Source organism: Palaemon carinicauda, chromosome 44 (assembly GCF_036898095.1).
Source record: "Palaemon carinicauda isolate YSFRI2023 chromosome 44, ASM3689809v2, whole genome shotgun sequence".
NCBI classification, from domain to species: domain Eukaryota; kingdom Metazoa; phylum Arthropoda; class Malacostraca; order Decapoda; family Palaemonidae; genus Palaemon; species Palaemon carinicauda.
Window position 1 is genome coordinate 49,525,672 of NC_090768.1, and position 144,179 is coordinate 49,669,850.

A 144,179-nucleotide genomic window follows, 5' to 3' on the forward strand; every position below is an offset into this window, starting at 1 on the left:
TGCAAATTGTGTGATAAGGAAGAAGAAACGTCCATACGTTTTTATACTAGATTGCAAAAAAAAAAAAGAAAAAAAAAACGAGAACATCCTACGAGACCTTACCTTGCAAATATAGAAAACATAATAACTACTACTTTTGAAATAGAAAATGAGGAAAACATTCGAATATGTATAAAAAAATCATTTTAAAACTCTGGAAAGCCTTAAAAGAAATGTTAGACAAGCTCCACATTGAAGCCAAGCGAGAAAAAAGTGTAAAATAAAGAAAAACCATTGTTGCCGTTACAAAGGCTGTCACCTTATTATTTACTGGAATCTAGAGTTATAATTATTTTATGCACCTGTTTGATAGCTACAATTGATAACTTGCTTGAGGGTACACTTGCACATTATCTTCTTTCTCTTCCTTTTTATTTTCAAAAGTTTTTATAGTTTATATATGAAAGATTTAGGTAATGTTAATGTTCTTAAGACATTTTATTTTAATTGTTGATTACTTCTGTTATAGTTTATTTCCTTTCCTCGTTAGGCTAATTTTCCCTTTATTGTATTAAAACCAACACTTGTTGGCACGGGCCTTTCCCTTTGAGTTCTTGGATTTATAGCCTCCTGCTTTTCCAACTAGGGTTGTAGCTTAGCGAATAATAATAATAATAATAATAATAATAATAATAATAATAATAATAATAATAATAATAATAATAATAATAATAATCGCCAAGTTAACGCATTTTTGTCGCGAAAACTTGGCTATTTTGGCAGCTGTTGTCAGTGTTGGGTACCATGTTGATTGTTGTCATCACGGAACTGTAACTTGAGTTACTTGATGGCAGTGCCACTATTATAAGGATGAGTGCTTGGTTAAGCTTTCTGTTAAATTGTATCCTAACGTTCTCGTTAATATGCGGTCGTCTTCCTGAAGGTAAGTCATTGCACTGGTGATAAATAAGAATTTATGTTAATGTGATTTGATTATGAAGGAAATATATCCCAGTACCTTGAGTGTTCCGAAAGTAAATAAGGCGCCTGGCTGTCTGTCTTCTATCGTTGTCTTTTTGGGTGGGTGTGTATGTTATTTAGGCTTAAGTTTTAAATAGAATCAGAATTATGATCTACCTCCAATACCTACGATTGTATGCTGTTATATCGAGGATTTTAGGGAAAGTTTGACGAGTATTTATCAGTTCACTGAAATAAGCTTAGCCCAACCTTGCCCAGTTGTTGGATACGGTATAAGGGTATAAGGTCTACCTGTCACCTAAGGTTAGGTCAGGTTAGGCGATCGTAACTTACTGTATGTTAGTACACATCCTAATAACTTTAGGTAGATATATGGTACTTTAATTTCTAGCATAGAGCGTAAACCATATATATTTTCCAACTCACTATCATGTGATTTTTGGGGCAAACCACCCGTTCCTGAGTTTTTGAACCCCCTTATAAACACACAATTTTGGGAGACTCCAGTGGGGAAACCTAGGTTTTTTGAGTGGGAAATTGTCACAAGCTTGTGATTTGCAACAATAATAATGGTAAGAAATAAGCACAAGACAACCAGTTGGAAAAATATATGGTTCATGTTAGTGGTTGAAAACAGGCCAAAACTTGATCATTTATCCCTTTTGAGATTTGTAATAGGGGTACAGAACTTAACAAATCCACCTAACCTAACCTAGTAATTCCCAGGATACAACCCCTAGCCAGGGGCCCTGGCTAATCCCTTGGACCCCCCCTTCCAAGGTCAAAACCTCTAGCCAGGGTTAAGCCCCTTGGATCCATATATGGTAATTTTGTATTGTATTACAGTGTGAGATTTCAAACAGAAAATATATGTTTTCCTTTAGTAAATAACGTGATTTAACCGAATTTGATGTTCATTTTGGGGTGTCTGCCGTTTATGGGGACAGGGATATCTTTCTTATTACTAGCCAAATCGTATTTCATTATGGGGTTGATGTTCTTTACAATTTTCTAACATACCATAATATGATGTTAATTTATCGTTTTGACTAATAACACAATTTACCTTTACCACGGCAATATTTTCTAAGTTCAGCATGGTCCGTACGCAAGTCACGGGTAGCTCCTGCATAGTTTCCAACTTTCCCGATAGACAGAGCCCGTGTCATCCCAGTCTAAGAAACGTTCGGTTTTACAAATTAATACTGTCCCGTCAATCTACATATTTACCCCTTAGTTAAGTATGTAGTTTTTAAGGACACGTCATGTTTAGTGACATTTGATACTGCTGGGATATTTATCATGAAATGTTATGTTAGAAAAAGGCCGTTACAATGCGTCGTACGCTGAAGCCACGGCCAACTTACTCGGTCGTAAAATTTCCCGCAATCATTGTTTCCTGCCTGATTATAATAACACCCGTTTGGCGGCGCTCGATTCGCATATCAGCTGGTCGCGCAAGCATGAACAGTTTTCGATGTTCGTACGTATGTTTTCGCTAATTTCAACAATTTTCATTTTAATCTCTTGTTAAGATTGTTATTTCTTTCGAAATCGTCCCAAAATTATGCCGAATACTATTTTGTTTTATATACAAACAAAGGTTAGGTTATCCAGCATCTAGTTAAGATATTTCGTCAGATAAAGCCAGTGTCAAACAAAGCAACCGAACTAACCCTTTCGTGGGCCGCGTGATTTCAAATTTTTAATCCCCCCCATGACCCGAGATTGACCTACAGCCGACCCTTTCCAACTCTAACCGCCGTGATGGATAGACCTGTTCCGTATAGTTTCTCTGTGAGTGATATTTTCAAGTTTATCTCCCGTATTGATCAGATTGATGCAATTAAGACCCTCAGATATATACATCTACGTGATTTCACTCGTGTTACCCCCGAATTCTTTCACTATTTATTTCGAGAAGGCCTCTTAAGGGATTTTAGAGGTACATGTAAAAAGTGTAAAACAGGTGATGTGGCCCTGATGTGGTTTTAGCGACTACGAAATTTAAGGTAAGCCTGAGTAACCTATAATATGATCATGTGGATAAGATATAATTTTGAGTGCTGCCCAAAGCTTCTTTTCTGTAGGAGAGAGACTTACGAAGGGGGTCCGGGGGCTTGCCCCCGGGTAGGGGTAGTGACCTGGGAACTACTAGGATTGGTTAGGTTTGGTTTGTGGGGTTTGTATGTTAGCAACAGTGTTTGGGGGGTCGCAGGGGGGCGTCAGCCCCTCCGTTTAGTTCACGATGAAGGTAAGGACATGGAACTTCTTTTCTGTAGGAGAGAGACTTACGAAGGGGGTCCGGGGGCTTGCCCCCGGGTAGGGGTAGTGACCTGGGAACTACTAGGATTGGTTAGGTTTGGTTTGTGGGGTTTGTATGTTAGCAACAGTGTTTGGGGGGTTGCAGGGGGCGTCAGCCCCCCCGTTTAGTTCACGATGAAGGTAAGGACATGGCTTGTAGGTCAGGTTAGGAGGGGAATTTTGGGTTAGTTGTCCATTTTTCTCGCACATTTCCGACATCCATGACCAGAGGGTTCCTAGTATGTAGATTGTTGGGACAAGCATTTACAAAACCAGTGAATTTAATATTTCATTCCGTGATCATTCCCGCGAAAAAGAGCAGATTTTCCTACTTAGTTTCCAACTTTCCCGATAGATAGAGCCCGTGTCATCCCAGTCTAAGAAACCTTCGGTTTTACAATTTAATACTGGTTTTACAATTTAATACTGTCCCGTCAATCTACATATTTACCCCTTCGTTAAGTTTGTAGTTTTTAAGGACACGTCATGTAATCATTCCCGTAAAAAGAGCCGATTTCGGACTTTTTTTTACTCGATTTCAAGAAACATTCGGTTTTACAATTTAATACTGTCCCGTCAATCTACATTATTTACCAAATCATTCCCGTAAAAAAGAGCCGATTTCGGACTTTTTTACCTCGATTTTCGGCCGGTCAAAGGGCTGTCCCCATAAACGGCAGAGGCTCCTTCATTTTAATCGGAAACAAACAGATCAACCAATTCGGCTAACTTTAAGTTGCCGAATTGGTTGCTGTTATTACGGATGAAATGAAGGTGAAAACCGGTTAAATCACATTATTTCCTACAGGAAAACATATATTTTCTGTTAAAATGGTTAAATATAATCACTGATGTCATATATGCTGTGTTAAAATATTTGAATATAAGCATTTGTTCAACAGTGTCACTTCTTTTACGAATGTACTGCGAACGATAACATTAGCAACGTTACCAATAATACACAGTGTTACCAACGTTGCCGTATGGTACACAGAGTTACCAACGGCACGCTGACATTACTAACGATAGCAATGATAGATATTTCCACACGTATTTTAAATAATTTCTCCATATAAGTTTTACTCAATATATAAAAAGTACAAAAAGGGCACAGAACCTAACAAACCCACCCAACCTAGCCTAGTAGTATGACTGGTCACAAACCTCAGATATTTACTGAAAATGGTAAAATTCTCCATGTTACGAATGATACACAGAGTTACCAAAAGAGCGTAATTTTTTCTATAAGAAAAAGTAGTTTTTTCCTAGGTTATATTGCCCTGTAATACACTACAATAAAACCTGGACCCCCCTGTCCAAGGTCACAACCACTTGCCAGACCCCCTTCCTAAGTCACAAACTAAAAGTAAATCACAAACACATCCTTACATTATGATAAAGTAAATTACAAATAAATCCTTACATTATGATGAAGTAAATTACAAATAAATCCTTAAATTATGATAAAGTAAATTACAAATAAATCCTTACATTATGAAAAATTGAATCGCAAATAATTCCTTACCCTATGATTAACAATATCTTGTTCTTCTTTTTTTTTCTTATTTTTTTTTTAGAAGCTTTGAAGTAGAAATGTGCTGGTCTTCCCGCTAAATTAAGTCAGAATCGAACCTTTGAGGCATTATTCGGTGGTTATTTTTTTATTTTACGTGAGTAACAATGGCTTTACACTGAACGGAGAGCATTTCCATCATAAGCAATTGCCGACATAAATGAAATTAAAGTAAATTTTGAAATAGATTGATATACTTCCCTTAAGTTCCTTCTTGGAGATATCTTTATGTGATGATGGTTAAGTTGAAACTGAAGGGAAGGTGTAAAAAAAATGGCTGTTGTAGAACAACATCCGGGAACTTATGAAGAAGTACTTGTAAGCTGTTGATTGGAAATAAAAAAACAACCTGACAAATACATCATTGTAATTGCACAGAAATCTCCCCAAACCATGGGAAACAACACATGTGCGTGCAGTAAGTCCCCTTCAGTCTCTCAGATGTAAACAATGGACTTAAAGTGAAAAACATACTTCACATTTTAATAGCCCGATACGTAAGTTATTATGCCCCAGCCCATATTAAACATATAGAGAAAAATACTAAATTAGCTAGCCCGTCCATTTCTTATAGCGAATTTCAGTTTCGCTAGTAGTTAAAGTATCATATATTTACCTAAGAGGATTAATGTGTGTTGTTTTATGTGACCATTGAGCGTTTCCATGAAAATTGCATGGAAGAGAGTCGGTATTACAGTATTGTAGATCCATTCAGGAAAAATGCTAAATATATGATACTTTAATTTCTAGCCAAATACATGAATCATATATTTTTCTCACTCGCTATCTTGTGTTTTATACATTTCTGACCTTGATTATTGGGGCATATCACCCGTTCATGAGTTTTTGGGACCCCTATATTTTATAAAGTCAATAATGGGGGACACCAGTGGGAACCCAGGTTTTTTGAGTGGGGAAATGTCGTAAACAAGTGATTTGCAGCAATAATAATGGTCAGAAATTAGAATAAACACAAGATAACCAGTTGGAGAAATATATGGTTCATGTAAGTGGCTGAAAACAGGACAAAACGTGATTGTTTAAGATTTTTAAGATTTGTAAAAGGGTACAGAACCTAACAAATCCACCTAACCTAACCTAGTAATTCTTAGGTCACAATCCTTAGCCGGGGAGCAAGCCCTCCAGATCCCCCTTCCTAGGTCACAACCCCTCCAGAACCCCCTTCCCAGGTCGCAACCCCTAGCCAGACCCTCCCTCCCAGGTCACAACCCCTAGCCAGACCCTCCTTCCCAGGTCACAAACTAATAGTAAATCCCAAGTAAATCCTTACATTATTATAAAGTAAGTCACAAATAATTCCTTATCTTATGATTAACACCTACATCTTTTTTTAGTTTTTTATCTTGGCATTCTTTACAGAAGCGTTGTAGTAGAAAATGTGCTGGTCTTCCCTTAAAACTAAGTTAGAATCAGACCTTTGAGGAATAACACAATGAGCTGTTAAAAATGTGCATTATTATTTTGCCGCTAGTTTTTAATTTCACGTGAGTAACGATAGCTATACACTAAACGGAGAGCATTTCCATCATAATCAATTGCCGACATACGGTAAATGAAATTACACTAAATTTTGAAATAGATTGTACTCCCCTTAAGTTCCCTCTTGGAGAGGTCTTCATGTGAAGGTGGTGAAGTTGAGACTGAAGGGGAGGGTAAAAAAAAATGGTGGTTGTAGAACAACATCCAGGAACTTATGGAGAAGTACATGTAAGCTGGTAATTGGTTTAAAAAAAAACACATGACAGTTACGTCATTGTAAATACACAGAAAGCTCCCTAAACAGATCGGAGTCAATCATGCGTTTTAACTCCCCTCCAGTCTCTCAGATGTAAACAATGAACTTGGAGTGAAAAATTTATTTCACATTTTAATCGACCGATACGTAAGTTATTATGTCCCAGCCCTAATTAAACATATTGAGAAAAATACCAAACTAGCCAGCGCTCGTCCATTTCTTATGGTGAATTCCAGTTTCGCTAGTAATTGAAGTACCCGGGATCATATATTTACTGGAAAAACTTTATCAATAATAAAATTGTGCTATACTTAGAAAAACTCCCGTTTTCTTGAAAAATAACCTTTATTTCCGTTGCAAATAAATCCTACAATTATGGGGGCTAACCTGTGGGAACCAGGGTTTTGGGTGGGGAAAATTTAATGGTAAAACTAACTTTTTCTTCTCTATACATTATTCTCTGTGAGGAATAATAAATCCACAAAAATTTGCATGAAATATGTGGATCCTCTTCCCCTGAAATGTTTATTTCCTTTTTGTTTACATTTGAGAAGACGCATGTCTCTGCTCCCATTTGTGCCTAGCTTCTTGCGTGATTGCAAGTTTATACTTCCTGCACACAAGCCTTCCGTCCACTTTCTTTCTACCAATGGCATTACTCTCGTTCGTTCATTTGTAAGTACAGTGTAGCTCCTACTTCCTTCCCCTACCATATGACAAAGTTTACCATATTTGGGCATGTATGTACAGTGTATGCTTAAAGTGTATCGTAGGCAGTTCTGAAACACACCCCATTTTCTTAGAACTTTTCAGTTCCTTTGTAGCTGTGTTTGTTACGTGTCCTGTGTGTATTCTGGAACCCAGCTTAACAAAGAGTAATGGCTGCTCTTTTGGCTATTGTGATGCTATAGCCAATTTTCATGGTGAGTACCATGGTACTCCTGGTGTAGTGAATAATTTTTCAAAAGCTCATTGTGTTATCCCTCAAAGGTTGAAGTGTCTTAAGTGTGATTCTGCTAAGGATTCATTTGTGATTTACATTTAGTTTGTGACATGGGAAGGGGGTCCTGGGTGCTTGCCCCATACTATGTCTGTGACCTGGGAAGGGGGGTTGGGGGCTTGCCCCCTGCTAGGTCTGTGACCTTGGAAGGGAGGTCAGGAGGCTTGCCCCTCGGTTAGGTCTGTGACCTGGGAACTACTAGGATAGGTTAGGTGGGTTTGTTAGGTTATGTGGCCTTTTTTAAGAGAAAGTCACCCCTATAAACAGCGAAGGGTTTGTATTTGCGTCGGAACAAATAACAAATTTAGAGATAATTTGTATTTTTCCTAGCATACAATTCTGGAGCTATTTATACAAATTGGCCCGCCACCCTGTCCCCCTAGAAGTCCTGCCAGAAAGAAAAAGTGGTTACTCAGCCGACGGGTGTGAGTGAGTGGGGTAGCCGGTTTACCCCACCCAATAACTAGCGGATGGGGGTAGTTATCCCTCACTAAAATTGTCTTGGCTAGTTTTCAGCGTTGCCAAAAGTTAATATCCCTATAAATAGCTCCAGGTTTGTATGCTAGAAAAAATGCAAGTTATCTCTAAATTTGTTAATTTTCCTCAGCGCTTCATGATGACATTGGGTTGGGAAGTCTGTGGCTGTAGCTGCAGTTGATGTCGTAGCTGTCAACTAGGTCTACCTCCCATTTGCCCCTCCGTCTTCTGCTGACGACGAGTCTTCTTGCCTTCTGCCGAGCTTGTCGTCTACCAACATTCCGCAATTTTTCTCTCTCCCAGCTTGAAATTTATCGCAATTTTTATGATAAATTTTATTTAATAAGTATTGCATTGTTCTTGGCCATCCCAATGCTGTTGCCAACTATTAGAAATCAAGTTCTTAATGTTGTGTAAACAATCATCACAAAGAATTTATTTATTTTTTATTTTTTTTTCCTCTTTGGCCACATGGTCATCGGCCTGCAGAAACTTCCGCAGGTTTGACAAGACCGCATCAGTCCCCATCAAATTCAGCCTCTTCGGGACTAACCAGGTATGGCTGTGATTCGCCTGTTTTCCCATTTGGGGAAACACTTCCTGCACCTATGTGGTCTACCCTTCGGGATATCCTGTTTATTGGTGTGGATTTTATCCAATCCACTCCCTCTATGGGAGACTTCCTCCAACAGCCTCTGTTTAGAGGACTTCCTATGGGAAGTAGAGTGGATATCAATGGCAGTTATTGACCTTCTTCTTCCTATAGGAGAAAGTCTGCTTTCACCTGTTGGGTTCCCCTTATTCGAGCAATTACTCAGAGAAAAAATGGCTTCCCCCCCACTGAGCAGGTCTTGTTGGCAGTCTTGTCTCATTAAAAGACTCGGCTAGCCCATTAGACTCGCCTTGCCGACAGTACTTCCACAACATTGGAGAACCCATTAAGGCCTTCCTTTCCTTTACGACTAGATGCTTCGTGGTGAGGATAGGGTAAAGTTTGACTTTTTTCGTGTGCGCGATTCCAGTAACAGACCCTCAAAATTGCCGTTGAGAGGAATATGCTCATAGACTACGGAAGACCTTTGCTCGTTCCTCGAGCATCTCCTCCGGACTGAAAGGATTTACCTTCTCCTTCGTCTCCAATCATTTCTCTTCACAGAGTTCGAGTCTACTTACCCGTAGTCGGGTAATAAAGCCCCTCTACAGGACACGGGTTGCTTCCTTAGGTCCCGGGGTGCCTTCCCTCAAAGACCTAGGACATTTTGGAAGCAGATCTTCTCCTGATCCCGAGGACAGGTCTCTCCCTGTGTTGCCCTCGACCAAGAGAATAGGCATACCTTAAGGGTTGCCCTTGATGTGTTTCACTCAAGGTGAGAAACCAAGTAACATCCAACTTTTCTCCAGATAGCTTGAACCTCAGGTTCAGGCCCTCTGGACTGGAAACCCTCCGCATCGTGATCAATAGCAGGTACACCAGTGATTAACTTGAGGCCATACCTTGAGGAAGATGTATTAACTCGCCCCGAGGGTACAGCACATTTCACCAACCCTAGGAGGACCAAAGGAGGCTTATCATTATCTTGTTCGTGATTGGGACCCACTGGGTCATATACCAGTCATTGAGTCCTCCTCATGCCAGTGATTAAATTGAGGTCATACCTCAAGAAAAATACAATAGCTCGCTCCAATGGTTCAGCATGCTTTGCTAACCCTAGGATGGTCAAAGGAGGCTCATAAGGATTTCTTTCGGGACTTGGACACACAGCGTCATATACCGGTCATTAAATCCCTCTCTGTCTCCTCATGGAGGTGACCCAGAGCTCATAACGTTTTAGGGCGGAATCCGCCTGTAATATTTAGATGCAGCTACTTTGTGACGCAGGCCATGCCAGTTGTAAGGTGAAAGCGTTTCCGACCTTCACCTCACCATTTCTGTAAGGTGTGACCCACGGGAGCATGCAGACGTTCTCCATTACCCCTGTGGTGGCTACAAAATAAATGGTTTATAGCACCTCGAGCTCCTTGATGGACAAGTAGTAGATTGTGAGGGCAGTTACTCAAGGATAAGCCTGGGATGATGGGCAAAGAATTACCGGCTCTCTTTCCTTCCTCTTCTCCCCCTCATTGGGGTAACAGTTCCTACAGTAGATTGCTCTGTAAAGCTAACCTCCACTGTCTGCAGGTATAACTGGTTCCCTTGTGTAACCTAGTATAGATTAATATGTTTGTTTAGGCCCCATACCCCCGATAACGCTGTGGTGTGTGTGGGCGTGGTAGCTCATACTAAACCCCCCCCCCCCCTTGCTAACTAGCTGTGGGGTAGTTACACCTTTCTAAAAGTCTTTTGGCTAGTCTTCCAACCTTGCTTAAAGTATATCCCTAATAAAAAGCTCAAGGTTTGTAACATTAGGAAAATTGCAAATTGCTTTAAATTTGTCATGTTTTTTCCTAGCTACAGTACTGTATCCAAACTTAAGTTCTTTAAGTTACACTTCCCAAGTGGGATGGGGCTTCAGAGGTAGTAACTGTCATCATCTCGTTATAAATTTCAACAGCCCTAGCTAGTTTTTCTGAAAGCATACTCCTATTAAAGGAGTCAACCTAAACACTTATCAAACTGACAAACGAAAAATTAAAAACCACAACTTGGACTCAGTAACCAATACAGTAGGGACAATCTTGTTAATATTCAAAAGAAGTAAAGAAAAAGGACAAAAATTTAAAGCCAAACCTGTTCCCATGCTGTTGAGAAACAACTGTTAAATGGCTCCATAAAATTCTGGTAATTGGAGTGTGCAGAAAAGAATGTTGCCAAAACTAACGACAGGTGGCCTCAGCTACAGTACCAGTGTTGATTCTCGGCAATTTGTCATCATGTGTCCATCATTTTTAGTATAAGAGTGCTCTGACAGATTCAATAGAGCTTGAATCCATAGGTCTCCCTTATACTCACTAAGTTTGTGGTGTGCATATTGATGCACTGGTCTTGGAGCAGGAAGGACACTATTTCTTTGATGATGTCTTGTTGTGTTGGATTCCCTGTTCTAACCTATGACTGGAACATTCTTCGAAACTACATGGCACCTCCCTAAAAATGTGTTTGTTCCTACACTTGATACAAACCTTCATTCTTTACTATAGGAGATATTCTAGCGCGAGCTGGAAAATACGGCAGAAAAACCTTAACAAGGTCGTTAATGACTGGGCAGGTAATTACCCACCTGTTAGTGGTGGGGGGACCGCCGGTCAGTAGCTGCTGTTTACCTTCAATCGAATTCTAGCCGTCGCAGTGGTAACACCGCTGCTCCTGCTTTTATTTGACTGGCAGACTAGCCTTTCTTTTTTTTTTTATTAATCCTTTTTCTTTTTGTTTGTTAGGTGTGATGTCCTTTTCTGGGCGAGAGACCTGTGCCGCCCAGTGAAATACTCCTAGAGCACTATTTCAAAGGAATATAACTGCTATATATTACCAGAGAAAAAAAGCATAGGAATGCCAGGTTGAACCCAGCTCGCTCACCTATATAAGGTGTCGGTATAAAATACTGGGGCGTGATAATTCACAACCAGAGGTCTCGCACTATTTAGATATCTCCTCTTCAAAATCCCCGCCACAGCGAGGTGCCGTTCAACACTACTACCACTAACCCAACCCACGCCAGTGACGTCACTCCTCATAGCACCCAAGGTTTGGGGCCCATGTTGGGAGGGAAGTCAAGGGAGGGTTCACTGGGCGGCACAGGTCTCTCGCCCAGAAATAGATTTTTCCTTCGTCAAAATCCCTTTTCTGGGCTCCGACCTGTGCCGCGCAGTGAAATAGTACCAGAGAAATGGTCCCAAATCTTGGAACAATACCTGAGGAAGTAAAATAAAATCCAAAATAACAGGTAAGAGGATAGCAAGACATAGTTGATTAAGGTTCACTATGTTCAGGAGGAATCACATTCCCTGCTGCCACTGTAGCAAATATAAGGCTTCCAGAGGTTTTAAGCAGTGGCGTTTAAATACTGTTGGAGACTTCCGGCCTATATATTTAGTAAGTCCAGTGAAGTTCATAGTAATTAACTGAGGTAGCTACAGCTCATATATCATGGACGTGAGGGAGTGATGTGGGAATGATTCTAGGTAGCCCGTTAATGAAATGCAGAATCTTCTGTCTGAGTCCTTTCAGGATGATGGTTCTTCACCTTCTCTAATGGGTAAGGGCCCCGAGGACTGAACGGGAGATATGTTTAAGTAGGCTTCCAGAGTGTTTACTGGACATAAAGATGGGTCCTGCGGAAGTGGGACAATCTTCCAGGGGAACAGTCTGTCCTGGGGGTCCTCATTTTCGCTAAAAATCTTTTGTCAGGGGAAAGGAGTACTTCCCCTGACGAGAGAAATTCAATATGACCTGGATCTCTAGACAAGGCTGAAAGTTCTAATATTCTGGCGCCAGAAGTCAGGTTCATTAAGAACAAGGATTTCCTAACCAATGGAATATAATGGCAAGTCTCGTTAAGAGTGTCTGAAGCCAACTTAAGTGCGTCATTCAGAAACCAGGAAACTGAGCTAGGGTGAGTTGATGGTTTCAATCTGGCGCAGGTTCTCGGGATGGATGAGAAGTATGAATCTGTAAGGGCAATATTAAAGCCAATTGTAAAACCTTCAAGGCTGACTTAATTTGTGGTAATAGTACAAGTCGCTAAGTCTGATTCAAATAAAATTCTGAAGAAGGTTACTGTCAGATTCATAGTCATCGTCTCAACCTTTGAGTCCCTTAAAAACTGGCAAGTTTCATAACAGCCGAATCATACTGTCGAAGGGTGGATCCCCTCTTATCTGATTCTAAAAATAACGTATTTGAGGATCAATATCTGCACCTCTTGAGCTGCAAATTTCATAAAGTCCAGAAAGGTAGGGCATTCTGAATTTGAGGAAGCTAACACACAGCGAGGTGTACTGCTTGTGTTAGTATTGGATTGGGGATCTGTCGAGGTGGAGACCCAGTTCCACCAGAAGGGGAAACCCGTTGTGCTTGGGCCAGATGGGGACTACTAGAGCAACTTGGCCTTTGAAAGTCCTGAACTTGTCTAACACTTTCATCGACAGATTTATTGGTGGGAATAGGTAAATTCTCTCCCAAGTGTTCCAGACTAATGATAGTGCGTCTGTGGCGTAAGCCCGAGGATCCGGGCTGGGAGCTACGTAGCACTCCAGTTGTAGTTGGACTTTGTTGCAAACAGATCTATCTGGAGATCCAGAACCTGAGAAAGAATCCAACTGAAGGACATTGGGTCTAGTGACCACTCCGACTCCAGCGGAGTTGTCCTCGAAAGTGTGTTCGCCACTATCTATCTAGAAGAAACCTGATATGTTGGTTTTTGGCTGGAGCCGGTTGCTTAAGGTCAAAAATACCGCCATGGCCTCTAAAACATTGATATGAAGTTGGCGGAATATTGTCGACCATAGTCCCAGGACTTTCGTGTACTGAGAGTATCCCCCCCCCGCCTGTTAGGGAGGCGTCTGTGTAAATGACGAGCTTGGGGGTGGATATTGTAAGGAAACGGATTTGCCAGATTTTGACCTTTGTCCATGGTTGAAGTCGTTTCTTCAGAATTGGTTGGAGTTGAGCCCTTTGTCTCGATATTACTCGTTTTCCTGGAGCACCATACTCGGCTTATATCTTTCAGTCTGGCCTTCAGTAGTATATCTGTTACTGAGGCAAACTGGAGGGCACCCAGGATTCTCTCTTGATTTCTTCTGGAAGACAATTTGTCTTTGAGAAAACGTATTGTGTTTTGCTATATTGTTCCTCTTGGCTGTTGGGAGACAGAGTGTGGGAGCATAGAACCCATTGAATCCTAACCATGAAACTTGTCCTCGGGACCAAACGAGATTTCTCGAAGTTGATTTGGAACCAAAATTGTTGTAAGAGATTATCACTCTGTAGTTGCTGTGAGGCAGTTTGCCTAGTTGAAGCCTAGAAACGGACGAAAATGCCTTGCTTTCGGAACATGATAGCAAACGTCTGCAAGATCCATAGGGGAGGTGACGGCCCCACAGAGAAGCAAGGTCCGCACCTGAGAGATGGTCAGCATGTGAAACTTGTCGCATTAAATGTAAGAATTCAGAAGCGACAAGTCTAGGACTACTCTTCGCTATTCTGAGTCTTTCTTTGGCCCGCTGAACAAGTGATCCTGAAATTACAAACGATTTACTTTCTTTATTGCTTCCTTTTGCAAGAAATCGTTTTCATATAAGACTAGCTCTTCCGTTGGATGTTGATGAAAACTGGTTGGTGGAGGGGGCCATTCTATCCAACTCCACCCCAGACCTTTGGAAATTATACTGAAAGCCCAAATGTTGAACGTTCAACGGTTCCGGAAGATGTAAAGTCCTACCCCTACCTGAGAACTCCCAATGATTTGCTGCGGATTTACCTCCTCGGCCTCGAGAGTAGCTGTTGCGAAAAGTTCCTCTCGAGCTAGCGCCTCTGGGGCGCTGGTAACCCTGGAAAGCACTCTGAGTTTCAAAGGTGGGCCTAAGGGCTGGGGAAGTAGCATAGGAGGTAGTTGCTACTTGGGACTGAAGAACCAGCACGTATTGCTGTTGGGGTTGACCCTTCGAAGTGAAAGGTTGACTCCCCTATGCCACCGGGATGGTTTGAACCACCTGTTGGGACTGCCGGTTTGGAAGGAATGGAAAGATCTCAGACTCTTTCTACCTCGAGATTGGTTGCTGGCCGGTTCGAACTTGTGCTTGGGGACTAAGCCCATCGAATCTTGAGGCTCTGATTGACCCTAGCAGCTCCAGACTGGGGCTTTAATGAGCTTGTTAGGCTCATGTCTGATAGTGGCCTCAGACAAGACATGCCTACAGCAACGACGTCTGGCCGCAAAGAAGTCGTAGGAATCAGACAGTAAGGTTTGAAGTAATGACTTCGTCAAGACCTTAAAAGGTGGTTCTTCTTCATACATTAAAGAGGTCTTTTCTGCCATTGTAGCCGAGTTGATATGTCTACTCAGGCGCATACAGGCTTCGAGCTCGAGGCATATCAGAGATTCCGGAAGCCTGGGTAGCCACTCACTGAACTGAATGGGAGCACAGTCAGCGCTTAATTTACCCGATGTGAAGGTCGCCGGGGCGTTAGTCCAGCAATCGTGATCCCCCAGGGACAGGAGGGAGGTCGGATGCGTTTCCTTCAGCTGCGGTAACGGCTTGTCCTCGTTTATTGCCTGCTGAGCAAGGTCCGATATCTTAGTGACACACGGAGTAGGGGTTTACTCCTCCACTAGAAACATCGTGTACGGGCTCTTGTGAGGTGTTAACGTAGTGTTAACACACTCCCACTCGTTTAAGGGCCGGATCCAGGTGGACTGAGCCTGCCCCTTTGGGTACATTTTGGTTTCTTTGGGGACCTTGTCAAACCTTACGAGTGTCTCCTCGGTAAGGCATGCGAAACCAGAGAGAGGGAACTGTAGACCCGGCAGGTAGAATTCAAAATCTTCTACAGTCCGGGTGCCAAACCCTTCGATGGTTAACATACCATCTTTGAAGGGAGAGCGCAAGGCCCCCTACCACGGATTGCTTTCGACAAATTCCGGGAGCTTAGAGGCATCCGGGATGATATATTGTGCTGTTGAGGTAGCCCATAACAAATGAGACCCTGTAAGAGGCTATCTGGTTTAGCACTCTCTCTTCCCCCTAATGGGCAATAATTCCATTCAATCGTCAAGTTCACAGAGGCACCAGGAATCTTCCATCCTATAATTCGTGGTGACTCGGTATGTGACACGAGGTTTGAGCCAGTGAGCTACAGAGGTCCGTAATTTATATATATATGTATATATATGGATAAATATCAGCACAACATCGTGTTCAAATAGAAATAAATTTCTACCTCATCCCTGGGATCGGTCGCTGGCCTCTTCTAATGAAAGGTCAGGTTGAAACTAACCATGCCACGAGAGGCCATGCATCAATCTGGAAAGGGTTGCCGGATCGAAGGGAGCCTCCGGGGTCGTAGGTTTCAGGCCGGGCTTCGCTCTTGACCCAAGAGAAGTCTTAACTGGTTTGGTGATTTGGAAGACCTGTGAGTCTTTGGTAGGGCTGGCAGGTAGCTTTAACTTTAGGGACAACGGGACGTGGCCCGACATCAGCCACGTGCTTCCTAGAAAACCCTAAAAGGAAGAGACACAGGGTCTCTTTGCCCTGACACTCCAGGCAAACCCGCCAACCCAGATCTAAAGAGTCGCCAAGGTAGAAGAGACTGCGAGCTCCGAAAGAGGGTATATCGTTACTAATGAACAAGGTAACTCCGTTGGGAATGTAAAATAAATAGATCGAGAATAAATGTTTAAATCGATCAATCACAAAGGAAATAAAATGAAAATCCCAAAATAATATATCCGAAGTTATAATTATAGATAGTAACGACAGGGGCACCTACAGTGTCCCATAGTAGGGTAGTAACCCAAAAAGATCCGGGTGTTCCGAATTCTTAAAATAGACCGGTATGAAACCGGGACAAAAGGCTATGAACAAAATTTCGGACCGGTATAATAACCGGGGAGAAAACTTTCATAAATTAACTGACATTGTCAAAATAATTCCATAAAAGGTGAAGATTATCAATGAAATAATATTGTCATAGCGCGAAATATACTATCCCGTCGGTACTGGGGAAGTATAGAATAACATAAAGATACATAAGTATCCCATAGCAGGTCAGTAACCTAAAGAGATCCGGATGCTCCGAATTCTTGAATTAGACCAATATGAAATCGGGACAAAAGACTATGAACAAAATTCAGATCGGTACAGTAACCGGGGAAAATCTTATCATAAATTAACTGACTTTGTTAAAACAATTCCATAATAAGTTAAGGTTATCAATGAAAAAATATTGTCATAGCGAGAAATATACTATCCCGTTACTACTTGGGAAGTATAGAATAAAATAAAGATACGCGAGTGTCCCATAATAGGTTAGTAACCTAAAAGGATCCGGGTGTTCCGGGTTCTTAAAGTAGACCGATATGAAACCGGGACAAAAGGCTATGAACAACTCTAGGACCGGTTTAGTAACCGGGGAAAAACTTATAAATAAACTGACATTGTTAAAACAATCCCGTAATAAGTTAAGGTTATCAATGAAATAATATTGTCATAGCTTGAAATACACTATCCCGTCGCTACTTGGGAAGTATAGAATAAAATACAGATACGTGAGTATCCCATAATAGGTTAATAACCTAAAAAGATCCGGGTGTTCCGGATTCTTAAAATAGACCGATATGAAATCGGGACAAAAGGCTATGAACAAAATTTCGAACCGGTATAGTAACCGGGGAAAAAATTATAAAAATTAACAGACATTGTTGAAACAATTCCGTAATAAGTTAAGATTATCAATGAAATAATATTGTCATAGCGAGGAATATACCATCCCGTCATTACCAGGGAGGTATAAAATAAAAAGGGATGAAAAAGGATGCAAAAAACAGTGATGAATAAATATAATCAAAACTAGTTCCGGGGAGGGTTGGTAAAGTAAACTTAATTGATTGATTGATTTAAAGTTTTCAGGCATCCTGACATCTGAGGAAAAGTAAACTTAAAGTAACTTAAAGTAAACTTAAAGTAACCGAAGATACATCCTTAAAATACATAAATAGAAAACTCCAGTTATGATCTAAAACTAATGTCTGTAATTGAATAGGGCTCCCGGAGGGAGGATATTAATCAAAACTGTGTCAGTGTCAACAGATCTTGTATTTAAGAGCCCGAAGGCTCCGATGTCTGATGACGATGGGTACCACGGGAGAGCGCGGGGGGAGCCAATGGAACCCCCACTACCCAACCGGAGGTACCGGGACGAAGGTAATGATTCATGTAGAATATAATATAATGATATGGGATATTAATAAGTTCTATGCGGACGATAATAGCAGGAGGTACCGTAGGTGGGGACACTCCTAATATAAGTGCTCATTCTTATAACCATAGCTAAAAGCAAAATTTACACCAAGGTGTAGTCATACCGACTAATCACGTGTGATAGTCCCCGGTGGTCCCGGCCCTCCCCCTCCCCCGACCGATGGCCAATCGGTGCGACGGGAGGGGGGGAGACGAAACCGCCCGGTATGAATGAATGAGACTAAGTCACACCCCGTGGGTACACTCAGTCCTCAATATGTCGGAACGTTGAGGGAAGACTGAGGAACAAGCATACTTGACCCGTATGTCATAACCAACAACCATCGAGTGAGAAGATGGGTGTACACTGGAGGAGGGGGGGATGGAATAGCCTCCCCAACCTGTGGGGGGAAGGTATGGTACCGGGGAATCACCAGTGCGTAGTGGTAGACAGGGCTACCAACTGGAGATCCCCTCAACATGACATGAAAATCCCAAAAATATGATCATAACGGAGTAAAGCAATAAATATAATATCAATGCACAAATACATAAAAATAATTAATGAATTAAAAGCGAAATCACGTAAGTAAGGTTCGGCCTCTCGATCTCTCCCTTCAGACTCTTCCTCTCTTCCTTGCCTGCCTTCCTCCCTCCGGGGGGAAGTCGAGGAAGAGTGGCACCATTGATTTAACCCCCATTCCTCTTGGTCAGGCAGATCACGTTGCCTCCCCCAGTAGGGCAATACTTTCCGCCACCGGGAGTGACTCTGTTACTGCTTCCATTCCAGATCATGTACGAGCGGTATGGCCTGCCCTTGGACTCCCTGGTTCCCCTTCGGAGGAAGTTTGGAACCAGTTCCTCGCGGGCAAGGTAGTGCCTCAGGTCCCTTTTGTTTTGGAATCCTCGGGAGTTCCAGACCTCGCCTACCTCCCATCAACTCAGTCGGTGCCCACGGAAGTTTTAGTGGATATAGTAACTTCAGCTCCTGCGGCGCCTACTTCGCACTCCGGTGTGCATCTACAAATTACAACGTCGTGAGCGCAAACATCATAGTACCTCCTCCTCCTCCTCTTTATCGCCTCGCCCTCTTCAGAGGCTAGGAGGGAGAGAGAAGAGGAAAAGGAGAGCTCGCTCTCCTTTTCCCAGACGTTCTCGCCGGAAACACAGGCAACATAGGAAGATACATCATTGTTCTCGCTCTTCCTTGCCTTCTATTTCTTCACGAGATGTCTAGCCGCAAGGCTATTAGCGCTCTCGTCACAAACATAAGAAGAGCGCTTCCTCCTCGTCATCGCCCTCTTCGGAGGTCAGGAGGGAGAGAGAGAAGAGGAAAAGGAGAGCTAGCGCGCCTTCTGAAGATAAGGAGTGAAAGCGAGGAGAAGCGCTCTATCTGACTTTTCTAGAGCGAACGGAGACCCTCAAACTATATTATGCAAAGAAGAGGGTTCGAGGTCAGGACGTGCCTTGCCCTTGGCCCCGCTCCTTAGATATCCCTCGCGAGAGAAAGACGACAGCGAGGCAGAACGATGACGAGAGGGAGCGCTCGTCTTAGGTTTGTGCCAAGAGCGCTTGTAGTCTCGAGGAGAGACTGAAGGCGAGGAAGAGCGAGAACGATGGTGTCTCTTCCTATATCGCCTGTCTCTTCGGCGAGACTATAAGCGCTCTTGGCACAAACCTAAGAAGAGCGTTCCCTCTCGTCATCGTTCTGCCTCGCAGTCGTCTTTCTCTCGCGAGGGATATCTAAGGAGCGCGGCCAAGGGCAAAGCACGTCCTGACCTCGAACCCTCTTCTTCGCATAGTAGTTTGAGGGTCTCCGTTCGCTCTAGAAAAGTCAGATAGAACGCTTCTCCTCGCTTTCACTCCTTATTTCCGTTTCCCGTTGCTCTGGCCCTTCGGGTTCTCGCAACACAACCTCTAGGGGCACACACGATCACGCTGAACCTTCTAGTTCTCGTGAAACAAGTCACCAAAAGTTTTACTCATATGACAGAGAGTCTTCGGACTCTTGTCACTCGGAGTGTTCGCGTACGTCCAACCAACACTACGCCCATGACCATCAGGAGTTTTACTCTTATGGCAGAGTCTTCAGACTCGCGTCACGCAAGGTGTTCGCACGCAATTAGCACTACACATGCAAATCTCCGGTCATACACTCGCGGGGTCAATCTCTCGCTCTCGTGTTTCAGACAGGACAACCTCCCCAATTCCTTTGCTCCCTAATGAGTTAAGGATTACTAGTTTCTCAGAAACCTCGGAAGAAGATGCAGGGGTTCGGCCCTTCTTCTCTTCGGTTGAGAGCAGGAGGGGAAGGGGAAACGTGTTAGGGGCGCTAAAAGAAAACACCCAGATAGCAGCGATGTAGAAAACAATGCCGAGGGCTTCAACCGCTCTGTTCGTTATCCTGCGCTTTATGTGGCAGCTCATGAGCTGCCCATGTTACGAGGTAGCACTCATTGTCAACCTGCAACTAGATCAACTTGTTGGGAAACATAGATTGCTGCCAGGAGGTTCGCCTCCAGGGGTTGAGAACCTCCCCTTACGAGGGAGTGATAACCTTTCTCGGAATTGGGCTACGTGAGAGAACCATCCCCCTTCCGAGGGAAAGCTTCCCCACTTCAGCCATTCAGCAACCTTCCCTCCTTCGTGAAGAGTTGCGAACAGCTCGATGAGTTTTACCTGTGCTATCTCGTCCCCGAAGACTGTGCTTTCCCCTTGAGCTGGGTAAAAAGCAAGTCTAAGGCTTGTTCCTCCTTCGGGAGGAACTTCTCCCTTGTTAGGAACTTCTCCCTTGTTAGGAACTTCTCCCTCATTCGCGAGAGAGAGATTATTACGCTTACACTTTTTTCCCATAAGAGCTGGGAGAAAGCTTGGCTCAAGCGATGTACTTCTTCTGGAGGACTTCTCTCTCGTTCACGAGAAGGAGATTATTACGCTTACGTTTTTTCCATGGAATTGGGAGAAAACTTGCCTTAGGCGATGTCCTCCTTTGGGAGAACTTCTCTCTCGTTCGCGAGAGAGCTTATTACGCCTATGCTTTTTTCCCATAGAACTGGGAGAAAGCTTGTCTTAAGCGATGTCCTCATTCGGGAGAACTTCTCTCTCGTTCATGAGAGAGATTATTATGCCTATACTTTTTTCCCATAGAACTGGAAGAAAGCTGGTCTTAGGCGATGTCCTCCTTCGGAAGGACTTCTTTCTCGTTCACGAGAGGGAGATTATTACGCCTACATTTTTCCCATAGAACTGGGAGAAAACTTGTCTTAGGCGATGTCCTCCTTCGGGAGAACTTCTCTCTCGTTCGCGAGAGAGATTATTACGCCTATGCTTTTTTCCCATAGAACTGGGAGAAAGCTTGTCTTAAGTGATGTCCTCCTTCGGGAGGACTTCTCCCTCGTTTGCAAGAGAGAGGTTATTGCGCCTACGCTTTTCCCCATAGAGCAGGGAGAAAGCTTGTTTTAGGCGATCTCCTTCGGGAGAACCTTCCTCCCATTCACGAGAGATAATTTGTAGGAGTTTGCTGATCCACGCTCCTCAACCTTACGCTTTTGGTTCTCCTCCAGTGGTGGAGCGAGAGCCTAGTCTTAAGCGACGTTCTCCTTCGGGAGAACAAATCTACCCTGCGGAGGAGTTACCTTCAGCCCTGACATTCTCCCCCTCGTGCTGTAAGGAGACGTCTTTTTTTAACCTACTGGTTCCCCTCACGTTGACCCCTCGGGCTCTCGTGACGATCAACCTTTCGGCGGGCGTGATCGGGAGCCTTTGGACTCTCGTCATGTTGATCCTACGGGTTCTCATGACCTTAGGAGTCCTTCGGGCCTCTGTCGCGCTGGACTTTCTTGTTCACACGTCTTGGAACCTTTGAGTTTCAGTTACGCTGAGTCGTCGGGCTCTCGTAACAATTAGCACAGTGTGTCCGCGCATGCACGCAATTAGCGCTATGTGCGCGCCCATCGTCATCAAGAGTTTTACTCTTATGACAAAGGGCCTTCTGACTCTCGTCAACGGTCTTCCCCATTACCTCCAGACACTCCAACTTCTGCCGTTCTTCTCCTTTCGACAAAAAAGATACGAGGGGTAAGACATAAGGTTTGTCTGCTACTTGTGTCTCCACTTTACCTGTAATAACACGAGAGGAATTAGCGCAGCCTGACGATTCCTCGGGAGAGCTGCCGTCGAGGGACTTAGAATCCTCCTATTTATGGACTCTAAGAACTATGTGTAATATCTCATGCCTTGGCGATTTGCATCTGTCTCCTCGACCTCTTGACGCCCCAGCCTTAGACAGGCTATGTCGTCCACCCCAAACCCTAAGACCAAAATTGATCTTCTGGCTTGGCCTGATTGGTAACGTCTCTGACTGGTGTTTGTCAGTCTGGGGTTTGAGTCCTGCTCAGACTCGTTAGTGCCACTAGTGCCTGCAACCTTACCATCCTTGTGAGCTAAGGTTGGGGGGTTTGGGGGAACCTGTAGATCTTTCTGCCGAGTCTTCAGCAGCCACTGCCTGACCCTCCCTGGTCCTAGCTGTAATGGAGAGGAGGCTTGGTCCTTGACCATATGATATATAGTCAGTCTCTAGGGCATTGTCCTAACTGCTAGTGCAATGTCACTGTCCCTTGCCCCTGCCATTCTGGAGTGACCTTTAAACCTGGTCTGTTCGCCGAGATCAGAGACGTCAACCCTTCTCCTCTGATCTTGGATCCCCTCACGGCGAGGCTCACACCGGGCTAATCCTCGAAGAGACACTCTACTCTTCCAGGCTCTTCTCAGTCACAGAAGCCTCGGCAATGGAAGTGACTTCAATGTCCCCTCTGGCTTGACACGTGGTCTGATACAGTCGGCTACCTCGTGAGCCACGAGGACTTGTCAGACCAAGACTCCATGCAGTCCCTACAGGAAGTCCTAACTGCTGGGGCCAAGAGAGTGGATTTCTTAACCGCTACAACAGCGACCATGTGGAGCAATTGGGTTCTCAAAAGGAAGGAATCAGTAGTTCCCAGACTTCCCTTTGTACCTCAGTGAGGAAAAGCTCCTCCCAGTCTCGGCGATTAAAGGCTATCGCTCAGCCTTGAGCCTCATCAAGACGGAGAAGGGGTTGAACTCTCTGCCTCAGAAGACATCACCTTGGTTGATTCGGGGTTTTGAGTGATCTTGGCCCCCCAGTTGAGATTAGACCATCACCGTGAGATGTGTCTTACGTTCCCTGAAGGGTCTGCCCTATGAGCCCTTAAGGGCCTCAGGCTACTTTTTGAACCTTAAGACTGTCTTCCTCGTACCTCTGTCCTTGGCTAAAAGGGTCAGTGAGCTACATGGTCTGTCTTACGTCGTCACCCATTCTAAGGGATGGGGGGTGGGGGGGGGGGGGGGTTTAGTGTCTCGCAACTTCGTACTGGGCTTGGTGGCTAGACTCATAATCCTTCATCTACTGATGAGAGATTTCGAGAATTCCAGTTTTCCACCCTCAGTAAGGTAACACAGGATACAGACCAGTCGTTACTGTGCCCAGTCAGGGCGCTAAAGAATTATCTGAAGCGCACCAGACCTTTCAGACCACGTCTCCGTCATCTCTTCCTTAGTACCAACAAGGTAAAGAAGAGAACCTCTGACAACACCATCCCTTTCTGGCTCAAGAAAGTTATTGTGAGGTCTTTTCACGGAGACCCAGAGGCAGCACAACCCAGAGCCCATCAAGTTAGAGGAGTGGCTGTCTCACTGGCGTTTAAGAGAAATTTCTCAGTCTCCCAGGTCTTGAGTGCTGGGGTCAGGAAATGCCAATCTACATTCACCGCTCACTATTAGAGCGACGTGACACAAAAATCTCTAGACACCCTTTCTGTTGGGCCTATTGTGACAGGTCAACGGGTGCTGTAGCTACCTTACGCCCTTTCAGGGGACAGTAACCATTGGCTGAGGATACTGGGTTACTCTAGGTTTTAAGAAGAACATCCATCTATCTTCTTCATCTCCTTCTCCCTCCCATCTGGGGATCCTAGTCTGTATCCAGTTTCAGCTGGACTCGCCAATGGAAATAAGGTATGATACTCATCTGATTCCTCTCACAGGGTATAAGTTATACTCATGGTCATGAAGTTTCCCCTTTGCAAGGTCGGGGGAATCCTATGTTTGAAGGGGTCAGAGTCCAATGTTCCTGACCCACTTCAGCCTGAAACATTTGTTTATTCGAAGCTACAAACTTTCAGTCATGCTGAAATTATGGGGATTTACAAAGAAAGAAGATTTACGGAAGATTGTTGCTTCAAAAGAGTCTTGTCTGAGGACTATCTTCCCTAGGAATAGGAAACTCTTTGGCCACCCTAGCCTCAAGACTAAGTCTCCTATAGTAAAGAATGAGGGTTTGTATCAAGTGTAGGAACAAATGACAAACTTATAACAGAGTTTGTATTTTTCCTAACATACAAACCCGAATTCTTTACACAAATCTTCCCTCCATCACCGGCCCCTAGGATAGTACTAGCTAGAATCCGATTGAAGGTAAACAGCAGCTACCGACCGGCGGTGCCCCCACCACCATCAGGTGGGTAATTACCTGCCCGGTCGTTAACGACCTTGTTAAGGTTTTTCGGCCATATTTTCCGGCTCGCACTAGAATATCTCCTATAGTAAAAAATTCGGGTTTGTATGTTAGGAAAAATACAAACTCTGTTATAAGTTTGTCATTTTTCTATGTTAAATCCCTCTTTTTACGTTGCACATTTATGCAGCAATTTGAGCTTTCTAATTGAAATGTACAGTATATAACATATTAAGTCTTTGAATTTCTCAGCTTGTCTTCAGGGTACAGTATTTGGTGGTTTGTCATTCTTATCTAAATTTCACCAACTTTTCCATATGTTATAAAGGATGATATATCAGTTTGTTGTTGCATGCCTCTTGATAAGTAGGAAATTTGGAAGATTACATTATTAGTTAGTCATTATGTTTAGTTAAAAGAATTCACTACTTGTAAATAAAAGTAGATAATGAGTAGCAATTATTTTACTTTTTTCTAGGATCTGAAAATGAAGAAATCAGTACCAACAAGAAAAGTGTTTGGGAAGGTGATCCAGATTCTTCAGATAAAATTGATATAAAGAGTGTCATAAATGATATCACGGGAATGGATGGATCTGGCAGAAGCAATGAATTCCCAAAACAGACCCAGAATATGAATTTATCCAAGGTTTGTATATTATATTTTGTAGAAAATAAAAAAAGTTGAATCCAAGTTTGTTCCTACACGAATACAATCCATTGTTCTTTAGGAACGCACAGAATCCATTGTTCTTTATAGGACTATGACCTCAGCAAAATAGGAATTACTATTAAACATTTAATGAGGTAGTTATAGCTACCAACAGGTGGTGGGGAAACCCTGCCCACATATGAGTCGGCTAAACACTCACTTTTGATCTTGGCTGCAAGCAGTACATTACACACATTCTTTCTGTCTCTCAAAGTTTGGCTGTTTTAATCTGTTTGCCATCTCTTCTAGTTAAATGGATAAGTAGGCAAACAGGCAGTTGTGTTTGAGTAAACGTAAAGTTTAATAAAAGTACAAAGATATGCAGTTGTTTTACAGATTAGCCATAAATGTGCTATAAGTATATGTACAAACCCGCCATTAATCTCATCGTTCTTCTATCTTTTGGGGGACATGTCAGATCACAGTCATCTCTTCTCTGTTGGGTTGTACGATGACGACAACAACCTGAACCTAGGGAAGTTGGTCTTCGTTGGGCATCGATAGTGCTCGATTAGCATGAGAAAGCATTTTTTGCCATTGCCAGGACTTCTAAGGCAGACCCTGTGGTATCCTCCAGACTCCTGCTTCTCCAGTGGAGGCACTGAAGGGAGGGAGCATCGTCATTGCTTGCCAAGACCTTACTCTGCTTCATCTTTATTAGATTCTCCAGATGCACTACTAATTTTAAGAAGAAGAAATCATTGAATTCGTGTAAGATCCATCTTCTTCTCTCCCCGTTGATCCTGCAGTTTCTTTCCTGAGGATAGTTTTGCCTGTGGAGATACTCAAGACTGAGGGCATAGTCTTCTCAGCTCTTGACTCTGTTACCATGAAATCCTTCCATGGCCAGCATCTTGGCAACTTTGTGTATTGACCAGTGGTCAGGTGCAGATACCTACTTCGCCATTAGGATACTTGAGATGTTAGCAAAGTACAGCAAGCTCGTTCTGTCTGGTTCATAGGCAGGAATGTTCTTAGCACATCAATCACCAAAATATCTAATTGGGTTGTGAAGAGAAGGTATACTGCTGTTTTCCAGTTCTCCAGGCAAGTCGGACATGGAGGAATGCTTCTCCTGATAGAGAGGTTGAACCGGAACAGGAGGTCAGTCATCGACCTCTCACCGCTAACCAAGTTTGTTTTTTCAAAATTCGTTCAGCATAGAGATGGCAAGTACTGTGTGTTATTCCATCAGAGAGGAAGGATGCTTGTTTTTAGAAACTGTTCATCAGTCCTATAGAGAGTATTGTACCTCTGCTTCATCCTTGAGGGAGTAGTGTATCAGTTCAAAGGCCTATGTCTTGTATTGTACACTGCACATTGGTCTCAACTTGTTCCCCTCAAATGGGATGTGCCATTTGAGGAATCTTGATGATTGGCTGATCCTTGCCTCTTCTGAGAGGCAGTTGCTTTATGATATAGACAGACTACATTTTTCACAGTCACTATATGGAATTCAGGATAAATTGGGCCAAATCAAGTCTTGCACCCAAGTAGAAGTACTTGGTCATACCGATAGATACAGCAGCAGCAAGAGTTTCCATAAGACAATCTTATCAGCATACTTTGAGAGGTGGTGCTCTTGTAGGTACTTATTTAGGCTGTAGACAATGCTGTAAAGGTGTCAGCAAGATTCTTTCCAGGCAGGAAGAATGTTCTAGCAGACATGCTTAGTTGCCAGGTGCAGGTTGTAAGTTCAGTGGTTCCTTCTTCATGCAATTGGCAATTGAGGTGTCTACCACATGGCTAAACAAGGATCTTCTGGTCGTGGATCTCCTCGTCTTCGGCAAGAGAAGCACTTCCCTGCTGTAGCTGGGAAGGGCTACTGCTCGGCTTTGAGCAAAGTCTTCCAATTAAGAAACAGATCTCTGCTCCTCGTGGTAATTGTCTATGCCCACGAAGAGCTTCAAGCAGTTATGCCCACCCCGAGACCTCAGGCTCTGGAGTCAGATGTGACAAATGTTCTCAAAACTTATACGTGCTCCATACGAGCCTTTGAGATGAACATTGAATGAAGATCGGACTGGCTAGATAGTCTTTCAGTTAACCATAGACTTATCAAAGTGAGTGGGCGAGCTCTTGTTTCTAATCATTCTGGAGGATGAAAGAATGTATCCTTAGCTTGTTCCTGAGTTTGTGGCTAAGACCCAGTTGCCCACAATACCAGTTTTGAGTCCTTCACCTTTCTCAGGAGGCATCCAGAGGGCATCAGAATGAGTTGCGGGGACTCCATGGTTCTATTTTAAGAGTATCCAGTGCTTCAGTCCAGAGCTCAAAATATTTTTCTTAGCACTAACAAGATAAATTTAAAAAATTAAAGTTTTCTTGTATTTAGCTTTATGAGACCACTATTTGTGTCTATATAGTACTTCAATCCATGAAAGGGTGGGAAGTCCTACTCGGGCAAACGCTTTAATAAGAACCTGTCAGTGGCGCAGGTATTAAGACGGGTTTGCTATTACACATTTACTTTACCTCCCATTACTGTCACGAGTATACCCTTAGCTTCTATGGTACCTTTACCTTTGTTCCTGTAGAAAAGGGGCGAGAATGGGAGAAACCTTTTAGCCTTTGTCATTGTATAAATTTTAAATGAGCTTAATGCAGAATATGGAGGGAAGTAACAGTATAAGGAATAAACTAGACTAAAAGGGACTGTAAACATATAACTGTCAGCTTGCAGTCGCCCATGATCATCTGTCAGCTTGCAGTCGCCGTCAGCTTCTGATCGCACTCGGCAGCTCTTTATCATAGTTTGCCAACTTGTCGCCATTCGCCAGCTCGTTATCGCTGTTTGCCAACTCGTCGCTGTTCACCAGCTCGTTATCGCTGTTTGCCAACTCATTGCTGTTCGCCAGCTCATGATCGACACTTGCCAGTGTAAGCTCATCATCCACCAGCTCGTGATCGTCTCTCACCAGCTGTCTTCCAGGTTACTGGTGTCCCAGTAACTGCTTCCAATACCTGACGTTCCCTCTACTTTATGATCGCCCTAACTAGCTTGTTTTCAGTTGCAGCTCGGTTCCAATCTTCTGCCTCCTCTGGAGGCAGCTCATCTTATCCTCTGGTTTGACCACTATTCAGTGTTTCACTACCCAGCTCGCTACTTTTCCTTCCTAGGTAAAGTTGCTATCCGCCTTGCGGGTTGATATGCCGACAGCCTCCAAAGAATCTAAGAAGCCTCGTCCAGTCAACGGCCATACAACATTGAAAACACCGCTTCTTGTTACTGCCTGCAAACATCACATGTTGTTTGGTACTGCTTGTTTTTTCTGGCTTCATTCGACAGAGAACTGCTTGGGGAGGATCGCAGAACTCTACCGTTCTGTGATCCTCACTTCAAGCACACTGCTATTTCCAGTGAGACTCTCCTTCTCTGTTCATCAGAGATACTAGTATCCTCATCTAGATGACACAGATCATCATCCTTCGGTTTCTTTGAGTTGCACTACAATACTTCGGTAGTGCTTCCTACGACATGCAGTTGAGGGAGTTTGGCACACACTTCCTTCTTGGAACCTAACCCAGCACTCTTCAAGCGTTAACCTTGGCGCCTAATACCTCACCCGCTTTTTGGTACTTGTTGTTTCACACAAGTACGGTGTTTTCAGTTCCCGATGCTTTCTTTTCCTTTGAGCTTCTTCATTGGCTCTCCAGTCCTTGTCAGTGTTCACGAACATTTGTCCCTAATAAATGTTTTCTTCCCACAACGACTACTACTAGTACTACTACTTCTACTACTAGTGGGCTGACATGGCGTGTGCCTCAGGGACGAAGTCACCTCTTCTGCTCGCTACCTCTTCCCTTGCGTAACTTTATGTTACAGTACATGTTTCTTCACAAGCCGACATCTTCATTGATAGGTAGTAGGTTGGCCAGATGAACAGCCACCCGTTGAGATACTACCTCTAGAGAGTTATAGGGTCTTTTGACTGGCCAGACAGTACTACATTGGATCCTTCTCTCTGGTTACTGTTCATTTTCCCTTTGCCTACACATACACAACGAATAGTGTGGCCTATTCTTTACATATTCTTCTCTGTCTGCATACACCTGACAACACTGAGATTACCAAACAATTTTTCCTCCAAAGGGTTACGGCACTGTAATTGTTCAGTGGCTACTTTCCTCTTGGTAAGGGTAGAAGAGACTCTTTAGCTATGGTAAGCAGCTCTTCTAGGATAAGGGCACTCCAAAATCAAACCATTGTTCTTTAGTCTTGGGTAGTGCCATAGCCTCTGTACCATGGTCTTCCACTGTCTTGGGTTAGAGTTCTCTTGCTTGAGGGTACACTCGGGCACACTATCTATCTTATTTCTCTTCCTCTTGTTTTGTCAAAGTTTCTATAGTGTATATAGGAGCGATTTGTTTTAATGGTGTTTCTCTTCTTAAAATATTTTATTTTTCCGTTTCCTTTCCTCACTGGGCTATTTTCCCTGTTGGAGCCCCTGGGCTTAAAGCATCCTGCTTTTCCAACTAGGGTTTTAGCTTAGCAAGTAATAATAATAATGATAATAGAACCTTTGTTAGCTGCTCATGCACTCCGTGGACAACATACTTGTGTTCACTCTCCCCAAAGAGGAACACCCCCGTCACCTACGCATTGTGTTCGACCGTCTACAACAGAACGGCTTTGTAGTTTTGTACGACAAGTGTACCTTTGACGCCAACGAAGTATTCTTAGGGCACAGCATCTCTCCTGAAGGGGTCCCTCCCCCACCTATACAGTTTTACACAGTGGTTGCAAAGGCGGCCTCTGCCGCCTTTCTCCTATGATTCGGAACAAATCTTGTGAACATAATCCTTTGGAATTATTTGTTTCTCTCCTCTCCATAAGTTTGAGAACTTGTCAGATCTCTGTCACAGTTTTTTTTCCCCTCTGGTCTAGGGGATTGAACTTGGCTCATGCTTACACTACTATACCAACTTAGATGCGACGATTTCTCTCCTCTTACGCTCTGTCTCCGTTGGCCTACGCTCCCTTGGGACTTGTAAAATCAACCTCAGCCCTCCAACAACGGGATCCTCCTCTGAGGAGGCTTATACGACCAACCTTTAGCTTGACCTTCTTGGTCTTGTTTGTCAACCCTCTGAGTATGACGCTCTCCCTCAGCCTAAGTTCACCCATTGGCCGATGTGCTTCTCTAGGGATAACTACTTTCTTGTTGTCGAGTTAGGTTTGCCCTAATGGTTAATCCCCTCCTACGAGTTCAGAATACTCTTCTCTTTTTGACAAAGATGGAGAATTTGCAGCTCAACTACAAGAGCATGCACATGTTATCCACCCACCTAATGAGGTGTGAGGGCAGTTCTCTCTCTATTCTACGAGAATCCAAACATCCAATCGGACTTCTGGACTCAGGCGATACATCTTTTTGGCAAAACATGTTTCATCAAGGTAACTCCGAGTTTCTACAGTCATTTCTTTCCTATAGAAGTCTCCAATTTTTTTCCTCTCCTCCTGGAACAAGTTAGTTCATCAAGCTCTGTTCATTGAGAAGGCATACGGTCAAACAAGCAGTTTTAGTCCACAGGACTTCCTGATTTCCTGTGCATGTTCGACTACTATGACTCATACTCCTGGATTCCAGGACATCGGTCATCAAGGAACTATCTTTAAATATAGGCATACCGTGTCAAGGTGCGGTGCTCTTGTTTCGACAGCACCTCAGGTTTTCATGAGAATTTTTACCCTATTAGTGTCAACCTGCGCCTACAGGATCGTCTTTGTTCTCTGAGACTTCAGGACGACTGGCTGATCCTAACAGACTCGGTGGCTTATCTTCGTCACCACTGAGACAAATCCTTAGGTTTACCATGTTCTAAGGATTGAAGTAAATCTTGAAGATATCTGTCTCCTTATGAGAGATGGGTATTCTGAGACATGTTCATCGTCGTCATCAGCATGCTGAAATTTTTCAACGATGGGGTCCAAGGCGAAAGATGGCAGTAGTCTCTTCTTTCTACGAGACGCACTTTCAGCCAGTAGTGGTTATGTCTCATGGGTCACCATTTCAGTCTGGTTCGTCAAGCCCTTATCGGACTCCTTCGAATCCAATCTTTTCTTCGGCAGCCAGATCCTAGGTTTTACTGCTGGAAGGATCTCCCTTTTCTATGGTCTCTATGGGACTCTGGTAGGAGACAGACCTGAGAAGAGGGATGACAAACTAGAATCTCCGCCAAGGAGTCAACCTCCTCGTCCCTTTCCTGGATTTGATGCTTCCTTCAGATGCATCAGAGAGAGGGGAGGTGGGCACATGTTGTACCACTCAGCCTCCGGGCTTTGGCCAGAGTCCGAATGGTACCGTCATTTAAATCTCCTATAGATAGGGGCAGCCTTCCTAGCCCTACAGCAAATACATCAGTCCCTGGTGGGTCACTTGGTTGTACTGGTGAATGACAACACTACTGCGATGGCTCACGAAGAACAAACAGGGCGGTACCTGTTTTTTTCGCAACACCTCTGTCTTCTAGCATGGTATGTTGATGGGCAGAAGGCAACTTGGTTTCCCTATCAGCTCGATCCATTCTGGACAAGCAGGAATGTGCTCATAGTCTTCTGAGTAGAGCTACACAGACAGTGGTCCCCGAGCAGTCTTTGTATCATCCAGTGGCTTACAAAGTCCTGACGTTGACAGGTTTCCCGACAGTGGATCTCTTCGCAACGTCCCAGAACAACAGACTTCCACTCTACTGTTCACCAGCCCCCAGATCCCCAGACTCCACGACAGGATGCATTCAGCCAGTGGGTCAACATCGGTGTTTAAGCCATTTTTCCCCTGCCCTGCTGGAGGCCAAGGGTGCCTAATAAGGCAATATCATCCGCAACATGGCAATGACCCTCTTAGCTACGCTTGACATCTGCGGGTGGTTTCCATACCTTCTTCAGCTGCAGGTGGAAATCCCGAGAAAACTTCTATGACACAATCTACTCTAACAGCCACATGTGAACATTTCTCACAAAACCGTAGCTTCACTATGACTTCTTGCCTGGAAATTATTCAACACCTACTCTCAGAGAGGCGTTTTTACAACAAGTTATGAAGAGGATGTCTGGATACCTATGCAGAACTTCAGCTTAGTCTACCAGGCCAAGTGGACTGTCTTCTGTAGTCGGTGTCATGGAAGGGGTATCTCTCCCGTCGATGCCACTACAGCAATAACGGATTTCCTTATTTACCTTCGGGAGGAAAAGCACTCGGCCTCCTCCACAGAGCATTAGGGTGCCCCCTACGACCCAGGACACCAAGCAGCAGAACTTCACCTGACTTGATGATAGGTCTCCCGCTCGTGTTGGCTTCAGCCAGGAGAGTCTGCCATTCCCATGGCCCTCTTTCAACATCTATCATTCACAATGATGGACCAGGTAATACTCATCTTTGATCTAGTAGCTTGGATCCCAGATTCGAGCCATTTGGATTGGGAGTCCTTCGTAGAGTGACCAATGATCCAGATGAACGGCTACTTTGTCAGGGAGGAAATTGAGGTGCTACTTCAAGAGGACTACAGGAGCTCGCCCGTTTGTCAGAACTCTTCGTCAGTTCGGGGAAGGTCAAGAGAAGGATCACCAAGAACACATTCTTGGCTTGGATTCACAAGGTCATGGACCAAGCATTGAATCCTGATCCTTCTCCTCATAGAGGAGACCTAGAGGTCATAACGTTAAGGGCAGTAGTATGCCCCTACTGTCTATGAAAACTACTCTGTGATGCAGGCCTTGTCAGCGGATATGTGGAAGCGTTTAATGACCTTCACTGCCCACTTCCTCGAAGACGTGACCCACAGGAACATGGAGACGTTCTCCATTGATCCTGTGGTGGCTACACAATAAATGGTTTAAACACCTGTGACTCCTTGATGGCAATTAGCAGATGGTGGAGGGCAAAGTTCAACCATGATAAATGACAAAGAATGACTGGCTCTTTCTTTTATCTTCCCCCGTGTGGGGTAACAGCACCTACGTACTCTGCAAAGCTGGCCTTCGCTGTCTGCAGGTAAAAACATTTCTTTTGTGTAACCTGGTATAGAGAGATATACTTGTTTACTTCCCCATACCCCCTGGCGAGGTGGGATTGGGTAACGTCTATGGTTGATTCTAAGATTTCTACGTTTCTGAGAATTCTTACCTAGACAAGTCACACTGCTAGTATCACACAATCACACAGATTGATCAGGCCACTAACTGTGCTTTGAACGAATTGTTTAGCAAGGTTTCAGGGTTTCTAGGTGAAAATCCCAGGTCAAAGACCAGCCAGTTGGTTCGGACTTCTACCCTCCTAATGGGTGAATCAATCCCTATAAATAGCAAGGGTTTGTATTAGTGTTGGAACAAATGACAAATTTAAAAGTAATTTGTATTTTTCTTAAGATACAAAGCTGTAGCTATTTATGCAAATTGGCCCGCCATCACGTTTCTGACAAGTCCTGACTGCAATAAAAAGTGATGAGACAACACAGGTGTGTTTGTGAGTGGGGTAGCCAGCTACCCCACCTAAGCCCCCTCCCCTCCCACTAACTAGTGGTAGGGTAGTTATAACTCGCTAAAAGTCTTATGGCTAGTCTTCCAGCTTTGCCGAAAGTATAATCCTTATAAATACCTACAGGTTTGTATCTTTAGGGCAAATAAAGATTACTTTCTAATTTGTCATTTCAAACATTTTACCTGGTACTTCCAGTTTAATCTTGCATTTCAGCATACAGTATATTTTTTTTATAATGCTACCAATAGTTCAACTGTGGATAGTCGAATCAGCAGTGAGAAAAGTAGTAAATAAGGTTTTACTTGTATTTAGAATACAGTAGTTGTCTGAGTCTGTTTGTGAGTGGGGTAGCCAGCTACCCCTCCTAAGCCCCCCCCCCCCCCCACTAACTAGTGGTAGGGTAGTTATAACTCTCTAAAAGTTTTATGGCTAGTCTTCCAGCTTTTCCGAAAGTATAATCCCTATAAATACCTACAGGTTTGTATCTTTAGGACAAATAAAAATTACTTTCTAATTTGTCATTTTAAACATTTTACCTGATACTTCCAGTTTAATCTTGCATTTCAGCATACATTATATTTTTTTTTTTTATAATGCTACCAATAGTTCAACTGTGGATAGTCGAATCAGCAGTTAGAAAAGTAGTAAATAAGAAGGTTTTACTTGTATTTAGAATACAGTAGTTATCTGAGTGTGTTGTCAGTACATAAAATTAGTTTGAAGGAAAAACTGATCTTATCCTAGTAGTGGGGCAAAATCTACAGTGAATGCACTATTGTATTCTTATAGTAAATAACAAAAAAAAATTATGAAATTTCAGTTGTTTTTGTGATTGGTGACTCAAAAGACTTCACTTTCTTACTTGTGTTTCCACTAACTGATCTTGAAATTTCAAGTGTTTTTGTCCTTGTATACTGTTGCCTAGGTGACTGAATATTCTGGGAATGCTATATTGTATAAAAATGAGTTGGATGTAGTTAATTCTGTAGTAAATTTAGTCACATCAGTAAAACTAATTAGTTTGTTAATGCTCTTTTATCCTTCCAGGAATTTGATCTTAGCACCAATGTTGGAGATGATATAATAGAATTACTGCAGAATGCACCTTCAGATCCCGTCACTTCTGAAGCTCCAGAAGAGAGCAAAATTGTGGAAAACCCTAACCTTCCCATTTTCAATGATAGCATAGATAAGATATCATGCATCAAGTGCAGAACCCCTCACTGTAATGAAGTTACAGAATGTCATAATGCTATCAGTGTAAGTCTGTCTTTGATGTTTAGAAATTTTAATTTTGTTGGTAAGAATATGTAAATTTGGTAGCCCAATAAATTAAACCTTGTTTGTTCATATAAGAATACAGACTATAGTCCGTTAATAAGATTATGACCTCATCAAAGGTGGAACAATTGTTTAAAATTTAACAAGTTGCTTATAACTACCAGTGATCTCTGGTAAGACCCACCCACCTGTCAATCAGATAGAAATTCACTTATGACTTCATCCCCATGCTGTACATATGTGCTCTTGCTACCTCCTCTTGGATTTGTTCCTATACAAATACAAAATCATTATCCTTTAATAAGAGTAGGATTTTTAGTGTAACTTGAACTCGGGTGTTGAAATTTTTGACAAGTTACTGATGGTGGCGGAAAGTCCCACCCACTAGCACACCTGAGTTGCCAATTGGATTTTAGCCACAGAGCAATACGGATGTACTCTTTGCGCTAAGCAAAGCTTGGCTGGTTGTTTTTTCTTTTCTAAGAAAACGAGTCTTTATTGCTTCTCAGTTCAACGAATATGCTTGTAATTGAAAGTCCACAGGTAGGCATTCATGGCTGCTCTGGTAAACCAGGCCGCAATTGCGGCAGGTTTATGAGCCGGTAGGACATGGATCCCCTTTCTTTGTGCTATATGTGGAAGAGCCATGACTAATCACAGCTATCCCTCTGTTATGAGTGCAATATAAGGCTGCTTCGGCGAAAAAAAGCGCATGCACATTAGTCTGTTGGTGTTGATGAGTGACTACACGACCGTAGTGACTTATGTTAACGAGCAAGGTTATACTGTTTCACTGTAACTCTGCGAGTTGACCAAGCAAACACACACATTGGCAGTCGACAATGCATTTGGGCTATCAGTAAGATTCATTCCAGGCAATTGAAATGTAATCGCCGACCGACTCATTCGCCAATGATGAATCATAGGAGCGGAATGGTCCTTTCATCCTCTATTAGTGAAGAAATTTTTTAATTTGTGGGGTCCCTGTCGATTGACATGTTTGCCATTCAGCTCAACAAAAAGTTCCAAATCTTCTGCTGTCTAGTACTAGTCCTATCAGTTGCTCTAGAGGGCAACTTTCAACATTCGTAGGACAACGCCATTGTATATGCATTTTCACCATTCTACCTGATTCGCAGAGTAATCGAAAGAATGTTGACTGCTCCATATGATGTTTTACTTACTATATGCTTAAAAATTGAAAATGAAATAAATAAATGCAATTTTATATTATGCTTTTCCTAAGCACGCTACCTAATACGGAAACCATTGTTTTGTTTGTGTTTTATTACCAATCACAATGAACAAATGTACTGTACGCCTTTACGCATCCAATTAAACTTAGTTATTTATTATAAGATGTTTTGGAATTATATCATGAATAGTTTTTCACATATGATCATATCCTCGAAAGAGGTACTGCAGTTTTAATCAGTTGACGATGTTTACATTTCTTCATTTGGGCTTACATAGTAAAAAGATGATTTCATATACAGTAAATGGAATTATTTTTCAAATAGATTATTTATTATGAAAATATTCTAATAATGTATACAGTAATGTAAATATTTACTTATTGCCTTCATTATCATTTTATTTCATAACGTGAATCTTTTCATGTATGAAAGTGGTTATTGCAATGTGGCCAAGGCTAGCTTACCAATAAACATATATTGAGAACTAAAACTTTGTAGAAAGGAAGATTAAGATTTAGATGTTAGCCCTTTAGACAAAAACAGGATTAATCTGTAGCTATTAGTTGTGTCAAATTGTATTCTTGTATCATCACTGAGCGATCGCTGTGTACGAAGTCCGAAATTTTTTATGTCGTATGCGAAACATTGAGATGAGAGCTTCTCTCAACTAACGCTTTTTTTGGTTGATTATAGCAGTATTTTATAGAACACAAAGATTAAATAATACATGTGTCAGTACAAGTTGCTCTGGGTTATGCATTGGATTTGTGTTAAAACTAGTTATATATATATATATATATATATATATATATATATATATATATATATATATATATATATATATATATATATATATATATATATATATATATATATATATATATATATATATATATATATATATATATATATATATATATATATATATATATATATATATATATATATATATATATATATATATATATATATATATTTTTTTAATAAGAAAAATTTTCCCACAAACCTAATTACCTACCAATTTCCCACTTCCCAGCTCCACAGATCTTTTAGAGCTAATAAATCACACTACTAAAAAATTTAGGCAGTTAACTGATGGTAAACATATATTCTATTCTGCTCTTGCTTATGCATAGCTGCCTCCATTCCTCTTTTGTTTGTATAAAGATACACGCTGTTTGAGAAGTTTTAAAGACAATGAATTTGGAGGATAGAAAGATTACTTTGTATGAAAAAGTAAATTATGTTTTTGAAAAATTTAAAGTAATTATTTGTCTGTGGAAAACAAAACATATATGTTCTGTGAAGTAATGTAAAAGTATTTTTTTTTATAATATGGAAACTACCAGCTTATTTTGTAGGCTCAAAACTTTCTTTGATAAATTTTTTACTAGAATGTTGTTGAGGAGGTTCCCACTGACTCATAACTTATGATACAGTTCTGTACTCTAGTGTACTAGAATGATTGTTCTATGTTAATTGAACTGGCTATTAATTCTTCTTCTCTCGGGGATTGGATAGTAATGTTTCTTATTCAGAGTTTTTAACATTTTTATATCTTCCATTTATAGTGCTGGAAAGCTCGAACTCGTCATGAAGATGGTACAGAAGTAGAGGCTAGAGGGTGTGTCAACCAACCTGACCATGTTGCTATGTTATGTGGAATAAAGGAACGCTTGCACAAGGCTTTTAAGCTTGAATGTTGTCAGAAACATTTCTGTAATAATGGAAGTTTTCCCGTTTTGCCCCTAGAGCCAAGTAAGTTTTTTACTTCCTGATTTGCATCTCATGTGCTTGATTATAATATTATTAGTAATATATTAATTAATCAATGTACAGTATGATACAGTACAAGTTTTTCCAGCTAAATCCAAATATTTAAATTAACAAAATTAGAAATGGTAAGACTAACAGAGTTTCTTTTACAGATCCTTATCCTCAAGGTATTCGACTATTCTCTGTGCATATTCTCCCTGTACTTCTAGTAGTATTTATTGCTCTGATTGTGGTGCTCTTTTTACGCCGTGCTCATCAACGTCGAATGCGAGAGTTTGCAGCAGCTGCTACTGCTTCATCTTATCCTCAGTCTCATGGCATGTACAGAGATGACCTCAGAGTAACTGCACCAGGAGATTCAACTCTTTTGGTAAGAAGTTAATCTATTTGATGTCCTGATTAATGCTGAAATTGTGTGCAGTCTGTGGTTAGTAATGTTTTACGTTTGTCACTGGAAGCTTGGTCCCAAATAGTGCCCTCAAATACACAGTGCCATTATTATCCCTGTAGTTAAGTAGTCCTTTCAGTGTACAATAGGTATTACTAAGAGGGTCTGCAGCCTTTCTTTGGTCCCTTGTTGCACATGCTTTATATCCTTCTACTTTACCCCCATTCCTGCTTCTTTTTTTTTATCTTTCTGTCCAACAGCTAACTTTTACTTCATAGTGTAACTGCAGGTTTTCTTAATTTGTAAGTGCCAGGCTATATAGCTCAAATTCATAAATCAAATCCATACTGTTATTATTAAACAAATAAGAATGAGATGAATAATTTTCCAATGCATATTTTTAAATATTTAACTTAGCCGGTGAATATATAGCTGCAACTCTGTTGCTCGACATACAAACTCACGGAAAAACTCGCCAGCGATCGCTACACAGGTTGCGGGTGTGCCCAACAGCGCCATCTGTCGACCAGATACCCAGCTCTTATGTAAACAAAGACTCAAATTTCTCTCTGTCGACGTGTCGACAAGACGTACTTTACTCGCTGTTGCTAAACTGGAGTTTTTCACATCATATTGGTGAAGTACTATATTCTGGTATTGAGCTTTCGCAATGCAGGTGTTTTTTTTTCACTTTAATCTTGAACTCGTTTTGGATAGATTTAATTATGGTGACAAAGAGAGTATGGACTTTCTTTCACTTTTAAATGGCCGACCCTTCCCTTAGACGGAAGTGTGTTTAGGCTTTTAGTAATTATCTTATCACGTTATAAATTATTTATAGATTTTCCTCTATATATTTTATATCTCTCCGCCTTTATTAGGCCTCTTCGATTAACTTTCCATTTATTATAAACATATAAAAATAAATTTTAATGTTTTGTTTATATGCGACCTTTCCTGAGAGTAGGCGGTCCTAACTTGGAAACCGAAGTTAATCAACGTTGAGCCCTTTATATCGTCTTTAGCTTTTAAAGAGCTAAGGATTTAAGACTTTTTAAATGTAATATTTTATGAAAGATTTTCTTTGATAGTCTTCGTACTGTTTTCAAAGATGAACTAACGTTTAGTTTATTTATGCTACGCAGTTGTTGACGTTCAGGACGTTCAACATGCGCTCTATCGTTACGATAGAGAGAGAGTGTATCACGGTTTCACTTTGCAGTAAGAGTAAATCGATTCTGAAGTTTTGTTCATTCTTTCTTAGCTTAAATGTTTTAAATTCTAATTTAAAGGAACTTTTTATTTGAAAAACCTTTCAGTTTTTTCCTTTAGTCAAATAACATGTTTTTTTGACGAGATATAATTGGGCTCTTCTCTTAGGTGCGAAATCAAGAGAGAAAGAGAGAGAGAGAGATAGAGACGGAGGGAGAGAGAGGAGAGAAAACGTTCCGTTCAAGCGGGTAACGTTGTTCTCGAGTTACTCTCGTCCCTAGTCTCTGTACGGGGAGGAAGGATAAAACTTTTTTAGTTTTTTATTCTCGTCCCCAGGCTATGTGCAGTGAGAGATTGAAAACGTAGTTTATATGAACTAGTGTTTAGTCTCTTTCCCAGCCACTGAATTTTTTATCTTAAAATATGTTTTCTGTTTTTTGCTGGTATTAATGAGCTTGCATTATACGACTGATTTCGCAATTACTACCTTTTAATGAAGGGTAGAATTGCGTGTTTCAGGTAGAAATCAGTAAAAGTTTCGATTTCAGTGAAATAAGTGCAAAACAGAAAATCGAAGTGATAAAGTGATATGCGCAAAGTGTTACAGTGTTGCGTCCGAGGGTTCGTCTGTTCGTGCCTGTCGTTCACCTAGTCCGGGACCTCTTGCATGCTCCCAAGCCCAGGGGAGAAGTAATGTCGAACGACTTATGGGTTCGAGAGGCCTTGATCAACGAACAGACGTTTCCCTCTATGGTATCGGGTGTATCTTACCAAGATCTCCCCTACCATAAGACGAGAGAGACGTTGTTTCTCCTCGTCATCCGAAGGCTTTTCGCATAAGAAACCTGTCACAAGGTTTCGAAGCCCTTAAGCGAAAGTCAGTCCTTTCAGGATAGGTCCAGCGTCCTGGTTACAGCCATTAGGACAGCTCTGACCCTATGCAGTCATCGGATAACTGCTCGCCGCCTAACAAAAGCGTAACACAGACTCCGAGAGTCTTTTTTGTTGGCAAAGTGTTGCGGTCACAGACGTTACCTTCGTCTCTTACCACAACCATTTCCGTTGATCCTTAATGGGTTGTATGGCAAGACATGCAGAATATGCTTGCCTCCCTCATGGAAGACTATTCTGCCGATTAGTCCGTTGAGTGTAGCCGTTTATCTCATCGATATCCTGGCTTTCAGCCAACCTAACGTTCCTTTGTGCTTACTGTTGACGTTGGCGTAGTTAAGTCACGTCAGTCAGGTTGTTTAGAACCACACTCGATGCGGTCTCGTGTGGTTTTTCAGCCGCATTTGGACGTTAGGCCACTTGCTGATGCTCCTGTTGACGTTCAAGACGTTCACTAACAATCGGAGTTGACTTGTTTTGATGTTGTGCGTCAACCTCCGCATTCGAGAGTTGTTTTGACTGCTCAGTCTAGGCAGTCAAAGCAGTCTCGAGTGGACGCTGTGCATCCTCACGCACCTGTTGTGGTTGACAGTTCAGTTGTTGACAGTTCACAGACTGTCAAGCAGTTACATGACGTTGCGTTCTGGTCCGCTACTAATGCACCAGTGAGTGTGGACTCTGCTTGTGAAGCATTGCCACCACGGTAGGTCTCTCCCTTGCTTGAGACTCAGCTTTTATCGGACAAGGTTCCTGTAGATGAGGAAGTTGCTGTTCCCCCTCCTACTGATATTCCCTTGAGGACTCTGTCAGATTGAGAGGAGCCTAAAGCTGCTTAGCCCCCTATGGACTTCAATTAAATCATGATGATTTTTTTTGAGGATCTTTGTCCGGATATTTTTGTAACTGCTGCTCCTCGTTCGCCTAAACGTCAGAGCTTACACTAGGCCTAGCTACTTCGAAGCCGTTGTTTTTAAGCTAGTGCTCTCTCGCTCTCCTAGAGAGCTTTACGTTGGCTAGGCGACTGGTTTTTCACCAGGAGGAGTTTGGGGGATACAGCCTTTGCTTTCCCTTCTTTTAAACTGGCTTATAGAGCGAGAGTCTGATATGACACGAGAGAAGTTCTCGGCTTGGGAGTTCATGCCTCTGCCCAGATAGACTTCTCAAATCTCGTAGACTCTCCCTGGCGCCTGGCCAGGAGACGCTCCAAGTTTTTTACAGGTCAACTTCACAGCTGTTTTCGAGCCTTTGAAGTTTTGCTGTACAATTATGTCATGCATAAACAAGGCTTTCAGGGATGGAAAGCGGTACCGCCTCAGTCGCTAACCCCGTCTGTTGCCATACCTGCTCCCGTAGACCCTAAATGGGCTTTGCTGCAAGACATGCAGTCCAAGCTTGCGTCCTTGATAGAGGACTTTAATGCGGAGAAGGTTGCTACCGAACCTTCTGGCCAACAACCTTCCAACCGGTCGGTTGTGCGCCCTGTTGACGCTGAGGTAACCTACTCGCGTCTGCCAGTTGAGGTGGTTCCTCCACCGATGCGACCCAGTGTGGGTTGTCAGCCGCACGTTGTTGTTAAGCGACGCTCAGAGGTGGTTGTTGACGTTCAGGACGTTCAACAACCAGCAGAGGTGACTTGTTTTGACGCAGTGCGTCAACCTCAGCAACCCGGTAGGTTTCTCGCGCACCCATGATTGTTGATAGTTCACAGACTGTGCAGCAGTTCCATGATGTTGTGTCCGGCTCCGTCACGCATCCACCAGTGCGACCGGACTCAGCGAGCCAGACGTTGCCCACTCCGTTGCCGTTTCCTCATCAGTTTTCGGATGAGGAACCCTCTGATGAGGACGTTGCTGAACAACAAGACGATCAGCCCCCAGAATAGATCAAGCCCTGCTATCCATCCAGAAGATGCTGAAGAAGGAACGCTGCTCAGTCAGGCTGTGGATGAGTCTGGTAGGGACGCTGTCATCCGTGGAACAATTTGTGTCACTAGGAAGACTACACCTCCGTCCTCTTCATACCATCTAGCTTTTCACTGGAAAAAGGACAAGACGCTAGAAGCGGTCTCGATCCCGGTTTCCGAAAAGATAAAGTCTTGTCTGACTTGGTGGAAGGACAATATCAACCTAAGAGAGGGTCTCTCCTGGCTGTTCAGACTCCCAACCACGTTCTCTTCTCGGACGCATCGGACGTGGGCTGGGGCGCGACACTAGACGGTCGGGAATGCTCAGGACTGTGGAACTCGAGTCAGAGGAGCATGCATATCAACTGCAAGGAGCTGTTGGCAGTACATCTGACCTTGAAAAGCTTCAAGTCTCTCCTTCGAGGCAAAGTGGTGGAAGTTAACTCGGACAACACCACGGCCTTGGCGTACATCTCCAAACAAGGAGGTACCCACTCACTGACGTTGTACGAGATCGCAAGGGACCTGCTCATCTGGTCAAAAGGTCAAGACATCTCCCTAGTTACGAGGTTCATCCAAGGCGACTTGAACGTCATAGCAGATTGTCTCAGTCGGAAAGGGCAAGTAATTCCAACCGAATGGACCCTCCACAAGGATGTGTGCAAGAGACTTTGGGCCACTTGGGGTAAACCATCCATAGATCTCTTTGCAACCTCGCTGACCAAGAGGCTTCCAATCTATTGCTCTCCAGTCCCGGACCCAGCAGCAATACATATAGATGCCTTCCTCCTAGATTGGTCACATCTGGATCTCTACGCATTCCCACCGTTCAAGATTGTCAACAAGGTACTGCAGAAGTTCGCCTCTCACGAAGGGACAAGGTTGACGTTAGTTGCTTCCCTCTGGCCCGCGAGAGAATGGTTCACCGAGATACTTCAATGGTTAGTAGACGTTCCCAGTAGTCTTCCTCTAAGGGTAGACCTTCTACGTCAGCCACACGTAAAGAAGGTACTCCAAAGCCTCCACGCTCTTCGTCTGACTGCCTTCAGACTATCGAAAGACTCTCGAGAGCTAGAGGCTTTTCAAAGGAAGCAGCCAGTGCGATTGCTAGAGCAAGGAGAGCGTCTTCCATTAGAGTCTACCAATCGAAGTGGGAAGTCTTCCGAGACTGGTGCAAGTCAGTTTCTGTATCCTGGACCAGTACCTCTGTAGCTCAAATAGCTGTTTTTCTCTTATACCTGAGAAAAGGACGATCCCTTTCAGCTCCCACTATCAAGGGCTACAGAAGCATGTTGGCATCGGTCTTCCGGCATAGAGGCTTAGATCTTTCCAAACATAAAGATCTGCAAGACCTCCTTAAGTCTTTTGAGACCACCAAGGAGCGTCGTTTGGCTACCCCTGGATGGAATTTAGACGTGGTACTAAGATTCTTCATGTCAGACAGGTTGGAGCCGTTACAATCAGCCTCCCTGAAAGATCTCACTCTTAAGACACTTTTCCTGGTATGCTTAGCCTCGGCTAAAAGAGTCAGTGAGATTCATGCCTTCAGCAAGAACATCGGATTTTCGTCAGAAAAAGCCACTTGTTCGCTGCAACTTGGTTTTCTAGCCAAAAATGAGCTGCCTTCTCGGCCTTGGCCTAAATCTTTCGATATCCCCAGCTTATCGGAGATCGTAGGCAATGAACTAGAAAGAGTCTTATGCCCTGTTAGAGCTCTTAAGTTCTATTTAAAGCGTACTAAACCTTTACGAGGCCAATCTGAAGCTTTATGGTGTTCAGTTAAGAAACCATCCTTGCCTATGTCAAAGAATGCTTGGTCAGACTTTATCAGATTGTTAATACGAGAAGCTCATTCACATCTGAGTGAGGAAGACCGAACGTTGCTTAAGGTGAAGACGCACGAAGTTAGAGCTGTAACAACTTCCGTGGCCTTTAAGCAAAATATATCTCTGCAAAGTATAATGGACGCAACCTATTGGAGAAGCAAGTCAGTGTTCGCGTCATTTTACTTGAAATATGTCCAGTCTCTTTACAAGAACTGCTACACACTGGGACCATTCGTAGCAGCGAGTGCAGTAGTGGGTGAGGGCTCAACCACTACAATTCCCTAATTCCTTCTCCTTTTAATCTGTCTCTTGAAATGTTGTTTTTTTATGGGTTGTCCGGAAGGCTAAGAAGCCTTTCGCATCCTGGTTGATTTGGCGGGTGGTCAAAGTCATTTCTTGAGAGCGCCTAGATTAGGGGTTTGATGAGGTCCTGTTGTATGGGTTGCAACCCTTGATACTTCAGCTCCTAGGGATCGATCAGCATCCTAAGAGGATCGCGAGGCTCCGTAAGGAAGACGTACTTAAAAGGCAGAGTAATTGTTCAAGTCGACTTCCTTACCAGGTACCTATTTATTTTGTTTTTGTTATTTTGATAACTTCTAAAATGAAATAAAAAAACTCTTAGCTCATAAAATGTAAACATATATTACTGGTCTCTACCCACCATCCTGGGTGTGAATCAGCTATATATTCACCGGCTAAGTTAAATATTTAAAAATGATATTTTGATTATAAAATAAATTTTTGAATATACTTACCCGGTGAATATAAATTAAATGACCCTCCCTTCCTCCCCAATAGAGACGCAGTGGGACGAGGAGAAAATTGAGTCTTTGTTTACATAAGAGCTGGGTATCTGGTCGACAGATGGCGCTGTTGGGCACACCTGTGTAGCGATCGCTGGCGAGTTTTTCCGTAGAGTTTGTCTGTCGAGCAACAGAGTTGCGGCTATATATTCACCGGGTAAGTATATTCAAAAATTTATTTTATAATCAAAATATCATTTTTTCTGAAAAATACCTCTATTAAATGTTTTATTACCTTATCAAGTGCATGATTTACAGGAAATCTTTAATGACAACTTGACCTCTGGGAGTGGATCTGGACTACCCCTTCTTATTCAACGCACATTAGCCAAGCAGATTCACCTGGCAAATGTTATTGGCAAGGTATAAACTGATGTTATGACTTTTTTTTATTTTGTAAATACATTATACTGCTGCATATCGAATATCTTGTTTTTTAGAAGCATCACATCTATAGTGGTGATCCAGGATAAAGACTAAACATCAATCACAAATTATAATTGTTCCTACGTGACATATAAACCATCCTCCTTTAGTAGGGAGATTTTCAGCACGAGCTGGAGATAGTCATTAGAATTATTTATTGAGTGGTTAAACTACTGGTGGAGGGTGTGGGCAAGAAACCCCACCTCATCACCAGTCTGAATATTTTGTCTCTCCTGTTAGAGAGTACGGATGTACTGCCAGCCTCTGATCAAACTTTTCGTCGTCTTTTTCATTTTGCAGGAAGTAAATACTATTGACTGTTGGAATTACAGAATAGAAATTATTAAGCAAAGGATTTGTACTTTGTTGGGAAAGGGTGGTCGTTATAACCGGTTTATGAGTAAACTGGATGTGAATCCACACTCCCTCTGTGCTTCTTGTAGGGGCCTTAATTGTTGGCAATCATCCCCATGCTCTGAGTGTAGGTCGTGGCCTGTGCAGTGGCAGGCATATGCCCTAAAGAGAAAAAAAGTGAGGTAAGCCTTCTTAGGATTTGTCTTTTCAATGCTCACAAAGACACCTATGAAGTCTTGCTGCTTCAGTCACCTCAGTGAGTTCCAAGTGAACAAATAGTGAATGATCATAACCTTTGTATATTAAGCAAGGGAGATTTTAGTACGTACTATTCAAAAACTCATGAAACATATTTCTCATTAGACTTAACTTTTTGTTCCAATAATATTGTTGATAGGTTTGAAAGGAATGCACTAGATGATCTTTATAGCAGTGATCAATTTCATATATTAATAACCATGTTAGGATGTACAACAAGTCCCTCCACTCAACGTTATGATACAAATAAAGCCCACTGGGATAAGTTCTAATTTTATACGAGTCAAGTGCCTGCTAAATCTAGAAAAGATGCAATAAAAGGAAGGATAGTTCATGGAAGATATGTGTCTAGTATATCAGAAAATACTTCAATGCCAAAGGTTTTGGCAGAAATTTAGGAAAATTAATGATTCCTATTGCAGGCATTAAAGCATAATAGATCACCAATTCATGATGCTGAGGCCATCTCAAGTATTATTGGACAAAATATTGAAAGCATAAGCACTATCAATAATTTGTATGCACACTTTTGATCTATTAAAAGAATAAAAGAAGCAAGTACATTGAATTTTGATACAGTAGAAGATATCTTTTGTAATTAAAGATTTATTGTGGAGGAGATAAAATTTGCACTATCAAATTGTAGTTCATTGGCCCCTAGTATTATTATTATTATTACTTGCTAAGCTACAACCCTAGTTGGAAAAGCAAGATGCTATAAGCCCAGGGGCCCCAACAGGGAAAATAGCCCAAGTGAGGAAAGGAAACAAGGAAAAATAATATATTTTAAGAACGACGACATTTAAATAAATATTTCCTATATAAACTATGAAAACTTTAAAAAAACAAGAGGAAGAGAAACAAGATAGAATGGTGTGCCCGAGTGTACCCTCAACCAAGAGAACTCTAACCCAAGATAGTGGAAGACCATGGTACAGAGGCTATGGCACTATCCAAGACTAGAGAACAGTGGTTTGATTTTGGAGTGTCCTTCTCCTGGAAGAGCTGCTTACCATAGCTAAAGAGTCTCTTCTACCCTTACCAAGAGGAAAGTAGCCACAGGACAATTACAGTGCAGTAGTTAACCTTTGGGTGAAGAAGAATTGTTTGGTAATCTCAGTGTTGTCAGGTGAATGAGGACAGAGGAAAATCTGTAAAGAATAGGCCAGACTATTCGGTGTATATGTAGGCAAAGGGAAAGTGAACCGTAACTAGAGAGAAGGATCCAATGCAGTATGGTCTGGCCAGTCAAAGGACCACATAACTAGCGGTAGTATCTCAACGGGTGGCTGGTGCCCTGGCCAACCTACTACCTAGTAAAGATGATATAAATTTTTATATGATAAGAAATCTAACACCTTTGGCAAAGGCCTATTTGTTAGAATTTTATGATCATCTTTGGATCAAACATTTATTTCAAAAGGAATAGGAGCATCCAGTAGTAATAACCAATAGCGAAACCAGGAAAAGAGCCAAGTAACCCAAACCGTTATTGACCAGTTTTACTTACCAATTGTATTTGCAAAATACTGAAAAAAAATGATAAACTGTAAACTGAATTGGTGTTTATGTCCCAATAACTTTTTATCGGCCTCACAATTGGCTCACATCATGGACTCCTTCACACTTGGAAAATTATATACAGTATGTTGAGGTTTTGAACGAAAGTAGCCATATTGTTTTTTACTTTCAGGAGGCATTCAATACTGAAATCTGTACATAATGGTTTTTGAGGAAACATTTATAATTTTATTAGAAATTGTATTGATGGTAGAACATTCCAAACTCATATAGAGAATTTTTTTTCTGAATCTTACAACCTTGAATGTGGTGTACCTCAGGGTAGTGTTTTAAATGGTACTCTCTTTGCTTTGGCAATTAATGATATAGTTGTTCAAATGCCTCAGGGAGTGCAAAGTAGTCTTTACATGGACAACTTTGCAATATACAGTAATGCCTCACAAAATTAATTGGTTCCGTAGTGGCTTAGGTAACATGATTTTTTTTCGTCTTGTAAGGCACCTTTCACATGTAAATACCCTAATTCGTTCCAGGCCCTACAGAAACACCACATTAAATGATTATAAAAAGGATCACTCCTATACAATACTCAATGAATGAGAGTACTGTACAATTATCATTCAATGATATCAACAATTGACGTTATCAAAACAATTGAAGATAGGGCAAACGATAAGTTTGTCATTTATACCGATTTTAGAAGTGCCGTAGAAGCCTTAAAGGGTTACCCAAAAGAAGCAATTGGTATTGAAAATTAAAGAGCTTGACAGGTTCTGTTCCCTGGAGGTAAATATTGAAATATGTTGGATTCCTGCTGATATTGGAATTTTTGGTAATGAAAAGGCAGATGTTGCTGATAAATCATCGATGGATCTACCAAAACAAGAAATTAAACTACTGTACCCGTGAAAGATTATGTAATTCATAAAGCATTTCATAGAAGCAAAATGGCAAGCTCATTTGAATAATGAATCTGACAATAATAAATTAAAACATATGAAGCCATTTTTTTCAATATCAAACTTACCCGATGATCATATAGCTGCATCCCTGCTGCCCGACAGAAAAAACCTACGGGAGGAATACGCCAGCGATCGCTATACAGGTGGGGGTGTACATCAACAGCGCCATCTGTTAAGTAGGTACTCAAGTACTCGATGTCAACAAAGAACCAATTTTCCCTCTGTCGTGCCACAGGCAAGACCTACTAAATACGCCGTCTCTAACTGGATTTGTTTCCACAACGATTTGGTGAAGTACACTTTTCCAGTTTTGAGCTTTCGCTATGCAGGGGTTTTATCTTCATTTCAAAACTTGAACTCGTTTTGGATAGATTTAATTATGGTGACGAAGAGAGTATGGACTCTCTTTCACTTTTAAATGGCCGACCCTTCCCTTAGACGGAAGTGTTGGTGACGAAGAGAGTATGGACTCTCTTTCACTTTTAAATGGCCAACCCTTCCCTTAGACGGAAGTGTGTTTAGGTTTTTGGTAATTTTGCTTAACAAGTTATAGATCTATTTATTTTATATCTCTCCGCCTTTATAGGCCTCTTCGATTAACTTTCCATTTTTTATAAACTTATAAAAATTAATTTTAATGTTTGTTTTATATGAGACCTTTCCTAATAGTAGGCGGTCTTTACTTGGAACCGAAGTTAATTAACATTGAGCCCGTCATATCGTATTTACCTTTTAAGAATTTATTCCTTTTTAATTTTAAAGTTTTTGAAAGAATTTCTTTGATAGTCTCGTACTGTTTTCAAAGTTGAACTAACGTTTAGTTTAGTCTCCGCAGTTGTTGACGTTCAGAACGTTCAACATGCGCTCTATCGTTACGATAGAGAGAGAGTATTTCACGGTTTCACGTTGCAGTAAGAGTAAACCGATTCTAGCGTTTCGTTCATTCTTTCTTAGCTTAAATGGTTTAAATTCTAAATAAAGGCCCTTTTTATTTGGGAAACCTTTCAGTTTTTTCCTTTAGCAAATAATATGTTTTAACGATATTTAATTGGGCTCTTCTCTCAGGTTCTAAGTCAAGAGAGAAGAGAGAGAGAGATAGAGACGGAGGGAGAGAGAGGAGAATAAACGTTTCGTTCAAGCGGGTAACGTTGTTCTCGTTTTTTACTCTTCTCCCTAGTCGCTGTAGGGGAAGAAGGTAAAACGTTTCTAGAGTTTTATTCTTGTTCCCAGGCTTTATGCGGTGAGAGATTTTAAACGTAGTTTATTTGATCTAGTGTTTAGTCTCTTTTACAGCCACTGAATTCTTTATCTTTAATTATGTTTTTCTTTTGCATTGTAAATCTGTTTTCGCAATTACTACCTTTTAATGAAGGATAGGATTGCGTGTTTCAGGTAGAAATCACTTAAAGTTTCGAGTTCAGTGAAATAAGTGCAAACAGAAAATCAAAAGTGATAAAGTGATATGCGCAAAGTGTTACAGTGTTGCGTTCGAGGGTTCGTTTGTTCGTGCCAGTTGTTCACCTAGTCCGGGACCTCTTACAAGCTCCCAAGCCCAGGGGAGAAGTAATGTCGAACGACGTATGGGTTCCACAGGCCTTGATCGACGAACAGACGTTTCCCTCGGTGGTTTCGGGTGTATCTACACACGTTGCCGACGTGATCGCCCCACCCACACAAAGACGAGAGAGCCCATTTATTCCTCGTCTGCGGAAGAGGTTTCTCGCAGAAACCATGGACCAAATCTTGCATCTTTTTAAGTGCAAGTCGGTCCCTTCCGCGCAAGTCCAACGGCCTAGGTGTAGCCACTGGGTCAGTTCGGACTCGCTGCAGTCATCCGACGACTGCACACCTCCCAAGAGAGGCAAGGTGGTACCGCAACAGGCAGTAACTCCGTCTGTTGCCGCACCAGCTGTTTTAGACCCTCAGTCACAACGGACAGTGGCTCCGTGTGTTGCCGTCTTTTGTAGACCCTAGTGGTCCATGCTGCAGACTATGCAGTCTCAGCTTGCTTCCTTCATGCAGGAGTATCGTGCTGAGAAGGTTGACACTGCACCTGTTAACCTACAACCTGCCACGGTTGTGCGCTCAGCAGATACTGCGGCTGCCAGCTCCCACACTCCACCTGTGAGAGCTCCACCACCGATGCGCAGTCGACCCTGCCAGACGCATGTTCTTGCTGCACCCTCCGTTGACATGCGTGAGCTACCGCATCAGCAGTGGGAAGGTGCTGTCAAGCTGCCGTGTTTTGACGCAATGCGGCATGCTCCGCAACCCACGGCAGTCCCTCCCATGCACCAGCACTCCGCTTTTGTTGTTGCCAGCTCCCACACTCCGACTGCGGAGAAGGTTGACGATGCACCCGTTGGCCTACAGCCTGCCACGGTTGTGCGCCCAGCATGGCTGCCTGCTCCCACACTCTTGTTGTGAGAGCTCCTCCACCCATGCGCAGTCGACCCTGCCAGACGCATGCTGACTCCCACAGACACACGGAGCACTCCGTTGCCGTGCGTGAGCTACCACAAGCTGCCGTGTTTTGACACGGTGTGTCAGCCTCCGCAACACACTGTGGTTACCGCCACTCGCCCGCAGCTAACTAGTCAGTCAGGAGTTGAGGCTTCCCCACACAGCTTTGGTTGTTGCCAACTCACAGACTGTATAGCAGTTACATGACATTGCCTTCTGGTCTGCTACTAATACACCAGTGCTGTATGTCCTCACGCACCTGTTGTGGTTGACAGTTCAGTTTTTGACAGTTCACAGACTGTCAAGCAGTTACATAACGTTGCCTTCTGGTCTGCTGCTTATGCACCAGTGAAACCCTCACTGAGAATACCTAGCTTTTCTCAGACATGGTTCCTGTAGATGAGAAAGTGCTGTTCTCCCTCCTTCTGATATTCCCTTGAGGACTCTGTCATTTGGAGAGGAGCCTTAAGCTGCTTAGCCTCCTATGGACTTTAATTAAAGCATAACATGCTTCCAGGGAGGGTAAATGGTTCCGCTTCAGTCGCTAACCCCATCTGTTGCCACACCTGCTCCCATAGACCTTGGGCTTTGTTGCAAGACATGCAGTCCAAGCTTAGTCCTTGATAGAGGATTTTTTTTTACGGAGAAGAACCTTCTAGCCAACAACCCTCCTACTGGTTGGTTGTACGCCCTGTTGAAGCTGAGGTATCCTACTCACATCCGCCAGTTGAGATGGTTCCTCCACCGGTGCGACCCAGTGTGGGTTGCCAGTCGCACGTTGACGTTAAGCGACTCTCGGAGGTGGTTGTGGACGTTCAGTGTGTCACTAGGAAGACGTTCAACAACCAGCAGAGGTGACTTGTTGTGACGCAGTGCGGCAACCTCAGCAACCCGATAAGGGGTTGTCTGCACAACCCAGACAGTCTAGACAGTTTCGGGTTGTCGCTGTACTTCCTTGCGTCCCCATGGTTGACAGGTCACAGACTGTGCAGCAGTACCATGATCTTGTGTCCGGCTCCGTCACGCATCCACCAGTGCGACCGGATTCAGCGAGTCAGACGTTGCCCACTCCGTTGCCGTTTCCTCATCAGTTTTGGATGAGGAACCCTCTGATGAAGACATGGCTGAACAAGACGATCAACCCCCAGCCCTGCTATCCATCCAGAAGATGCTGAAGAAGGAACACGGCCCTGTCAGGCTGTGGATGAGTCTGGTTAGGACACTGTCATCCGTGGTTCAATTGGTGTCACTTGGAAGACTACACCTCCGTCCTCTTCGGTTTCATCTAGCTCTTCACTGGAAAAGGACAAGACGCTAGAAGCGGTCTCGATCCCGGTTTCCGGAAGATAAGTCTGGTCTGACTTGATGAAAGGACTTTATCAACCTTTGAAAGGGTCTTCCCCTGACTGTTCAGACTCCCAACCACGTTCTCTTCTCAGACGCATCGGACGTAGGCTGGGGTGCGACCTTAGGCGGTAGGGAATGCTCGGGATTATGGAACTCGAGTCAAAGGACAATGCATTTCAACTGCAAGAAGCTTCTGGCAGTACGTCTGACCTGGAAAAGCTTCAGGTCTCTCCTTCAAGGCTAAGTAGTGGAGGTGAACACGGTCAACTCCCTGCTTTGATGTACATCTCCTAGCAAGGAGGGACCTACTCTCTGACATGGTACGAGTTCGCAAGGGACCTCCTCTCCTGTTCAACAGGTCTAGACTTTTCACTAGTTACAAGTTTCATCCAAGGCAACTTGAATGTCTTAGCAGATTGTCTCAGTAGGAAGGGACAATAATTCCAACATATTGGACCCTCCACAAGGATGTATGCAAGAGACTTTGGGTCACCTGGGGCCAACCAACCATAGATCTCTTCGCAACCTCGATGTCCAAGAGGCTCTCAATACTTTGCTCACCTATCCCGGACCCAGCAGTAGTTCTTATAGATGCCTTTCTACTAGATTGGTCTCATCTAGATCTTATGCATTCCCTCCGTTCTAGATTGTCAACAAGGTACTGCAGAAGTTCGCCTCTCACGAAGGGACAAAGTTGACTCTAGTTGCTTCCCTCTGGCCCGCGAGAGAATAACTTACCGAGGTACTTCGATGGCTAGTAGACGTTCCCAGAACTCTTCCCCTAAGGGTGGACCTGCTACGTCTGCCACGCGTAAAGAAGGTACTCCAAGGCCTCCACGCTCTTCGTCTCACTGCCTTCAGAGTATCGAAAGACTCTCGAGAACTAGAGGTTTTTCGAAGGAGGCAACCAGAGCGATTGCTAGAGCAAGGAGAACATCCACCCTTAGAATCTACCAATCGAAGTGGGAAATCTTCCGAAACTGGTGCAAGTCAGTATCCGTATCCTCGACCAGTACCTCTGTAACTCAAATAGCTGACTTCCTCTTATATCTGAGGAAAGAGCGATCTCTTTCAGCTCCCACTATCAAGGGTTACAGAAGCATGTTGGCATCAGTCTTCCGTCACAGAGGCTTAGATCTTTCCAACAATAAAGATCTACAGGACCTCCTTAAGTCTTTTGAGACCACGAAGGAGCGTCGTTTGGTTACACCTGGTTGGAATTTAGACGTGGTTCTAAGATTCCTTATGTCAGACAGGTTCGAACCACTTCAATCAGCCTACCTGAAAGATCTCACCTTTAAGACTTTTCCTGATATGCTTAACCACAGCTAAAAGAGTCAGTGAGATTCATGCCTTCAGCAAGAACATCGGATTCTCATCCGAAACGGCTACATGTTCTACATCTTGGTTTTTTAGCCAAACACGAGCTGCCTTCTCGGCCTTGACCAATATCGTTCGATATTCCAAACTTATCGTATGGTTGGAAATGAACTAGAAAGAGTATTATGTCCTGTAAGAGCTCTTAAGTTCTATTTTAAAACCTTTACGAGGCCCGTCTGAAGCTTTATGGTGTTCAGTTAAGAATCCATCTTTGCCTATGTCAGAGAATTCTTTATCCTATTTTTATCAGACTGTTAATACGAGAAGCTCATTCCCTTCTGAATGAGGAAGACCAAGCTTGGCTGAAGGTAAGGACACACGAAGTTAGAGCTGTCACAACTTCTGTGGCCTTTAAACAAAATAGATCTTTGCAAAATATATTCGACGCAACCTATTGGGAAAGCAAATCAGTGTTCGCGTCTTTTATCTTAAGAATGTCCAGTCTCTTTACGAGAACTGCTACACTCTGGGACCATTCGTAGCAACGAGTGCAGTAGTGGTGGGGGCTCCACCACTACAATTCCCTAATTCCAGAACCTTTTTAATCTTTCTCTTGAAATATTTTTGGGTTGTCCGGAAGGCTAAGAAGCCTTTCGCATCCTACTTGATTTGGCGGGTGGTCAAAATCATTTCTTGAGAAGCGCCTAGATTAGAGGTTTTGATGAGGACCTTTAGTATGGGTTGCAACCCTTCATACTTCAGCTCCTAGGAGTCGCTCAGCATCCTATGAGGATCGCGAGGCTCAGTAAGGAAGACGTACTTAAAAAGGCAGAGTAATTGTTCAAGTCGTCTTCCTTACCAGGTACTTATTTATTTTATGCTTGTTATTTTGAATAACTGCTAAAATGAAATACGGAATACTTAGCTCATAATGTCAACTTGTAATGCTGGTCTCTACCCACCCCCCTGGGTGTGAATCAGCTATATGATCATCGGGTAAGTTTGATATTGAAAAATGTTATTTTCCTTAGTAAAATAAATTTTTGAATATACTTACCCGATGATCATAAATTAAAGGACCCACCCTTCCTCCCCAATAGAGAACCAGTGGGACAGAGGAGAAAATTGGTTCTTTGTTGACATCGAGTACTTGAGTACTTATTTGACAGATGGCGCTGTTGATGTACACCCCCACCTGTATAGCGATCGCTGGCGTATTCCTCCCGTAGGTTTTTTCTGTCGGGCAGCAGGGATGCAGCTATATGATCATCGGGTAAGTATATTCAAAAATTTATTTTACTAAGGAAAATAACATGTTTCTATAGGAATTATCAAGACATATAGAAAGGAGGACTGAAATGAATTTTAGCAATGTTACGTATAGGTCGTACAGAATTGATGCATGATTTTTTAATATCCACACTTCATGAAGCAATTCATGAAGTTTGAGTGTGACACTTTTTTAGCCATACAACATATTTTTGGTAATTATAAAGTTTTGAATAGACATATTTTTGTTTTGGCAATAAAAGTTATTTGGACATTTTATCATACTCCAATAATCTTTATTTTTAAGAAACAGGTTTTATAAACAAGATTTAAATTTATTTATCACAGATTTTTATATAAGAATTAAATTCTATATATTTATATTTCATTTAGCTTTAAAATATTTTTACCTCCCGATATTAATTGGGCCATCTGCAAGAGTTGGGTTTGACATATTTGACAGGTTAATCTCTTCCCTTTTAATAATAATAATCTCTGATACAAAATATCAGAAATTAAACAGGTGTCATACTACTTAGCACAAATATTATCGAAGGCACGAAGGCATTTTACTGGTTGAATGCCCCGGTCTTGGGATCTTGATCATGCTTTTAAATGTCTTAGTGAGGATGGCAGCTGTATTTACTTCAGAAAATGGTCTTCAGCAAACTTTTCAATTCATCTTATCATTTCAGTTCTGTGGCTTTATGTTCCTGTCACAGTACCAGAAAACATTAAGCATTTAGTATTTGTCACTCCTTATAGAACCTGATTTATGTTGGTTTGGGGTCATTTTTTGTGTAGCTTAAAGATTGTTTTTTTTTTTTTCTTTAAGAAACAATTAGTGCACGTGTAATAATAAAAAACTTGTGTTATTAGTATTAAATTTCTTATATTGATAGAGTTCCAGGGGATGTTGAAGAAGGAGAGGTCTAACTGGTGAGGGACCTATGGTCGTGTTTCTTACACGCCCCAGTTACTATACCGACACTCATTAGAGTGAGCGAGCTGGGTTTATTCCTAGCATTCCATGCATCTTTTTTCTCTGGTATATTTAGCAGTATTTATGCCTTAGAAATGGTGCTATAAGGAGCATTTCACTGGGCGACACAGGTTCCTCGCCCAGAAATAGATTTTTCCTTCGTCAAAATCCCTTTATTCTGGTCTGCTTCTTGACATTTCAGATTGGATTTTATTGGTGACTGATGAGCTATTGACTCTATATTATGAATAGTGTAGTTCATCCACATTCCAGTGACCAATGGAAATACACTGAAGTTACTCACCTGGAGATTAAAGACTACATAAATAAGATGATATGCCTGTTAGGAAATGTGAAAATTTTTTTTAACATATACTGTATTCTATTTAGAAATAAGAAATACTTCTTTCAGGGTCGCTATGGTGAAGTTTGGTGTGGTATTTGGCAGGGAGAAACTGTTGCTGTCAAAATCTTTTTCTCGCGTGATGAGGCTTCGTGGGCGAGAGAAACGGAAATATACAGGCGAGTTTTTTCTACATGTTTCTATAACTTCAGTTTCTGAGGTGGTAATTGTCTTATTTATTGTGTTGGTAAAATTATCAGGAAAACACAGCAATTATTCAATAAAGAGTAATTTCTTAATAATCTGATAAAAGGTAGTGCATACAGCATATATTTATATTCATAGGTCTGACTTTGGTTTATACCCAACAAATTAATGACCTGCAGACTTTATCTAAATATGTGAAGTTTGCTATGAATCATGTGATTTTATTAAATTTGCCAAGTTATAGATCTAAGAATTATTTGAAAAATTGAAAATTCACAATATTGTTGATATGCCTTCATCAACTCTAAAAATAATTTCATTATCTAAATTCCGTTTTTATTACTCCTTGACTTATATACACATCAAACATACTTAAAGTACGCACGTTGCTATAAAAGAAAAAGAATTACAATAAGATGAAATCAGAGATGATGATACTTTATCTCGTTCCCAGCTTTAAGCCTTAAGAAAGTTATACATTTTATTTGGATGTTTTTTATACTATTTGATACTTGATATTGATACTCATTTTTTTATCTGGAGACATGTATAGATGATTGTAAAGTAATCCATTTTATTTTATGAGAAGCCCATAACCTAATATGATTGTTTAAGCTGCTGGTTTGAAGTAAAACCTTTCATTAATATATTTAATTTTGGTCTTATTTGCAGCACTGTTCTACTTCGGCATGAAAACATTTTAGGCTTCTATGGATCGGATATGACATCCCGTGGGTCGTGCACTCAATTGTGGTTGGTCACCCACTACCATCCTCGAGGATCATTGTATGACTTCCTTAATAATCAGACTCTTGATCATTCATCTCTGATGTTAATGGCACTCTCGACTGTTAATGGGATACTTCATTTACACACCGAAATATTTGGAACACAAGGAAAACCTGCCATTGCTCATAGAGATATAAAATCAAAGAATATTCTTGTAAAGGTATTTTAATGATAGTAACTTTTTAAATATTGATAAAATGAAATTGGGTCTATAAGTACAGCACTGTATATACTTGTGTAACATGTGATCTCGCCTATTATGTGACCGCCAATTTTCACCCCCCAAAAATGATTTTATCGTGTATCTCGTGTATGATGAGCGTTTCTTTTTTGAGAGGGGAAGTTAGGCTCTCTTATGCTAAATTTCTGTATCCCCAAAATTGCCAACAATTCTAATTACGATATATGGTCACTTCTACCTTAGCTAGGCTAACTGCATAATGATGATATCACTATTATTACTGGTATTTGTAATATTATTACCAGTACAATATTGTTATTATTAGTAGTTGTAGTATTTAAATAATAAAAAGGGAAATACTGATAATGTCACAAAGCCAAACTGCTGTAAACAAACTGAAGTTACTGAATGAAAAAAAGCTGTTATTGATAACAGCTGAAATGGCTGACAGCCGTTTCTCACATTTTAACCTTTGTACGAGAGAAAACAGCCCTAATTTATTATTTCACATTATATACAGTCACCACAGAGAAACTTCCAACAGAACTAACAGAAAAAATCAATAATTTTCTAACCTATGTTAAGAAAAATTGCAAAACTTATAACTATAAATTATTGTGCATCAGCAACATGGACGAAACCACCCTCACTTTGATATGCCGTCAAGCTCTACCATAAATAAAATAAATGTTTAATAAATGTGTATGTACTTTTGTATGCTAAAATTAGAATAATAGATCCAGTAATAATTGTTCCTATCACGTAAATAAAAATCCTTATAGCCAAACCCCACCATACCAACTGAACGAACCATAAAAACAAAGATGGTAGTCTCTATCGGAATATAAACATTTACTATGTGTTTAATTATGCAATTATTAAATGTGAATAAGATATTACTAACATTATTAGCTTGGTCAATGTCATAGCCTTAGCTAGAAGTACTTACGATATTTTCATATCTCGTGTATGATGGGACCACCTTAATATGGGGCTAACAAGTCTTAAAGGTCACATGTTACGTGAGTATATACGGTATATGCTTCATCACTTTTTGTATGGTTTAATGTTGATGTGATTTCTTGTTTCTATTGCCAGATCAGTAATAAGTCATATACTTTAAGCCCATTCCTTTACCCAAGTGTGTCAAAAAGGTTTTTATTTTGATAACCCTTACCCATTCCTGTCAAAAAGGGTTTTATTTTGATGACCCTCACCTTTAGGTCACATTGCTTTATATTTAGGAAGTGTGAGCTTTTCAATTTTTTAAACAATTTCCTTTTCCTCTTAATACCATTTACCCTCTCCTCCTGGAATCACCAGACACCTGTTCTCTAGTCAGACTCTACGTTTGATGTTGCAGGAACTCGCCCCCACCTCTGGGTTATCACAATATCTACATTGATGAAGACCATGCAACTTATTTTACAATGTTGTTATTAATGTTCTCACAGATAATTTAGATATTTCATTTGGTAATTTTGGTCACTTTTTTACCAGAATCACTTGTGTTTCTGTAGCTTTCCTGGTATTAATTTTTATCATTTTCAGCATAATAGCTGATTTTGCCCTTGACATCCTTTCTCATATTCACTGTGTAGGTGCTATGTCAGAATAGAAATTTAGTAGGCTTAGAAATTTATTAGAAGAATGTTTTTTTCTTGCAGATAACTGGATCATCATTATCATCATCATCATCATCATATTATTATTATTATTATTATTATTACTATTAGTTAAGCTTTTTCAATATTTAACTTAGCTGGTGATTATAATAGCTGCAACTCTGTTGCTCGACAGAAAAAAACTACGTAAAAATTCGCCAGCGATCGCTACACAGGTAGGGGGTGTACTCAACAGCGCCATCTGTCGTTCAGATACCCATTACTCATTGTAAACAAAGAACTCAATTTTCTCTCTGTCGGGCTACCGGCAAGACCTACTAATTCGCTGTTGCTAACTGGATTTGTTTTCACAACTATTTGGTGAAGTACACTATTCTAGTTTTGAGCTTTCGCTATGCAGGTGTTTTATCTTCATCTTAAAACTTGAACTCGTTTTGGATAGATTTAATTATGGTGACAGAGTATGGACTTTCTTTCACTTTTAAATGGCCGACCCTTCCCTTAGACGGAAGTGTGTTTAGGCTTTTAGTAATTATCTTATCACGTTATAGATTTTCCTATATATATTTTATATCTCTCCGCCTTTATTAGGCCTCTTCGATTAACTTTCCATTTTTTATAAACATATAAAAATAAATTTTAATGCTTTGTTTATATAGAACTTTCCTGAGAGTAGGCGGTCCTAACTTGGAAACCGAAGTTAATCAACGTTGAGCCCTTTATATCGTCTTTAGCTTTTAAAGAGCTAAGGATTTAAAACTTTTTAAATGTAATTTTTTATGAAAGAATTTCTTTGATAGTCTTCGTACTGTTTTCAAAGATGAACTAACGTTTAGTTTTTTATGCTACGCAGTTGTTGACGTTCAGGACGTTCAACATGCGCTCTATCGTTACGATAGAGAGAGAGTGTATCACGGTTTCACTTTGCAGTAAGAGTAAATCGATTCTGACGTTTTGTTCATTCTTTCTTAGCTTAAATGTTTTAAATTCTAATTTAAAGGAACTTTTTATTTGAAAAACCTTTCAGTTTTTTCCTTTAGTCAAATAACATGTTTTTTTGACGATATATAATTGGGCTCTTCTCTTAGGTGCGAAATCAAGAGAGAAAGAGAGAGAGAGATAGAGACGGAGGGAGAGAGAGAAGAGAAAACGTTCTGTTCAAGCGGGTAACGTTGTTCTCGTGTTACTCACGTCCCTAGTCGCTGTACGGGGAGGAAGGATAAAACGTTTTTAGGTTTTTATTCTCGTCCCCAGGCTATGTGCGGTGAGAGATTGAAAACGTAGTTATATGAACTAGTGTTTAGTCTCTTTCCCAGCCACTGATTTTTCATTTTATCTTAAAATATGTTTTCTGTTTTTTGCTGGTATTATGAGCTTGCATTATACGACTAATTTCGCAATTACTACCTTTTAATGAAGGGTAGAATTGCGTGTTTCAGGTAGAAATAAGTGCAAAAAAGAAAATCGAAGTGATAAAGTGATATGCGCAAAGTGTTACAGTGTTGCGTCCGAGGCGCAAAGTGTTACAGTGTTGCGTCCGAGGGTTCGTCTGTTCGTGCCTGTCGTTCACCTAGTCCGGGACCTCTTACAAGCTCCCAAGCCCAGGGGAGAAGTAATGTCAAACGACTTATGGGTTCGAGAGGCCTTGACCAACGAACAGACGTTTTCCCTCTATGGTATCGGGTGTATCTTACCAAGATCTCCCCTACCATAAGACGAGAGAGACGTTGTTTCTCCTCGCCATCCGTAGGCTTTTCGCATAAGAAACCTGTCACAAGGTTTCGGAGCCCTTAAGCGAAAGTCAGTCTTTTCAGGACAGGTCCAGCGTCCTGGTTACAGCCATTAGGACAGCTCTGACCCTATGCAGTCATCGGATAACTGCTCGCCGCCTAACAAAAGCGTAACACAGACTCCGAGTCTTTTTTTTGTAGGCAAAGTGTTGCGGTCACAGACGTTACCCTCGTCTATTACCACAACCATTTCCGTTGATCCTTAAGGGGTTGTATGGCAAAACATGCAGTATATGCTTGCCTCCCTTATGGAAGACTATTCTTCCGATTAGTCCGTTGAGTGTAGCCGTTTATCTCATCGATATCCTGGCTTTCAGCCAACCTAACGTTCCTTTGTGCTTACTGTTGACGTTGGCGTAGCTTAGTCACGTCAGTCAGGTTGTTTAGAACCACACTCGATGCGGTCTCGTGTGGTCTTTCAGCCGCATTTGGACGTTAGGCCACTGGCTGATGCTCCTGTTGACGTTCAAGACGTTCACTAACAATCGGAGTTGACTTGTTTTGACGCTGTGCGTCAACCTCCGCATTCTAGAGTTGTTTTGACTGCTCAGTCTAGGCAGTCAAAGCAGTCTCGAGTGGACGCTGTGTGTCCTCACGCACCTGTTGTGGTTGACAGTTCAGTTGTTGACAGTTCACAGACTGTCAAGCAGTTACATGACGTTGCGTTCTGGTCCGCTACTAATGCACCAGTGAGTGTGGACTCTGCTTGTGAAGCATTGCCACCACGGTAGGTCTCTCCCTTGCTTGAGACTCAGCTTTTATCGGACAAGGTTCCTGTAGATGAGGAAGTTGCTGTTCTCCCTCCTACTGATATTCCCTTGAGGACTCTGTCAGATGGAGAGGAGCCTAAAGCTGCTTAGCCTCCTATGGACTTTAATTAAATCATGATGATTTTTTTAAGGATCTTCGTCCGGATCTTTTTGTAACTGCTGCTCCTCGTTCGCCTAAACGTCAGAGCTTACACTAGGCCTAGCTACTTCGAAGCCGTTGTTTTTAAGCTAGTGCTCTCTCGCTCTCCTAGAGAGCGTTACGTTGGCTAGGCGACTGGTTTTTCACCAGGAGGAGTTTGGGGGATACAGCCTTTGCTTTCCCTTCTTTTAAACTGGTTTATAGAGCGAGAGTCTGATATGACACGAGAGAAGTTCTCGGCTTGGGAGTTCATGCCTCTGCCCAGATAGACTTCTCAATTCTGGTAGACTCTCCCTGGCGCCTAGCCAGGAGACGCTCCAAGTTATTTACAGGTCAACTTCACAGCTGTTGTCGAGCCTTTGAAGTTTTGCTGTACTATTATGTCACGCATAACAAGGCTTTCAGGGATGGTAAACGGTTCCGCCTCAGTCGCTAACCCCGTCTGTTGCCACACCTGCTCCCGTAGACCCTAAATGGGCTTTGCTGCAAGACATGCAGTCCAAGCTTGCGTCCTTGATAGAGGACTTAAATGCGGAGAAGAACCTTCTGGCCAACAACCTTCCAACCGGTCGGTTGTGCGCCCTGTTGACGCTGAGGTAACCTACTCGCGTCTGCCAGTTGAGGTGGTTACTCCACCGATGCGACCCAGTGTGGGTTGCCAGCCGCACGTTGACATTAAGCGACGCTCGGAGGTGGTTTTTGACGTTCAGGACGTTCAACAACCAGCAGAGGTGACTTGTTTTGACGCAGTGCGTCAACCTCAGCAACCCGGTAGGGTGTTGACTGCACAACCCAGACGGTCTAGACAGTCTCGGGTTGACGCTGTGCTTCCTCGCGCACCCATGGTTGTTGACAGTTCACAGACTGTGCAGCAGTTCCATGATATTGCGTCCGGCTCCGTCACGCATCCACCAGTGCGACCGGATTCAGCGAGCCAGACGTTGCCCACTCCGTTGCCGTTTCCTCATCAGTTTCGGATGAGGAACCCTCTGATGAGGAGCTTGCTGAACAACAAGACGATCAGCCCCCAGCCCTGCTATCCATCCAGAAGATGCTGAAGAAGGAACGCTGCTCAGTCAGGCTGTGGATGAGTCTGGTAGGGACACTGTCATCCGTGGATCAATTTGTGTCACTAGGAAGACTACACCTCCGTCCTCTTCAATACCATCTAGCTTTTCACTGGGAAAAGGACAAGACGCTAGAAGCGGTCTCGATCCCGGTTTCCGAAAAGATAAAGTCTTGTCTGACTTGGTGAAAGGACAATATCAACCTAAGAGAGGGTCTTCCCCTGGCTGTTCAGACTCCCAACTACGTTCTCTTCTCGGACGCATCGGACGTAGGCTGGGGTGCGACATTAGACGGTCGGGAATGCTCGGGGATATGGAACTCGAGTCAAAGGACAATGCATTTCAACTGCAAGGAGCTACTGGCAGTATGTCTGGCCTGGAAAAGCTTCAGGTCTCTCCTTCAAGGCAAAGTGGTGGAGGTGAACTCAGACAACACCACGGCTTTGGCGTACATCTCCAAGCAAGGAGGGACCTACTCTCTGACGTTGTACGAGATCGCAAGGGACCTCACCTGGTCAAAAGGTCTAAACATATCACTAGTAACGAGGTTCATCCAAGGCAACTTGAATGTCATGGCAGATTGTCTCAGTCGGAAGGGACAAATATCCAACAGAATGGACCCTCCACAAGGATGTATGCAAGAGACTTTGGGCCACCTGGGGCCAGCCAACCATAGATCTCTTCGCAACCTCGATGACCAAGAGGCTCCCAATAGTTTGCTCACCTATCCCGGACCCAGCAGTAGTTCATATAGATGCCTTTCTACTAGATTGGTCACATCTAGATCTATATGCATTCCCTCCGTTCAAGATTGTCAACAAGGTACTGCAGAAGTTCGCCTCTCACGAAGGGACAAGGTTGACGCTAGTTGCTCCCCTCTGGCCCGCGAGAGAATGGTTCACCGAGGTACTTCGATGGCTAGTAGACGTTCCCAGAACACTTCCCCTAAGGGTGGACCTTCTATGTCAGCCACACGTAAAGAAGGTACACCAAGGCCTCCACGCTCTTCGTCTGACTGCCTTCAGACTATCGAAAGACTCTCGAGAGCTAGAGGCTTTTCGAAGGAGGCAGCCAGAGCGATTGCTAGAGCAAGGAGAACATCCACCCTTAGAGTCTACCAATCGAAGTGGGAAATCTTCCGAAACTGGTGCAAGTCAGTATCCGTATCCTCGACCAGTACCTCTGTAACTCAAATAGCTGACTTCCTCTTATATCTGAGGAAAGAACGATCTCTTTCAGCTCCCACTATCAAGGGTTACAGAAGCATGTTGGCATCAGTCTTCCGTCACAGAGGCTTAGATCTTTCCAACAATAAAGATCTATAGGACCTCCTTAAGTCTTTTGAGACCACGAAGGAGCGTCGTTTGGTTACACCTGGTTGGAATTTAGACGTGGTACTAAGATTCCTTATGTCAGACAGGTTCGAGCCGCTACAATCAGCCTCCCTGAAAGATCTCACCTTAAAGACTCTTTTCCTGGTATGCTTAGCCACAGCTAAAAGAGTCAGTGAGATTCATGCCTTCAGCAAGAACATCGGATTCTCATCTGAAACGGCTACTTGTTCTCTACAACTTGGTTTTCTAGCCAAAAACGAGCTGCCTTCTCGACCTTGGCCAAAATCGTTCGATATTCCAAGCTTATCGTATGGTTGGAAAGGAACTAGAAAGAGTCTTATGCCCTGTAAGAGCTCTAAAGTTCTATTTAAAACGAACTAAACCTTTACGAGGCCCGTCTGAAGCTTTATGGTGTTCAGTTAAGAAACCATCTTTGCCTATGTCAAAGAATGCTTTATCCTAGTTTATCAGACTGTTAATACGAGAAGCTCATTCCCATCTGAATGAGGAAGACCAAGCTTTGCTGAAGGTAAGGACACACGAAGTTAGAGCTGTCGCAACTTCCGTGGCCTTTAAACAAAATAGATCTCTGCGAAGTATAATCGACGCAACTTATTGTAAAAGCAAGTCAGTGTTCGCGTCTTTTTATCTTAAGGATGTCGTCTCTTTACGAGAACTGCTACACTCTGGGACCATTCGTAGCAACGAGTGCAGTAGTGGGTGAGGGCTCAACCACTACAATTCCCTAATTCCATAACCTTTTTAATCTTTCTCTTGAAATGTTTTTATTGTTGTTTTTGGGTTGTCCGGAAGGCTAAGAAGCCTTTCGCATCCTACTTGATTTGGCGGATGGTCAAAGTCATTTCTTGAGAAGCGCCTAGATTAGAGGTTTTGATGAGGTCCTGTTGTATGGGTTGCAACCCTTGATACTTCAGCTCCTAGGGGTCGCTCAGCATCCTAAGAGGATCGCGAGGCTCCGTAAGGAAGACGTACTTAAAAAGGCAGAGTAATTGTTCAAGTCGACTTCCTTACCAGGTACCTATTTATTTTGTTTAGTTATTTTGATAACTTCTAAAATGAAATAAAAATTCTTAGCTCATATGATGTAAACATATTTTGCTGGTCTCTACCCACCCCCCTGGGTGTGAATCAGCTATTATAATCACCGGCTAAGTTAAATATTGAAAAATGTTATTTTGATAATAAAATAAATTTTTGAATATACTTACCCGTTGATTATAAATTAAAGGACCCTCCCTTCCTCCCCAATAGAGACACAGTGGACCGAGGAGAAAATTGAGTTCTTTGTTTACAATGAGTAATGGGTATCTGAACAACAGATGGCGCTGTTGAGTACACCCCCTACCTGTGTAACGATCGCTGGCGAATTTTTACGTAGAGTTTTTCTGTCGAGCAACAGAGTTGCAGCTATTATAATCACCGGGTAAGTATATTCAAAAATTTATTTTATTATCAAAATAACATATTACCCTAGTTGGAGAAGCAAGATGCTATAAGCTCAATGGCTACAACAGGGAAATATAGCCCAGTGAGGAAAGGAAACAAGGAAATAAACTATAAGAGATGTAATAGACAACCTAAATAAAGTATTTTAAGAAGAGTAACAACATTAAATTAGATAATTCATATCTAAAATATAATTACAGTCCAGTAATTAACCTCTGAGAGACTTGTAAGAAACAAAGAACAGACAATTAATGAAGAATGGTGTGATATTAAGAACATATATCAGTCAGTTGGTAGTGAAGTCTTGGGACACGCAGTTACAAGGAGAAAGCCATGGATATCAAACGATACTTGGAATACTAAAAAAGGGAGACAAAGACAGAACTTGATTGTTCAAAGTTTTTGAGGAAGTAATGAAAATTACAAGGTTGAGCATGCTAACTATTCAAGTATTGATAGTGAGGTCCAAAGAAAAGCCAGGAATGACTGGAGAGAATATTTAGACAGTAAAGCAGATGAGGCTGACAAAGCTATGAATTCGGGAACTGGCTATGGTGCAAGAATTGCTCATAGAATTATTAATGAAATCTAGACTGGAGCAAAGCCACCCGTTGAGATACTACCGCTAGAGAGTTATGGGGTCTTTTGACTGGCCAGACAGTACTACATTGGATCCTCCTCTCTGGTTACGGTTCATTTTCCCTTTGCCTACATACACACTGAATAGTCTGGCATATTCTTTACATATTCTCCTCTATCCTCATACACCTGACAACACAGATTACCAAACAATTCTTCATCACCCAAGGGGTTACTGCACTGTACTTGTTCAGTGCCACTTTCCTCTTGGTAAGGGTAGAAGAGACTCTTTAGCTATGGTAAGCAGCTCTTCTAGGAGAAGGACACTCCAAAATCAAACCACTGTTCTCTAGTCTTGGGTAGTGCCATAGCCTCTGTACCATGGCCTTTCACTGTCTTGGGTTAGAGTTCTCTTGCTTGAGGGTACACTCGAGCACACTCTCCTATCTTATTTCTCTTCCTCTTGTTTTGTTAAAGTTTTTATAGTTTATATAGGAGTTATTTATTGTTGTTACTCTTCTTAGAATATTTTATTTTCCTTTTTTCCTTTCCGCACTGAGCTATTTTCCCTGTTGGAGCCCCTGGGCTTATAGCATACTGCTTTTCCAACTAGGGTTGTAGCTTAGTAAGTAATAATAATAATAATAATAATAAAGAAGAAGAATCATATACCCATCAAAAAGAGAGATGGATCTGTTTTAGCAACAGAAGATGAAGAAAGACAATGTTAGATGGAACACTTTAGTGAGGTTATGAATATGAGATATGAAGGGAATAATTTGATAAACCTGAAGCTGATTAAGACCTTGATGTGCCCATGTATGAATTCAGTGTGTATGAAGTCGAAGCTATCCTAAAAAAACTAAAGAGATGGAAAGCCCTTGGATACGATGGAATAACTGCCGAGGGAATAACTGCCGAGATGATACGGGCTGAAAATGAAGTGACTCCCAGACTACTTACAAGATTATTTTGAAGAATGTGGTATGAAGAGGCAAAACCTGATTAATGAATAGGAGTTAGGAGTGTTAGTGAAAATAGAAAAACAAAAGAGACCTGACTAATTGCAATAATTACAGAGGCATAACACTTATGTCAGTTGTTATGAAAATATATAGTATGACTATTCTAAAGAGACTGGAGAGAAAGATTGATGAAAAGCTGAGAGATGAACAAGCAGGGTTTAGAAAAGGTAGAAGTTGCACAGACCAAATTTTCATTTTGCAGGAGTATGCCCATAAGTCATTGGGTGTTTTTACTTTTAGTCATGGGGTGGCTGCTTAACAGGTTATGTAAGCAGCTTAGGTCTCTGATGGAACACATAGCTTCTCATCTAAGATAACAGTTTTTGCATAATCCTATAAATGAAAGGTAGAGGGACTGGCCTTCTACCCTTGTTTTGTTCCCTACTCTTGGGGATGCAGCAGTTGTGGTCACTATGAGCTGGAAAAGATGTCGGATGTAGGCAACTCCATACCTGAGAAACATTCCTTTGCAGTAGGATCTGTTTGGGAGTATCTTCCCCAAGAGCTAAATGTGCATTCTAACAACATAATCCATATGGGGATATAGGTTCACCTTAACAGAATAGAGTACCATTTATTCTGGTATTAGGCCTAACCTAATGCCAGTGACTGTCATTTGCACAAACTTTAAGAAGGTTGGCAGGAGTCATCACCTTTGCTCCTTGTACAGGACCAGATGATCTGACAATTCTTAGGAAAATTGAACCAGCCAGTAATTTGGTTAACTGGGACTGCCTGCCTCCTAATGATGAATCTCCTATGAAAGGATGATAAGGTTTATAATCTTGTAGGGACAAATCACAAATTTTAAAAAAATTATTTATATTTATCCTAACTATACAAACCTCTTACCTTTAAGTTACACTTCTCACCTCAACCACCCTGAAAGTCCCAGGCCTAACTAACAAGTGGCAGGGCTTCTGTGCCACCGGGCTACAGTGTAACTACCTCATTAAATCTATCCCTCAACATGATCTCATCCACATATGGCACTCTAGTAATCTCTTTTAGTTTCATTTCTAATCCTGTCCTGCCATTCAACTCCCAATATTCTTTTCTCCTTCCAATTATATTTAATATTCCATTCTCATCATCTCTGTCTTTCTTGTATTCATCTTGAGTTCAACCTCATTTGATATTTCATGCATTCTGGTAAGCAGGCTTTGCAAGTCATGTGGTGTTTTGCTAATAAGGGCAGCATCATCAGCATACTCTAGGTCTGCTAATTTCCTGTTACAAGTCCAATCCTTCTCCACCATCCCCAACTGTTCTATATATTACATTACAAAATCTGAGGAGGATAAACAACATAGGTGACATCACATTTCCTTGGAGTACTCCACTGTTCACTGTGAACTCCATAATAATGCAGGACTCCACAAAATTTGCTGGTGAACACTATCAAAGGCTTTTTCATATCATCATGCCATGCCATCAAAATTGGATTTCTGTATTTTACACATTGCTGTACCACATGTCTTGAAATGAAAATTTGGTTAATACAACTTCTACCTTTTCTAAATCCTGCTTGTTCATCTCTCAGCTTTTCATCAATCTTTCTCTCTAATCTCTTTAGAATGAGCATATATGTTTTTGTGACAACTGACAAGTATGATGACTGCAATTATTAGAATCAGTCACATCTTTTTTTTTTTTTTTTTCCTTTTCACCAACACTCCTAATTCCTATTCATCAGGTTTGCCTCTTCATGCCACATTCTACAAAATAATCTGGTAAGTATTCTGGGAGTTACTTCATTTTAGGCCAATATCATCTCAGCAGTTATTCCATCGTATTCAGGGGCTTTCCATCATTTGAGTTTTTAATGATAGTTTCGACTTCAAACACACTGAATTCATTCATGGGCACATCAAGGTGTCTTCCTAAGCTTCAGGCATATAAATCAAATTATTCCCTTCATATCTCATATTCATGATGTCATTAAAGAGTACCATCTAACATTGCCTTTCTTCATCTTCTGTTGTTATAACAGATCTATCTTTTTTTTTGTGGGGAAATGCTTCTTCCTCTTTGCTCCAGTCGAGATTTCATTGATAATTCTATGAGCAATTCTTACACCATAGCCACAGATTTAAATATTTTCTCCAGTCATGCCAGGCTTTTCGTCTGACTTCACTATCAATACTGGAATATTTAGCATGGGTTACCTTGTAATATTTATTACTTCCTTGAAAATTCCTTGAAAACTTTTGACTATCAATTTCTGTCTTTGTCTCCAAAGTATCATTTGATATCCATAGTTTTCTCCTTGTAACTGCATGTCCCAAAACTTCACTACCAGCTGACTGATTTATGTTTTTAATATCACCATTCTTCATTCGTTGTCTGCTCAACAGCTCTCAAAGTCTTCAAGACTGCAAATTGATTCCTATATTCAACTGCAAAGGTTTGTCTGTGCCCATCTTCTAGAAGCTTAGTTGTACCAATACCAATAGTTTTGTAAATTTTTAGTTAAGCATTTTTTACTTTATTTTTCTTATTTCAGACAAATGGTGCATGTGTAATAGCTGACTTTGGGTTAGCTGTAATGCACACACAAACAACTGGAGAGATTAATCTTGGAAATAACCCAAGAGTTGGAACCAAACGTTACATGAGTCCAGAGGTTCTCAATGAAACGTAAGTTACATTTATGTTTTGTATTGATAAAATACTTTGTAGGTATTACAGCCTGTAGTTAATGCACTATTTATTGATATTTTTGAAGTTAGGTTTTTGTGTGGTCCCCAAGGACTTTCCTGCTAAAAGCTAGAGCAGGGAATCCAATAAGACTCAAAATACCAAAGAAATATTGACTTCATTATACCAAGCCTAATATTTCAATGTGCAAAGTACGGACTGATTGCGTCTAAGGGAGATAAACGGGTTCAGCCTTTATTAAACCTGTTACAGAATCTCCAATGCTGAAAGTTGACTGACAACCAATAACACGTCATAACAGAATCAATGCTAATACTGGAGACCCAGCTATCTTTTGTTTTGTTGTAGTTGAAACAACATTTACAGAACTCCATTGTTTGTGAGTGGTTACATTTTATTTTGAAAAAGTGCTATAGCAGTTGATCAAGTTTTCATTTAGTAATAATTCAACATACAACCCAGCCTCTTGAGCAAAAGTTTATATTGACTTACGAACACGCTTACAGATGCTAACACTTGATGGCTGAGTGCTTGGGAACACTCTAAGCCCGTATCACTTCTGTACACATTTCCCATGTTGTGTTTGCATTACTTATTTATTTATGTCTTTCTCGTGACAAACAATTTTTACATTATTATATACTCTCTCGGGAAAAAACAAACAGCATATTTAAAAAAGAAATTAACAAAATGTTAATCCTTCCCATTATCTACTGGTTGTGATTCAACGCTTGTTTGATGATACTTGCCCGACTTATTTATGCAGCATTTTGTAAGGGAAATAGAAACAAAGCTCTTTAGATAAGCTTTTATTTTAAAAGGCCTACGGGAAAAGTGAAAGCGAGACAAAAAAAAAAGAGCTAAAACAAGTGAAAAATAATAATGAAAAAAAAAATACAAATAAAAAAGTAAAAACAGATAAAAAATATAAAAATTTTAAGCTAACCAGTTAATTTTAAGTGTTACATTATGTGCAAGGAACAGCATTAATACCGTACTGTCCACCTCTCTCCCATTCCTCCTCTTTCACACAGACTGTTGTTAGCCGTTATCATCTGTTTTGAAGGCGAGAACTTGTCGTAATAAAACCACATTTCATATTACTATATTATTATTATTAGCTAAGCTACATATCAAGTTGGAAAAGCAAGATGCTTAAAGCCCAAAAGAAATATATCCCAGTGAAGAAAGGAAATAATGAAATAAATAAAACTAAGAGAATGGACAATTAAAATAAAATATTTTAAGAACAGTAAGAAAATTCTAATAGATCTTTCATAATTTGGTAATTATATTTTACTTACAAAACAAATGGAAGAAGCAGGTTAATTCTGAGGAACATTTAATATCCTCTTCATAAAAATATGACTTTAATACTATTTTAGGTTAGTACACATGCCAACAATCTTATATAACATGTCTTTTCTAAATGATTTTTCAACTTAAATGCAAACAATTCTTCTTAATTATATTCATTTTTGTTATTAAGCTATGAATGAATCGGTATTGCACGACATTTCCAAACTATATTGAAATTTACTTAATGACATTATCTATCCTGATTGCATGAAGCAGATCTTTAATACATAGTAAGACAGCACAAAGGAAATCAAGATATAAAATTTTGTCATCTAACAGGCAATTCTAATGAATTGCACATTATGCTGATTGAAACCATTGAACTTCAGAAAAAATAATTATATTCTCCATTTTCTACATCATCATTATCGTCACATCAGTTTCTCCATCTGTGAGTGTAGAAACATGTTTGCCGCTGTCTAAACATGAACAGATGTCTGGACAATTAAGGCAGGGACACTTACTTTGGTCATATGTGAGATCACTTCAACTGGAGCTGCATCTCCTTCAAAGTACACTGGTACAAGAGTCCTTCATGATTCATCCAACCATTATCAATGGGATTCCAGTCAAGGTTGGGGTTATCTGGTACTTAGCTTATTTCACACGTTCCTTGAATGCATATTCTGTTGGGGGAAAGACATTACAGAGCCTATTGGTCTTGACTACATACAAATATCTCAAGGCATCTAGTGAGGTACTGCAGGTAGCTCACACTTCAACTTATTGAGAAGAATAATCATCTCTAGGAGGTAATGAATTTCCCATTAAATGTAAAGGCCACAGTGCAGACACGTGTTTAGTGCAAGTTGTGAACATAGAATGTTTTACAAAGTAGTATAGAGCAGACGTACAGTACTATCACAGCTAGGTAAGGGATGTACTGCTGGTAATTCTTCACACACGTTGGGTCCAAGATTATCAGCCATATCATGGACTAAAACTAACCTCTCACCATTTTTATGTCTGCCAGTGTGCATGTAGACTTTTGGAATTTACATCCCCTCATTGAAGTAGTATATCATCAAAATGACTACATCATTATTGTCAAAATTTACTATCTTCTGGTGCTGAGGTGACAGTGACATGTAATAAAATACTGGTGTCAGCCTCCCCATGAGAGCAAAACGCAGCAATTTCATTTGAAACATCCTTTATTATGCATACTACTTTTTTTAAAATATTTAACTTAGCCGGTGAATATATAATAGCTGCAACTCTGTTGCTCGACAGACACATACAATAAAAACTCGCCAGCGATCGCTATACAGGTTGCGGGTGTGCCCACCAGCGCCAACTGTCGGCCAGATACCACTCTCGATGTAAAAAAAAGACTCAATTTCTTCTCTGTCGACGTGTCGACAAGACGTACTTTTACTCGCTGTAGAACCTGGAGTTTTTCCCATCATATTTGGTGAAGTACTTTAATTTGGTTTGAGCTTTCGCAGTGCAGGTGTTTTATCTTCATCTTAAATCTTGAACTCGTTTTTGGATAGATTTAATTTTTTGATGACAAAGAGAGTATGGACTTTCTTTGACTTTTAAATGGCCGACCCTTCCCTTAGACGGAAGTGTGTTTAGGCTTTTAGCAATTATCTTATCACGTTATAAATTAATTATAGATTTTCCTCTATATATTTTATATCTCACCGCCTTTATTAGGCCTCTTCGATTAACTTTCCATTTATAATAAACATAAAAATAAATTTTAATGATTTGTTTATATGCGACCTTCCTGAGAGTAGGCGGTCCTAACTTGGAAACTGAAGTTAAACAACGTTGAGCCCTTTCAATTGTTAATAGCTTTTAAAGAGCTAATGATTTAAAACTTTTTAAATGAATATTTTTTAATAGATATTTTATGAAAGATTTTCTTTGAATAGTCTTCGTACTGTTTCAAAGATGAACTAACGTTTAGTTTATTTATGCTACGCAGTTTGCGCTCTATCGTTACGATAGAGAGAGAGAGTATCACGGTTTCACTTTGCAGAAAGAGTAAATCGATTCTGACGTTTTGTTCATTCTTCTTTCAAAGCTTAAATGTTTTAAATTATATTTTAAAGGAACTTTTTAATTGAAAAACCTTTCAGTTTTTTTTTCCTTTGGTCAAATAACATGTTTTTTTGACGAAACGTAAGTGGGCTCTTCTCTTGAGTGCGTAATCAAGAGAGAGAGAGAGAGAGAGAGATAGAGACGGAGGGAGAGAGAGGGGAGAAAACGTTCCGTTCAAGCGGGTAACGTTGTTCTCGAGTTATCTCGTCCCTAGTCTCTGTACGGGGAGAAAGGATAAAACGTTTTTAGTTTTTTATTCTCGTCCCCAGGCAATGTACGGTGAGAGATTGAAAACGTAGTTTTGAATGAATTAGTGTTTAGTCTCTTCTCCATCCACTGAATTTTTTATCTTAAAATATGTTTACTGTTTTTGGCTGGTATTAATGTGCTTGCATTATACGACTGATTTCGCTATTACTACCTTTTGATGAGGTTAGAATTGCGTGCTTCAGGTAGAAATCAGTAAAAGTTTCGATTTCAGTGAAATAAGTGCTAAACAGAAAATCGTAGTGATAAAGTGATATTGCGCAAAGTGTTATCAGTGTTGCGACCGAGGGTTCGTCTGTTCGTGCCTGTCGTTCGCCTAGTCCGGGACCTCTTGCAAGCTCCCAAGCCCAGGGGAGAAGTAATGTCGTACGACTTATGGTTTCGAGAGGCCTTGATCAGCGAACAGACGTTCCCTCTATGGTATCGGGTGTATCTTACCAAGATCACCCCTACCATAAGGCGAGAGAGACGTTTTTCTCCTCGTCATCCGAAGGCTTTTCGCATAAGAAACCTGAAACAAGGTTTCGAGGCCCTTAAGCGAAAGTCAGTCCTTTCAGGACAGGTCCAGCGTCCTGGTTGTAGCCATTAGGACAGCTCTGACCCTATGCAGTCATCGGAAGACTGCTCGCCGCCTAACAAAAGCGTAACACAGACTCCAAGAGTCTTTTTGTTGGCAAGGTTTTGCGGTCACAGACGTTACCCTCGTCTCTTACCGCAACCTTTTCCGTTGATCCTAAATGGGTTGTACGGCAAGACATGCAGAATAAGCTTGCCTCCCTTATGGAAGACTATTCTGCCGATTAGTCCGTTGAGCCTAGCCGTTTATCTCATCGAGATCCTGGCTTTCAGCCAACCTAACGTTCCTTTGTGCGTCCTGTTGACGTTGGCGTAGCTAAGTCACGTCAGTCAGGTTGTTTAGAACCACACTCGATGCGGTCTCGTGTGGTTTTTCAGCCACATTTGGACGTTAGGCCACTTGCTGATGCTCCTGTTGACGTTCAGGACGTTCGCTAACAATTGGAGTCGACTTGTTTTGACGCTGTGCGTCAACCTCCGCATTCTAGAGTTGTTTTGACTGCTCAGTCTAGGCAGTCAAAGCAGTCTCGAGTAGACGCTGTGCGTCCTCACGCACCTGTTGTTGTTGACAGTTCACAGACTGTCAAGCAGTTACATGACGTTGCGTCCTGGTCTCTCGCACCTGTTGTTGTTGACAGTTCACAGACTGTCAAGCAGTTACATGACGTTGCGTCCTGGTCCGCTACTAATGCACCAGTGCGTGTGGACTCTGCTTGTAAAGCATTGCCACCACGGTAGGTCTCTCCCTTGCTTGAGACTCGGCTATTATCGGACAAGGTTCCTTTAGATGAGGAAGTTGCTGTTCCCCCTCCTACTGATATTCCCTTGAGGACTCTGTCAGACGGAGAGGAGCCTAAAGCTGCTTAGCCCTCTATGGACTTTAAATAAATCATGCTGATTTTTAAGGATCTTTGTCCGGATCTTTTTGTAACTGCTGCTCCTCGTTCGCCTAAACGTCAGAGCTTGCACTAGGCCTAGCTACTTCGAAGCCGTTGTTTTATAAGCTAGTGCTCTCTCGCTCTCCTAGAGAGCTTTACGTTTGCTAGGCGACTGGTTTATCACCAGGAGGAGTTTGGGGGATACAGCCTTTGCTTTCCCTTCTTTTAAACTGGCTTATAGAGCGAGAGTCTGTTATGACACGAGAGAAGTTCTCGGCTTGGGAGTTCCTGCCTCTGCCCAGATAGACTTCTCAAATCTCGTAGACTCTCCCTGGCGCCTGGCCAGGAGACGCTCCAAGATTTTACAGGTCAACTTCAAAGCTGTTTTCGAGCCTCTGAAGTTTTGCTGTACAATTATGTCCTGCATAAACAAGGCTTTCAGGGATGGCTCCAATGATCTGACAGCCACGTTCTCTGCAGAGAAAAGTCCCTCAGGGATGGCTCCATGCTTTGGCAGCCATGTTCACTGCAGGAGTACGTAAGAGGCAAGTGCGCTCAATGTATTCATTGTCAAGACAAACTTCACGATGAAGTCTACCAGGCTGTCTTGACAGCATTTATGGAAGGCGACTGGATGGTCCCTCTCGACCTTCAGGAGGCATACTTCCACATTCCTATACACCCGGATTCCAACCGTTTCTGAGGTTTGTTTACAGGAATGTGGGGTACCAGTTTCGAGCTATCGGAGATCAGAGCCTCCCTGTACTTGGACGACTGGCTTCTCAGAGCCTCTTCCAGTCATCGCTGTCTGAAGGATCTCAATTGGACTCTAGATCTGACCAAGGAATTGGGACTCCTAGTCAATTTGGAAAAGTCACAGCTGGTCCCATCCCAAACTATTCTGTATTTAGGGATGGAGATTCACAGTCAAGTTTTTCGGGCTTTTCCGTCGGCCCCCAGAATAGATCAAGCCCTGCTCTCCATCCAGAAGATGCTGAAGAAAGAACGCTGCTCAGTCAGGCTGTGGATGAGTCTGGTAGGGACGCTGTCATCCCTGGAGCAATTTGTCTCGCTAGGAAGGCTACACCTCCGTCCTCTTCAATTCCATCTGGCTTTTCACTGGAAAAAGGACAAGACGCTAGAGGCGGTCTCGATCCCGATTTCCGAAAAGATAAAGTCTTGTCTGACTTGGTGGAAGGACAATATCAGCCTACGAGAGGGTCTTCCCCTGGCAGTTCAGATACCCAACCACGTTCTCTTCTCGGACGCATCGGACTTGGGCTGGGGCGCGACGCTGGACGGTCGAGAATGCTCAGGTCTGTGGAACTCGAGTCAGAGGAGCATGCATATCAACAGCAAGGAGCTTTTGGCGGTTCATCTGGCCTTGATAATCTTCGAGAATCTCCTTCGAGGCAAGGTGGTGGAGGTAAACTCGGACAACACCACAGCCTTGGCGTACATTTCCAAACAGGGAGGTACCCACTCACTGACTTTGTACGAGATCGCAAGGGACCTGCTCATCTGGTCAAAAGATCGAGGCATCTCCCTAGTAACGAGGTTCATCCAGGGCGACTTGAACGTCCTAGCAGATTGTCTCAGTCGGAAAGGTCAAGTAATTCCAACCGAATGGACCCTCCACAAGGATGTGTGCAAGAGACTTTGGACGACTTGGGGTCAACCCACCATAGATCTCTTTGCAACCTCGCTGACCAAGAGGGTTCCAATCTATTGCTCTCCAGTCCCGGACCCAGCAGCAATACATATAGATGCCTTCCTCCTAGATTGGTCACATCTAGATCTTTACGCATTCCCACCATTCAAGATTGTCAACAAGGTACTGCAGAAATTCGCCTCTCACGAATGGACAAGGTTGACGTTAGTTGCTCCCCTCTGGCCCGCGAGAGAATGGTTCACCGAGGTACTTCGATGGCTAGTAGACGTTCCCAGAAGTCTTCCTCTAAGAGTAGACCTTCTACGTCAACCACACGTAAAGAAGGTACACCAAAGCCTCCACGCTCTTCGTCTGACTGCCTTCAGACTATCGAAAGACTCTCGAGAGCTAGAGGCTTTTCGAAGTAGGCAGCCAGTGCGATTGCTAGAGCAAGGAGAGCGGCTACCATTAGAGTCTACCAATCGAAGTGGGAAGTTTTCCGAGACTGGTGCAAGTCAGTTTCCGTATCCTCGACCAGTACCTCTATAGCCCAAATAGCTGATTTTCTATTATACCTGAGAAAAGTACGATCCCTTTCAGCTCCTACTATCAAGGGCTACAGAAGCATGTTGGCCTCGGTCTTCCGGCATAGAGGCTTAGATCTTTCCAACAATAAAGATCTGCAAGACGACCTTAAGTCTTTCGAGACCTCTAAGGAGCGTCGTTTGGCTACTCCTGGGTGGAATTTAGACGTGGTCCTAAGATTCCTCATGTCAGACAGGTTTGAGCCTTTACAGTCAGCCTCCCTGAAAGATCTCACTCTTAAGACTCTTTTCCTGGTATGCTTAGCCTCGGCTAAAAGAGTTAGTGAGCTTCATGCCTTCAGCAAGAACATCGGGTTTTCGTCAGAAAAAGCTACTTGTTCTCTGCAACTTGGTTTCCTAGCCAAAAATGAGCTACCTTCTCGTCCTTGGCCTAAATCTTTCGATATTCCTAGCTTATCGGAGATCGTAGGCAATGAATTAGAAAGAGTCTTATGCCCTGTTAGAGCTCTTAAGTTCTACTTAGCTCGTACTAAACCTTTACGAGGCCAATCTGAAACGTTATGGTGTTCGGTTAAGAAACCATCCTTGCCTATGTCAAAGAATGCTTTGTCATATTTTATTAGATTGTTAATATGAGAAGCTCATTCACACTTGAGTGAGGAAGACCGATCTTTGCTTAAGGTTAAGACGCACGAGGTTAGAGCTGTAGCAACTTCCGTGGCCTTTAAGCAAAATAGATCTCTGCAAAGTATCATGGACGCAACCTATTGGAGAAGCAAGTCAGTGTTCGCGTCATTTTACTTGAAAGATGTCCAGTCTCTTTACGAGAACTGCTACACACTGGGACCATTCGTAGCAGCGAGTGCAGTAGTGGGTGAGGGCTCAACCACTACAATTCCCTAATTCCATACCCTTTTAATCTGTCTCTTGAAATGTTTTAATGTTGTTTTTATGGGTTGTCCGGAAGGCTAAGAAGCCTTTCGCATCCTGGTTGATTTGGCGGGTGGTCAAAGTCATTTCTTGAGAGCGCCCAGATTAGGGGTTTGATGAGGTCCTGTTGTATGGGTTGCAGCCCTTGATACTTCAGCTTCTGGGGGTCTGTCAGCATCCTAAGAGGATCGCTGGGCTCCGTAAGAAAGACGTACTTACAAGGCAGAGTAATCGTCTAAGTCGACTTCCTTACCAGGTACCAATTTATTTTGGTTTTGTTATATTGATAACTGCCAAAATGAAATCAAAAACTCTTAGCTTATACGATGTAAACATATTTAACTCTGGTCTCTACCCACCTCCTTGGGTGTGAATCAGCTATTATATATTCACCGGCTAAGTTAAATATTTATAAATGATATTTTAATTATAAAATAAATTTTTGAATATACTTACCCGGTGAATATATAAATTAAACGACCCTCCCTTCCTCCCCAATAGAGACGCAGTGGGATGAGAAGAAATTGAGTCTTTGTTTACATCGAGAGTGGTATCTGGCCGACAGTTGGCGCTGGTGGGCACACCCGCAACCTGTATAGCGATCGCTGGCGAGTTTTTATTGTATGTGTCTGTCGAGCAACAGAGTTGCAGCTATTATATATTCACCGGGTAAGTATATTCAAAAATTTATTTTATAATTAAAATATCATTTTATTTACTGAATAGCCTAAGACATTCACTATTTCAATCAATTGGCGACTAACAAAATTATGATGACTATGAATGCTCAGTCCCAAGAGAATTGTGTACATGTGAGAAGCCAATGATACTGTAGCATGGCATGGGAAAAGTATCCTAAGGTTATCTTCGCTGTTGCACCATCAGTACAACTGCTTACCTCCCAGTTTGCCTTGTCATCAAGACACCAATTGATAAAGTTTTATAGAAGAAAGTCTCCACAGTGTTTGATATCAAAATATAAATTGCTGATATGTAGGACTTGGTATCATATAGGAAATTTTTTGTGGCCGGATGTCAGCAGCCATGTGTAACATTGGTTCTCATTAATACAAACATTCTTCAAAGTCAAAGCTTCATATTTAATATCAATGTTTTCATTCAGCAATTATGGCTTGGACTTGGCTAGAGCATCACCAATAGTAATTTTAATAGAACACACACGTTCGTACTTACCACGACGATCAGTGAAGACTAGTTTCTCTCCAAAGTGATATACCAGTCTTTTCTTTAGTTTCCAAGAGGAATAGGTACTGTCATCCATCCTTCGTGCTTGGATAAAGTTATCTTGCAGTGAAGAAAAGTTAAGGATGAAATTGTTTATGTATTCAATGATATATTTGAATGCTTTATCATATGATTCATAAGTTGGATAGGCTGTGACTGCCCTATTTGCTGCTTCAATACTTTGTTTGCTATATTAATGGCATAATAGTTTCTCTAATATTTTGCACCAATGTAAAAAGTTCTGGATATTTCATCATTCTACCAAGAACAATCTCATCTCGCTCTTCAGCAGTACTAAGAACTTTTCCCTGTGGGTTCTGACCTGTGCCTGAAACATTTTCTTTCTTATGTTCAACAAGTACTCTACCATCAATTTAAGCATGTCCTCGAGACATATTTTCCAGATCAAGTTATAGTGGCTACTTGCTCATCCTGTTTGTACATATAATTGTTGAACTTGTGTAATAGACAGCATGATTTATGGAAGGAAGTGTTCAGTGTTCCTCATTTTAAATCATCTTCAGATAGTGAAAGTGCTGCATTTCTTGTGCAACATTCAGGGTAGTCATTATATCATCAATAGTTTGATTTTTTTATCACTCGAGTCTCTCCTTTACTGCTTCCAAGTGATCTAAAGCAAATAACACATTTTCTTTTTAAGATACAAAGTCTCTTCTCTGGATGTTTGTCACTCATAATGTTATTGCATTATTGTAAACTGACTTTCTATATGAACTGGTTTTGTGCTTGGCCTGAAACTTTGAAAAAATATATTGTATTGCATAAATGAACTATTCCTTTAATTTGTCTGGAAACACTAATGGTAAAATAGTATTAAAAGAAATCTTTATTTTGGACCACATACCAGGTCGCGTGTCTTTCATGTTAAAAAAACCTATTGTAGCAATGATATAAGATTGTTGCATTATTGATTGCACTAAATGAAACATTAGTGGAAAAATAGATCTTATTTGGACATATTGATAATACAGAGGGCCTAAATAATATGACTCCTTTGTTTATACTTGTATTTTGAAGAATTTCAAAGTTGATGATATCTTCCGTAAGATGTTAATTCATACTTAAAACAGTTTTATTTTTTTTTACAACCATCCATTTTGTTATATAGAGACCCTTAGGTAAATGAAAAATATGGTTGTAAATTGTTGGATTAGGGGAGGAATCATGCGAAAAATGTACTAACTGCTTCAGCACTATGATTGAATCGAGATAGGAGCTTGGTCCAGGAACGAAATTATACTTGTATCTCAAGGTATTTCTTTATACTATTCTTAGCAATTGCGTCAACATATTTACTTTACAGAACAAGATTGTTTTTGGTGGTTTGTTTGAATTGTTTATGCAGTGTATGACATCATTCATGGCTTTTATGTTAGCGTGGAAGTGTTCAAGTTTTCATATCTTGTCAATCTGACACGAGTCTTTTTATAGTTTATATGACATATCTGTTTTGACGCTGTTACTGTTTTTAGAATGATGTAGTTAATTTATTCTCATCATTTATTTATTTCCTTATTTCTTTTCCTCACTGGGCTATTTTTCCCTGTTGGAGCCCTTGGGCTTATAGCGTCTTGCTTTTCCAACTAGGGTTGTAGCTTGGCTAGTAATAATAATAATAATCTCTTCAATTTTTATGATCTTTGATTTTTATGAAATTTTTCTAACCTTCATATGAATTCTTAGCCTTATCTAAGTCTTGATCCTTTGTGGTTAGTTTGTAGGCTTACATAGCTTATAGCTTACATTTATGGGTGTATGATGCCATTACAGTTCCAAATTTCATGATAGCTTGGGCTTGGGAGTGTATTAAAATAAGGCAATTTATCACTTCTTTACCTTTTAAGTTTAGTACTATTTTATGATGCATGAATATATATTGTGAAGGTAATATATATTTTTATTTTATTCCACAGAATCAACATGAGTGTGTTTGAATCATTTAGGAAAGTTGACATATATGCTTTGGGACTGGTTTTGTGGGAAGTATGTCGACGGTGTGTATCAAATGGCATACGGGATGAATACAAGCCTCCATTTTATGATGTTGTTCCTCATGATCCTAGCTTTGATGACATGAAAAAGGTTGTGTGTATTGATCAGTACCGTCCAACAATTCCAAACAGATGGACCAGTGACCCGGTAAGTGTATACATACTTGGTTTTATTCTTTTACCTTGGTCTAGATACAGTACAGGTATTTCATATTGCAGGTACAGTAGGGTCCCGAATTATGCGAGAATTTGGTTGATCAATAGCCCCATATTTTGAAACGCTATACTGTATTTTTTTCAATATTAAACTTACCCGATGATCATATAGCTGTCAGCTCTGCTGCCCGACAGAAAAACCTACGGGCGGAATACGCCAGCGATCGCTATACAGGTGGGGGTGTACATCAACAGCGCCATCTGTCAAGTAGGTACTCAAGTACTTGATGTCAACACAGAACCAATTTTCTCTCTGTCGTGCCACTGGCAAGACCTACTAAATACGCTGTTACTAACTGGATTTGTTTTCACAACTATTTGGTGAAGTACACTATTCCAGTTTTGAGCTTTCGCTGTGCAGGGGTTTTATCTTCATTTCAAAACTTGAACTCGTTTTGGATAGTTTTAATTATGGTTTCAAAGAGAGTATGGACTCTCTTTCACTTTTAAATGGCCGACCCTTCCCTTAGACGGAAGTGTGTTTAGGTTTTTAGTAATTTTGCTTAACACGTTATAGATCTATTTTTTATATCTCTCCGCCTTTATTAGGCCTCTTCGATTAACTTTCCTTTTATTATAAACATATAAAAATAAATTTTTATGTTTTGTTTATATGCGACCTTTCCTGATAGTAGGCGGTCCTGACTTGGAACCGAAGTTAATCAACGTTGAGCCCGTTATATCGTATTTAACCTTTAAAGAATTTAAAACTTTTTAAATTTAATGTTTTATGAAAGAATTTCTTTGATAGTCTCGTACTGTTTTCAAAGATGAACTAACGTTTAGTTTTTAGTCTACGCAGTTGTTGGCGTTCAGGACGTTCAACATGCGCTCTATCGTTACGATAGAGAGAGAGTGTATCACGGTTTCACTTTGCAGTAAGAGTAAACTGATTCTAGCGTTTCGTTCATTCTTTCTTAGCTTAAATGGTTTAAATTCTAAATTAAAGGAACTTTTTATTTGGAAAACCTTTCAGTTTTTTTTCCTTTAGCAAATATCATGTTTTGACGATATATAATTGGGCTCTTCTCTCAGGTGCGAAATCTAGAGAGAAAGAGAGAGATAGAGACGGAGGGAGAGAGAGGAGAAAAAACGTTTCGTTCAAGCGGGTAACGTTGTTCTCGTTTTACTCTCCTCCCTAGTCGCTGTAGGGGAAGAAGGTAAAACGTTTCTAGGGTTTTATTCTTGTTCCCAGGCTATGTGCGGTGAGAGATTGTAAACGTAGTTTATTTGATCTAGTGTTTAGTCTCTTTCCCAGCCATTGAATTCTTTATCTTTATATATGTTTTCTGTTGCATTATACGACTGTTTTCGCAATTACTACCTTTTAATGAAGGGTAGGATTGCGTGTTTCAGGTAGAAATCAGTAAAAGTTTCGATTTCAGTGAAATAAGTGCAAAACAGAAAATCAAAGTGATAAAGTGATATGCGCAAAGTGTTACAGTGTTGCGTCCGAGGGTTCGTCTGTTCGTGCCTGTCGTTCACCTAGTCCGGGACCTCTTGCAAGCTCCCAAGCCCAGGGGAGAAGTAATGTCGAACGACTTATGGGTTCGTCAGGCCTTGATCAACGAACAGACGTTTTTCCCTCCGTGGTTTCGGGCGTATCTACCCAAGATCGCCCCACCCACACAAAGACGAGGAGCCCATTTACTTCTCGTCTGCGGAAGAGGTTTCTCTTAAGAAACCTTGGACCAAGGTCTCGCAGCTTATTAAGTGCAAGTCGGTCCCTTCCGCGCAAGTCCAACGGCCCAGGTGTAGCTACTGGGTCAGTTCGGACTCGCTGCAGTCATCCGACGACTGCACACCTCCCAAGAGAGGCAAGGTGGTACCGCAACAGGCAGTAACTCCGTCTGTTGCCGCACCCGCTGTTTTAGACCCTCAGTCACAACGGACAGTAGCTCCGTCTGTTGCCGCTTTTGTAGACCCTAAGTGGTCTTTACTGCAGTCTATGCAGACTCAGTTAGCTGCGGTTATGCAGGAGTTTCGTGCGGAGAAGGTTAACGCTGCACCCGTTAGCCTAAAACCTGCCACGGTTGTGCGCCCAGCTCACGCTGAGGCTGCCTGCTCCCACACTCCGACTGCGGAGAAGGTTGACGATGCACCCGTTTGCCTACAACCTGCCACGGTTGTGCGCCCAGCAGACGCTGCGGCTGCCTGCTCCCACACTCTGGCTGTGAGAGCTCCTCCACCCATGCGCAGTCGACCCTGCCAGACGCATGCTGACTCCCACAGACGCACGGAGCACTCCGTTGACGTGCGTGTGCTACCACAACAACAGGAGGGTGGAGTTAAGCTGCCGTGTTTTGACACGGTGCGTCAGCCTCCGCAACCCACTGTGGTTACCGCCACTCGCCCGCAGCAGACTAGTCAGTCAGGAGTTGAGGCTTCCCCACACAGCTTTGGTTGTTGCCAGCTCACAGACTGTCAAGCAGTTACATAACGTTGCCTTCTGGTCTGCTACTTATGCACCAGTGCTGTATGTCCTCTTGTAACTGCTGCTCCTCGTTCGCCTCACGTCAGAACTTACACTAGGCCTAGCTACTTCGAAGCCGTTGTTGTTAAGCTAGTGCTCTCTCTAGCGTTACGTCGGCTAGGCGACTGGTTTTTGCACCAGGAGGAGTTTTAGGGATACAGCCTTTTGATTTCCCTTCTTTTTATCTGGCTTATAGAGCGAGAGTCTGATAGGACACGAGAGAAGTTCTCAGCTTGGGAGTTCATGCCTCTGCCCAGGTAGACTTCTCAATTCTGGTAGACTCGGCCAGGCGCATAGCCAGGAGACGCTCCAGTTGTTTACAGGTCAACTTCTCAACTTTTGTCGAGCCTTTGAAGTTTTGCTGTACTATTATGTCACACATAACAAGGCTTCCAGGGATGGTAAATGGCTCCGCTTCAGTCGCTAACCCCGTCTGTTGCCACACCTGCTCCCGTAGACCCTAATGGGCTTTGCTGCAAGACATGCAGTCAAAGCTTGTGTCCTTGATAGAGGACTTAATACGGAGAAGAACCTTCTGGCCAACAACCTTCCTATCGGTTGGTTGTGCGCCCTGTTGACGCTGAGGTATCTTACTCGCGTCCGCCAGTTGAGGTGGTTCCTCAACCGATGCGACCCAGTGTGGGTTGCCAGTCGCACGTTGACGTTAAGCGACGCTCGGAGGTGGTTGTTGACGTTCAGTGTGTCACTAGGAAGACGTTCAACAACCAGCAGAGGTGACTTGTTGTGACGCAGTGCGTCAACCTCAGCAACCCGGTAGGGTGTTGACTGCACAACCCAGACAGTCTAGACAGTTTCGGGTTGAAGCTGTACTTCCTCGCGTCCCCATGGTTGACAGTTCACAGACTGTGCAGCAGTACCATGATATTGCGTCCGGCTCCGTCACGCATCCACCAGTGCGACCGGATTCAGCGAGTCAGACGTTGCCCACTCCGTTGCCGTTTCCTCATCAGTTTCGGATGAGGAACCCTCTGATGAGGACGTTGCTGAACAAGACGATCAACCCCCAGCCCTGCTATCCATCCAGAAGATGCTGAAGAAGGAACGCTGCCCTGTCAGGCTGTGGATGAGTCTGGTAAGGACACTGTCATCCGTGGTTCAATTTGTGTCACTAGGAAGACTACACCTCCGTCCTCTTCTATACCATCTAGCTTTTCACTGGAAAAAGGACAAGACGCTAGAAGCGGTCTCGATCCCGGTTTCCGGAAAGATAAAGTCTGGTCTGACTTGGTGAAAGGACTTTTTCAACCTTAGAAAGGGTCTTCCCCTGACTGTTCAGACTCCCAACCACGTTCTCTTCTCGGACGCATCGGACGTAGGCTGGGGTGCGACATTAGACGGTAGGGAATGCTCGGGATTATGGAACTCGAGTCAAAGGACAATGCATTTCAACTGCAAGAAGCTACTGGCAGTACATCTGACCTGGAAAAGCTTCAGGTCTCTCCTTCAAGGCAAAGTGGTGGAGGTGAACTCGGACAACACACGGCTTTGACGTACATCTCCAAGCAAGGAGGGACCTACTCTCTGACATGGTACGAGATCGCAAGGGACCTCCTCACCTGGTCAACAGGTCTAGACTTTTCACTAGTAACGAGGTTCATCCAAGGCAACTTGAATGTCATAGCAGATTGTATCAGTTGGAAGGGACAAATAATTCCAACAGAATGGACCCTCCACAAGGATGTATGCAAGAGACTTTGGGCCACCTGGAGCCAGCCAACCATAGATCTCTTCGCAACCTCGATGACCAAGAGGCTCCCAATAGTTTGCTCACCTATCCCGGACCCAGCAGTAGTTCATATAGATGCCTTTCTACTAGATTGGTCACATCTAGATCTATATGCATTCCCTCCGTTCAAGATTGTCAACAAGGTACTGCAGAAGTTCGCCTCTCACGAAGGGACAAGGTTGACGCTAGTTGCTTCCCTCTGGCCCGAGAGAGAATGACTCACCGAGGTACTTCGATGGCTAGTAGACGTTCCCAGAACACTTCCCCTAAGGGTGGACCTTCTACGTCAGCCACGCGTAAAGAAGGTACACCAAGGCCTCCATGCTCTTCGTCTGACTGCCTTCAGACTATCGAAAGACTCTCGAGAGCTAGAGGCTTTTCGAAGGAGGCAACCAAAGCGTTTGCTAGAGCAAGGAGAACATCCACCCTTAGAATCTACCAATCGAAGTGGGAAATCTTCCGAAACTGGTGCAAGTCAGTATCCGTATCCTCGACCAGTACCTCTGTAACTCAAATAGCTGACTTTCTCTTATATCTGAGAAAAGAACGATCTCTTTCAGCTCCCACTATCAAGGGTTACAGAAGCATGTTGGCATCAGTCTTCCGTCACAGAGGCTTAGATCTTTCCAACAATAAAGATCTACAGGACCTCCTTAAGTCTTTTGAGACCACGAAGGAGCGTCGTTTGGTTACACCTGGTTGGAATTTAGACGTGGTACTAAGATTCCTTATGTCAGACAGGTTCGAACCGCTTCAATCAGCCTCCCTGAAAGATCTCACCTTTAAGACTCTTTTCCTGATATGCTTAACCACAGCTAAAAGAGTCAGTGAGATTCATGCCTTCAGCAAGAACATCGGATTCTCATCCGAAACGGCTACATGTTCTACAACTTGGTTTTCTAGCCAAACACGAGCTGCCTTCTCGGCCTTGACCAATATCGTTCGATATTCCAAACTTATCGTATGGTTGGAAATGAACTAGAAAGAGTATTATGTCCTGTAAGAGCTCTTAAGTTCTATTTAAAAACCTTTACGAGGCCCGTCTGAAGCTTTATGGTGTTCGGTTAAGAATCCATCTTTGCCTATGTCAGAGAATGCTTTATCCTATTTTATCAGACTGTTAATACGAGAAGCTCATTCCCATCTGAATGAGGAAGACCAAGCTTTGCTGAAGGTAAGGACACACGAAGTTAGAGCTGTCGCAACTTCCGTGGCCTTTAAACAAAATAGATCTCTGCAAAGTATATTCGACGCAACCTATTGGAAAAGCAAATCAGTGTTCGCATCTTTTATCTTAAGAATGTCCAGTCTCTTTACGAGAACTGCTACACTCTGGGACCATTCGTAGCAACGAGTGCAGTAGTGGTGAGGGCTCGACCACTACAATTCCCTAATTCCATAACCTTTTTAATCTTTCTCTTGAAATGTTTTATTATTGTTTTTGGGTTGTCCGGAAGGCTAAGAAGCCTTTCGCATCCTAGTTGATTTGGCGGGTGGTCAAAGTCATTTCTTGAGAAGCGCCTAGATTAGAGGTTTAGATGAGGACCTTTAGTATGGGTTGCAACCCTTCATACTTCAGCTCCTAGGAGTCGCTCAGCATCCTATGAGGATCGCGAGGCTCAGTAAGGAAGACGTACTTAAAAAGGCAGAGTAATTGTTCAAGTCGACTTCCTTACCAGGTACTTATTTATTTTATGTTTGTTATTTTGAATAACTGCTAAAATGAAATACGTAATACTTAGCTCATAATAATGTCAACATGTAATGCTGGTCTCTACCCACCCCCCTGGGTGTGAATCAGCTATATGATCATCGGGTAAGTTTAATATTGAAAAATGTTATTTTCATTAGTAAAATAATTTTTTGAATATACTTACCCGATGATCATAAATTAAAGGACCCACCCGTCCTCCCCAATAGAGACCCAGTGGACAGAGGAGAAAATTGGTTCTGTGTTGACATCGAGTACTTGAGTACCTACTTGACAGATGGCGCTGTTGATGTACACCCCCACCTGTATAGTGATCGCTGGCGTATTCCGCCCGTAGGTTTTTCTGTCGGGCAGCAGAGCTGACAGCTATATGATCATCGGGTAAGTATATTCAAAAATTTATTTTACTAATGAAAATAACATTTTCTGTTAAATTGTTCATATGGATAAATAAAAGATTTAAAATGTTTTAACTTTAACTTGAAAAAATGTAAAATTACAACCAGGATGGGCATAGCCAACATGTGTTTCCCTTATTACACGACCTAAAATTAGGACAAATTTGAATAAATTTCAGTCATGTCTGTTATATAAGACATCTGGTGAATAGCATAACCATCACTGTATAGATTAATGTGAGACGACAGGTGAATAGCAAAACCATTACTGTATAGACTAGCTGTTGTTGTATTGTTGAAACCCGTAAATTAATTAAATAATGGCGATTTTATATCATGTTTCCTAAACACACCAAAAAAGCACACCATCTAAATTGGAAACTATTGTTGATGATCATAACAAAGTTAAATGAACAGAGGAACTACACATCTATGTCTAAGTTAGGTTTTGCAGCAACAGTATTCATTATATGACGATTTTGTTATTGTTAATGTTGTTTTACTTAATTTTTTCTCAAATTCAAAATAAATGAATGCGATTTATGTGTTTTTCCAATAATGAACAATCTAATGCATTAAACAAATGATCAAGGTGATAACTAATGCTATTAGGAGTTTTTAGGATGTTTTACTTAATGTATTTATATACATTCCTACATACATAGCAAAACGGTAACCATTTTGTTTGTGTTCAATCAACAAATAAAAACTGCCGCTAATGTCAGTATGATAATTTACTATCATTTTAAGCTGTTACGAAGGATAATTGTCCATTCCACAACCAAAATACTTTTGTTCCAACATGGAGTACTTACCTTGAACTACTTTCTTAGGAGTATCTGGGATCTCCTCCCTAACCAACCAAGAATTTTGCGTAGTTTCCCCTATCTCCGTTTTCCCTTGTCGGGTCCTTCCGTGGCGGATGGATACTCACCCTGAGGCGACCCGGGGTTAGAGTGCGAGAGCGCGCTGCTAGGTCTGAGTCACCAGTAAGCATCTGGTCGCGGCGTGGATAACATCTCGTCCGACCCGCCATTGTGTTCCACATGTTCCTTTTGTGCTTTCCCATCCTTTCCTTGTGTTAGTTGTGTTACTTGTGTGTTTGTGTATTCCCTTATGGAATCTCAACGTAGTTGTCCCGGGCCCAAGGCCGGTAAGTCTTGCGGGGCTTGGCTGTCCAAGCCCGATGTCGACCCGCACAAGTTGTGCTCCTAATGTAGAGGCAATAAGCGCTCGCCTGCCTCCACGTGTTCGGAGTGTGCGTCCTGGTCGGAGTTGCAGTGGTCCTTCTACGCAACTAAGAAGAAGAAGGCGGCCAAATTGTCTCCTAGTAAGGCGGGTATCAGCTCGCCCTCGATGTCGCCTTCAGAGAGAGGTTCTCCTTCCCCTTCCCCTACCCAGAGTAGGGGATGAGGCAAGTCCGTTGCGGGAAAACGGCCCATTGCCGTTCCCCATGAGTCCGATATTGGGGATGCTAATTGTATTGTGCCTACGCAGACGAGTTGGGTGTCTGCTAGTGTGACGGAAGTGCTCCGTGGACGAGGTTCTGGTGCCAGCAGGACCTGTCTCCAGTGAAGACCCGGTGTGGGGGAGGTCAGAAACAGCTCCTCCCCCCCCCCCCTCATCGTGGCAGTGTTTTGCAGGAACAGCGGTTTCCGGGGGCGGGCGAGACAAAGAAAGGCAGGCCATGTGCTCTTCAGACCCCGACTCCATTGTGTGAACGGCGCCAAGGATGCCCTTCAGACCCCGACTCCATTGTGTGAACGGCGCCAAGGATGCCCTTCAGGTCACCCATGCGGCAAGAAGAGGAGTTCGCGGGCTGGTTTGCCTCTCAAGGGGCACTACGCACGCCCTCGGCTTCGCTACCGCCAGACTTCATGCAGCCCGTAACCCCGGTAGAAAAATCACGAGCCCCTAGGTTAGTGGCAGACGACAGACAGCTCCTCTTCCTCTTCATCTACCTCGGAAGATTCCTAGTCCTATAATTCGTCATCGTCGGAGAATTCCAGCGGCCAGGAGGTGAGAAGGGGGAGGAAGAAGGCAAGCTCATACGCAGGCCCTTCGAGGAAGAAGGCCAAGATTACGAGAAGGAAGAATAAGAAGAGGAATTCTTCCAAGAAGAAGTATATTAAAGTGGCTTTTCCCCCTTGCGGGTCGAGCTGGGCTCCTGCCGCTCCCGTGCCTGCCTCAGTGGCCGCTGGAGCCACTTCCGTGCCCTTGCCCGTGTCTCTTTGGCTCCGTCCGTCCGACGGATGCAGCCGTTGGCACAATTCAACTTTCCCTTGCCTTTGCCCGGGAAGTCACCGGCTCCATCCATCCAGCAGAGGCAGCCGCGGGCGCGACCCAGCAGCATGGCACCCGCGCCCTTTCTCTCACCGGCTCCGTCCAAGCTACGGATGCAGCCGCTGGCACAAGATAATTCCACGGATTTCCCCGGGAGGGGGTAGACCCATGACGGCTACCTCCATCGAGCCGGCCTGAAGTAAGGGATACGTCCGCCCCCGTGGATCCATCCGTGATCAAGGATGCAGCCGACACGGAGGATCAAGTGGTTGAGGGTTTGTTGGACATCAGTGAGTGTTCCCTGGATGAAGTGTCCTCCTAGAAGGTCCTGGCTCTGATCCGGCACCATCACAGATTAGACGAGCCTAAACCATCGTCAGAGCAGGCTTGGCTTTCGGGTTTGGGAAGGATGGTAGATGTTCCGGTGCAGCAGAAGCCATCCTTGACCCTACCCCTAGCGCCTGACGTGGCCCTAGGTATGGAACATGTCGACCAGTTTGTAGCAGGACACAAGAACTTCCTAAGAGCCCAAGGGTTCTTCAAGCTCCTGCCTGGACTGAGGACCCAGAAAAGGTTTTATGTTCCGGACGGACGTCACGCAGGACCCGCACCTTAGAAGCAGCCGTCACGATGTTAAACCAGGGCAGTACAGAAGAAAGGAGCCTTACTGCCCCAGTGGTCTTCTCGCGAGCGGAGGCTGCCATGATGGAGGACACTTCACAAGATATCGTAAATGTGACCTCCTGGCTGGACTGGTGGGCGTGGACCCTGGCAGGGTTCCAGCTATCCCACGATCTATCAGTGCTGGAAAATCAGGCCCTACTGCAGGAACTCATATGTTCGGGAGGGAAAGCTATGAAATTCCTTACTTTCCAGTCACTAACCCAGACGGCAAACTGGGTATTAAGGAGGAGGGATACAGTCCTTAACAGGCGAAGTTTCTAAGAAATGCTCCGGTGTGGGGTGAGATCGTGTTCCCCCTTCAGGCGGTAGCAGAAACAATGGAGAGAGTGGGCAAGCTTAAGGACTCGACGGAGCCCAGACAGTCAGCGGCAAGACGTCCTACCAATAGGAGACCATCGGTGGACGGGGCCTACCCACCTACGCCACCAGCTAGACAGGAGGCCCCTCCCCTTCCTGGCATCAATCCCCGCGACCCTCCCGCAGGAGTGGTGCCCAAGCCCAGGCCTCCTTTAGGCAGAAGTACTCCGGCTCAAGGAGAGGTCGCTCAAACCATCTCCCTAGAAGGATATAGAAAGAGAGGCCCCCTACACCTTCCCACACCTCAGGTGGGGGAATGCCTCAAACGTTATTGGCAAGCATGGCGGGACAACGGTGCGGACCCGTGGTCCGTGACAGTCCTCTGGGAGGGATACAGGATTCCCTTCCTGTCAGAACAGCCCCCTCTGATCCCCGAACATTGGCCGGAATGGCTGGCACCCAAGGATCACAAGAAGAGAGCAGACTTGGAAGAGGTGTCAGCCATATTGAACAAGGGAGCGCTGCAACCTGTCCAGGAATTGTCCCCAGGGTTCTACAGCAGGCTCTTCCTGGTAGAGAAGGCTACGAGAGGTTGGAGGCCAGTCATCGACCGCTCGGCCGTGAACAAGTTTATCAAGAAGACGTCTTTCAAGATGGACACGCCGAAGTCGGTGCTGGCAGCCTTGAGAGAAGGGGATTTCATGATGTCCCTGGATCTCAAGGATGCCTACTTTCAGATCCCCGTACACCCCTCCAGCAGGAAGTTCCTCAGAGTGAAGTGGGGATCCCAGTCTCTACAGTTCAGGACCCTCTGCTTCGGCCTGTCAACGGCTCCTCAGTGTTCACAAGGGTGTTCACCGTAGTATCAGCCTGGGCACACAAGCAGGGCATCAGGCTTTCCCCTTCTCTCTGTTTGCAGGAAAGCAGGTCCCTGCGACGTAAAGCTTCATTTCGCAGGTTCTTGATGTGTTCCTGGAGAACATTTAAGACTTCCTCCACACTCCGATCTGTGTCGGGTGGCATGTTGAGTGTGTGTTCCAGTATTCTTTGAGTCTCCAGGCTGAGGCACATACGAAGTTGTATTAGCTGCTTCCTGGTAGGTAAAGTCCCTAGGTCCACCATCACACTGCAGTCATCCCAGCATCTACGCCATTCCCTAAACACTTGGTATGTGGCATCGGGACGTAAGGGCGGTGGGGTCTGGGCGATGGCTTTCTGTGGGATTGGGTGCTGGGAACTTGAAGGCACTGAGGATTGAGTAGGAAGTTGTTGCGAGTCCGGTGGTGTTGCTTGCTGGTGGCCAGGGTTAACCATGAGTAGCTGCAACAGGGCGGTGAAACGCTGGGCTTCCTCCTCTCTTCTTAGGTTGTCCTCTTGGCGGTGTAGTTCTTCCTCGTGGTGACGTTGATCCTCCTCTCTCCGACATGTAGCCAACTCGGCCTGTCGAGATTCCTCCAGATACTTGATAAGGATCCTTAACTCCCCACCTGTAGCTGTTGAAGGCGGTATAGTCAGGTGTGGTGAGAGTAAAGGCGTTGAGAAGCCTGGTGGGGTTTGACGGTCTGCTGGTGAGCCTGGGTGTGAAGGCAACTGGCGGTCTTCATTGTCCTGGTCATGTTGCATATCCCCAGACTCGTCTTGATATAAGGTAGTCGACATTACAAAACGTTTTAAGCTGTCACCCATAGTTTAAATGAAAAGATAAAAGAGACTTTCTACAGTTTTTATTTTAAAAATTAATGTAAATAAGAGTGGCAAATGGCAACGGGAGGATCATGGGAGGGCTCCTGGGTGATGGGGAGGAGCAGCGGGTAGGCTGGGCAGCGGCCACTGCTGGCAGTGCGTTTCCGGTGATGAAAGAGGGTGGATGGACCTCGATTTCCTGTGATGAGTAGGGGTAAAAAGGGTTCTTATATGGGCATGAAGAAGGACACGACACACAAGAGAAATATTACCCACTAACATAAAATCACTAACACCACACTGCACTGGCACTCCATGAACGGTTCGCAAACAAAGCACAGACACTGTAAAATCCACATGTAGTCGAGGGGAAATGGGCAATGGCGGCTCGATGCAGATGCTGGATTCCGGTGTGCCCTTAAAATGCTGAATGGTTTACTGTAGTCACTTCGCCATGGTGATAGGTGATGATGTCTTGTAGATGAAGACAGATGATTGCAGGGATGGAGAAGTAAAATCCTGAGTTGTAGATTGCGTTTATTCCATACAGCAAGGGGTTATGAACAGTGGTGCTAGGAGAAGCAAGACGACTATATATGCGTATGCACGGAGTGCTGACAGCGTGACTCATGCGCATGCGTTTGTAACGGACAGAATTTAGGAATTGTAAAGGGTGCATATATGAAAGATAATATATACAATAATCTACAGCTACTGCAAGTGGTTAGCAGGCAACACCATCTGTGGCAATGACCCCGAAGGAAATTTGCTCAAGGGACTTGATTTGTACCTTAACTCTTCTGTCAAGCTCCGAAGAATTTGCAGGGAATGGACAAATCCAAACCCATCAGAGGAATCCTTAGGAGGGGAAGTCGTCAGATGGAAACCGTTTCCTGCAGGCTGGAAAAGGCGATCAACCTGTGTGTGCCTGTCGGCAATTCTCCCCCATGAGCGGAGAGATTGCTGGACAGTGGTTGGTGAAGGGTAACAATCCCTCGGAATGGAAAGTCACCCCCTACACCTGGTGAAGGTTTTCATCCCGCAATATTAAACTCTTTTGGTCTGCCTCCTCTCCTTCCTACGCCGAAGCTACAGGAACAAAGGTAAGCAGAAGTAAAGGATGTTCCAGTAAACTGTAACACTTACACTTATTATGGTACCAAATAAAGCGGAGTACTCCGTCCGAAATGCAAAGTGGCTTATGTTGGTTACTGTTTGAGAGAGAAGAGTGGTGGGTCTACCTCCTGCAACCACCCAAACCCTGCTAACGGGTGAGTAACACCTTGCTAAAAGTTTTACAGCTAGTTTCAGCTGTGGCCGAAATGTATCTCCATTGTAAAGACCTGAAAGGTTTGTATTTGGTGCTGGAACAATATAATATAAAAAATCTAATACTGACAGTTATATGCTCCTATCATAAAGTTTAATCTCTTAAAACAAGGTAATCTGATAAACATTAAATAGTACCAAACCAATTCTATATTTACTTAAGAGTTTTATATAAAATATTCAATGATCTTTTCTACCATCACTGATAATTCCTGAGTGTGACATTAAAAACATAATGAATATAGGAAAATAATTTTGAGGCGAGAGTTTTAGAATTACCTGCTCTAAGTTTGTCACATTGAATTATTTTTGAAGTATGATTTTAGGTGAAGGAAATAAGTAGGCAGAATTTACACAAAATTTCTGATAATTTATTAACTGCAAAACTTGATTATGTAAAGGGTTTTAAAGGAACCAGATATGCCTAACTCTATCCAAAATTTTTAACATTGGTACATATGTCTGGCTGTGTAAACAGTAAATAAACCTGTACAGTATATGAGAAGAGCAGTGTTTAACCCTCAGAAGGGCCAACTGCTCACCAAATGATTTGGGAATCAAGCCTGAGACCCTTTTGTAGCTTAGTTTATAATAATAAGTTTGTACTAGATTAATTTTAGCACCAAGATTATACAAGTTTACACTGGTATGTAGTTAAATTTGTAAAATTTTCTTATACAGAATAGAAAATTGCTGGACGTAAATTTACGTCCTATGGCGCTGAAGAGAACAGAAATAGTGGATATAAAGGGTTAATATTTTTATATTCTTTAATGCTCATTTTAAATTGCAAAAAAATCTGGCCTAAAACTGGCCCTAACAAAAAAATGTGGAATATGTGAGTTTTGCTTTATTTATTATTTGGATCCAGATTTAAATGATTAAAAAATTATTAGTGTATAAGTTTTCTTAGTTGTCAAACATATACTGTATACCCAGACAGCTATTGCAACTGGTAGATATATATAGAGGTTGGTATTGGTGGAGCTATGTACCTTTTAGTGTTGTAGTTTATTTTGGTTCTCAGCCTTTTCAAGTTGTTTGTCTTTATAGGTGTTGGCAGGAATGTCAAAAATAATCCGCGAGTGCTGGCACCAGAATGCAAGTGTACGTCTTACAGCTCTGAGAGTGAAGAAGTCCCTTGTGAAATTAGCACAAGACGAAAACAAAGTCAAGCTGGATTTTGACTTTTAACGAAATAGTTTACATCAGGTACAAAAGTTTATTTTGTATTCGCAAATTATTTTATGCAATATTGCCAATAGTTTCTATTGTTTATGTTAGTGCCAGGATATGAGTGTTGATATCGAGATAACGTTTAAATTTGTTCTGTATATAGGTGCTGTGCATTGGACTTGCGTGTGATACAAGATGTAGTCTTGTTATGTCCAAGATTGTTGTCGTTTCTGTGGCCTTCTTACTGTAAAGCACATATACTTGTTTTATAGTATAAAAACTTTATAATACTAATGGCATTAAAAAAATTTTTTATTTTAAAGAAATTGGTTCTCTTAATTACCCAGTTTTAATTACTTATACTGTAGCTATAATAGTTCATCGAGTTGAGATTAAGATGATGAATATTAATACTGTGTTGTGTACATAAGGATTTGGATGCTTGCACTACTGTGTTGTTATTGCAGTATTGATGCACTAAGCTTTATTGAAAAAATTCACATGCAAAGCTATATCAGTCTTAAGTATACAATATAAAATAAATTAAATTGTAACTTATTTTCCTGGGATTGCTGTAATGTGGATTGATGTTTTGGCAGCATGAGGAAATATGTGAACCCCTGTACCAGCTTGTATGGTAAACTATAACATAACAGTTTAGTTTCACTTCATTATCATGTGCTGTGTATGTTTAATATGTGGTAAGGTATGATCTCATGGGATAGTGATTATTGAGATTAGGTGTGATAGTGTTAACAGGATCATTTAACAGTAGTCCAGGAGAATTTTATCCATAGTATATTTTTGTACCAAAGTACTTTACAGTATATTTCACTGTGAAATGTGACATTTGCATTGTGCATTTAAAAATGCTTTATTGCCTTTGAAGGATGTTTTCCTCATTCTTCTAGTTTTTTTTTTTTTTTCAACCTAATTTTTAGTTTCAGATCCGGTCAGAGGGTTCAAAAGTTATATTTTTGTGTAGGGGAAGAATGAACCATGGCTATGCAATAAATATATGATGTATTTTAAGTATTGAGTAAAATTGTAACAACGATACTGTATAAGGTTTAATGGACTACTAAAATAATCAGTACTTAATCTACTCTTGGTTTACACTTTTAGTTCTGTAGTTCATGCTTTTTTAAGCAAACTATAACAAAATATTTGCTTCAAGATTATAGGGAATCTCACTGCTTTTAGCCGCTGGGTTGGACATAATGCATAACTACTTTCACCATTGTACCTTATCTACTTTTGATTATGTTTTGTGGACTTTTCAAAGTCAATCTAGTATTGTTAGTCATAGCTAAAAAAAATATACATTATTAATTTCTCTTTATTAAGAGACCCATTTTTTTTTTGGTTTATTAAATTTCTTGGTAGTGTAAAAATTTAATAAAAAATACTATCTTGATTCTATGAGACTTGTTTGTCATACATACTGAATCTTTAATGAACTATGAAATATATGTAGACCTATTAGAATCTTATTGGGTTTGTGTGATATATATTTAATATACATTAACTACAAATTAGTAGTCTTATTGGTTTAGATTTTTTTACAATACCTTTGAATTAAATTTTGTCTTCTGTATTGTCAATAACACATGATTTTCTAGTACATACCCTAAACTTGTTTGTATATATATTTCCAAACTTATGAATTAATTTTTAATAGCTCATGCTAATCATTCTCAACATTCTTATATGTTTCTGGATGATACTTTGGTGCCACAGGATCTTATACTGTACTGTTCAATGAAGATCATGTTACTTAATCCTGCCTATCCATCTGCAAGAATTAAGTATCCCCTCACAGGAGTTTAGCAGTCATTCTTTGTAAATTTCCGTAAATTTGTTAAGATTAATTATTAAACTCAATATATATATAAATATATATATATAAATGTGTATTGATTACTTTTCCTATACTCTTGTTTTTTAGGGACCAATTGGATGAGTTATAGCAGTACTTTACACAAAAATTCATGGAAATAATATTTTAAATATTCATGAATCAAATTAAATAAAATTAAAATAAATACTGTAAATTGTTTGAATAATTGTAAGTTTTCTAGCTATACAAACCCAAGTTATTTATATGGGGGTTATTCTGTTGCCATTTTCCTGTGACCAAAATTAAAGAAATCCTGTGGGTCTGGCAACTGTATGCTTGGCTTCTGGACCCACCCTCACTGGGTACTAGTGTTAGAGCTTACAGTTCTGTTCTCACTTTGCTCTTGCTTAAAACTTGTGGGGTTGATGATTGACACTTCTGCACTGGATAGGAGTGTCGGAGCTTGTGGCTCCGCTCTCACTTTGCTCTTGCTTAAGACTTGGGGGTGGATGAGGCAGGAAATTATTATTATTATTACTAGCCAAGCTACAACCCTAGTTGGAAAAGCAAGATGCTTTAAGCCCAAGGGCTCCAATAGGGAAAAATAACTCAGTGAGGAAAGGAAATAAATAAATGAGAATAAAATAACAATAAATCATTCTAAAAACAGTAACAACGTCAAAACAGACATGTCCTATATAAACTATTAACGTCAAAAACAGATATGTCATATATAAACTATAAAAAGACTCGTGTCAGCCTGGTCAACATGAAAACATTTGCTCCAACTTTGAACTTTTGAAGTTCTACTGATTCAACTACCCAATTAGGAACAGCTGGAATAAAACTTCTAGAATACTGTGTAGTATTGAGCCTCATGATGGAGAAGGCCTGGCTATTAGAATTAACTGCCTGCCTAGTATTACGAACAGGATAGAATTGTCCAGGGAGATCTGAATGTAAAGGATGGTCAGAGTTATGAAAAATCTTGTGCAACATGCATAATGAACTAATTGAACGACGGTGCCAAAGATTAATATCTAGATCAGGAATAAGAAATTTAATAGACCGTAAGTTTCTGTCCAACAAATTAAGATGAGAATCAGCAGCTGAACACCAGACAGGAGAACAATACTCAAAACAAGGTAGAATGAAAGAATTAAAACACTAATTCAGAATAGATTGATCACCAAAAATCTTTTAAGACTTTCTCAATAAGCCAATTTTTTTTTGCAATTGAAGAAGACACAGACCTAATGTGTTTCTCAAAAGTAAATTTGCTGTCGAGAATCACACCTAAAATTTTAAGTAAGCATACAAATTTCAAGAAACATTATCAATACTGAGATCCAGATGTTGAGGAGCCACCGTCCTTGACCTACTTACAACCATACTTTGAGTTTTGTTAGGATTCAACTTCATACCCCCTAATTTGCACCATGCACTAATTTTAGCTAAATCTCTATTAAGGGATTCACCAACCCCAGATCTACATTCAGGGGATGGAATTGATGTAAAGAGAGTAGCATCATCTGCATATGCAACAAGCTTGTTTTCTAGGCCAAACCACATGTCATGTGTATATAGTATGAAAAGTAATGGGCCAAGAACACTACCCTGTGGACCATCAGATATCACATTCCTATACTCACTATGGTGCCCATCAACAACAACTTTTTGAGATCTATTACTTAAAAAATCAATAATAATGCTAAGAAACGACCCACCCACTCCCAACTGTTTTGAGTTTGAAAACAAGGGCCTCATGATTAACACGGTCAAAGGCAGCACTAAAATCAAGGCCAATCATACAAACTTCCTGACCACAATCAAGGGATTTCTGTACAGCATTGGAGATTGTAAGAAGGGCATCACATGCTCTAAGGCCTTTACGAAAACCAAATTGCAAACTGTGAAATAGACGATTACCTTCAGCAAACCTATTAAGACGTTTTGCCAGAAGACGTTCAAAAACTTTAGATAATATGGGAGTAATGGAAATTGGGCGGTAATCAGTGGGACTTGAGCTACCACAAACACATTTGCATAGAGGAGTAACATTACCAATTCTCCAACAAGTGCTAAAAGCTCCACTTCTTGCTAACTTGCGCAAAATAACAGATAAATTGAAAGACTCAGGTTGTATAGGAAACCTACAAATTACTTTAAAAATTTTGTAGTTTGTTCCTACACAAATACAAACCCTCGTCATTAATATGGGAGTCTTGCTTATGTGGGAGGAAATCCTCAAGTGACAATATAAGGGTGTCTGTCTGGCCCTTGACCTAAAAAGGATAAACTTCAATCATGACTCGGATAATAGGCAAGGTCATGTTGTCAACCTAAAATGAATTGGAAGTGTCAATGCGACAATCTTTAGTTTGAATAAAAATAATAAAAAACTTTAGAATTATAAACACTTTCATTTATACATCACAGTGGTACTCTTATTGCATAAGTGGTCATCAGTATAGATATTACCAAGAGATGGAAAATACAAGGAGAGGAAGGAAGGTACTATTCATAATACTCTCACCACAATTATATTGATGACATGACATATTGCTAACTGTCCTGCAGGGGCATAAGTTTTCAACTATCTGCTGAACAGCTACCACTGCACCCAAGGAGGTGTCCAAAGATCTATGGGTACAGTCCTTTAAGTAATAAGCAATGGTGGTGGTCTGTCTTTTCCAAAGACCAGCATTTGAGAACCTGTGCCACCGAGTGGTTCTTGCGGACCACTAACGGGAACGCCACATGTCATTACTGTGGTCTTGGGAGGGGTCTCCAGTCAACAGTTCTCCTGAATATTTGTATGCTCTCAAAATTGTTTCATGTAACAAGAAAGTAATGGTCTTCTTAGTTACTTCCTTTGTTTCAACCTGTACTTAGAAAAAAGTTAGGAGAGATTTGGTCAAAAAAGGTTATGCCCTATTTAGATAAGACAGACTGTCCTTACAGGGCAAACTATCCGGATCATCACTTACTATATTTCCTTGTTTGCTGAAATTGTCAAGGAGTCAAATCAGTTATGAATCAATGGATTTTAGGTCTTCGACTGAATTCTGGCAAGAATGAAAATTACAGATCTTTCCACCCCTTGGAATATGACAGTAAATGTGATAGACCATGTAGCTCGCTCACCCTCTGATGAAAAAACCTTTTTTCAATTATAAGTGTATGGCTGATGCTTTGTGGAGAGGTGACAACTTTAGGGACCCTAGAACTTTCATCACATTCCAAGGGGGGGTCGAGTTCCCAAAGTGGGCAAGACTGCTCAAAACTAAAGATCAAAGCCAAGAGTTCCCAAGAGGAGGAGAGGTCAATTCTCTTCATTCTTACGACCTGGGTTAAGGCTGACCAATAGCCTTTTGCTGAGCCTGAGAGAAGTTTCTCCTTCAGCAGTGGCCTTGAGTGGTGCAATGTTTCTTCTACAACACCAATCGCAGAAAGAGACCATTTTACCCAATAGACCGCTGTAGAGGTATCCTAAAAGTTGCTCCGCAGTCGGTGTCAAAATGAATTCCTTTCTTTCAGAGTTGTTGGATAACCTCCAGCTGTGAAGGGACAGGCAGTGAGCTGCTTCGTGAAACTTTCACATGAGGATGATGTAGGTTTGGCCATTCTTGAAGGTCTCTAGGAACTTCTATGAGAAGGTCTTGAAGGTCTGATTATCACTCCGCTTGCAGCCATCTTGGCACGACTAGCATTAGTCTTAGATTCTATAACATCCTGATTTTATTCAGAATTTAATGGATCAGACAGAATGGGTGAAAAACATAGATGTCCATCCTCCCAAAGGTATTAAAATACATCATTATTGCTACTGAGTCTGGGATTGGAGAACAATACACTGGTAGCTTGTTGTTTACATGGGTGGCGAACATGTCTATGAGCGGGAAACTCCACAAAGTAAGAAGACTCATTGCCACTAGGGATTCAAAAACTATCGTCCCTAGTCGGCTCAGGTTGTCTGCAATTACATTCCTTTATCATGGGATTAATTGGGGTGAGAGGTGAACAGCATTCACTTTTGCCCATTGTTGAATACCTACTGCCAACGGGCGCCCCCCTGCCCAGGTTTGTTGACATAGTGACATCACTAGGGTCGTGTTGTCACTCATCATAACTACCGAGTGACCCTTGACAGTCTGTGAAGTGAAGTAACGCTAGGTATGCCGGCTTTAGTTCCAAGTAATTTATGTGGAATGATTTTTCTCCTTGTGACCATATTTTAGAAACTTATTCCTTCCCTCGATGGGCTCTGCAGCTGAAACCTAAAGAGGCAACCCAGCTACCAGGTTCTTCACCAACCAATAGAGGCTTTTTCACATCTCAAGGGTGTGACCATTGGCTCCTTAGTGCCAATTGTAATGTAAAGAGCGAGGATGCATCCTCCCGAAAGGTACCAGTTCCTCTAGGGAGGTGAGGTGACTAAGAAGCCCACAGATGGGTTAGTAGGACCTCTTTCACAAGAAAAGGTGTTGCAATCTGTCTCATTCGCTGGACTCGTCTGTAAATGGATACACACTGGCTTGGACCGAATATATGTCTACACCCAAGTATCGTAGCCGACACTGAGCATCGAGTCTCTACTTCTCATAATTTAACCGGATCCATAGATCATATTAAATTCGAGAAGCTCTCTGTGGCAGATAAGTTGAGATCTTGACTCCGCCAGTAAAAGCCAGTCATCCAGGTGGCACAGGAGCTTTATTCCCATGGCAAGTGCTCATGAGGAGACTAGAGTGAACAGAAGAGTGAATGTCTATGAGCGGGAAACTCCACAAAGTAAGAAGACTCATTGCCACTAGGGATTCAAAAACTATCGTCCCTAGTCGGCTCAGGTTGTCTGCAATTACATTCCTTTATCATGGGATTAATTGGGGTGAGAGGTGAACAGCATTCACTTTTGCCCATTGTTGAATACCTACTGCCAATGGGCGCCCCCCTGCCCAGGTTTGTTGACATAGTGACATCACTAGGGTCGTGTTGTCACTCATCATAACTACCGAGTGACCCTTGACAGTGTGAAGTGAAGTAACGCTAGGTATGCCGGCTTTAGTTCCAAGTAATTTATGTGGAATGATTTTTCTCCTTGTGACCATATTTTAGAAACTTATTCCTTCCCTCGATGGGCTCTGCAGCTGAAACCTAAAGAGGCAACCCAGCTACCAGGTTCTTCACCAACCAATAGAGGCTTTTTCACATCTCAAGGGTGTGACCATTGGCTCCTTAGTGCCAATTGTAATGTAAAGAGCGAGGATGCATCCTCCCGAAAGGTACCAGTTCCTCTAGGGAGGCGAGGTGACTAAGAAGCCCACAGATGGGTTAGTAGGACCTCTTTCACAAGAAAAGGTGTTGCAATCTGTCTCATTCGCTGGACTCGTCTGTAAATGGATACACACTGGCTTGGACCGAATATATGTCTACACCCAAGTATCGTAACCGACACTGAGCATAGAGTCTCTACTTCTTATAATTTAACCGGATCCATAGATCATATTAAATTCGAGAAGCTCTCTGTGGCAGATAAGTTGAGATCTTGACTCCGCCAGTAAAAGCCAGTCATCCAGGTGGCACAGGAGCTTTATTCCCATGGCAAGTGCTCATGAGGAGACTAGAGTGAACAGAAGAGTGAATATGTGTGGGGCTGTCCACAGGCCGAAGCACAACACCTTGAACCGGTAAGTTCTTTCCCTGAAAATAACAAGCAGGTACTTCCTTGATATCAAATGGACTGGGATCTGGAAGTATGTGTTCTGGAATTCTATGGTCAGCAGAAGTCATTCTTTCTGATGGCCTGTATTACTGTGTTAGTCTCTCCATCTTTAACTGAGTTTGGAGCACAAACTGGTTTAAGGAGGAAAGATCTCTCTACAACAGGTCTCCAACTTTGTCATTTTCTCCACTAGGAAGAGGTTGCTGAAGAAACCTGGGGAACTGACGAAGACTTCCTCTATTGCATCCTTCTCCAGAATTTGTGATACTGTACCTTTGTCTAAGAGGAAATCTGTCATAGACCACATCAAATACAATGATTGGATCATTGGAGTCCGAGTTAATGGAGGGCGACAGAAGAGTTAATGGAGGGCGACAGCTTGTGAACAGGACACGATACCCAGAGGAAATAATTCCAAGGTCCAGGAATCTGGCCCGAAGAACTGCCACCGTCCATCAACGTTGCAGGTCTCGCCCTACAGGTGGTAAGTAGGTGGATCTGCCGTTCCTAATGGGTGCCTTAGCGTCCTCAACTTATACGGGTAGAGGGATGTCCTCTACGCCAAAATGAAGTCGAGGATTCCAGCTGTCTTAAAATGTTGAACATTGAATGACTGGTAGCAGACAATGTTGAGGAGCTTATTCAAGTGGGGATGGTCTTGGCATCTGCTGAGAACCTGGATGCTGCAGAACTTCTCAGAAAGGAAGTCTACCTAGTTCTCACATTTCTTCGCTGTCACTTCACTTTTGCAAGGGGGGGGAGAGAAAAAAAAAGGTTGGGAGATCTATAATGTTCAAGTTTCTCAGATTCAGAGAATCTCTGTGTCATATGCTTACGTCTCCTTTTCAGCACAATTTAAGATTTAAAGACTGCTCATGAATGACAGAGGCAAGGACCATGAAAGTGCCCTAGTGAATGATCATATATACATATGATAAGCACCTAAGCCCTCTCCTTTCAAGATAGAACCAGAGAAAGCCAGGCAATGGCTGCTGATGACTCAGCAGGTAGACCAATAGGCTCCCCCAAACACCATATCCTTTGCTCACAAGGATGGTGGGATTGCAGACACTAAGGAAACCATCAAGCTTGAGTGGGTCTCAAACCAGAGTACGGCAGAATGCCAGGCAGAGACGTTTCCATAAGTTACCACAACCCTTGTTCCAGATAAAGGTTGTTTGGTAGAAAACAAACTAACACCTTCGCCCCTAAGTGGACAATATCATATTGTTTACTTGTTTCTGGATATGCCAGATTTCCCGAAACTGCAAAAACTAGGATACTGCCTGTCTAATGATCCAGCTAGGAACATGCCTGAAACATTGTCATTGCTGCTGCTTTCATGGTTTGCAGCTCTGAACCAGAAAAAGATGAAGGTTAAGTCAATCTGCTTGTCATTGGACATGCCTGGTGTTAGGGTTGCAACATTCGGGTTGATAGGAAGAAGACCGGGGTGTTCACATAGAACTTCCTTTGTTGAAATAAAGCAGGTGGTGGTAATTTCAATGACCGACTATCTCAAAAGAGTTCTCTATGCCAGAAACCTTTGTTTAGAAAGTACATGGTGTCCTGAGCTGGGTTCTTAAAAGGGACATCAAACTTACAGTATATGTTCTGGGGTCTGGCAAGAACCCACCAATTGTACGTCTTCCTGTTACCTGGGCACGAGGCGGGTCACAGAGTTCATCAATACAACGAATGTTGCTTCTGCTGCTACTTAAGATGTTTGTTCTGGTAGTCTAGGAGCCACATGGAGGGCAACAGTGGCATGGAAGTGTATACAGCTCTTATCTTCATGAAGTGATTGTTTGATGTCTGGCAATAATTTCTAGCTTGAGTAAGCATTTCTAGTACGGCAAGATTTTCTCCAAAATGGCAGACAAAATAGCTGCTGGGCCAAATTGGAAAATTGCCTATATCTTGAGAACGGATGCTTCTAGATGAAAACTACAAGGGATTGAAGTTGTTCAAAACAATTTCCAACACCAGAATAACAGTTTTATGCAGTTTAATGGCAAATTGTACTAATGTAAGGGTATAATATATAACTAAATTGTTGAATTGGCCAATTAAGGGTTGTGGTGGCTGAACGTCCGCGACTGGTGAGCGCCAGACTGGGGTTCGAGTCCAGCTCAAACTTGTTAGTTTCTTTGGTCACTGTAACCTCACCATCCTTGTGAGCTAAGGATGGGGTATGGGGTGTTTGGGGGAGCATATAAGTCTATTTTCCGAGTGATCAGCAGCCATTGCCTGGCTCTCCTTGGTCTTAGCTTGGGTAGATAGGGGGCTTGGGCAGTGATCACATGTATATATGGTTAGTCTCTAGGCTAGGGCATTGTCTTGCTTGATAGGGCAGTGCCACTGTCCCTTGTCTCTGCCATACATGAGCGGCCTTTATTAAGTCTACCAAAACAAAAGTTTTACATACAGTGGAACCTCTACATACGAATTTAATCCGTTCCAGAACCAACTTCGGATGTAGAAATTGTTCGGATGTAGAAACGAATTTTCCCATAAGAATACATTGAAATAGGATTAATCCGTGGTTGAGCCCAAAAACCTATTTTTATTTCTTAATAAACTACTACACATAATTTTCCCATGAGAATAATGAACACTAAATTAGATAATAGACATGTAAATAAGAAGAATAGACATGTAAATAAGAAGAATAGACATGTAAATAAGAAGAATTGGCAAAAAATGATAAATAAGAAACAGGTTTTTAGCGTCACTTTACCTTAGAAACTCCAGCGCAGGTGTTGTTAGTCTTCGCTACGCAGAGAGGAGAGAGGAGACGGACAGACGAGGAGGAGGTAGAGAGGTTAACTACGATAAACGTACACTACCGTAACTTATTCTAACTTACACTAAGTGAACTTTAACATAACTTAGCTTATTTTTTTTTAATTTTTATATTTTCTATTTTTTTCTACATTTTCTTTTTTCCTTTTTGATGATTACGTAATTTTAATCACTATCACACTTTACATTTAAAATTGACTGAATTTCTTTTGCTTCACTCTTTTCCGTTTTCTGTGTTTCACTTTCTTCCACTTCACTCTTTGCCGTTTTCTTCGATTCACTTACATCCTCTTCATCGCGAGTTCGCTTCGCAGTTTTTTTAAAGAAAGCATCGATATATAATTGCTTGGTACGGCTTTTCAGAATGTTTCGAAAGTGAGTTAGGCAAACTTCATCAAATTGAGAAACTACACGACAAACCTGCAATTTCTATGGATGGTATTTGTCGATGAAGTCGACCACGTCTTGATATTTTCCTAACACCTCTTTTATTTGTGCTGAACCTAACACATGTTCTACCTCCTCGCTCTCTTCCTCGTCATCACTCATGTGCTCCGACATAGCATGGAGTTCCTTGAGCTTATCCGTCGTCAGTTCGTCGTGATGTTCGGCGACGAGTTCCGTAACGTCATCTGCGTTGACCTCCAGACCCATGGACTTGCCAAGGGAGACGATTTCCATTACGGCTTCCGCTGCACCGACCACGGGATCAGGTTCGGGGTCAAAACCCTCGAAATCTCGGGGAGCAACAGCATCAGGCCAAAGTTTCTTCCAAGCGGAATTCAGGATCCGTTGAGTTAATCCCACCCAAGCCTGATCTATGATCTTCAAGCAGTGCACGATGTTGAAGTGGCCCCTCCAAAATTCACGCAAAGTTAAGTTGGTGCTTTGCGTGACATTAAAGCACTGCTTAAATAAGTGCTTGGTGTACAGCTTCTTAAAATTAGAGATGACTTGCTGGTCCATGGGCTGGAGGATAGAGGTGGTATTCGGTGGAAGATACAGCACCTTTATGAACTTGAATTCATCGAAGATATCATCTTCAAGTCCGGGGGGGGTGAGCGGATGCATTGTCAAGGCATAGCAGGCACTTTAAAGGCAATTTCTGTTCATGAAGATACTTCTTCACAGAAGGGCCGAAAACTTGGTTTACCCATTGCACAAAGAATTGCCTAGTGACCCAGGCCTTCGAGTTGGATCGCCAGAAAACATGAAGCTGATCCTTATCGACGTTGTGTGCTTTAAAGGCCCTAAGGTTCTCTGAATGGTAAACCAGTAAGGGCTTGACTCTAAAGTCCCCGCTAGCGTTGGCACATAGGGCAAGAGTCAACCGATCCTTCATTGGCTTATGCCCAGGCAATTTCTTCTCTTCGGCAGTGACATAGGTTCGACTCGGCATCTTCTTCCAAAACAGCCCGGTTTCATCACAATTAAACACCTGCTGCTCTACGTAGCCTTCTTCCTGCACGATCTTTTCGAAGTTCATGACAAAGTCAGCTGCAGCCTTTGTGTCCGCACTAGCAGCCTCTCCGTGGCGAACAACTGAATGAATCCCGGACCGTTTCTTAAATTTCTCGAACCAGCCACGAGATGCCTTGAAATCATCTGAGGAAGGCTCGGTTGAACTCTCCCCAGCATCACCCCCAGAGCTCTCCTCCTTCAAGTCCGTAAAGATGGCGTGCGCCTTCTCGCAGATAACAGTCTCGGTGATGGTGTCGCCAACGATCTCTCTATCCTTAATCCACACTAGTAGAAGTCGTTCCATCTCTTCTATGATAGGGGTACAGCGTTTGGAAATTATAGTGATCCCCTTAGAAGGTTTCACTGCTTTAATAGCTTCCTTCTGTTTAAGGATTGTCGAGATCCTCGACATATTACGGCCATACTGTTTAGCAAGTTCACTCACGCGGATGTTTTTCAATAATTTCCTGCTTAATTTCTATAGAAAGCATTTCCTTCTTCCTTTTCTCACCACTACCACTACCACTGGCAAAACTAAGCCTTTTAGGACCCATACTTTACGTAAATTACCGTTAAAGGATGCACGTAAAAAATCACGATTAAAACAGAGTTAATAGTAAAACGCACAGAGCACAACCGCAAGAAGCCGATGAGAACAGAGGACTGACCCAAGTCGCGCTAATTGAGCGTCCCTCCGAGGTCGATGTGCTGCCTTCTATCGGCGGAAATAAAAAACACTTCAGGCGCTATGAGCACCGACTACGCATACGAGTATTGTTTACTTCGGGTGTCGAAAAAAACATTCGGGTGTAGATTCGGAACGTGTTCGAATTGTACTTCGCGTGTCGAAAAATTCGGATACAACCATACAACCGGTACGACGAAAATTGTTTACTTTGTGTGTCGAAATAAAATTCGGGTGTAGAGTCAAAAATTTGCTCGAATTTTACTTCGGATGTTGGAAAATTCGGATGTAGATACGTTCGTGTGTAGAGGTTCCACTATACTTCATTATATCTTGTGGAGTCAGCTGAATATATGTGTTTTAATATTTTATGAATAAAAACTTAAATGATACAGTAAAAAAAAAAAATATTTAGTTATCTGTAATCTCTGCTAATAGGTCCATCAGACTGTAGATGCATGTTAATTATACAATACCACATTGTGCAGGCACTGAGGGCCTTATTGGCCTGTCCTTAGTTGGAATTACACAATGGTTGTTACATGATCTATGAGAAGTTATACATACCAACTACGAAATAATGGAAGCTGAATAAACAGTCAATCAATCATACTATAAACTGAAAATTCCTTTTAAAACTTATTGTAAGGAGAGAAATATCTAGCCGTTTCACCTTTGTAGATACAATGTACATAACTAGTCTTTTATAATGTTATTTTTGCAATTGCTTGAATTTCCATAAGCACAAAGTCTTGAGCATGGTACCAAGGTCATTCTACATTCAAATGAATTTGGTCTGTATCAGATTTTGAAATTACATGGGTTAGGAGAATCCTATGGTATTGGCTCTTCAATAATTGGAGTCTACTCTGTATCTTTTTCTTCATATTCAAAATAAGATGGATCATAAATTCCAACATTGTCCTTCAATAAACATGCGCCATTGAAAAATTTGTGGAATAACGAATGATGAGTATGTCTTACATCACAAGCTTTCTGACGTTATGACTCAAAAGGATGATTGATGTAGCATGAATATGGTCACTTTTATCTCTGATAGGTATAATCCATTAGTTCCATGACCAAGTGTTAAACTTTGCAACAGAGAAGCACTTGCCAGAGGCAAATGTAGATTTTAATTCAAAATGCATCACTGAAGGACGTAAGGGTTAAAGTAATTTTCATGATCAAATTTTCAAATCTCCCCATAGAATACTAGAAATACGTACCGCACGCTAGAAATCATCCCTAGACATCATATATTCCTTTTTATGAAGGTAACAGCTGTATAAACATTCATGCCACAGTTGCCTTCTACGTGGCTCCTAGAGTATGGGGATCTGGTTCTAGGTCTGGATCATGATGGTCCGGGTTCCCCTTTTGGAAAGGTCTTAAGAGTTCTTTATCCTCTCTGGGATATCCTTCCTCTCTCACCTCACTCCTTAAGCATGTTTAGAAACGGTGAATGGTTTTAGTACCTATTATTACAAGCTGGAGACTCATGTTCGTAATAAGATGGTGAAAGCTTAGTCTACTTCTCAAACACCAAATACTGCAGCACTAATCTCGATGTACCAGGTGTGTCCCACACGGATTCTTCTCTGTATCTTTGTGCAGAGTAATATTGTGAGGAATCTATCCTCTGTCTTGAGGGATAGCTGATCTTGATAGGTAGTGGCGAGGTTACTTAGGAAATGACGGACACGGTTCTGCAGTCCTTTTCCTTTCGTACTGGTACAGCCGCCTGAAAAATCTTTAAACTAGTTTATGATTTAACCTAGGCGTAGGTCTAATATTCTCATCTCTAGCTGTACCTGTAATGGGATGCATTGACCTAGATGATGGCAAGTGGGTTTCATACACACCTGAGCGTGTTGTTGACATTTCTGAAATGGTGGAAGCGTATTCGGCCTATGGGGGCGTATTGTTAACGGTGTTAACTAGGGGGGACATGCTTGTGGCAGTGCGCATTTCGGCTTTGTGCCATTGTCAGCAAGTGCTTTTCTGTTCGTGTTTGGGGAAGCAAACAAGAAGATTGGTTGTTATCATACTTGCGGATGCTGGGGAAAATTTGCACTTGCACAGGGCCAACCTTGTCCCTTTGGCAATCTGGAAAAAAAAAATTCACTTTTCAGGGAAAAATTACAATGTGGGTTCTCGCGAGGTGTCTTGAAGAGCCGATGCTTTTCTTCGAGAGAAGTTAGCTGCTTCCTTCTCTTGCGAGAAGTTAACTTTAGGGCCTTTCAGAGTTACGGGAAGACCCCAAGTTGCTATGAGGCTGTACCGGTAAATAGTATAACTTCTAAAATCATGGGATGCGCACCTGGAGAAACACGATGAACGTTTGCTGAATGGAGTGGCATCCTTTTAGGTATATGTTAAGGAGACACTTTGTAATTTTACTGGAAAAGCCTCCCACACTTTAGATGAGAAATGTCCTTGCTCTCCTAGATATGAAATATATAGCTGGTCCCCAGAGCTTACCATACTTGTTGGTGGGATAGGGACCTGTTAGGGCAGTGGTTCCCAACCTTACAAATATGGTGACCCATTTTAGAACAAGCAATCAGGAAGCGACCCCAATCCTTAAAATATCTTATATTTACATTCATTTTCACGTACAACAAACTGCCATATATTGCGATTATTGAATTATACATTATTTATTCGTGAAGTAACTATACATTTCGTAAATTCATGATTAATTTCAAATTTATTCATAAAAAATTCCAAAGCTGCTACAAAAATTAATTAATTGCAAATCAATTCAAAATTATTTGAACACAAAAATTTTCACCATTATGTAAAGTATGTTTATGAACTCCCCTTAATGAGACAGTTGGTATTGCAGTTTTTTAGCTAGCAATTCTATCCTGGGCTTCGTTGTCAATATGGCACGCCACCGGTCATCTTCCACATTTAATTGATTTCGGTACTTGTTCTTAAGCATGAGAAGTTGGGAGAATGCTGCTTCACATAATTAAGTTGGGAACAGCAATAAATACCTTGTTGCAATTTCTGATATTATTGGGAATTTTTTGAAACTTTTTGCTAAAAATTCTTGTAGTTGCAGTTCACCAAACCATGATTTAGCTTCAAAAATTTTTTTTAAGTCAAACTCTTCTTCTGTTGCTTCAGGGACAGATACACTGGCATTGAAAGGGTTGATTGTAAGGGAGAAAGATTTGCAACATTCATCCGGAAAATACTTATTTGAACAGGAAGGTTTTCCATATGCTCCCGTATCAAGCCATGTAAGTCATCGATGTTAATTTCATTTGCCTCCTCAACAAATTGGGTTTGTGTTGGGAACATGTATGATTCATTTCTTTTGGTTAATTTTGGTGATTGAGTTCCAATTTCATTTTAAAAAACGATATCTTTTCAGACAAAAATATTATCATACTTTCCTTACCCTGTAATCCTGTATTAATACTATCAAATATCTCAAAAATGTCGACCAGGTATGCCAATTTGCGCAACGTAAATTCATCCGTAAACAATGATTCATATTCGCTTGCATATTGAAATGCTAGAAATATTTGCAGCTCTCCTCTCAATTAAAAAAATCTATTCAACGCCTTTCCTTTTGAGAGCTACCTTACCTCTGTGTGACACAGTAGTGCTTCATGCGTTGAACCCATATCTTCACATAAAACTTTGAAGAGCCATATTGCAAGTGGCCTTGATTTAACATTTACTGCTTTAATCTCTCAGTTAAGCACTTCTTTGAATGGTTTAGGTAACGTCTTGGTTGCTAATACTTGCGATGATTCATGCAGCGAGTCCCAATTACTTCTGGAGCCAATTTTTTAACTAACGATTGGAAGTCAAGACTTACAGCCGAGCATTGCAGGTGTCCCCGTCAGTACAAACTCTGCACAATATCTCCCATTCGATTGAATATTCGTTGAAGAAATCATCAATTGAATAAAAAATATCAGCAGCAGTAGTTTAAGTTAGCAGAGGCTTACAAAACGAGAAATCTTTAATTTTTTCATTTTCATAATAACTAACATACACAGTTGTGAAAAGCTTGTCACATCAGTAGTTTCATCAAGCTGTATGCTGAACAGCCCATTTGGAGTTTCTTTTAATTCTTGAATAATTTGACATAAAATATCCTCGGATACTGTATATCTGTTATCCTTTGTTTTATCGTATTGTTTGACACGGATAGAGGCGATAATTTACTTACTGCTTCAGGACCAATCATGAGAAGTACAATATATTTAGTGCATGGAAAATGACAAATTCGTAGATAATTTGTATTTTTCCTAACTATACGTACCTTAGCTATTTAATAGGGGTTATTACTTTCGGCGTAGCTGAAATGACGAGCCATTAGAATTTTAACGAGGGTTTACTACCCCACCGCTACTTAGCGGGGGGTAGGGAGGGTAGCTTGCTACCCCCCCCCCCCCTCACACACCTGTGCTTGAGCTCACTTTGCTTAGAGGTGGGACTTCAAGGGGGATAGGGCTGGCGGGCAAGTTTGATTAAATAGCTAAGGTTTGTATAGTTAGGAAAAATACAAATTATCTACGAATTTGTCATTTGTTCCGTAACTGACATACAAACCACGCTATTTAATAGGGGTGACTCACACATTAGGAAGGGTGGGAAGTCCCAGCCAGTACTGGCTTTTGGCTTTGCCCGGGGACTCAAATAGTGTGTCAGCACTCAACAATAAGGAGTCACTGCACCTCGCTAGAACCTTGCTACGCAAGGATTGCGGCCTACGCAAGCTGTGTGTGAAGGTATGATAAAGTGTGACTCGTCCTAGGAAGTTGACCTGTAGTCCTTTAGATGGAAACTTTAGGCTAGGACTCTCCCAATATCACCTCGTCAGGGTATGGGGACGTGACAGTATTAGCTTAATACTAGGAACACAAGGAAACATGGTTTACCTGCAGTGGTTTGAGGTCAGCTGTGCAGAGAACCCAGGATGCTGCTTTCACCAAGAGAGGGGAAGATGAAGAAAGGAATAAGGGCCAGACAAACCTTTTCATTCATGCAGACTAAGACCGGGTAACAATGCCTTCAACCTTCTGCTACTTGTCTACTAAGGAGCCTGAGGTGTTAAACCAGCTGTTGTGCAGGCACCACAGGGCCGATAGAGAACGTATCGAGCCTCCTGTGGGTCACGTCTTGCAGGTAGTGGGCTGTAAAGGTCGTCTGACGCTTCCACACCCCAGCCTGAAGAACTTGCGTCACTGAGAAATTCTTTTTGAAGGCCTGGGACGTAGCTACGCCCGACATCATGTGCTCTAGGGCGACGTGACGGAGGAGGGTCTGGATTCATGGACAGATGGATCACCCTACGAATCCATGCCGAGATGGTGTTCTTGGTGACCCTCCTCTTAGACCTCCCAGTGCTGACAAACAATGCTTGCACCTGAGGACGGACTGCAGCCGCTCTTTTGAGATATAGCCTAGACTCCTTACTGGGTACAGTAGGAGATGGTCTGGGTCATCTGTTACAGAACGAAGACTCGAAATCCGGAAGGAGTCGAACCGAGGTTCCGGCACCCCCGGATTCCGAGTCTTAGCAATAAACTCAGTGACAAAGCTGAACATTACCTCTCCCCATCCCCTTGAATGGGCGATGTCATATGAGAGACCATGAAGTTCACCGACTCGCTTGGCCGATGCCAAAGCTAGTAGGAACACAGTCTTCCAAGTTAGGTGGCGATCTGAAGCCTGGCGTAATGGTTCATAGGGAGGTCTCTTAAGAGACCTGAGAACTCGAACCACGTTCCATGGAGGAGGTCTCGCTTCCGAATGAGGGCAGGTAAGTTCATAACTTCATATGAGTAGGGAAAGTTCCAGCGAGGAATAAATGTCTATTCCTTTGAGCCTGAAGGCTAGACTTAAGGCTGAGCGATAGCCTTTCACCGCCGAGACTGAAAGGCGCAATTCTTCCCGCAAATACACGAGGAACTCCGCTATTGTTGGAATAGTGGCATCGAGTAGAGAGATACTCCTTCCACGACACCAACCACAGAAGACTTTCCACTTTGCCTGGTAGACAGATGCGGATGATTTTCGCAGATGTCCAGACATCCTAATCGCAACTTGTTGCGAAAATCCTCTCTCAGCGAGGAGATGCTGGATAGTCTCCAGGCGTGAAGTCGTAGCGAAGCTACGACTTTGTGGAAGATGTTGGCATGTGGTTGAGTAGATCGTGTCGTGGAGGGAGTTCTCTCGGAAGTTCCGTTAGGAGTTGCAGAAGGTCCGGAAACCATTCCGCGTGATGCCATAGCGGAGCTATGAGGGTCATTAAAAGATAGACCGATATTCTAGTCTTGTTGAGCACCCTCCTCATCAGACAGAATAGGGGAAAGGCGTACATGTCGATGTTGTCCCACCATTGTTGGAAGGCATCTTGCCAGAGTGCCTTGGGATCCGGGACTGGGGACCAGTATAGTGGAAGCTTGAAGTTCAACGCTGTCACGAACAGATCCACAGTCAGGGAACTCCACAAAGTCAGGACTTTGTTAGCTACTAGATGATCCAAAGACCACTCGGTACTCACTATCTGAGACGCTCTGCTCAGATTGTCGGCGAGCATATTCCTCTTGCCTGGAATGAAACGTGCCGATGATAGTGGAATCGAGTGGACTTCGGTCCATCTCAGTATCTCTAATGCAAGATGGGATAGCTGCTTTGAAAAGGTACCTCCTTGCTTGTTGATGTAAGCCACTACTGTGGTGTTGTCGCTCATCACCACCACAGAGTGACCCGCCAGGTATTGTTGGAACTGTTGAAAGGCCAAGGAAACGGCCTTCATCTCTAGAAGATTTATATGGAGGCACTTTTCTGATTCTGACCACAGGCCTGAGGTCCTGTGGTGTAGAACGTGGGGCCCCCACCCTTTCTTTGAGGCGTTTGAAAACAGCATCAAATCCGGGGGGAGGGTGAGAAGATCCACTCCTCTTCATAGGTTCTCGTCTGTCTACCACCACTGAAGGTCCGTCCGTTCCGCAAGTCCCGTAGGGATCATGACGTCCTGGGAATCGTAACCTTGATTCCACCAGGACTTGAGTCGCCACTGGAGGGATTTCATCCTGTGGCGACCGTTGGGAACTAGACGAGCCAAAGATGAGAGGTGACCGAGGAGACGTAACCACGATTGGGCTGGAAGCTCTTCTCGTCTGAGAAAAGGGCTTGCGACCTTCCTCAGCCTTGTTATCCTGTCGTCTGATGGGAAGGCTTTGTGGAGATTGGTGTCTATACTGTAATTATGCCTAGGTATACCAGTCTTTGAGTGGGAAGTAGAGAGGACTTCTCGAGATTTACCATGATCCCCAGATCCTGGCAAAGTCCCAGAAGTTTCTCTCGGTGTTGAAGAAGGGATGACTCCGAGTCTGCTAGGATCAGCCAGTCGTCCAGATAACGGAGGAGACGGATGCCGATCCTGTGTGCCCACGATGATATTAGGGTGAACACTCTGGTGAAAACCTGTGGTGCTCTGGGGAGACCGAAACACAGCACCTTGAACTGGTACTCCTTGTTGTCTAGGCTGAATCTTAAGTACTTCCTTGAAGACGGATGGACTAGGATCTGGAAATACGCGTCCTTCAGATCAAGTGTACACATGAAGTCTTGCGGTCTCACTGCAAGTCTGACCGTGTCTGCGGTCTCCATGCTGAACGGAGTTTGCTTGACAAACTTGTTCAGAGCCGAGAGGTCGATGACCGGTTTTCAGCCTCCAGACGCCTTCTTTACAAGAAAGAGTCGACTGAAGTAGCCTGGGGACCCATCGAGGACCTCTTGGAGAGCGCCCTTCTTCAACATGGTCTGGACTTCTGCCCGAAGGGCCTGCCCCCTTGCTGATCCCATGGCAAGGGAGCTCAATGACACTGGATTCGTCGTCAGGGGAGGTAGAGATGTTGTGAACGGGACGCGATATCCCCGACTGATTACGGAAATCGTCCAGGAATCGGCCCCGAGTTGCTGCCACCTGTCTGCGCAACTTTGTAGGCATCCCCCCACTGGTGGACATGCAGGGGGACTGCCAATCCTAGCGTTTGCGGCCTCGGCTGCTCCCTCTAGGATTCTTCCCTCCCCTGGAGAACTTCTTACCTTTCCTGTCCTTGACAGGAAAGGGCTTAGACACGACTGTCTTCGCTGCCGTTGTCGGTTTCGTGGTCTTGGTAGGACGGGGCTGCTGGAGGCTTATAGGGCTTGGATGTCAAAGCCCTATGTAGGAGGGAGTCTTGGTGGGACTTCCTCCACCTCTCAGCAGCATGCTCCACGTCCTTAGGCTCAAACAGGTTCGTTCCCACCATGGAAGAATGTCTGAGCCTGCTTATCTCAGTGCTACAGACCTTCTGATGGAACCTCTCAGCCACCGCAACCCAACGTTTCAGGATGGTGTTTGCCCACAAGTTCGAGACTTGGTGGGCCAGAAACTTGATCGGGCGAGTGCCTGAGAGTAGAAAGGTCTCCATAGCTTTCCTGGTACGTTCTTTGGATAAATCCTCCGAACGTATCAGGATACCTAAGGTCCCTAACCAGATATCCAGCCACGAAGTGGCCTGCATAGCACACTTCGCAACCTTCTCCTGAGTAAGTATCTCAGTCGCCGAGAATGAGACCTGCCGGTTGGAGAGTCTCTCAAGAGGGACTCCCCTGGTAAGCTCTTCCAAAGAATGGTGAAGGGGAAGAGCTAAACAAGGCTCCTCTAAGATCTGTAAGTTTACTTATGAACGAAGGTACTGGTGTGGGAGGTGAGACCTTCCGGACTCACCAGTGGTAGCTTATACACCCCCCCAAGCAGCGGCGTGAGCCCTAAACCACGCACCCTTGGGCGGAGTTTCCAGGGACGAGCGGGTTGACTCGGCAATGGAAATCACATTTTTGAAGTTGTAATAGAACAAAAAATAACCCAGAAGTGGTTGAGCTTACCTTAGGCTGTTCAAGTTATGAGGGAATTACTGTGAAGGTGCAAATTTGTTGAACACAAAGGTCTTTACTAGTAAGGTCAATCTTCTTGTGCTCTTTTGGTTGATATAAAAATTGAGAGATTCCAGTTAGTTTGTTTTCTGTGGAATAATAGTGATTGTATGTGTGTGTTCTTGTGTATAGCCTACTCTGTTGAATTATGAAGTTGTTAGAATATTCCCTCCTACGTACATGGTCTCCTCAGCTCACGGGGGAAGGGTTGGAGGGTGACCCAGACCTTGAGTCCGGAAGGTCTCACCTCCCACTCCAGAACCTTCGTTCACAAGTAAACTTACAGTTCTGGAGAGGGAGGTCTCAACCTTCCGGACTCACCAGTGGTAGCTAGGCAGATGCTTCAGGGGGCTTGAAGATGCAGTCCAGCGACCACAGCATCGAAAGCTCCCTGTAAGCCGAGGAGAGCATAGTAAGAGCTGAAGACAGAGTCGCTTCTCCAATTCATTCTGGACATGATTTCTTGTATAGATACAGTGAACCCTCGTTTATCGTGGTAGATAGGTTCCAGACCCGGCCGGGATAGGTGAAAATCAGCGAAGTAGTGACATCATATTTACCTATTTATTTAACATGTATATTCGGACTTTTAAAACCTTCCCTTGTACGTAGTACTGTTAACAAACTACCCTTTAATGTACAGAACACTTAATGCATGTACTACAGCACCCTAAACTAAAACAGGCACAAATATTAAAGGCGATTTTATATCATGCGTTTCCTAAACACCTAAAAAGCACGATAAAAAATGGCAACCAATGTTTTGTTTACGTTCATCTCTGATCATAATGAAGAAACAAACTCATTTAGTGTACACATATATGTATAGGTTAGTTTTTGCATCGATTATATTGATTATACAGTATGTTGATTTTGTTATTACCAATGTTTTACTTAATTTTTCTTAGGACTTCCAAATGAAATGTTTTTCTTTATGACGCCGCCTGAAACGACGGCGTCATAAAGTACTGTACGCTCAGTAAACAACCATGCTCAGAACAAACAAGCCATTTAACGCGCATGATGAAAGTGATAAATAATGATACAGTACAGTATTTACAGTAAAAGCATTTACAAAATATGTTACCTTACAAATATAATTTACCGTATCTATATAAAATCATACAGTACTGTACAGTACAGTACATATTGTACATAGCAAAGCAGGAAAACAATTTACGAGAGAGAGAGAGAGAGAGAGAGAGAGAGAGAGAGAGAGAGAGAGAGAGAGAGAGAGAGAGAGAGAGAGAGAGATTGTTTTACGTACGTACTGTAAATGTAAATTTTAAACAAAAAAAATTAATTTACGAGAGAGAGAGAGAGAGAGAGAGAGAGAGAGAGATTGACTGTTTTACGTACGTAAATGTAAATTTTAAACAATAATTTCCTGCTTAATTTCTATAGAAAGCATTTCCTTCTTCCTTTTCTCACCACTACCACTACCACTGGCAAAACTAAGCCTTTTAGGACCCATACTTTACGTAAATTACCGTTAAAGGATGCACGTAAAAAATCACGATTAAAACAGAGTTAATAGTAAAACGCACAGAGCACAACCGCAAGAAGCCGATGAGAACAGAGGACTGACCCAAGTCGCGCTAATTGAGCGTCCCTCCGAGGTCGATGTGCTGCCTTCTATCGGCGGAAATAAAAAACACTTCAGGCGCTATGAGCACCGACTACGCATACGAGTATTGTTTACTTCGGGTGTCGAAAAAAACATTCGGGTGTAGATTCGGAACGTGTTCGAATTGTACTTCGCGTGTCGAAAAATTCGGATACAACCATACAACCGGTACGACGAAAATTGTTTACTTCGTGTGTCGAAATAAAATTCGGGTGTAGAGTCAAAAATTTGCTCGAATTTTACTTCGGATGTTGGAAAATTCGGATGTAGATACGTTCGTGTGTAGAGGTTCCACTATACTTCATTATATCTTGTGGAGTCAGCTGAATATATGTGTTTTAATATTTTATGAATAAAAACTTAAATGATACAGTAAAAAAAAAAATATTTAGTTATCTGTAATCTCTGCTAATAGGTCCATCAGACTGTAGATGCATGTTAATTATACAATACCACATTGTGCAGGCACTGAGGGCCTTATTGGCCTGTCCTTAGTTGGAATTACACAATGGTTGTTACATGATCTATGAGAAGTTATACATACCAACTACGAAATAATGGAAGCTGAATAAACAGTCAATCAATCATACTATAAACTGAAAATTCCTTTTAAAACTTATTGTAAGGAGAGAAATATCTAGCCGTTTCACCTTTGTAGATACAATGTACATAACTAGTCTTTTATAATGTTATTTTTGCAATTGCTTGAATTTCCATAAGCACAAAGTCTTGAGCATGGTACCAAGGTCATTCTACATTCAAATGAATTTGGTCTGTATCAGATTTTGAAATTACATGGGTTAGGAGAATCCTATGGTATTGGCTCTTCAATAATTGGAGTCTACTCTGTATCTTTTTCTTCATATTCAAAATAAGATGGATCATAAATTCCAACATTGTCCTTCAATAAACATGCGCCATTGAAAAATTTGTGGAATAACGAATGATGAGTATGTCTTACATCACAAGCTTTCTGACGTTATGACTCAAAAGGATGATTGATGTAGCATGAATATGGTCACTTTTATCTCTGATAGGTATAATCCATTAGTTCCATGACCAAGTGTTAAACTTTGCAACAGAGAAGCACTTGCCAGAGGCAAATGTAGATTTTAATTCAAAATGCATCACTGAAGGACGTAAGGGTTAAAGTAATTTTCATGATCAAATTTTCAAATCTCCCCATAGAATACTAGAAATACGTACCGCACGCTAGAAATCATCCCTAGACATCATATATTCCTTTTTATGAAGGTAACAGCTGTATAAACATTCATGCCACAGTTGCCTTCTACGTGGCTCCTAGAGTATGGGGATCTGGTTCTAGGTCTGGATCATGATGGTCCGGGTTCCCCTTTTGGAAAGGTCTTAAGAGTTCTTTATCCTCTCTGGGATATCCTTCCTCTCTCACCTCACTCCTTAAGCATGTTTAGAAACGGTGAATGGTTTTAGTACCTATTATTACAAGCTGGAGACTCATGTTCGTAATAAGATGGTGAAAGCTTAGTCTACTTCTCAAACACCAAATACTGCAGCGCTAATCTCGATGTACCAGGTGTGTCCCACACGGATTCTTCTCTGTATCTTTGTGCAGAGTAATATTGTGAGGAATCTATCCTCTGTCTTGAGGGATAGCTGATCTTGATAGGTAGTGGCGAGGTTACTTAGGAAATGACGGACACGGTTCTGCAGTCCTTTTCCTTTCATACTGGTACAGCCGCCTGAAAAATCTTTAAACTAGTTTATGATTTAACCTAGGCGTAGGTCTAATATTCTCATCTCTAGCTGTACCTGTAATGGGATGCATTGACCTAGATGATGGCAAGTGGGTTTCATACACACCTGAGCGTGTTGTTGACATTTCTGAAATGGTGGAAGCGTATTCGGCCTATGGGGGCGTATTGTTAACGGTGTTAACTAGGGGGGACATGCTTGTGGCAGTGCGCATTTCGGCTTTGTGCCATTGTCAGCAAGTGCTTTTCTGTTCGTGTTTGGGGAAGCAAACAAGAAGATTGGTTGTTATCATACTTGCGGATGCTGGGGAAAATTTGCACTTGCACAGGGCCAACCTTGTCCCTTTGGCAATCTGGAAAAAAAAAATTCACTTTTCAGGGAAAAATTACAATGTGGGTTCTCGCGAGGTGTCTTGAAGAGCCGATGCTTTTCTTCGAGAGAAGTTAGCTGCTTCCTTCTCTTGCGAGAAGTTAACTTTAGGGCCTTTCAGAGTTACGGGAAGACCCCAAGTTGCTATGAGGCTGTACCGGTAAATAGTATAACTTCTAAAATCATGGGATGCGCACCTGGAGAAACACGATGAACGTTTGCTGAATGGAGTGGCATCCTTTTAGGTATATGTTAAGGAGACACTTTGTAATTTTACTGGAAAAGCCTCCCACACTTTAGATGAGAAATGTCCTTGCTCTCCTAGATATGAAATATATAGCTGGTTCCCAGAGCTTACCATACTTGTTGGTGGGATAGGGACCTGTTAGGGCAGTGGTTCCCAACCTTACAAATATGGTGACCCATTTTAGAACAAGCAATCAGGAAGCGACCCCAATCCTTAAAATATCTTATATTTACATTCATTTTCACGTACAACAAACTGCCATATATTGCGATTATTGAATTATACATTATTTATTCGTGAAGTAACTATACATTTCGTAAATTCATGATTAATTTCAAATTTATTCATAAAAAATTCCAAAGCTGCTACAAAAATTAATTAATTGCAAATCAATTCAAAATTATTTGAACACAAAAATTTTCACCATTATGTAAAGTATGTTTATGAACTCCCCTTAATGAGACAGTTGGTATTGCAGTATTTTAGCTAGCAATTCTATCCTGGGCTTCGTTGTCAATATGGCACGCCACCGGTCATCTTCCACATTTAATTGATTTCGGTACTTGTTCTTAAGCATGAGAAGTTGGGAGAATGCTGCTTCACATAATTAAGTTGGGAACAGCAATAAATACCTTGTTGCAATTTCTGATATTATTGGGAATTTTTTGAAACTTTTTGCTAAAAATTCTTGTAGTTGCAGTTCACCAAACCATGATTTAGCTTCAAAAATTTTTTTTAAGTCAAACTCTTCTTCTGTTGCTTCAGGGACAGATACACTGGCATTGAAAGGGTTGATTGTAAGGGAGAAAGATTTGCAACATTCATCCGGAAAATACTTATTTGAACAGGAAGGTTTTCCATATGCTCCCGTATCAAGCCATGTAAGTCATCGATGTTAATTTCATTTGCCTCCTCAACAAATTGGGTTTGTGTTGGGAACATGTATGATTCATTTCTTTTGGTTAATTTTGGTGATTGAGTTCCAATTTCATTTTAAAAAACGATATCTTTTCAGACAAAAATATTATCATACTTTCCTTACCCTGTAATCCTGTATTAATACTATCAAATATCTCAAAAATGTCGACCAGGTATGCCAATTTGCGCAACGTAAATTCATCCGTAAACAATGATTCATATTCGCTTGATTCATATTCGCTTGCATATTGAAATGCTAGAAATATTTGCAGCTCTCCTCTCAATTAAAAAAATCTATTCAACGCCTTTCCTTTTGAGAGCTACCTTACCTCTGTGTGACACAGTAGTGCTTCATGCGTTGAACCCATATCTTCACATAAAACTTTGAAGAGCCATATTGCAAGTGGCCTTGATTTAACATTTACTGCTTTAATCTCTCAGTTAAGCACTTCTTTGAATGGTTTAGGTAACGTCTTGGTTGCTAATACTTGCGATGATTCATGCAGCGAGTCCCAATTACTTCTGGAGCCAATTTTTTAACTAACGATTGGAAGTCAAGACTTACAGCCGAGCATTGCAGGTGTCCCCGTCAGTACAAACTCTGCACAATATCTCCCATTCGATTGAATATTCGTTGAAGAAATCATCAATTGAATAAAAAATATCAGCAGCAGTAGTTTAAGTTAGCAGAGGCTTACAAAACGAGAAATCTTTAATTTTTTCATTTTCATAATAACTAACATACACAGTTGTGAAAAGCTTGTCACATCAGTAGTTTCATCAAGCTGTATGCTGAACAGCCCATTTGGAGTTTCTTTTAATTCTTGAATAATTTGACATAAAATATCCTCGGATACTGTATATCTGTTATCCTTTGTTTTATCGTATTGTTTGACACGGATAGAGGCGATAATTTACTTACTGCTTCAGGACCAATCATGAGAAGTACAATATATTTAGTGCATGGAAAATGACAAATTCGTAGATAATTTGTATTTTTCCTAACTATACGTACCTTAGCTATTTAATAGGGGTTATTACTTTCGGCGTAGCTGAAATGACGAGCCATTAGAATTTTAACGAGGGTTTACTACCCCACCGCTACTTAGCGGGGGGTAGGGAGGGTAGCTTGCTTACCCCCCCCCCCCCTCACACACCTGTGCTTGAGCTCACTTTGCTTAGAGGTGGGACTTCAAGGGGGATAGGGCTGGCGGGCAAGTTTGATTAAATAGCTAAGGTTTGTATAGTTAGGAAAAATACAAATTATCTACGAATTTGTCATTTGTTCCGTAACTGACATACAAACCACGCTATTTAATAGGGGTGACTCACACATTAGGAAGGGTGGGAAGTCCCAGCCAGTACTGGCTTTTGGCTTTGCCCGGGGACTCAAATAGTGTGTCAGCACTCAACAATAAGGAGTCACTGCACCTCGCTAGAACCTTGCTACGCAAGGATTGCGGCCTACGCAAGCTGTGTGTGAAGGTATGATAAAGTGTGACTCGTCCTAGGAAGTTGACCTGTAGTCCTTTAGATGGAAACTTTAGGCTAGGACTCTCCCAATATCACCTCGTCAGGGTATGGGGACGTGACAGTATTAGCTTAATACTAGGAACACAAGGAAACATGGTTTACCTGCAGTGGTTTGAGGTCAGCTGTGCAGAGAACCCAGGATGCTGCTTTCACCAAGAGAGGGGAAGATGAAGAAAGGAATAAGGGCCAGACAAACCTTTTCATTCATGCAGACTAAGACCGGGTAACAATGCCTTCAACCTTCTGCTACTTGTCTACTAAGGAGCCTGAGGTGTTAAACCAGCTGTTGTGCAGGCACCACAGGGCCGATAGAGAACGTATCGAGCCTCCTGTGGGTCACGTCTTGCAGGTAGTGGGCTGTAAAGGTCGTCTGACGCTTCCACACCCCAGCCTGAAGAACTTGCGTCACTGAGAAATTCTTTTTGAAGGCCTGGGACGTAGCTACGCCCCTGACATCATGTGCTCTAGGGCGACGTGACGGAGGAGGGTCTGGATTCATGGACAGATGGATCACCCTACGAATCCATGCCGAGATGGTGTTCTTGGTGACCCTCCTCTTAGACCTCCCAGTGCTGACAAACAATGCTTGCACCTGAGGACGGACTGCAGCCGCTCTTTTGAGATATAGCCTAGACTCCTTACTGGGTACAGTAGGAGATGGTCTGGGTCATCTGTTACAGAACGAAGACTCGAAATCCGGAAGGAGTCGAACCGAGGTTCCGGCACCCCCGGATTCCGAGTCTTAGCAATAAACTCAGTGACAAAGCTGAACATTACCTCTCCCCATCCCCTTGAATGGGCGATGTCATATGAGAGACCATGAAGTTCACCGACTCGCTTGGCCGATGCCAAAGCTAGTAGGAACACAGTCTTCCAAGTTAGGTGGCGATCTGAAGCCTGGCGTAATGGTTCATAGGGAGGTCTCTTAAGAGACCTTAGAACTCGAACCACGTTCCATGGAGGAGGTCTCGCTTCCGAATGAGGGCAGGTAAGTTCATAACTTCATATGAGTAGGGAAAGTTCCAGCGAGGAATAAATGTCTATTCCTTTGAGCCTGAAGGCTAGACTTGAGGCTGAGCGATAGCCTTTCACCGCCGAGACTGAAAGGCGCAATTCTTCCCGCAAATACACGAGGAACTCCGCTATTGTTGGAATAGTGGCATCGAGTAGAGAGATACTCCTTCCACGACACCAACCACAGAAGACTTTCCACTTTGCCTGGTAGACAGATGCGGATGATTTTCGCAGATGTCCAGACATCCTAATCGCAACTTGTTGCGAAAATCCTCTCTCAGCGAGGAGATGCTGGATAGTCTCCAGGCGTGAAGTCGTAGCGAAGCTACGACTTTGTGGAAGATGTTGGCATGTGGTTGAGTAGATCGTGTCGTGGAGGGAGTTCTCTCGGAAGTTCCGTTAGGAGTTGCAGAAGGTCCGGAAACCATTCCGCGTGATGCCATAGCGGAGCTATGAGGGTCATTAAAAGATAGACCGATATTCTAGTCTTGTTGAGCACCCTCCTCATCAGACAGAATAGGGGAAAGGCGTACATGTCGATGTTGTCCCACCATTGTTGGAAGGCATCTTGCCAGAGTGCCTTGGGATCCGGGACTGGGGACCAGTATAGTGGAAGCTTGAAGTTCAACGCTGTCACGAACAGATCCACAGTCAGGGAACTCCACAAAGTCAGGACTTTGTTAGCTACTAGATGATCCAAAGACCACTCGGTACTCACTATCTGAGACGCTCTGCTCAGATTGTCGGCGAGCATATTCCTCTTGCCTGGAATGAAACGTGCCGATGATAGTGGAATCGAGTGGACTTCGGTCCATCTCAGTATCTCTAATGCAAGATGGGATAGCTGCTTTGAAAAGGTACCTCCTTGCTTGTTGATGTAAGCCACTACTGTGGTGTTGTCGCTCATCACCACCACAGAGTGACCCGCCAGGTATTGTTGGAACTGTTGAAGGGCCAAGGAAACGGCCTTCATCTCTAGAAGATTTATATGGAGGCACTTTTCTGATTCTGACCACAGGCCTGAGGTCCTGTGGTGTAGAACGTAGGGCCCCCACCCTTTCTTTGAGGCGTTTGAAAACAGCATCAAATCCGGGGGGAGGGTGAGAAGATCCACTCCTCTTCATAGGTTCTCGTCTGTCTACCACCACTGAAGGTCCGTCCGTACCGCAAGTCCCATAGGGATCATGACGTCCTGGGAATCGTAACCTTGATTCCACCAGGACTTGAGTCGCCACTGGAGGGATTTCATCCTGTGGCGACCGTTGGGAACTAGACGAGCCAAAGATGAGAGGTGACCGAGGAGACGTAACCACGATTGGGCTGGAAGCTCTTCTCGTCTGAGAAAAGGGCTTGCGACCTTCCTCAGCCTTGTTATCCTGTCGTCTGATGGGAAGGCTTTGTGGAGATTGGTGTCTATACTGTAATTATGCCTAGGTATACCAGTCTTTGAGTGGGAAGCAGAGAGGACTTCTCGAGATTTACCATGATCCCCAGATCCTGGCAAAGTCCCAGAAGTTTCTCTCGGTGTTGAAGAAGGGATGACTCCGAGTCTGCTAGGATCAGCCAGTCGTCCAGATAACGGAGGAGACGGATGCCGATCCTGTGTGCCCACGATGATATTAGGGTGAACACTCTGGTGAAAACCTGTGGTGCTCTGGGGAGACCGAAACACAGCACCTTGAACTGGTACTCCTTGTTGTCTAGGCTGAATCTTAAGTACTTCCTTGAAGACGGATGGACTAGGATCTGGAAGTACGCGTCCTTCAGATCAAGTGTACACATGAAGTCTTGCGGTCTCACTGCAAGTCTGACCGTGTGTGCGGTCTCCATGCTGAACGGAGTTTGCTTGACAAACTTGTTCAGAGCCGAGAGGTCGATGACCGGTTTTCAGCCTCCAGACGCCTTCTTTACAAGAAAGAGTCGACTGAAGTAGCCTGGGGACCCATCGAGGACCTCTTGGAGAGCGCCCTTCTTCAACATGGTCTGGACTTCTGCCCGAAGGGCCTGCCCCTTGCTGATCCCATGGCAAGGGAGCTCAATGACACTGGATTCGTCGTCAGGGGAGGTAGAGATGTTGTGAACGGGACGCGATATCCCAGACTGATTACGGAAATCGTCCAGGAATCGGCCCCGAGTTGCTGCCACCTGTCTGCGCAACTTTGTAGGCATCCCCCCACTGGTGGACATGCAGGGGGACTGCCAATCCTAGCGTTTGCGGCCTCGGCTGCTCCCTCTAGGATTCTTCCCTCCCCTGGAGAACTTCTTGCCTTTCCTGTCCTTGACAGGAAAGGGCTTAGACACGACTGTCTTCGCTGCCGTTGTCGGTTTCGTGGTCTTGGTAGGACGGGGCTGCTGGAGGCTTATAGGGCTTGGATGTCAAAGCCCTATGTAGGAGGGAGTCTTGGTGGGACTTCCTCCACCTCTCAGCAGCATGCTCCACGTCCTTAGGCTCAAACAGGTTCGTTCCCACCATGGAAGAATGTCTGAGCCTGCTTATCTCAGTGCTACAGACCTTCTGATGGAACCTCTCAGCCACCGCAACCCAACGTTTCAGGATGGTGTTTGCCCACAAGTTCGAGACTTGGTGGGCCAGAAACTTGATCGGGCGAGTGCCTGAGAGTAGAAAGGTCTCCATAGCTTTCCTGGTACATTCTTTGGATAAATCCTCCGAACGTATCAGGATACCTAAGGTCCCTAACCAGATATCCAGCCACGAAGTGGCCTGCATAGCACACTTCGCAACCTTCTCCTGAGTAAGTATCTCAGTCGCCGAGAATGAGACCTGCCGGTTGGAGTCTCTCTCAAGAGGGACTCCCCTGGTAAGCTCTTCCAAAGAATGGTGAAGGGGAAGAGCTAAACAAGGCTCCTCTAAGATCTGTAAGTTTACTTATGAACAAAGGTACTGGTGTGGGAGGTGAGACCTTCCGGACTCACCAGTGGTAGCTTATACACCCCCCCAAGCAGCGGCGTGAGCCCTAAACCACGCACCCTTGGGCGGAGTTTCCAGGGACGAGCGGGTTGACTCGGCAATGGAAATCACATTTTTGAAGTTGTAATAGAACAAAAAATAACCCAGAAGTGGTTGAGCTTACCTTAGGCTGTTCAAGTTATGAGGGAATTACTGTGAAGGTGCAAATTTGTTGAACACAAAGGTCTTTACTAGTAAGGTCAATCTTCTTGTGCTCTTTTGGTTGATATAAAAATTGAGAGATTCCAGTTAGTTTGTTTTCTGTGGAATAATAGTGATTGTATGTGTGTGTTCTTGTGTATAGCCTACTCTGTTGAATTATGAAGTTGTTAGAATATTCCCTCCTACGTACATGGTCTCCTCAGCTCACGGGGGAAGGGTTGGAGGGTGACCCAGACCTTGAGTCCGGAAGGTCTCACCTCCCACTCCAGAACCTTCGTTCACAAGTAAACTTACAGTTCTGGAGAGGGAGGTCTCAACCTTCCGGACTCACCAGTGGTAGCTAGGCAGATGCTTCAGGGGGCTTGAAGATGCAGTCCAGCGACCACAGCATCGAAAGCTCCCTGTAAGCCGAGGAGAGCATAGTAAGAGCTGAAGACAGAGTCGCTTCTCCAATTCATTCTGGACATGATTTCTTGTATAGATACAGTGAACCCTCGTTTATCGTGGTAGATAGGTTCCAGACCCGGCCGGGATAGGTGAAAATCAGCGAAGTAGTGACATCATATTTACCTATTTATTTAACATGTATATTCGGACTTTTAAAACCTTCCCTTGTACGTAGTACTGTTAACAAACTACCCTTTAATGTACAGAACACTTAATGCATGTACTACAGCACCCTAAACTAAAACAGGCACAAATATTAAAGGCGATTTTATATCATGCGTTTCCTAAACACCTAAAAAGCACGATAAAAAATGGCAACCAATGTTTTGTTTACGTTCATCTCTGATCATAATGAAGAAACAAACTCATTTAGTGTACACATATATGTATAGGTTAGTTTTTGCATCGATTATATTGATTATACAGTATGTTGATTTTGTTATTACCAATGTTTTACTTAATTTTTCTTAGGACTTCCAAATGAAATGTTTTTCTTTATGACGCCGCCTGAAACGACGGCGTCATAAAGTACTGTACGCTCAGTAAACAACCATGCTCAGAACAAACAAGCCATTTAACGCGCATGATGAAAGTGATAAATAATGATACAGTACAGTATTTACAGTAAAAGCATTTACAAAATATGTTACCTTACAAATATAATTTACCGTATCTATATAAAATCATACAGTACTGTACAGTACAGTACATATTGTACATAGCAAAGCAGGAAAACAATTTACGAGAGAGAGAGAGAGAGAGAGAGAGAGAGAGAGAGAGAGATTGTTTTACGTACGTACTGTAAATGTAAATTTTAAACAAAAAAAATTAATTTATGAGAGAGAGAGAGAGAGAGAGAGAGAGAGAGAGAGAGAGAGATTGACTGTTTTACGTACGTAAATGTAAATTTTAAACAAAAAAATATGTAGGTTACAACATGTAGACTTTTAAAACCTTCCCTTTAACTTAATGCATACAGTTCTAAACTATAAAACAGGCACAGATATTAAAATGTTAGAATATTAAAGTAAAAAATAAAGATTGTTACTGTACTCACCACGAAAGAAGTTCAAGAAAAACTTGAATGATGATGGCGATGAATTTGCTGCACAGTAGAAATGATGATGATGAAGCTGATGATGTCTTCTACTGTGCAGCCAATGATGTATTTTACGTCTCTTCAGACGGAGGTGTCTTTTCCTGGGACACCTCTTTAACTTCTTCAATTTCTTCCGAAGGCGTAGTAGCAGGATGAACTGGCTCTTTTTTGGCGAGGCTGGAAGAACATTGTGATCGGAAGTTGTTGCCGCTGCTTCTTTTTTCGATCTAAGAGCATCCTGTAGGGAGTCATGATGTCATCGACCTTGTTGGAGAATTGCATAGACCGAACCATATCCTCGTCCCACTCTTGCAACATTTCTTTCACCTCCTTTATATGGTTGCAGACCTTGGCAAGCCGTTCTAGTGTTAAGCCTGTTTCTTCGACATTTTCTTGGGTCTTTTCCTGGGTTTCACTCTCTTCTTCGCTTGCCGATTTCGTCAGGTCTTCGAGGTCTGCGTCAGTTAGGGGCTGGGAATGGCAGTCCAACAACTCGTCGACGTCTTCAGTCGTCATGTCACCAAACCCGTCACCTCCAATTATGGCAGCCAACTGCACAGCTTTGCGTATTGCAGAGTGTTGGATTTCCGACGGAGTAAATCCCTCGTCGTCGTAAACAATCTCGGGCCAAAACTTCTTCCAGCTCGTATTCACAGTTGCAGGTTTCATCTCTTGAAGTGCCTTCTGAATATTCTTCAGGCACGTGGCTATGGTGTACTGCCGCCAGTACGCCTTCAAGTTAAAATCTTCATCCTCATCCTCTTGGGCAGCATCCACACACGCAACGAGGTCCGCCAAGGTATTCTTCATGTAGAGGGCCTTGAACGCCCTGATAACCCCCTGGTCCATCGGTTGAATTAATGACATGGTGTTGGGTGGCAGGAACTCAACCTGAATGCCCTCACGCGACAGGTCAGTTGCGTGTCCACCAGCGTTATCCATAAGGAGAAGGATCTTGAATGGCAAGCCCTTCTCTACGAGATATTCATTGACTTGCGGGATGAAACACTGGTGGAACCAGTTGGAGGTCAGCATCTTTGTAATCCATGCTTTTGGATTATGCATCCAGTACACGGGAAGGAGATTCTTATTCTTATTTTTCAAAGCGCGAGGATTTTTCGACTTATAAATAAGCCCCGGCTTTAGCAAGAATCCAGCACCATTGCCACACATCACGAGGGTAACGCGATCCTTGAATGCTTTAAAGCCAGAGGCTTTGGCTTCCTCTTTGAACAGGAAAGTTCGCGACGGCATTCTCTTCCAAAACAAGCCGCTCTCATCCATATTAAACACTTGTTCCGGCTTGTATCCACCTTCGGCGATAATATTCTTGAACGTCTGGTTCACGTAGGCTAAGTTTCAGCAGCGGCAGTGTCAGCCGAAGCAGCCTCGCCATGCAGGGAAACGCTTTTCAGGGCGAAGCGTTTCTGAAACTTCGCGAACCATCCTTTGCTGGTGGAAAAACGTTGTTTCTGAGGCTGGGAATCAGTGGATGTCCCTGGTTGAGGTTCATCTGCATCATCATCTTCTTCAGCATGGTTGCCGTCGTCGTCTTGAGGTTCCTTTGCAGCAAAATTCTCATACAAGCTCAAAGCCTTTGTTCGGATGGTGTTCGTATCCAAGGCTATGTTCTTCTTCCGGCAGTCGGCAATCCACACAGCTAAAGCACCTTCCATGCGTACGATCATTTTATTACAAGACTCTCTTCGCTGATCTGCTAAAGGTGATTGCAGCCGTCTTTCTAATGTTCGCCTCGTCCTTCTTGATATAGCGAACAGTAGATTCGTTGATTCCAAAATGGCGCGCTGCGGCCGCGTAGCTTCTACCGTCTTTCAACATATCGAGAAGCGTCACCTTCTCAGCAATCGTCGTCATCATCCTTCGGTGGCGTTTAGGCTCACTACCAGCCTTAGTAGAAGCAGAACGCTTGGGAGGCATTGTACAGTAGGATTTAACAGAAAGTTCAACTTAAAAGTCGCACACAGCACAGATTAAACTTCACAAACTTAAGAACGTCTACTCAGCGATACGGCATAAGAGAAAGTGGACGACCCGAGCCCGCGAGAACCTAGATGCTGCGGGTTGGAGATGCGGGCAAAACACCAATCACAGGCTAGATAACAAAACTTGAGTTCTGATTCGTCATCTATCAGCGCTTGAACCAATCACAACCCGTCTTATATGATGCGTAGGTTACCAACTCAAAGTACAAGATACCCCGCGTACTGTATACTGTACGTACAATATTAATAATAATAATAATAAATAATGATAATACAGTTCAGTAATAATAATAATAATGATAATAATAATAATAATAATAATTTTATTAACAACAACAATAATAATAATAATAACAATAATAATAATAGCTTTACGTATGCTATTTTATTCTTTTGTAGGATGTCTCTCTCTCTCTCGTACGCTTATTCGAAATGTGATTTTTGCAACAAAGAATATTATTGGATGCAGTACTACGTACGTATACATACAAAAGATTCATGGAAAAGAAGCACATCCATTACATTTGTAGTACAGTAGTAGCCATCAGCACCCTTAAACCATTCTAATATGGTATGACTGCATCTGATTTGCATTTCATGTTCGATTTAGTTTTACTACGTACTGTACAGTATACAGTACTGAATTATCGTATGATAATAATACAGTAATAATAATAATAATGATAATAATAACAATAATAATTTTATTAACAACAACAACAATAATAATAATAATAACAATAATAATAATAGCTTTACGTATGCTATTCTATTCTTTTGTAGGATGTGTGCGTCTCTCTCTCTCTCTCTCTCTCTCTCTCTCTCTCTCGTACGCTTATTCGAAATGTGATTTTTGCAACAAAGAATATTATTGGATGCAGTACTACGTACGTATACATACAAAAGATTCATGGAAAAGAAGCACATCCATTACATTTGTAGTACAGTAGTAGCCATCAGCAGCCTTACACCATTCTAATATGGTATGACTGCATCTGATTTGCGTTTCATGTTCGATTTAATTTTACTACGTACTGTATACAGTACTGAATTATCATATGATAATACAGTAATAATAATAATAATAATGATAATAATAATAACAATAATAATTTTATTAACAACAACAATAATAATAGCTTTACGTATGCTATTTTATTCTTTTGTAGGATGTGTCTCTCTCTCTCTCTCTCTCATACGCTTATTCGAAATGTGATTTTTGCAACAAAGAATATTATTGGATGCAGTACTACATACGTATACATACAAAAGATTCATGGAAAAGAAGCACATCCATTACATTTGTAGTACAGTAGTAGCCAACAGCAGCCTTACACCATTCTAATATGGTATGACTGCATCTGATTTGCGTTTCATGTTCGATTTAATTTTACTACGTACTGTATACAGTACTGAATTATCGTATGATCACATTCTCTTTTCGTGTTTTATTTCTTTCTGTGCTGAATTATATATCATATGTAATGCAATGAACAATCAGTAAGAGCAGATATTACTAATTACAGTATTAATGGAATTACAGGTAACGAAATATCGTATTTGGGGGTCTTCAGATTTCGCGGTATTTTCGAAATTTCCGGAAAATCCGCGATATGTATATATATATGGGTTATGGAAAAAACCCGCGAAGTGGTGAATCCGCGATGGTCGAACCGCGAAGTAGCGAGGGTTCACTGTACTCCATTGTATAGCAGTCTTGATGAAGCTTGACCCCTTATAGAGTGCAAATTAGTTGACTGTTTAGTTGCATTTGGGTCGGCTCTGAAAATGCACTCCCTAAAAAGTTGTCTCATTTGTGTAAAGACATTATCTTGAAGTGTTCATCTAGCCATATGTGGTCTTTCCTGTCTATGTTTCTTTCCATACATACTTTGTCTGTGTATTCCAAATAGAAGTTCAATTGTCTGACAGGACATATTTTTGGTCTGTTAGGAAGCTTCCTAAAGCTGATCTCTATTGGCGTGTAGTTGTTCTTTTGGTTTTGGGCCATGAAGGAAGGGTGGTTCCGTAAGACAATGTGTTCTGGGGTGAAGGTGCTCCTGGAAATGCAGAGATTGTTAAATTGATTTGCTCTTAAAGGGCAAGCTAAGGCTACTAGGAATAAGGTTTTCTGTGTCAGTAGTAAGGTAGAGTCATCTCTTGTGGTGTTGAGAAACGAGATTACTTTGTCTAGATCCCAGCCAGGGAACTGGTGAGAGTTGCTAGGCTTCCTTCTATTAACTCCCGATATCATTGCTTTGACATAATTGTCTTCTGCAAGACAGTAACCTGGGAAATAACCAAACAAGATAGGACCTAGAGCTGCTCTGTAGCTCTTCAGGGTATTGTAAGACAGTCCCTTGTCTATAAGGTGATTATAAAATAAAATAATTGCTAACAGGGGGAATTTGTTGTCGCTTCCATACTCCTTGTGAATGAAACTTTTAAAAATGTTATATAGGTTTTCATATTTGTGCATGGAGCTGTCCCTCAAGCTGATAGCAATTTTGGAGCAAACCTCAGGAGGAAAGACATTAGGGAGCCGGTCCTTTAAATTTTGAAGGCGATCAAAGTTGATTGGAGCTTTGCTGAGGGTGAGATACAATCCTTGAGAACTATCTGGTAGTCTTCGATCTTCACAGTATATCGTTTGTGCTGCTTCGAGACTAACCTCACTAATGGAATCCATGGTTCTGTGCCCTGCGATATGGTGCAGAAAAGCATGTTATTATTGCATTCTTTATAGATTTTAAAAGCTACTTTGTGTAGTAAGAATCCTGGTGGAAAGGCATAGAGAGGTATTGATCCCTTCTAGCTAATCGTAAGAGCATTATTGCTGATGGCTTTTTGGTTTGGAAGAGATGAACAAAACTTTTTGCACTTAGTATTGAAGCCATTTGAGAACAGATCTATTTCCGGGGTGAAATTGAAGTCAGAGCAGATTAAGGCGAATAGACTGTCACTGAGGGAAGTTTCTGTGTAAATGGAACCCAGGTCTCTGGAAAGTGAGTCTGCGATGGTGTTACTTGCTCCCCTGATCCATCTGGGATTTATCTGATGTTGTGATCCTTCATGGTACTAAGTGTTTTCCTGACCAGTTCATGGGCTAACTTGTTCCTGATACTACCCTGCTTCCTTAGCCAACAATTAGTAACCTTTGAATCAACATGTATTAAGACTACTTACCTTGTAGTGAAGTGTTCCATAGAATAGAAGCAAGCTAATAACTCTCTTACATTGATGTGAAGAGAGGATTCTTCATTTGTCCAAGTTCCATTTACTGAGAGCATATTACCCGCTACTACTAATGCTCCTCCCCAACCCTGGTTGGAAGCATCTGTGAAAAGTTCTGCATGTATTTGTGGTTTTAGAATGTAAACCTCTCTGTACATTTGTCTCTGTTCCCATGGCTTGAGGTATTTTTTGAAGGTGTGGGGAATGATTCTGTACCCTGAATTAAAATAACTGTGGTATCTGTGGAGATATTTAAGATGGAATCTTCCCAAGCTTGTATAGGAAGCACTGAAATTTAAGGCTCCGATTAACATCTGATAGGAATGAAGGTCAGATTTAACAGATTTGGAGAATGCTTTGGCCAATTTGACACACTCCTCTATGTTTTTCCGACTGGGATTCATAGTTTTCTTAATCATATTGTAATGCACTCCTAAAAATTCAATTCTTTGAGCCGGTTCAATTGTAGATTTTTTAAGAGATATTTCATCCTAAGTCCGACAAGATCTTAATGACTAACTGAATGTGATTTTTACATTTTAAATAAGCTTTTGCTAATATAAGAATGTCATCAAGATAGTTGAATATTAAGATGTTATATGTAGTTCTAATATACTTAATCACCGTGTACATTATTTTTGAAAAAATATAAGGCGCTGACTTTAGTCCAAAGGGTACCACAGTCCATTTGAACTTCCTTTTACTTAGTGTGAAGGTTAGATATTTCTGGCTACTTGCATGTAATGGAATGTGCCAATAAGCATCTTTTAAATCTAGTTTGCAGGCCCAAGAGTTTAGATGTAGATAGGGAAATATAGAATTGGCCTTGAGCATGGTAAAAGAAGGTTTTCTTATCATGGTGTTAAGCACCTTCATGTCAAAGATTAGTCGTACTGTACCATCTGGTTTTAATTTATAAAATATGTGGTTGGAGTAGTAAAAGGAAGTTCTGGGGATCTGCTCTATGACTCCTAGTTTTAGCAGTCTGTCACACTCTCTTTCCAATATTTTCCGCTTGTTAATTGAATAAAATCTATCTTTACCTGTCCTTTTTAATGACCTCTGGGCTTTTAGTTTATTATTAAATGGAATTCTCACCCCTTCATTGATAATTTTACAAGCAAAAGAGGCATTAGGAAGTTTTCTCCAACTATCAATATTCATTAGTAATGACTTACCTATCCTACTCGCTAGGGGGCTTTGGGAAGAGTTATTCATTGGGTTTGAGGCCAAAGGCAAGGTCTCTTGACTTCTATCCTTATTTATGGCATTTGGCCCAATGTTATGGTGGTCTGGTGCAGAGCAAAGCTCGTTATTAACTGGTGCTGAGCAAAGCTCATTATCAACTGGTGCAGAGTAAAACTCGTTATCAACTGGTGCTCAGCAAACATCTTGGTCTGGTGCTGAGAGAAGCTCATTGTGCTCTGGTGCATAAACTACTGGTGCTGAAAAAATCTCTCTTTGAACTGGTGCGGAGCATGGCTCAATTTCTAGGGTCTTTCCTTTCTCTGGCTCCTGAACTATTAGCTTGTCCATTTTGTGACCCCCCCCCCCTGTACCCACCTCGCCTATTACCTCTTCTAAGAAGCTGACTTGAATCTAAAGTTAGGGTTACCTTTGAGGAAACTGAACCTTCTTCCCTGAAATCTGCCCCAAAGTTGAACTTCCTACCCCTGAAGTTTGCTGCCCCTCCTTTCAGGAGGGGACCCTTACGAAAGCAGGCAGCAATGTCTGTTTTTTTGGTCTTCAGTTAAATTCCAAACTTCTTTAATGTCTGCTTTGATTATGAGATCTCTTATCTCTTCCTTGAGGTATCTAGGAAGTGCTCTGCTTCTGAAATTTCTTATCAAATTTTGTATAAGGTCTATGCTCCTTAGGGGACCAATAATAATCTTAGACAGGAACTCTATGTCATTTACTTTGGAGGGGTATACTATGTGTGCCAGTGCTGCATGCCCTTGAAAGGCAGAAATACTCATCTTAATATTTCTTATGTCATAGAAAAATTTTCTCTTGTGGCTGTCATCAAATACCTTACCTTCAGGCCAGAAATTCAACTTTGGAGTATTGATTAATTTAAAAGTCTGAGAACTCCTTATTTTGACTACTTACAAAGAATTTATCACGGTTATCACTATGGCCTTCACTGAAAGTTAATGCTACTAGCGAGTTATTCAATTGAATTTTCCCTTCTCTATGATAAGATGGTTCAGCTTTGAAATTGGTGGAAATATATGAAGGAATGTGTTTATGGAAGGTAAGAAGGTTGAAATCCTCATAATCACTTTCATCTTCATAATTATAAAAGGAAAAGAGGTCTAAATTTGCACTTTCAGGTAATTCAGGTGATCGTCTCGAACGCTTAGTAGGAGGGGGAGCCTCATTCTTCTTAGCAGGTGAACCAATTCTGCTGAGATGAATGTTTTAATATCAGTGATTTATTTACCATAGATTAATTTAAATGTTTGTTCAACAGGTATAGTAAATATGGACAGCAGCGGACCTAGAGAGCTGAAGTCAGGCAATGGGGTTCACGACTCAAATAGCCCTCTTAGGTTAATTCAGTGCCTTATTTAAGTGAATATGTTAAGTTTATTATTAATATAATCTAGACCTGCCTCGTATGTAACCCTTTGCAGATCGCCCCCCAGGGGCTAGGCTAGTGTCGATAGGTTTAAAGTGAGAAATGTGAACTCGAACGGCCTAACTTACCTGTGGTCTAGCCTACTACCTTTTAAGCTGCGTGGTTTTGATGTGTCAGGCAAGCAATTTGTTTTGTATACCTGGATATAAGTTTGTTATATACAAATTAGAGTATTTAGTTTGTTTTCTCCAATTATTTCAAGTTGTAATCATGCACATGCTTTGCTTAAGCTACTTACGCTATGTTCGGAAACGCCTGCTCAAACCATTCAAAACAATAACAAACTTACGTATGGGGGCCGCCATTTGCATTTGTGACGTCATGAGTCTAAATCAGCTGATTTCCATATGCCGTTTTCGTTGTAAACAGAATTTAAAACCTTACCTTTTCTGAATAATTTTCATGAGAGTTTGATTCTGTTGGAGTAACATATTAACAATATCAGAATTTGAAGGCATTTCACTTCCTGCAGTCGGGTGTGTTCGTTTTTTGTTACTGACTACGTTCTCCTCTTCGCTGGAGTCGTCGCTAAGCCGATGCACCTCCACGGAGGTAAGAATTTGCCTCTCCATATTTTAGCCGTGGGCAGAGATATTACTCTAGTTGCTAAGAGCAAGATGATGAAAACCGGCAAATATGTGTAGGGAGCAGCGGGAGGGAAAAGAGGAGAACGTTCTGTGCCAAAGTCAACTTCAGAAATGTGACTTCCATTGCCGAGTCAACCCGCTCGTCCATGGAAACTCCGCCCAAGGGGTCATGGTTTAGGGCTCGCGCCACTGCTTGGGGGGGTTCCAGGGGGGGGGGGGGTGTATAAGCTACCACTGGTGAGTCCGGAAGGTTGAGACCTCCCTCTCCAGAACTCGAAGTACCTCCTCTACTGTACACGAGGAGGTGGGAGAAGCTTGTTGCCGGCACTGGATCGGCTGGAGTAGGCTAGCTCAGAGAGCTGGACCGCGATCTTGTCCCTGGTACTCTTAACCCCCTGAGGCCAGGGCAAAGCCGCACTGGCCTTATAAGGTTTTTGAGTCCCAAATACTCGGTCCAAGACCGTGTCCTTGCCCTCTCGAGGAAGAATCTCTGGGTCAGCAAACCCATTGAGAGTCCTCATAAGGGTCAGAACCTGCCAAAATGCATGTTCTGACTCCTGCAGCTCTCCTCCGGATGGACTAGCTGCGAAGTCTTCTGTCCCCAAAGGCTCTTCTAGGGGAGACTCGCGGACGTTCTCCGAGTGACTGGCTGGCTCCGTTCTAAGTCTTGACGAGGATTTCGGTACTGTCTTGGAGTCCTTCGACTCCCTCCTGGGAGAGATGCAGGACTCCAACAACGACGGAGGTAGGCTCTTCTCCGCCCCTACCCAAGAAGACTTTTCAGCGCGAGGTGGGGTTCCCCCTCATTGGTGCGATGGAGGAACGTCTCACCTTACGCGACTCCCTTGAGAACGGGTAATCCTCGTCCGAAAGGGAGAAAAAGTCTGGGGGAGGGAGGGGGCCTGCCTCGAAGGCTTACGAGAGACAGCTTAGTCCTCAGAGAAGTCACCGCGTCCGAAACTCCTCTTTTTCTCTTCAGGGGAGTAGACGCAGCCAAGGATTTGTGGCCCAATTCAGAGAGAACAGGCTTGAAAGCCTGCGTAACTGCTCTGATTAGTGCCCCAAACCAAGGCTGCTGGCTGACGGCTGCGCTGTCAGACACTCCCTCTGGAGGGACAGGGATCGACCGATCCCTGGGAGGAGTTTCCATAGGGGGGTTCGCCTGAAAAGAAAAAGAAGAAATGTCCCTGGACCTTTTTGGAACCTTCCCCCCCTACCAGCGAGTGCCGTTCTGCGCTTGCCGGGGGGGGGGGGGGGGGGGGGGGTGCGGCAATGGCGACCTTGCCGTGCGTTGTCCTGCAGCCTCGCGCGCGGGAGGGTATTGACGATCTCGCTGGGGAGCGCGCTGGCGCTCACGCGATGGGGAATACCCGGGGTCGCGCGCGGAAGACTGCTGATGCGGCCGAGGGGCGAGGGCGGGCGAGGGGCGGGCGAGGGCGGGCGAGGGCGGGCGAGGGCGGGCGAGGGCGGGCGAGGGCGGGCGAGGGCGGGCGAGGGCGGGCGAGGGCGGGCGAGGGCGGGCGAGGGCGGGCGAGGGCGGGCGAGGGCGGGCGAGGGCGGGCGAGGGCGGGCGAGGGCGGGCGAGGGCGGGCGAGGGCGGGCGAGGGCGGGCGAGGGCGGGCGAGGGCGGGCGAGGGCGGGCGAGGGCGGGCGAGGGCGGGCGAGGGCGGGCGAGGGGCGAGGGCGGGCGAGGGGCGAGGGCGGGCGAGGGGCGAGGGGCGAGGGCGGGCGAGGGGCGAGGGGCGAGGGCGGGCGAGGGGCGAGGGGCGAGGGCGGGCGAGGGGCGAGGGCGGGCGAGGGGCGAGGGCATGCGAGCGATGGTGCGTAGGAGCGTGTGCAGGAGACATTGGAGAGTACGCAGGAGGCTGATTGTGCGCTCGCGTGCGCGAGGGTGAATGTTCGCGGGCGCGCAGGATCAGGATGCAGGGCCCATGGGCGTGCGGGCGAGAGATCGTGCGCCCCAGATGATGTCGTCGGGCGTGCGTGTAGGAGAGATATCCCTTGCGCGCGGGCACGCAGCCGGAACCTGCGTTCGTTGGCGCGCCTCTTGTGGGCGCACGTCAGGCTGGCGGTGCGTAGCTGCTATAGGAGATGGGGGTAGGCGCTTGTAGGTGAACGCGCGCTGGCGAGGTATGGCGCGCAGGAGAAACTAGGCGGCGCGTTGGCGAGCGCTGGCGAGTAGGAAAAGCCTTAGACTTCCCTACCGCACCCAAATACGAAGATCGTTGGCGCGTTGGAGAGCGCCGACGCGTAGGAGAGCGCTGGCGCGCATGGCGCACAGTAGGTTGAAGGCGCGCAGTGGCGCGCTGGCGAGCAGGTGAACGCTGGCGTGCTATATCAGGAACAGCAGCAGCAGGTGAGCGCTGGCGTGCTATCTCAGGAACCTCAATGAGGTCAGGATATCGTTGGCGCGCATGCTTAGCATGGCGCGTAAGGGATGTGCGTGCTAAATGGTGCGTATGCCCTTGTTGCCCCGAAGGGACTGGTGCCCGACTTTTAAAGACAGGTTACTGTAGTTGGCGCATAAAGCGCCTCAGCTGCCAGGAACGGCGACGGCAGGTCAGCAGGTCTATCGGGAGGAAGGTCGACGTATCCTTTGTAAGGACGACCTTCCACCAAAGGGGATCGTGAACGATCCGCAGAGAGGTCCAGGGTAGTAGCAGGAACATTCGGAGATTGATGACGAGGCTCCTCTGCGGCGGACTGCAACGACGATGATGAACCGAAGAGGCGCCGCCTCACCGACTTATAAGGTGAAGGAAGGCGAGCCTTGCGACGTAAACGCCCTCTGGGGGCCGTTGGATCAGCAAGCTGACCTTCAGCAGTCCTCCGAAGAGGAGTCTCTGTGAGTGAACTCCCCCGAGGGGGAGAATCACCGGCAGGAGAGACTGTTGGAAAGTTTCTCCCTCGTAGGTTGAGCAGGAACGGGAGAAACTAAGCCTTCAGCTACTGCAGGGTGAGAAGATGCAGAGGTATTAGGAGATACCGCATTGGATACCTCTGACACCACAACGTCGACAATAGACAGAGGATCAACCTCTGACAAAGTCGGCGATTGCTTGACAGCGGCACCCAACCAGATGATGTCAATCAAGGCTTCCTTGGAGGGCGAACCCTCGAGCCCCAAGGAAGACTAAAGCTGGAATAAATCAGTTACATTAACATTTAAATCCTCCCCCAGGGGAAGAGGTGGAGCTGCCTCGCTAGGGGAGGCAACGCCATCTCTCGAACCCCGAGATCGGGAAACAGAACCACGGTCTACGCTACCACTCGACGGTCTCTCGAAAGAAACCGATCGAGTGGGAGCTTTGGAGGAGGTTTGGGCAATGGAAGAGGAGTCCTTGGGATTTTCTCCTTTCAAAGAAATCATCGAAGGAGACATATCCCGCCTGGACTTCTTACGTCGCAAGCTACCCTCCCTAACCCCCCACTAACTGGCGGTGGGGTAGTAAACCCTCATTAAAATTCTAATGGCTCGTCATTTCAGCTACGCCGAAAGTAATAACCCCTATTAAATAGCGTGGTTTGTATGTCAGTTACGGAACAAATAAGATTCTCAGTTATTGTGTGTGGTTTTTTAGCATGCACTATTATTAATGCAACCCTGTATGAAGCATAAATGGCGGCTAAATTTTTGTTTTGAAATAAACTACTGCTATCAAGCCGGCAGCTTTTGACACAAACTTTTGCTTTAAAAAAGTCAATACTTTTACCTTTCAAGTCATGGGGCTTAGTTTGGGGATGTCCTTTAAGTTTAGCTGGCTTCATAGACTCACGAGCAAGAACTTCCAAACATACTACACTGTGGTCTTTTCATATCTGCAATAGCTACCGTATATACTCGTGTAATGTTCGATTTTTGAAGGCCTATTTTTCAGTTAAAAAAGTAAGGGTCGAACATTACACGAGATATATATTTGAAACAGTAAAAATTTCTGGCCTACCGGTAGGTAAACGTAAGCTAGGCCTACGCGAAAATTACCCTAGGCTATGCTACCTACCGGTAATTAATCGTAGGCTATGCTTACACGTATATAAGGTTACCTTCTGGTAGGTAAACATAGGCTAGGCCTATATATACAGTACTAACCATGTTCATTTAACACCAGACATATTATTAGCATGGATTTTATTTCCTAAACAATCATAAATAGTTTTTTTTTGCTAGGAGTAATGACTTTACCATAACGCAGCAGCTATGAAGCTAGCAAACTGTCCGGTTGCGTACGTTATAACGTGATATGGTTAATGAAAAAATAAGGCTCATTTTATTTTACTTGGTATTGTATATTAATTGATATTAATAATAAACCGCAAAAATTTTTATTAAATGAATCCACATTTTTTTTTTCTCCAAGTTCGAACGCTAGTTTCGGTAACTCCAAACATTTTTACGGCTTGAACGTTATTTGTCGCTTCAGCGGACAGCGGCTGCAATAATTTGAAGCTTGAATTTTGCAGTAAATTTTTTATATTTCTTGGTAGACATCTTGATGGGTTATGAGTAAATTCTTATTCATATATATTGTGAGGAAAAAAAATGATTAGCATAACGGGTAATTATAATCACCGTAATTACCTGCAATTACCGGTAATGGTGATTTGTTACTCAAAACGATGAACTAATTTTGTTTGCTACTTGAAGTGTTTGCTTGTTTTTGAAAGCTATTAGGCGGTGGTGATAATCGTCTACTAAAGTGTTCGCTATAAAATGTACGCTGAATACTCAATTGTTATTGTAAACAGATGTTAGTATTTAGGTGTTCCGATTTGTTTTATACATTTGTTTATCGCACTTAGGCATAACCCTTACTTTGTTGGTAATTATGGTATGCTGGAGATAAAAGACATCTAGCCTACTGCCAAAATCAAGACTCGAACATTACATGAGGTATATGATGAATTCATGATTTTGAAGGCAAAATAGGGGGGTCGAACATTACACGAAGTCGAACATTACACGAGTATATACGGTATGTCAGCGAGTACCCACTAAAAGAAATCATCGCTGTACTAACCACGTGTCGCTACAAGTATGAGTACAACACTAGGTAAGTGTGAGGAGCGATACCGGTGGTGCGACCAAATCAAATCAGAAACCAAACATGTTCAATACTGGCTCAGACGTTGTGTTGGGAAACTTGGGGAACTGTCACATTTAGTTTCATAGTATGATGCAAACATGGATTAATAAAGAGAAAATTTTCTCCCGAATCATGATAGTATGACCCTAAGAATCACTCTAGGTACTTCAAGATAGGTATTATAATAGTTTTAAGTGTCGTGACGTCAAAGAACTGAGCGAGCGAAAGATTGTTGGAGTCTAACCTACATGTGAGCCAAACTATTTAGTTATTTAACCATTGATGTAATGCTCTTGCAGGAACTATTTGATTTTGGAAAATATTGAATTCAAAATGTTTCAACTTTCAGAAAATATAAACGCTTTGTTATGGTACCTATTGTGCAAACATGCAGCATATACTATAAAAGATTTCAGTCGTCTAATATGCCAATACCTGTTGCTGATGTGTTACTCCCCTTGTAAAGAATTTATATAACTGTCTGATTATGTTTTTTCAGTATGTTTTATATAATATTCACATTTCGCTCAATCAATCGGCAAACCCATGGCATTGGTGTCGCGACCCCAAACGACCCACAGGTTAGGAACTACTGTATTAGGGTTCACAAAATCTGGTGAAATTAATGACTCCTGTAAAAAAATCCTGTTCTGGCTGATTAAATAAGTTCAAGGTTCATAATCATTATGTGTATTCTCCGCTCCATTGAACATATTGGGAGGTACTACATCGAAAAACTCGGTCTCGATCAAATGGCCTCCATCGTTTGTCATCAGAACCACCAGGAACTCTATAATAAAGAAAGATTGAACATGGAAAAATCAGGACTCGGAAGAGAAGGCTTCTGCTTTTTTTGCTCCTTGGATGAAGAAGCAAAAGGGAAGCAATCCTTTTCAGCCTTCTAGCAACAACTGCTGTGCTTTTCCCATAGGGAAGATGACCGCTCCCGACAAAATTCCCAAGGAGTTAATCGATCATCTCCTACCATAATACCCACCCAGGACAAAGGATGTGGATCAACCTCCACCCAACTAATATATGTGCCACAAGGGCGACCTTCAAGGCCGCAACAGGTCCTCAGACACACTTCAGAAACACTCTTAATCACAATCACCGAATAAGAGAATGCACACCGCAGACAGCAGTTGAGTAGCAGACGTCCAAAAATCACAGCGACCATGAGTTAAGTGAGAATGGAGCCGCAGGTTCTAACACTCCTACCCAGCATGGGTGGGTCCAGGGAATTTCTTGGTCATAGCAAAACAGCAACAAAACAGCAACAAAACAGCAACAGAGTAAAACCATATGAGGTTTTGCATTTGACTAGGAACAAAATGTTATTTTCATTAGTAAAATAAATTTTTGAATATACTTACCCGATAATCATGTAGCTGTCAACTCCGTTGCCCGACAGAAATCTAAGGAGGGATACGCCAGCTATCACAATACTAGAAGGGGGTGTACTAACAGCGCCACCTGTGGCCAGGTACTCAAGTACTTCTTGTTGACACCTCCTCAATTATTCCTCGATCCCACTGGTTCTTTATGGGGAGGAAGGGAGGGTCAATTAAATCATGATTATCGGGTAAGTATATTCAAAAATTTATTTTACTAATGAAAATAACATTTTTCAATATTAAACTTACCCGATAATCATGTAGCTGATTCGCACCCA

The 144,179-nt window shown here is 42.5% G+C and overlaps 1 protein-coding gene and 1 long non-coding RNA gene across 3 annotated transcripts; one reads left to right on the top strand and one right to left on the bottom strand.

Moving 5' to 3' along the window:
- The first annotated feature begins 777 nt into the window (after positions 1-777).
- On the top strand, positions 778-97,267 carry sax (saxophone). 2 transcript variants are annotated; one of them, XM_068366702.1, is made up of 11 exons: positions 778-922; positions 24,975-25,144; positions 34,735-34,947; positions 37,736-37,922; positions 38,093-38,310; positions 45,225-45,329; positions 56,281-56,390; positions 57,091-57,367; positions 69,691-69,824; positions 81,283-81,508; positions 95,235-97,267. In XM_068366702.1, exons 1-11 carry the CDS (start codon positions 850-852, stop codon positions 95,373-95,375), a joined length of 1,854 nt encoding a protein of 617 aa, XP_068222803.1. In that variant the 5' UTR covers positions 778-849; the 3' UTR covers positions 95,376-97,267. The 2 variants fall into 2 exon arrangements, with proteins under 2 accessions (XP_068222803.1, XP_068222804.1); XM_068366703.1 differs by lacking the exon at positions 778-922 and adding an exon at positions 1,004-1,059.
- Positions 70,673-80,185, bottom strand: LOC137634326 (uncharacterized). Its single transcript, XR_011042506.1, has 3 exons — positions 79,298-80,185; positions 71,669-71,830; positions 70,673-70,900 (listed from the first exon to the last, which is right to left on the bottom strand). It is a non-coding gene; the product is annotated as an uncharacterized lncRNA (long non-coding RNA).
- Positions 97,268-144,179: the final 46,912 nt, after the last annotated feature.

Coding starts and splice junctions, on each gene's coding strand:
- sax (XM_068366702.1), top strand. CDS start 850: ATGAGTGCTTGGTTAAGCTTTCTGTTAAATTGTATCCTAACGTTCTCG. Junction 37,923..38,092: donor CGTTTTGCCCCTAGAGCCAA/GTAAGTTTTTTA, acceptor TTTCTTTTACAG/ATCCTTATCCTCAAGGTATT. Junction 56,391..57,090: donor AGAGAAACGGAAATATACAG/GCGAGTTTTTTC, acceptor TCTTATTTGCAG/CACTGTTCTACTTCGGCATG.